We start from the raw sequence: 132,293 nt of genomic DNA, 5'->3' as shown, positions 1-132,293 counted from the left end.
ACAAATGAGGGTGTTAACCTGTTGTCACTGGTGGGGTTGAATAGAGGGTTTGGGTCCCTTATACCCAATGGGGTTGAAGCCAAATAGTCACCCTCAAGTATAAGTGGTACAAGTAATAGTATAGGGATTTAAGAAAGATTGTCGAACCCACAAGGATTGGATTCCTTTCACTAGCTAGGGTGTTAACCTAAGGAGAGCTAGAATATGCAAATGTACAATCACAAACCTAAATTCACAAGGAAATCTAGGCTTATGGTGAGTATGTGCATTGTGGTGATAGTGAAATTGTTTGTTGGATAGAGTGGTGAACCAAATTAAAATAAATGCTCAAATGTAAACTAAACTACTCTAAACTAAACTAGTAATATAATGGATGAAGTTAGGGGTTGGATTGTCTACCACTAACTTCCCTTGCAAGTATTGAAGTTCAAATACAAGTGATGCTATTCTAATTTCCCAATTACCCTCTTTGCATCCGGATAAGACTACAAAGGCTTAAACTCCTTTAATGTTATTAATTCCAACCGGATAAGTCTAGAATTAACTACCTAAGAACAATTCTTATTACCGGTTAAGTCTCAATTCATTGTTCCTAGATGCATAAAGCTTTTAGTTTAGATAATCGTGCAAACAAACCAATCCTAGATCTAGGTGATTTTAACTCACAACATTCATATGCACATAGAGGATGCTATCATGCTATCAATGCTCAAGGTTAACTACTCTCTAAACATTTTTTCATAAGATGACAAACACAACACATTCAAAGTTGTTAAGTTTGAATGAATGCATTCACTTCTTGAATTAGCATATGAAGATGAAAATCACAAATAACATCAAATGTAAATTAAAACACCAATTCATACAAGTTTGGCTAGGGCTTTCAACCCTAGCCCCAACAAAGTAACTACTCACTCATAGTCATACAAATTGGCATCAAATCTATAAAGTAAATCAAGGTAAATTAAAGAGTTAAGGGAAGAAAAAACTAGTTGAAGCTTGACAAATCAATGGGTAGCTTCTCCTTCATTTTTCTCCTTCAATGCTCCTTGAATCCTCCTTGATGGTGGAATGGATGGATGATGAACTTCTTGATGGTGATGATGAATGGAATGATGATGAAGATATGATGCTCCTTTGGCTAACTTTGAGTGGTAGTGGTGGTGATGGAGTTTATGGTGGTGGAAGTTGGTATTTGTGGTGGTGATGATGGAGGAGATTGGGTATTGTGGGTTTGGATTTTGGGAGGTGGATATGGAGGTTTTATGAAGGAGATGAAGAAATAAAGAAGATGTAATGGGGTGGAATGAGTGATGCCTTAAGAGTGTGTTGAAGGGATGCTTATATAGAGAAGAGAGAGAAGAGTAAAATGATGAATGGAAGCAAAAGAGAGCAGCTCAAACATTGTAAGAAACATAGAGGTGGAGTATGAGAGTGGTACATAGATCCTAAAAACAAGGGAAAAGAGTATGGAAGAGATTGAGTAAAAAGAGGGAAGTAATGATGAGTTATTAGAGTGTAGGGTAGAAGAGAAGAGCAGCTGCTCTCTTTATTGTGCATGGGAAACAAGAAAATGAAGGAGTGTTGGGGTGGTTTTATTGGGTCACCAAAGTCAAAGTGACAACCAAAGGAGAGAAGTTATCCAAAGAATAGTATGATGGACTAATCTTGCCATAATCTTGTAGGATTTTTCTAGGGCTCTCCTTGATAATTTCAGCATCATAGAGACATAGACCTTCCAAAAATGCACAAGAAATCCGTCCAAAGAAGGTTCTAGGCCAAACTGCCATGTTTTGACTTTGTTTTCTGCTTCTGAAGCTTCCTTCAATTGAATCTCCACCGATACTTCTGAATTGGTCTTCGACTTCTTCATACCAAATGTTCCTTGATAAGTGTAGATCATTCTGGTAAAATTTCAGAGCTTAGTTCACCGTGTTTTGGCCGGAAATTCTGCCGGAATCCGTATAGGTCCGGCTTTGCAGTTTTCGTCTTTTAATCAGAAACTTGGACGGATATTTTGAAGGTCTTACACTTCGAACTAGCTCTTTCACTCTTCAAAATGATCCTTAGGATGTCTAAAATTTATCTGGAAAGTTTCAACTCATTTGGAGTTCGTTTGATCAAGATGCCGCCCCTCCTTCCTTGTCTAGCTCGCTTTCTCTAAGCCGGAGTAAGAAAATGTGCTAAGGTTGACTTTTTAGTGCATTGCCATGTTTCTCCATCATTTCCTATCATGATAAGGAAAACAATATAAATATATATAAATAAACACAAAGGTTAAGTAAAAGTACAAGATTAGGGAAATAATGGAATTGGATTAGTCAACATTAAATTGGACTTTAGAACAAGTAATTTTCATGTTTTAGGGCACAAATATGTATATGAATTATGATCCAACAATGAGGGCTTGCCTCTTGTACCCGATAGGGTTGAGTAGAGGGTTTGGGCCCATTATACCCAATGAGATTGAATAAGGGCTTGAGCCTCTTGTACTCGATGGGGTAAATGAGGGTGTTAACCTCTTGTACCCAGTGGGGTTGAATAGAGGGTTTGGGTCCCTTATACCTAATGGGGTTGAATGAAGGCTTGAGCCTCTTGTACCCGATGGGATAAATGACTAAATGAGGGTATGAGCTTCCTGTACCCAATGACATAACACTTGGTGTGCATGCAAGCCACGTGGTTCGATGGTTACCGAGGTGGTAATAAATGCAGGTCTCTTCAGTTCTGACGATTGCGTGCATTGGTAGTGGAAGGGGTGTGTGGGACACGTGCCTCAATCTGATGGTTAGGGGGTTTCGATTTCGACGGTTGAGGTTGCTTTTTGCTTGAATTTAAGAGGGAAAATGGCTATTCCCCATCACTTTTCGCTGTTTCTTCTTCTTCAGAGCGTTTATGCAAATTTTCCTTCATTCTGTGGTCATCTATTTGTGGAGAGAGAGAGAGGAAGGATTGTCGGCATTTCGTTGCGCAAAGAAGTCGATCGCAAAGTCGTCGAGGGGAGAAAGGCGGTTTGCAGCCACAAAAAAAAAAGGTAGAGCACCGAAAACTCTTCTGTACCGTTTCACTTTCTGCGTTTTCTCGCTTCTCTCCCTTTGGCCGGGTTTATATTGTGTGTTTTTTTTTTTTTTTGTATAGATATGGGCTATGCTTTGCTCTAGTTTTGTGTTTACAATAGTGAATTTGTGATAGTAAGCAAAACTCGAATAAAGATGCAATCTTTGGCTTGAAATAGAAATCTGCAGATGGTGATTTGGGTTTTCTGGGTTTTTCTGGTGTTGTTTTGGGGTTTTTGGGTTTTCAAGTTGAAGTGGGGAGTGATCCACGCTTCAACGGAGCCCTTGATCCGTAAATCTAGGCTGACTCCTTTGTTTCTAATTTCAGATACCAGATTTCAAAGCTAGGGTATCCGTAAGCTTTAGGATGGAATCAGAAACAAGAGCTATTGGTGGGGGAGAGGGATCATCTTACCAAGCCTCCGAGAGGAAGCGGAGCTCGATATAGATCGCTATTTGGCAAACAGCGGTACCCGGAGAAGGTATAGGGCCGAGGAGACCGCGTCCTCCACAGGAGTGGTTTTAGAGAGTTTGGGAAGTGGAGAAGGAAGTGAGAGCGAGGATAATCCGGGGTCTGGGGATGTGACCGTTGCTATCCTCAAGGTGTGCCCAAACCTAGGTACATGCTGGCAGAGAGAAGCATGACGATGAAGGAGATCAACTCCCTTAGGCGGAGGTGTGGAGAATACCGTACCAGGTAGAGCTAAGGCCATTAGGTCCCGGTGAGTTGGCCTGCAATCCTCCGCCTGGGTGGATGGTGTTCCACGAAAATCAATTTCATTAAGGGCTGTCATTACCGTTGCCCAAACCTAGCTATCCAATTTCTTAATATGATATTAGATGCTCCATAACAATGTAACCCAAGACCCTTGACTTGTAGAATAGTTCACTACATGTCCATGATATCAATGCATTCGTACTTGGGACAAGCATTGTTAAAATTATAGCAACTATTAATTCTTTTGGCCTATCACAGTAGGTGGAGCTTTGGGACAATGCGTCGATACTCTTAAGAGTAAGGAATTCTTTTTCAGAGTCAAACAATCCTCATGGCACTATTTACTTTAGAGCAAGACATTAAGTATCCAGTCACTAGTACTTTTAGAACAAAATGTGGTACCTTTGGTAAGACACAGAAACTTTTGAAATACAACCTAATGGTACTTTTAGCTCCTAGCTAGTCACTTCATGCTTTGTAATAATGTTGCCAATGATCCTTGACCTATAGCTGATCGAACTAGCTAGTTCGCTACATGTCCATGATTACATTGGTACTGCTAGCTTTTGATTATGAAGAAATTCATAATTATTAGTACTTTGGAATAATATTCCATACAACAAAATTAAGGGACAAATCAAAACGTTTATAGCACTCCGAAATTAAATTAATTACTATTTATAGTGTATCCTACAGAATGAGCTAATACAATAGCCGTTACTCTCGCAATTTTAATACTTGAGAACATTGAACTTTAGTCTTAATCATTAGGAACCTTTTAACTATAAGGAGCATCGAGAGGTGTGAGCTATATATATGATCAATGTGTCAATATGCATGCTGTCAATTGCAATTTTTCTTCCGAACACCAGGAAGAAAGAAAATAAAAAGACGGAGCCAAAAGTAGGAGAAGAAAAGGAAGAAACAAACAAGAATGAAAACAGTGTTATGTACGTAGAAAGGGTGGACAGTTAGAATCTCCTGGTGAGAGATATTGTTGTGGAATCACTCTAATGTAATCTTCCCGCGTCCCATCTCTACGTACATCTCTTCTTTTTCAATGGAATATTGATTTCGCAATAATTTGCATGAATGTTTCATTATATGCCCACATATCACAGATCAATATCAAATCCAGAATATCTGAAAACTCTATACAAAAGACCAAGAGGGCCGGCTAGGGTAGTACTGGATCGATCATTTTTCTTGAAAAAAAGAGAGGATCCGTTGCCGGGGAAGGACCGGACTGGATTGGACGTGTTGGAAGGGATGGCAATGGCGTATGTATATGTATGATTGCCTGCTCATTGCTTTTTCAGACCAGGAATAATAATACTAATGCTAAGAAGTCGAACTACTGCTACTACAGCGGCAAGGTTTTTGGCCTAATGCTGCCAGCCACATTCCAAGTTTTAGGTTGATTTTAAAGGGTTGCCTTTGTTGTGTTGTTGAGGATCGAATGTTTGGTACAGCATTGTGCGTCTTTTTCCTATCAAATGCAGGTTATCGTTTCTGCATCAATATTTTTTAACCTAATGTGCATTGTTCGATCCATATATATCGATCAATCCATGTGATCTTGCACCTGCCCCAAGTAGTTCATTCCAGTTGCTTTAACATGACACTAATGGCTTAATGCGCTGCCCATGATCCACAATACATTTATGTACCCAACAAACACTAGGGATCACTCAACTATAGAATAAGTCTGTGTAAATTTGATCAAAATGGGAATTAAGTTGATCGACTTCAAATGAGCTCAAGCTAAACGAGATAGATAGTACTTAGATACTAGTCATACTACTAGTTAGGTTGGTTAATGGAGCATTAAGTTTTCACGTAGGCTTCCATGTCTACATAAGTACATATGCATGTCATTAATGAATACTCCTATCTGGATATTTTGTTTAGGGTTTCCGATTCGAATCCACCGAGGTGATTGATAGGATATTTTTTTGAATGGTTCATCCAATAATGCAAATTCGATCAATATATAGTATGTTTAGTTTAAGAAAACTAATATTTGTCGGCTAATCTGATGCAACTTTTTATATAATATAATGTAAGAATAAACTTGCATTAACATCGCATGAGTCGTTACATTTATTTACATAAAATAAAATTTAAAGATGCGAGAAAACAACAATGTCCAATCCGACAATGAACTTGTTTAGATAGATTTGAAATAAATGACAATAATTCGATCCAAATCCGATGCTTATCGGATATAGATTGATTAACTCAATTAATACGACTATACATCAATTTGGATATGAATTCAAGTCAATCCGGTTCAATTATGATTCGTTGACATGACTCCCTCTATGTATGGTGGTTCAAAGTTTGAATGAAAATGTGTCTTTCAATTTCCCAAACAGTGATTGTAAGCTTTTAGTCGGCTACCAATTTGAATCTAAAGAGTAAAGATCTATGTATGAAATAGTTTAACAAATCAAGTAAAACTGTTCATACGCAAAAGATGAATGAAAGTCTACTGCTGTGGGGGTAGATTAGGGCACATCCCATGTTACCCACAAAGAAAGATTTTTGCTTCAATTCAATTAAAACTACAGTACGCTTCCATAATATACACACAATACTCATATTTTATCTTAAATTATTTGATAGTTGTACAGTTGTACTATTTACAGTTAATCTCGTCGTTATATATATGAGAGAATATCATAAATGGTCACTCAAGTTTCATTTATTCGATATTTTGGTCACTCAGCTTTTAAATATATTATTTTGGTCACTCAACTTTAACTTAAGGAATGCTAGCTACCTTCCCCTTCTACCTTTCTTTTTCAACATTCCCCACTCAACAAATGACATGTGGATTCCACTACCACTTTAAACTCAATATTTATTACATTGAATAACTAATTCTATTTTTTCCATGTCTGCCCTTCTAATAAATGTCTCACATTTTTTTTCTTTCTATATTTTACTTTGACTTTGTAGGATATTTAAGTTATTTTGCATTTATTTTTTCTTAATTAATTTTGCATTTTTTAATTGTTATTTTGACAATCTGGGTTGTGGTTTTTTTCTTTCTGGGTTCATCTAGGTCAAACTTTTCTTCCCTTTCTCTCAAATCTTTCTTTATCTCTTTCTATTTCTCTAACATCCATTCTGAAATCCATTCCCATTTTTTAATCTTCGTTCAATCAAATCTTTTTTTTTTATCTCTTTCTTTTTCTCTAGCATCCACTCTGAAATCCATTCCTATTTTTTAATCTCCGTTCAATTTCATTTCTTTGGCGGGGGGAATGAAATTGAACAAAGATTTTAAAAATTGTTGTTGTTTTTTTAAAGAAATTGAGCTAACTGAACCCTTTCACCGGGCATACCATTACTCTTCCACCACTCATAGAAACCACAAATGGAAGAGCTTCTATTTATTCGGTTGAATTGTCGGCTGACCCATGTTTGTGTCCTAATGATTATGAAGTACTAGTACGATACAATAGTGAGTTTCTTTCTGTAACCAGTCTGACATATTTTAGATCAGGGGATGATACTTGGACTCAAATAGGTGATGAAAGTTTTGCCAGCAAAGTTAGATGGTGATTAAGAGTATTTGAAGTGATGTTTTACTGGATAATAATAATGCAAGCTAAAAAGAAAAAAACCACAACCCATACTGTCAAAATAACAATTAAAAAATGTAAAATTATTTAAGAAAAAAGAAATGCAAAATAAATTAAACATCCTACAAAGTCAAAGTAAAATATAGAAAAAAAAAATGTGAGACATTTATTAGAAGGGCAGACATAGAAAAAATAGAATTAGTTATTCAATGTAATAAATATTGAGTTTAAAGTGGTAGTGGAATCCACTTGTCATTCGTTGAGTGGGGAATGTTGAAAGGGAAAGGTAGAAGGGGAAGATAGCTAGCATTTCTCTCACTTTAATCACTTCTTTAATTTTTTTCATTAAAAAAAAATTATTTGTCATAATATTAATGATATTTTCGTCCAACCAATTGTGAAAAATTAAGAAATATGTATTAGAATGATTGGGAGAAGTGATCAAAGTGAGATAAAATGCCCCTTGGGTGATTGACAGTGTAATAGTTGAGTGACCAAAGTGATATATTTGAAACTTGAGTGACCAAAGTGTCGAATGAGTCATAGTTGAGTGACCATTTGTGGAATTCTCCCTATATACATTTTGCATAATGTTTTGTCTCTTTTTTGACGTGAGATTTTTATTTTTTAACATGTCTATCAATGTCTAACATTCTATAAGCAATTGATAATTGTAAATACGATCGATGGTCTAATTTTTAGTGCATATAGAGTTCCAAGATTCAAACTCGTCGAAATCGAACTATGTTACATGGTCAAATACACACACTTCTAACCCTAAGAGCAAATCCAACAGCTTCCTTATATTTTAATTTTTCTTTATTTTAGGGAAAAATGAGCCTCTTTTGCTCTAACAGATTCCCTATAACTATCCCTATTTTAGGGATAGTGAGGAAAGAGAAAACCAAATTCCCTATATTTACAGCAATCTCTAAAATTTTAAGAACAATTATGGAGATTTTAAAGATTGCTGTAAAATAGGAAATGTGTTAGAGTTAGAGAAAAAAAAAAGGCTAAACTTTGACTTTTGCTTCATTATAGTACATAAATTATAAGAAAGCTGTTGGAGTTGCCCTAAGAAAGAAAATCACACCTAACATAGATCATGGGAGATGGTCAATTAAGACCAATAGTCATCAACATATATAGAGATGTCAGAATAGCGACCAAAAATCTACGACGGCATTCAGCTTCATATCTATCTTTTCTCCTTTGAATGGTGTAAATTTTATGTCCGAAGAGGGTATACATGCTTTCACTGTGGGTGTAAATTAGGAAGTTAATGGTAAACCTTTAATATTAGCACATACAGTACTGGCTGTAAAAGAGGGTACATTTTGTTTTGGCAATATGTAGAAGAGAGTACATACTAGTTTTCACTGTCTTGGTTAATTTTCCAGAGGGGAGGGACCATAGTCACAGTACTGGAGTATTCACACAAGAGGGAGGGTCCTCAGTTTCAGAGTTGCAGGGAGGGCACTCGTCAGTATTTTTGACACAAGAAAACGAACAAGAACAGAAACTTATAATGAGACATGGGGCTGTAGAAAGAACCAGAGAGAAAGGAAAAAGGGAAAAGCTGATGATCGATAATGACGATATGGATCCGAAGGGGAATTCAGAAATCTGAAAAGGACTAATGTGGTCGCCACAGAGAGAGAGAGAGAGGCCTAGCTATAACTTGGCTCTGGTTCGAGCTGGGAATGTGAGGTCAGTGATGATGCGTCTCTCTTTCACGTGTTGAAGTTTGTGACTTTGTCAGTGTAGCTCTGAAACAATTCTGGATTCAACTCAGAAACTACGGAAGAGAGACAAAGAACGACGGCCTAAAAAGACGAACAACTTTTTACATGCATATGCAGATACCAAACCATGCATTAATATAAATATTAGTTACACTACTTGATTGACGATCTACTATTTGATTATTACAGCAACTGTGTAAACTTTTTTCAAACAAGTCAGCTTATAGGGCTACTTTTTGGTAGTAGAACGTGCTGGCCTTTTTGTTCATTACTGTCCTGCTTCTCTAGCTTAGCTGCCACATTCTTTTTTGGGGAGAAAGAGTGAGGAAACTTTGCTTAAAATAACAAGCGGTTTCTTTGGATCCTATTTCGTTTTAGTTTCTTGTTGAATGGAGAATGAAACATTTTCAAATAACCACTGCAACGTGAAAAAGAACGCTATATATTCGGCTATATATCAATATATGTACTCAATAATGTCACCTGGAATCCTTTGGGATGATAGGAAAAACTGAAATCCAATATTTGAAGCCCGAATCTAAGATATAAACACGATCAATGTGAATTGATAAAGCCGACTCCACTTGAACAATAATTATGGGTGAACTAAGGTGCCACGACCTAATTAAAAGAACTAGGCGGCCGACCACCGTGCACGGCTTGGGCATAAGAGGTGGAAAAATCTAATATTTTCACACAATCTCTCGTACTACAAATTAAAAAAGAGAAGACAATTCACACAACATAAGACATAAAATGGAAAACACAAAGACCACTAAATATGGTTTCAATTACGTAAAAATGGAGATTATTTGAGAATGAAGTTAAATCTCATTGAGTTTTTATTAATCAATAAACTATGCCTGCCATTACACTTCCACTTTTTTTCATACCCATTACAACGAGTATGATATATTACACAGTTTCATACTCCTAATTTATATTAGACAAATTAATTATTAGCCAGTGAGGGATGCATGGAAGAGTCAAACAAGGGGCACATTACTCTTCTGCTTGGTAGGTACAAAAGTAAATGTAAATAACTATGTAATAGATACTAATACAAATAAAATAAGATCAAGAGGAAAAAGTTGATGAGTGATAATGCAGTTGAAAGCAAAATGTCAAACACTAGCCTTCATCTTTTCAAAAATCTCTCAACTCTCTGTGCCCTTTCGACAGCTACTTCTCTCTTCCTGCTTCCAGTTGGGTCGGGTCACGAGGCCAAAGCTTAGCTAGCTCCCTCCCAATGCAGCTTTATAAATACTATATCATATATCTATATCTATATAGTTATTTACATTTACTCCTCTTCCATTCTAGCTTAGCCTTTCTATATTAATTTACTTCATCTTCATCACTGTGGAGCAGTTGAAGAATTAAAACTGGAAAATGTTAGTTTAACAATATCAACGTACGAGGGGCTATATTTTCTTTGCTGTTAACGATGCTTAAAAAATAATGCAACTTTTAGACTGGCTTAGGGTTTGGTTTCTCAATCTGGTCTCGGAATTTGCATGACATGTTTTGCTTGGTAATCTAATCCTGTAATTACTTAATTAGTTGATCTGATTAGCAACGATTCCCCATGTGATTAGTAAATATTGAGAAATGGAAAAGTGACTTTTGTGAGTCAAATACAAATCAAATGCACTGGAATTACGCGTCGTTTTCTTCCACCAAAAAGTAAACAAAAAAAAATTGATGCAAATTATGTACTGTGTTTGTGTTAAATATTAGTAACTTGTAGTCTAATTTAACTAGTTAAACAACAATATACAAACTAATAGAGCCAGAGAGTCGATATGGCGGAAGGAACAATACACGCATACAATTCATAGTATTATTGGCATGGATCAAACCATTAAGGGCTTGCGTTTTTGTGAACCTTTTAAAACCTTTTTTTGTCACAATGTGTTAGGTTTGGTGCCTATCCTTCTTTGGTGGAGATAGTTTGCATGGCATGAATGCATGATATTAATTGTTTGTGCATTCAAGGTGATAACTTATGCATGAAAAATTAATTGGTGCATGGCCAAGTGCATGCATTGGGTATAAATGCATGGTCAAGTTGATGCATTGAGAAGAAATGCATGGTTAAATTCATGTTTTGACATTTTTAGTCTTCCTAGGGAGTTATTGTGGGAGAAGGGTGGTTGATTCATGAAAGAGCATTGATGGAGTGAGTCTAGAGACTTCTATCGATGATATAAATAGATGTTGCTTGTGTGGAGGCAAGCAATGTGAGGTCAAGAGCAACTCTAAGGGTCTTCGTGTATAGAAGAAAAGTGAGTTGTGTTCAAGAGTGTGAATAGCTCTTGGGGTAGAGTGAGATAGGGTGTACAAGGGGTATCCATTTGGATACAAGGGCTTGGGTTGGGCATAAACTTGAGCGGTATAATCTTGTACTTATGTAATTTTCTCATTAGTGAAGGTGAAACTCTCCGAGGACGTAGGCAAGGATATTGGCCGAACCTCGTTAAATCTTGTTGTCTTCTTGGCCTTATTTCTTCTTTCCATCTCTACTAATAGTACTTGTGTGGCAGAGGATTAATTTCCTAAAACAATGAAAGTTTAGCAACATTCAAAGAACTAGGATGGTTATCTGGTTTGTCATGTATCGTGTCATCCTGAGGGGAGCTTTTCTTGTTTCTTATGTCGTTCTAAAGTAAAATCATGAATGTAAAAAAAAAGATTAGTAAGAAAAATGCATGCTGATCTTTATTTATGTTAAATACTGTTTACTCCCTATACTTATAGGGTTTCATCGTTTCAGTCCCTGACCTTTGAATTTCACCTAAAAAGTCCCTGAACTCCCAATTTCCTCCCAATTGGTCCTTGCCGTCGCATCCGTCAAAAACTCCGTTATCTTCCCCTAAAAAGTCTATTATACCCTCATTTACTTAAAAAATATATATATTTCTCTTCCTCTTTTTTTTTTTTTTTTTCTTTTTACCTCTTCTTCTTCCGGCTCTTTCGCCTCCTTCTGTTCATCTCCTCATCAAGATGGTTCCAATCCACATACCTTCAAGAGGTGAAATGAAAAAAAGAAATAAAACAGAGAAAACAAATTTTTTTTAAAAAAAAAAAGTAAGTGAAGGCATAATAGATATTTTCGGCAACTTTAACAGAAAAATTTGACGGCAGGGACCAATTGGGAGGAAATTGAGAGTTCATGGACTTTTTAGGTGAAATTCGAAGGTCAGAGACTGAAACGATGAAACCTTATAAGTATAGGGAGTAAACAATATTTAATCCTAACTATATATATAGAGTAAGTTAATGCATCGGTATATCGATTACATTACTTTGGTACTTGAAAATGTAAATTAAGTACTTCATATATGATGTATTTTTTACTTAAGAATCAATAATAGTCATACTACAGTACTTATCGTGACTAGCTTGTTTTGTAAAATTAGTTCTTTACACATGGGATCACTCGACTCAATCAAATCACATATCAATGAAGAACTATTTTTTCCATCCGAACCACTTTGAATGATCTGCATGGGATTGAGTATGTCTTTTTTATATTTATTTATTTATTTTCAGGCAAAAATATATGACAAAATATTCATGATGTACAACATTGTTATCTCTACTACTATAAAGGGAAGCCTAACTTTAGTGTCATAGGTTTCACCAAAATTTTGAAACACCTAAAATACCATATATTTAATAAATTATCATATAAGTATTTTATTTTTATTTTTAAAGGTTAAAAATATAAAACATATTTTTATTTTTAATTGTTAGATAAACATAAAATGAAAACAAACAAAATTAAATGAACAATCACAGTATCACACGATACTCTTTTCAATTATCCGTGTAAACACGCGGGTTAAGGGCTAGTATATATAAATTAATACACATTCTAGTTTTATTGAATAATATGGAAAGAAAACATGTTTACGACAATGAAAAGCTACAAGGAATATTCAGTTGTAAACATGTTAGTATAAATTTTATCGATGTCCTTGAGATTAACATAGATGGTAAATTAAGGAAAAAAATTCAAGTTAAGATTAAACTAGATTAAAAATTTGATTCCTTTTATATTTTACGAATATGGCAACCGGGTCAATAACACTAAATTTGGATTGTTGCTGTCTGTCAATATTGCTTTGTATTTTACTTCTTATTTTGTTTCAAAATCTGGAGTTTAAATTCAAAGAGCTGCACCCATATTAGTGTATTTGCAATTTTTAGTCCATTATTCACTTCACCCTTCTACTCCATCACATTTACCTATCAATCTGACAGGATAATCATTAATATGTTTTGATAGTAGTTGCACACTATCATAAGTACTTGTACCCAAAAATTGCAAAACCTATCTTTCATAGATCACAATAGTTGCCTGCGAATTCAATGCTCTCTATCAAACTAGCTAGAGGGAAAATAGAGACAATAGTCAAGCACGTTTTGTTTACGGCAGGTGATAGAATTTATTGAAACCATTAAAAACTCATCTAACCTATTAGCTTTAGCTAGGGCTAAGCTTTGTCCCCTCATTGTGCTTATAGCAACAACGATGGTAGCGGTATGTATTCTCGGGGACACTTTGCTTCGTAATGGTCGTTCCCAACTCTAAACCACAATGAAAACGTCAAGCACTTGACGACGCTCCTCGCTCCAAAACACCCCCATCACTCCAGATCTCTGCTCCTAATGTTTGCATCGCTTAGGTTTAAACCCATCTTCAAGATATCGAGCTAGAGAGAGCTCCAAGAAGCTTAAACTCTGTATATAACAGTGAAATCCATAACTATACCATCCACAAAAGGACGCTTAGCTAATCGCCACCATCCCCCACCACGAGCTTAAACCCTCTTCTCTCTCTCTCTCCCTTACCCTTTTCTTCTCGGTTATGTTAAAGCTGGGATGCATCCAAAAGGCATAGCTTCGGCGTAGTTATATTATAAAATTCAGATAGACAGAGAATAATAAAGGTGGAAAGAGGGATTCGATTAGATTACTACTTAGGACTTGGGAGCTCGTGTTGGGTTTGAGATTTGAGACTAGCCCTCTAAGGAATCCCAACGCCGCTGTCTCAATCTTTACACCGTTATCTGTTTGGGACATTGCTCCATTCCTTCTCTGCTTAAAGCCTCTTCTTCGTCCTCTTTGATTCTTCATCTATGAAGCATTACATCGAACACCTTACACGCACTTTCATCATCCCCCCAAGAACCAGAACCAGAACCAGAACACTTGATGGCTGCTTGTGCTTTGCTGGGTGACAATGGCGACCATGTCAGCGGCAATGGAAGCAATAACAACAACAGCAGTGCTAGCCACAGCCCGTTGAATTCCACCAGCCAAGGAAGCAGCGTAGTCGAGCAGCAGAACCCGGCTCGGTCGAAAATGGTGAGGAAGAGAATGGCTTCCGAGATTGAAGTGCAGCCCACCAACAACACCAACTCAATCAGAATTAGCAGCAGCAACAATAACGGTGATAATTATATGAGAGTTTCGCGTAATCGGAGCGTTATGCTAAATCCAAACCCGACCCATGACAAAGTGAATATGGTCTCCAACTACTCCACCACTATGCTCAATCTACCAGTACCATCATCTTCCAACAATTTGACCACGCTCATGACGTCAGGAGGTGGTGGGGTTTTATCAACTGCTTCCGCTTCTTCTTCCTCTCCAAGCTGGGGTCCTATAGATCCCTTGTCGCTCCATCACCCGATTCACCAGACACAGATCGCCGCAGCAACCACTCCTCCTCCCGCCGTCTGCGGCTTTTCGGGGCTCCCTCTCTTCCCACCGGAAAGAACTTCTCCTCCGAATCATACTAGCACCACGCTTTCTACCGTCATGGATCAAGACAGCCCCGCCACCGCCTGGATCGACGGCATCATAAAAGACCTCATCCACAGCTCCACCAACGTCTCCATTCCTCAGCTCATCCAGAACGTCAGAGAGATAATCTTCCCTTGCAATCCCAACCTCGCTTCGCTGCTCGAGTACCGCCTCCGCTCCATATCCGAGCCGCCCCCGCCTCCGATCCCTATCTTCAACAGAAGAAGAGAGCAAGGTCCCGGGCTGCAGCTGAATCTCGACTCTAACTCCTCCGGCATAAATGACGTCACTGCAGTTTTCCCTTCTTCAACTACCAGCGGTCACTCTGGTCATCACCATGTGATGAACCAGGAGTTGTTTTTGAACTGGGGAGACACCCTACCCCAACAACAACAGCAGCAGCAACAACCCAACCCTACATCTTCCCCTACTTGCAACGAAAGCAACATCCAGGTTCAACAACACCACATTTCCCAGGCGGTTCACCCACAACAACAGACACTAGATAAGCAGCAGCAGCAACAAAACACTCCATCCCCGGCCGCCGAGTCTACACAAACCACCACTGCACCACCACCATCTACAACAGCCCCAGCCACGCCGTCCCCGGCGGTACTAATGCGAGAGAAGAAAGAAGAGATGCGGCAGCAGAAGCGAGACGAAGAGGGACTGCACCTGCTCACCTTACTCCTCCATTGCGCCGAAGCTGTGTCCGCAGATAACTTTGAAGAAGCAACCAAAATGTTACTCGAGATTTCCGAGCTCTCAACCCCGTTCGGCACCTCCGCGCAGCGCGTGGCGGCCTACTTCTCCGAGGCCATGTCAGCGAGACTAGTCAGCTCCTGTCTCGGATTCTATGCCTCCCTCCCGGTCTCCTCCGCTCCCATCACCCACTCCCAGAAGCTCGTCTCCGCCTTCCAAGTCTTCAACGGAATCAGCCCGTTCGTGAAGTTCTCCCACTTCACGGCGAACCAAGCCATCCAGGAAGCATTCGAAAGAGAAGACCGGGTGCACATAGTAGATCTCGACATAATGCAAGGCCTACAATGGCCGGGGCTGTTTCACATTCTCGCCTCCCGGCCCGGTGGGCCGCCCTACGTCCGCCTCACCGGTCTTGGAACCTCCATGGAGGCTCTAGAAGCCACCGGAAAACGCTTAACCGACTTCGCCGACAAGCTAGGGCTTCCGTTCGAGTTCTTTCCGGTGGCGGAGAAGGTAGGCAGTTTGGACCCTGACCGGCTCAACATAAGCAAGAGAGAGGCCGTCGCCGTCCACTGGCTGCAGCATTCTCTTTACGACGTCACCGGCTCCGACGCCAACACGCTCTGGCTTTTGCAGAGGTAACGTCAATCTGACATTATATATATATATACATTGAAAAATCACATCAAAATTGGGTGGCGTTGCATTGCGCTTTTTGGTGTTTTTGATCGATGTTGCATGCTAAAGTTTCAAGCTTTAATTGGCTAGCGCTGACTAATTAATAAACAATTAGTTCATGGGTTAATGCTAGATTGGCCTCCATTGTTGTTAATGTAACTTTTGGTTTGTCTCATTTCCTTATAGTAAACCCGTCGCTGTATCTTTTTCCTTGCTGCGGCCTATAGAGCTGTAGCCAATCCCTTTTCTGTTTTACCCTGAGTTAAAAGTATAGCCAAATAGTAGGCTGTCAAATTGTATATAGTAGAAGAACTTTGTACATTATTGTGGGAGCTATTAGTTTCAGTGATTTGATATGATTGATTTGACTACAGATTGGCACCAAAAGTAGTGACGGTAGTGGAGCAGGACTTGAGTCACGCCGGTTCATTTCTAGGGAGGTTTGTGGAGGCCATACACTACTACTCGGCCTTGTTCGACTCTTTGGGTGCAAGCTACGGTGAAGAGAGCGAGGAGAGGCACGTCGTGGAGCAGCAGCTTTTGTCGAGGGAGATTCGGAATGTTCTAGCCGTGGGAGGCCCGTCGAGGAGTGGAGAAGTGAAGTTCCATAACTGGAGGGAGAAGTTCCAGCAGAGTGGGTTCAGGGGGATTTCTTTGGCGGGAAATGCAGCGACTCAGGCAACCTTGCTGCTTGGGATGTTCCCTTGTGATGGGTACACATTGGTGGAGGACAATGGGACTCTTAAGCTTGGTTGGAAGGACCTTTGTTTGCTGACTGCTTCGGCTTGGAGACCACCTTATCATGCTACTACCAACCCCAACCTTCACTACTGAGCTTCTGTTTGAATGTCTTATTTGTAATCCGTTGCCCGGTTTTAATTTTTGTTTAGTTGAAATCCATCTATTAGGAGGTTTTTGGAAGAAAATTCGGTTTCGGGTTTCATCTATGTGTGCTTGGCATTAAGATTAGTTAGGTGTTGAAATAAAGAGCTAAATAAAAGTATCTATACGTAAGTACCAGCAACACAGAGCCCTCTTTAATAAGCGGACCGGAGTAGGAGTCGGGACTCGAAAATGGGTAATCACTCACTTAAACCAGCATTATTAAGACGAAAAAGTCGGGTTCACAAAGGGATACCAAGGAGAGGTTGAAGGATTCCATGGCTGTCTTGATGGGATTGTAGAGTAGTTGTAACTAATATGAGTGAAAAAGAGAAAATTGACAATGCCCAATTTTGGCAAGGCAAATTGAATTGATTTGTTTCACAGAACTGATACAGTATATAAAGGAAAAAATAGGGATTTGAAATCACCTAAGATAAACAAAAGCTCAAAAATAAAATACAAGCCCAAAAGTCAAAAGGAAGAATGAATTCTCTGGAAGGCACAAGACTACTTGCTTTCTCAACCAACAGTCATTTTATATCACGAATGGTAATTGAATCACATTGGACAAACAAACAATGCACCCTTGCAGTGTGTACAGAATTATTTGCTGCACGGCTTTTCCACAAAGCAAAAATTTTCTTCATATAACTCCCTGGGACTTGGTTGTCCATCAAATCACCTTCCATCCCCAATCCGGTAACTCCAAGCTTAAGCTGCCATCTGGGAGCTCCATCCTTCTGCTCTTCCAGAAAGAAAAATAAATTTTTAAGGTCCTTTTATTTACCAAAAAATTACAACTATGTGTTTGTGAAACTCAGCGCGGCTATTGCTTCCACAGAATCAAATATGCTTTGGAAGCCTGATAAAAAAATTTCGGCACCCACGGAATAGATATCGACTGGTTAGTGCTTCTCAGTCCCCATGTTCTGGAGAATCTATAGCAGTAAACAAGGGCAATCAGCTCACTATGAATTCACATTGCAGTCAGTTAAGAACTGATCGTCTCGGTTCAGAAATTTCTTCCAGAAAACCTTATATTTTGGGATCCCTAAATCAAGCCAAGGTTTCATCTTTCCATTGTAGTGCAGCACCACAGCTTTTATTACTGCAGACATATCTATATTATAGTCATTACCCAGTCCGGAGAGAGCCCACACACCATCAAGAGGATAAATCAAGTCCTTGAAGGTTAGCAAGCTAGCATACAGTGCAGCAGCTTCATTTAGTTCCTTTTGCGTGCTCACCTGCCATTAAGATGCGCAAACAAATCAGAAATTTTGAATGGCTCACGAATAATAGGCTAGACAGAAGCGCACAGATAAAAGTGAAGAATGGGGTCAAGCATTCACAAGTTTCCCTTTTCAGTTTCTTTTCCTATGTTTTATATATGGTTCAATGCAAAGCATCATCAAAACCACAGGTAACTCAGAATAATTGCACTGATCATAGATATTAGGACAACTTGCAATGATACTCACCTCATTTACAAACCTTCGGTAAGTTTCAGTGAGATCAAGTTCTCTCCACTTAACCAGATCAATGACATTCAATCCAGACATCCAAGCACATGAGGTTTTATCAAAACTGTTCTCACCAACGTATCTCTTCATAAGATTACTCAACTTCACAGAGCACAACTGTACAGCAGCATTAACTTTTCCTTCCATGTTAAGGCTCCAAAGTGCAGACAAGTCCTGCTGTACAACAACATCTTCATCCAAAACCACAACTTTCTCCAAATTCGGGAATATCTCAGGAAGAAGATAGTGTGAATGAGAAAAAATAGATAAGTATTCCGTTCTAGCTTCGGCACCAATGCCAAAGGAAACACGGAACTCCACAGGCAACGACAGGTATAATTTGCGGCTGTCAAGCTCCTCCAGGTTTAACACCTGAACTATGGCTTCTTTATAAGTATTTCTAGAGAACCATAGTTTCATCGCAAAGTAATTCTGTTGATCCGTCAGCACATGAAAAACCAGTTTCCCACTTTCCTGAAACATTGCAAATTAGTTATTCAGTGTTTATCACCAGAAAGAAAGCAATTAGCAGTCAAATACATGTGGAAGAATGTCTGAAACATACTTTTGCATGCATTACAGTTGAGTTGATTACAACTGATAATGCAAGTACATTGGTGGAGAGTATGACATAGTGCTGCAATGCAGGATCATTGTATTTGCTCGCTAGAGACTCCTTATCATAAACGGGATTTCTGAAAAATTCCACAGTCAGTCTCATAGACAAGCAGTGGAGACTCTTTGGCATAGTCTGGACTGCAAGTTGGTAGAGGAAGACACTTTGTTTCATGTGGAAATTAGCTTCATCTGCAGTCATATCAAATATTTGTCTCAGCTTCTTATCAACATTATGACATTCCACAGGAAAGGTTTTGGCTTTAGCTATCACAGCATGCATCCTCTCAAGCTTCTTCCCAATCCTGATAAAACAATTGGAATTGTGCTTAGTTTGTTGGTAAGTCAGAGACATTGGCAATACCCAATATCAGAAGAAATTTATGAAAACCAGTATAGGGCCAGCTAAAAAAAAATTTGAAATATCAAACAGCCGTATGACTAGGCAACAACAAAAAATGAATTATGAAATGTTGTGCACTATCTTTACCAGATGGATAAAACATGCAAACTCTGACAGCGGATCTTAAAATATCGATTGTGACAGCCATAGATGTGTAATAGTAGGAATCATTACATGAATCTCATTGACAATGATCAGTGGGGAAATATGAAAATTTGCCATGACTTACTGTGATGGAAGATCAGCATCTGTAGTACTTTCACTAAGAACTTTCTCCAGCTCTTGAATGTTTTGTTTCATTTCACCAGAGAACTTGCGTTGAGATGGAAGTTTTGCAATGGTAGGAAAATATGCTCTTGCCACAAATAGTGAATCCTTTAATCTCTTCACCATAGAATCCTTCATTTCTTCTTTATGTTCTTGCCGCCAACGGCAGTAACTCCCAAATTTCAATTCACATGACTTTCCACTTTCATCAATACCACCTTTGGCATAATCAATCATTTCAACTTTTTCATCAACTTTAGAGTTCTGTAACAAAAAATTAAAATTAGTCAAAACAGTAGAGGACAACTATGCAATAACTAGAAATTGTTAGTGTGTGTGTGTGTAGAGAGAGAGAGAGAGAGAGAGAGAGAGAGAGACAGACAGAAATTGATTCATTTGTACATTTTTTAGAGAAGGGGATTGTGGAACGTCCTGAGGCGGGGCTGGAAACCCTGTAAGTATTAAAATAAAATATAAGTCAATATCTATCAAGTGACAATCAAAGAGACCACCGGACAATATTGAGCTATAAACAGACCTTTTCCTCCTTCATTGTTCTGCACGGTAACCTTTTTTTTGGTTTCATTTTCATCCTTGTGTGAGATATTCTTTAGTATTTCCTGATAAAAAGGAATAAAAGGAAGAGAAAACAATTAGGTCACATGACTTTAGATGCCTGCATCACATCAATTTAAATCACTGAGCTTGTATGTCAACAATAAATATTAAACTGGAAAAAAAAAATTAACTGAATGCCCATCATGCTGTAGAGAATAAATTTACGAAAATGCTCTTCAAACATTTTGAGGCACAACAGATACTGGAAATTAAAAAACAATTAGAAATTTGTTGCAGTCACCCTTAAATGCGAATAGATCAAAGTCAAGGAACTGATTCCCATATCAACACTTAACCCACACCACTGGCACCTCAGTATGTCGGTGCCCCCAAGATACAAATGCTTTAATATGGAAGCAACCATGGCAGAAGGGAAAGAGCAGTTAAACTTAAAAAAAAAATCAGAAATGGAGAAATTTAGGTTTGGAATCAAAGGGAGAATTCTTGAACTTGTGTGATAATATAAAAGATATAACAGTCACCACATAACTTTAGTTATTTTCTTTAAATACAGATTAAATGGCAACATTGAACTTATAGATGAATGCATTTCACACATCAAACCAATATGTAGAAAAGCAACAGAACCATTACATTTTCCTTAAAGTCATTATAGTAGATGTGTCAGAGAATTAGGTAGCTTTCATATTTTGTTTACACTATGTCCAATAACCCTTCACTGCTTTTCATTCAGCATAAAAATGACAGGAGCACAATCCATGCATCATCTTGAACTGAACCTTGACACTCAACCTCCACCATTTGTTAAGGGATGAGAGGTCACTAGACCCAGCAACCGTTGGTTGATTAATTATGTTAAAGGTAGCGAATACCTAGAAGTATAAAACACACAATAAAAACCTGCCAATTCTATAGGACCTGTTACCATGATGAATTAATAGCAACACACACAGATGTTTCAGAGCCTAGTTTGTATTATAGTTGTAATGTGACATGGTTTAGAACTTGAGGACTATCCTAACTCAAAGACCATGGTAGATGAGAAAGTCGAAGAATACCACAGGTGCAGGCGTACAGCCAAAAATAAACAATATGCATAAATGCCCTTCACTTATCCCGCCTTACTAATCTGAAGCGGATTAACAAATTCCTGGAAATAGTTTCTCGTGCACGAGGCCAACTTAAGAATATGCTACAGAAATTGAACACAAAAATCTGTCTACTTTTATCAATGAAAAGAAACACATATCAGTAAATGTTATCTAGAATCTACTCGATGACTCAACTACAAGCTTATTTCCCATAACTAGTCGAGCATTGTGATCATTAAACGTAATACTAACCAAATGCAAATAGCAGTACCACCAACAACTCGACGATAAAGGCAAACCTATGACCATAAGAGCAATACGAAACGAACCTGAAAAATTGGTGGTGCAAGCTGTTTCACAAGATTCTCTACACGCTTTACATGATCCTCCTGCAAGAAATCAAAGTATCTTTCATCTCCGACACAAAACAACAATCATACAAGCAATGTGTGTGTATCCCTAAGATAATTGAACGAAAAACAGACGGCTAGTATGATACCTCGGCTTGATTAGAATTGGTATTGATGATGATTGGTGTAGTATGCTGGAATCATAAAAACAAATAAAGATCAACACAAACAATGCGGGAATCAGAAATCAAATCTTAACCAAAACAAACCAGAAACTAAGTCCTTACCGTAGGCGAATTCGGCTGCTCCGAACCATATCCTGCACATTGCAAACACAAAAAGCAAAAGGTAACACAAATGAGAGAGAGAGAGAGAGAGATCCAGAACTAGAGTGACAAAATCGATTTCGAATCAGATCTGATACAAACAGAAGAAAACAGATCTAAGTGAGAGTGAACCGAGTAAGGTGCTTCACTCACCTTGAAAGCCATTGTGAATACCGAGAAGGAAGAGAAGAGGAACGAGCATAGAAAGCAGAACAAGGCCTAAGACTCCTACCACCAAACCTTTCCATCTCTTCTTTCCGGCGTACGCCATCTCTCTCTCTCGCTCTCTCTCTCGCCGCCGTCGCCTCCTAATCCGATATCATACCACCGTAAATTTCACCATCCACGGCGACGATTCCAACCGCAATTTCCGCTTCTCCTTCGTCTCTAGCTTCTTCTTCTTCTTCCGGTTCTCAAATGCGGCGAACCACTCTTGGCCGTGGAATCAAAAACCGACACGCCGTAAAAGGTGTGGTTCTTCTCCAGCATGTATCATTCAGATTCTTCCAGTATGATTATGCAGCTCTCTCTTTCTCCTTGTCTATGTGAGAGTCTGTGTCACTGCGATTCAAATCAGCCTGGGGTGTACGGCATTCCCTAAATCAGATTCTATAGAAAAAGGTTGGGGCAGAGCTTCACATACTCTTTTTATTCTTACCATCGCCTCTGGTTAAAGGTCAGTAATTATTGCCCCCCACCCCCTTTTTTTTTTTTTTAAATTATTTTTTTAAAGTTTTTGAGTCAGATCCACATCACATCTGGGAGGTTGTCAGTTTGTCACTAGTGACTTTTTTTTTTCCTTTTTAATTTATTTATTTTGTACCTTTTTTTTGTATATTTTTGGTGATACTTTTTCTATTTTAGGGTTCCTTCAGGATGCCCGCCAGAAATAAAATTCTGAATTTTTATTTTCATGGAACTCTTAAATGATAAACCAGTCTCTATCATTCTGTTATTGTCATAATAAATGAGATGGTCTTCTATCATTCTGTTATTTTCATAATAAATGAGATGGTAAATAGAGGGAAAAGCCATGAATATATTTTCGTTTTTGAGAAAGCAATGTCAAAATTTTATGAGAGAATTTTAGGTAGGGCAGACATGTCACATAACCAGTACGCCCAGCCAATCATAATCCATGCAGGGGGTAGTGAGGGATATTTTTGTGTATTTCATTTTAGTAAAATAGAGGTAGTTTCAGGATACAGTTAAGAGACAGAGAAATAGATTTGGCTGGACGTACCAGTCACGTGACACGTCTACCTTACATAAGAATTTCTCAAATTTAAATTCATGCAAAGCCGCATTGTAATGGTAATTCAATTTTTATTATTATGACAAAAATGAGTTATCATATACAAATGTCAGTGGTATGGAACATTGGAAATATGCATTCATATAATAATTAATCAGTAATGCATGTGAATTTAAGGACGAAGGATTGTCAGTTATCATTAAAATCAATTATAAATGTCCAGATTATAGGGTGAGTTTGAGACGCATTTAATAGCTCACAATTCCCCATAAGGGGAATGCTGCTCTTTTCTTTCTAATCCCATAAAAAGAATAAGAACACGAGTATGGTTAACGGCACTCGGCTTTTCTTCCTTGAGGGGCTAACGGTACTCAAAGTAGAAAGAAATGGAAAATCTGTTTCTGGAAAGTAATAAAGTGAAAAACTCATAGTAAAAATGTGATGCCATCTATCTTTCAGGTCTTACTAAAGCTTTTGAGGCACTCTCAAACATTGCAAAAGTAGTAGTATTACATATCTATTTGACAGTTCAAATGTAGAGGCTACATATATTCTTTTCCTATATATATGGATACAGAAAATATCAAAAAATACATGTATGGATACAGAAGGGACAATTAGAAAAGATGAAATTATGAGGAACTGTGCCGCACTGATTGCTATTTCGGTTCTACTTTCGCAGAAACTGTGTATCCGCCACTGTATTCAAAGGCGCTATTAGTGTCAGTCACATCCTTCTTTGGCAAACCGTCGTTGTATGGATGTTTAGGAGCACTTTTTGAAGAATTAAAGTCGGTGGCAGATGAAGAGGCTGATGTTGAGTTTGTATTCATCCCATCATTTTGTAGAATGGTTTCAACAGCCTTGACAAGATCACTCATTGTTGGACGATCTGCAGCTGATTCTTCAACGCATTGCATGGCCAACTCCAAGAACCTCGCAAACCCTATAAGAGGTCCTGAGTTTCTAATGTTTCGATCTATTAACTCCCTCAACCCATAGTACTCTTCATCATCCTTGTTCATTACCATGCGTACCTCACGGACAATGTATTTTCCCTTCTCAATCGGTTGCTTTGCAGTTATCAATTCAAGCATAACCACTCCGAAACTGTATACATCGCTCTTCTCAGTTAACTGTTGAGTCATGTAGTATTCAGGATCCAGATATCCCTGCAAACAAACCGCAGCTTGCAATAAGAACTCAGGCTCTGGCCTAGCTACTTGACGCTTATTGTAAATTTAGCAATTCGAATGAATATAATTGAGAAAGAAAAGAGGAGAAAAAGAAAAAAAAAATGTTTTGGAGTGAATTGGATAAAGCATATTACACTGAATACCATCTTTGTGTGAATGACATAGCTTCCTACTTGGTGTTTACCAGTCGTAATTGATATAACAAGAAATGCTACTGTAAAACCTACCAGTGTGCCTTTGACCTGAGTTGAAACATGCCCTTTTCCACTGTCAGAAACCAGCTTGGACAAGCCAAAATCTGCAACCTTTGCCGTTAAATGTTCATCCAATAGAATATTGGTGGTCTTAATATCTCTATGGATTATAGGAGGGTTTGCAAGCTCATGTAGGTATGCTAGTCCTCTTGCTGAGCCAAGAGTGATGCGGAGTCTTCTCTTCCAGTCGAGATGAATGCCAGATCTCCCTACAGCTCATATTTGCACAAAGTCCATCACTACATAATATAAAGGTATTTGTCTATTTTCTATAGTCTATACTATCACTAGGGAATCATGCTTTTATTGGCCTTGGTGGATGTACTACTTGTAAATATACATATGTATAAATTAGCTCATAAAGAAACACAGGTGAACTAGCTGGAAACTAAACAAAGTGATGATTGCATTCTGTCTTCCACTGTCAACAAGTTATCTCCAGGCATATATTAGAAACCTAGAACTGACCTGATAAGCTTTCCCTAAGTGTTCCATTAGGCATATATTCGTAAACCAGCATCTGTTCTCCTTGTTCAAAACAAAACCCGACAAGACCGACAAGATTTTTGTGATGAACTCGTGAGAGCAATTCAATTTCAGTCTTGAACTCAAGACCACCCTGCATTGATCCTTGCTGAGCTCTTTTGATTGCCACAACTAGTCCATCAGCAAACATGCCCCTGTAAACCTATAGATAACCAACCAAAAAGGAAAAAAAAAGGTAAGTCCTACATCAGCAACCTGAAGCAGAATTTTATAGATGTCAATAGAATATTTGAATATTTACCTTGCCGTAGCCGCCGGATCCTATCTCATTATTGTCAGAGAAATTATTGGTGCACTTCTTAAGCTCCTCATAAGAAAACCATCTTGCTCCCTTTAACTGTGGTGCACCCCCACTATCTTTTCCGCTGGGTGCCCAAGAAGCTGAAAGATACAGAAGCGTAATGATATCAGCCAACATATTACTAATATCTAATATTGTACATTTGAAACATACTGATGCCAGAATTTCAGTCCAGCCAATTATTATCAAGAACAATGACTGACCAAATGGTCTGCTTAATCCAATGGCTCTTTCTGCACGTCTCTTTTGCCGAATGGCATATATTCCGACTCCCACCAAGCCCAAAACCAGAAAGGTACAACCAATTGCTATCCCAATGACAACACCAGTGCTTACAGATTTCTTATGTGCGGCTGAAACAAGTTGGATTCTCTTAGTCAGTTCACTTAATCCTCTAATGACCCAAACATATATATGTAGTAAAAATATGATTCAAATTACCCCGGAAAGTATAAGGAGCTGGAATAAAAATATAGGGACCAAACTCATCGGGCGGCTTGTAAGTTTGATTGCTCAGATCAAAACCAATCCTCAGAATCTCTGACCGATTAAAATAGGTTCCCATAGATGGAAAGAGTGCCAACTGTATTTGAAGATAGTCATCAATGTTGAAGAAAGGGTTCTCAAGAGCAACTGAACCAGGATTGAGGCCAAGTTTCGACCACAGGCTCATTTCTAGGGAGTGAAACTTATTTGCATCTGATAAATCCCTGAAAGTGGGTGCTCTAAAGTACAGTGTTCCTTCAAACGGATATGCACACTGACAACTCTGAGGGCTGAGCTTCTGATCCTCCGGGCATTTAGCGTTTCCACAACTAACGGTAGTAGAATATACTGTAGTTTGCGGAATCTGACAATAAGAGAGACCAGTGGTTGTGTTGCACACAGGGTTCCCTACAAGTCTGCAATATGGAAAAGTGACAAATAAGAGGGATGGCCTGGTGAATATATTAATCATAGAAGAATCAGGATAACACCCATGAACTGACTTACATTAATGAATTTTTGTACTCATAACCTATAGTGACTTGGGAAATATCATTGTTCTGCAGATCAACAACATCTAATTGTGCACCGATGCTATCACCCAAGTTCAGTGTGTCGTTAAATGCATTATTTTTCAGTTTCCTGTAAAATAGAGAAACATGAGTGGACATTTTCCTAAAATGACACTAAAACTTCAGTAATATTTATTTATATATTGACTTACACTTGCTGTAGATCTTGTAGGCTGAAAAGCTTCTCTGGCACAGTACCTTGAAGTGGTCCATATTCTATAACCCTGGGTGCCATAAAATTAGAGAATTTCAACAAAATTTCTAATATCATTTTCAGACTTGCCTTCTATAAGAGTAGTTAAGAGACAGAGAGTTTTGTGCGACCCCCTATGGACTTACAGAGTGGTGAGTACGGGTAAAGCTGAGAACCAACTTGGTGCTTCTGATGGGTCAAATGAGTTGTTACTAAGGTCTCTGAAAAGTAAACCATTATGAGGTATCAGTACATCTTGTCAGAAAACTGAAACTAGAAATGACAGCTTTACACCATCTACTCACACATAATTGAGGGAGTTCATTCCAGTCAAGTCGGGCAGAGGGCCTGTCAAATTGTTAAGGGCCAAATTTCTGGAAGAGAATATAAAGTCATGTAAAAACGGATTAGTCATAATTAAAACTGTGGTAAGAGAACATCAGAGCATTACAAAATTTATACTTACAATTCATTGACATTTGTAAGGTTGTTAATACTTTTTGGGACTGGTCCCGTCAGAGCATTTCTATCAAGCCGACTGTTGCATATAAGAATTTTTAAGTCCAACAATTGTCATGAAGCAGATACTTATATATGGAAGAGAAATCAGGTGTTTTTACTCACAGAGCCTCAAGAGTCTGAACTTGTCCTATTGTTGATGGAATAGTCCCACTTAATTTGTTTCCATCAAACAACCTGCAATTGAAGAATGAAAGGCAATTAGATGAATAAAAATACCGAAGATACTATTGGATCATGGAATCAACTTACATGTGTATCAGGACCATCTCAATGCTGAATAGATGCAAATAGATGAATATACAGAACAGAAAATGATAGATTGGATCATGGAATCAACTTACACATGTATCAGGGCCATCTTAGCGCTGAATAGTGTGGCTGGAATTGAACCTGAAAGCTGGTTCTTGTTGAAATGGCTGCGTGTTCATAAATCAATTTAAAGTTTAAGCAATATGCTGTGGCATAATTCCAATTAAAATATACTAAATCACAATGGAGAAAGAGTAGGGAACAGGAAAGATACTCACAAATGTTTAGCTTTCACTAGTTGGTCCAAGCCTGGGGATGTCATGGATGAAACTGGGATAGGTCCAGTCAACTGATTTTCCGCAAGGTCCAGCCAGTAGAGTTGGGAGAGTTTACCCAAAGAAGCAGGTATTTTACCAGTCAAATTGTTTGTATTCAGAGCCCTGAGAAGCACCAAAGATTTTATTAAGTTGAGAAAAGGATACTCATTTTGGTTTATGTACTAACAGTATGATTATCATTCTAATTCTTACAAGAAGGTTAGCTCTCCAAGATTTCCCAATTCATCTGGAATATTGCCAGTGAATTTGCAGCCAGCTAGGATCCTAAAAGATAAAAAGAGTCATGTATACTTATTCGACAAAATTTGCATTGCATATTCAAATTCAAAGGTGGAAGACCAAATGAAAATTGCTTGCTTATGTGTTCTTACAGAATATTTAACTTTTGCAGCTGCCCTAATTGTGGAGAGAGAGGACCAGTAAGTCCAGGGTTGAATGAAAGGTCCCTGCATTGTTAACATGTTTCAGATTTCTATTAAAAAAGAAAAAATGATAAAGGATGCGATGCAAATCAAGATCTAGAAACATCAAGATTAACTGATATTGCAAAAGAAACATGTTTTGTGCATATGCTTGGATATTGATTGGGTTGCAGTGGTTCAATTCATTATGTGCTGGAAACATAATGCAGGTACTCTTTTGATACTCACAAGGATGTTAATTCAGTAAATGCCCCAATGTCGCCACTAAGATCCCCTACCAGGCCCATGCCTGATAATCTCCTGCACACAATAAAGGCAGAACAGGTGATAGTTACTAATTTGTTCAACAAAGTGACCATTGCATCAAAACATAAAGATAGAACAACACTCACATTGCAGTCACACTGGATCCCTGATTGCAGGTGATTCCTTCCCACCCACAGTAATCACTTGACCGGTCCCAGCTGGGTGGATAATTTCGCCACACGGCCTTTAACGATTGAAGCCCAGCAGCTGCTGAACACACGCTGATAAATCAATCGGCTAGTTTTAAAAAATAAAAGTATATGCACATGTCTAAGATCTTCATATTAAAATCAATGTTTTGCCAAAACTTTTAAGAACAATAAGCATTAGACGAGCTAATAACTAATTCAGAAGCAGAAACATGAAGATATGAACAACAAACAATATATGATAATCCAGTTTGCAAAAGTCAACGTTTAAAACAGAATCTCCCCTAGTTAGCAACATTACAAACTATACCAACCCCAAATTCCCACTAACATGAAAATATGCAGAACAAACAATGATAAACCAGACCATACCGTCATCGGAGAACACCACTTGAATCCCAGAGCACAAAGCCAGAAACAGCAGCAACCTCATGTTTGCCATGGTGATGGAGCAAGCAAAATCTAGTAAAGATGTAAACTTTAGGTATCTGGACGGCTGATCAGCTATCAAGAAGCCTCTGTCAAAACCCCATTTCTAGAAAACACCGAGATGTCAAAAGCACTCAACAAAATAAACGACTCAAGTCTTCCACTATACCAACCCCCATCAATGTGTACATTTGCAAGCCCCCACTAAATGACCAAACTTGCTTGTTTCTGAGAAAAGGAGGCCTCTTTGGTGAGTTGGGTTTTCAACCCTGTGTAAGAATATACCTGCAGGCACGCTGAGACAGAAAGATAGAAGCAAGAAAAAGCAAAAAGCTTTGGATTGGCCCTTTTGTGCTTCTTTTAAATGATTAATACTTGTCTTAGAAGCCAAACTTTTAAGCACTAACACCAACCGCAGTCATCATTATTCCCCCTCCCCAAACAACAAAGCGATGTTTTACCGGTTCCTCCGCCCGCCCGCGCAGCCCAAGAAGACAAAACAGAAACTCCAAACCTCTACAGCAACGACTCTCCAATATTCTCACTGCGGCCAAAACCCAAGCACTTGCTATGCGTCCCAATTAGCACGACCCATTAAACAAGTCCTTCTTATACAACTTGCACCATAAACAAAAGCCATTCAATGGTCACAGTTGGCTTTAGGTGGAGGAGGGTCCCCCATAAGATTGACATCAAATTCAAGCTTCTGGGTCTGGACCATTTCTCCCTCCCATGAATTGATGGACCTGGGGTTCTTCACTATTATTATTTTCGTGAGGAAGTGGATAATGACACAATCCAATGTCTCCGCTACTAAATGCAATGCCTCCCTCTAGAAGAGACTGAGAGGGCCTTTTCCTAAACGTAGTGTCCTTTTCCATCTTTTCTTACGACCCAAGCAAATGTTCACACATTAATCAATTTCCAAATAGGAAGAATCCTATTCAAAAATGTCTTCCAATTAAAAAAAAAAAAAAAAAATTAGGGTTCTAGGGGGAGAGACCAATTCTAAAAAAGTAAAAAAAACCGTGACTTTTTGTTTAAGAAAGTCAATAGTGCACGAGGTTGTCTAGGGTTGACTAGGCTCGACCGTGTCCTACAACTGCGTAGCTCACAAAAAGGAAAATGTCTTTCTTTTTTTTTTTGTTAACTTCCTGTGACAAGGGACCAACGTCCAATTAACAAACTAAATACAAAAATTAATCGGAAAATCATGGCCGGCCGGCCAGTTTAGTTCAAATGGTCCTCATTTCCGATGATGGGTGAGCAGTGGATTGTTATTTGGGGGAGGTAGACCCGTGCCCTATGACTTTTGAAGCTGCATGCAAACCACGTAAATGTTTCATAAAACTTGTTTTCTTATTTAATACCAAAAAACGTGGTGGCAAATTCGTTAGCTTAATTAATTTGTGCTCGATAATAATTTTCTTTTTGGTTGATATTGTACTGTCCTGTTCATTAAGCTTCAATCCACATGATTTGGTCACCCAAAAGGAAGAAAGAGTAAAGGAGCTAGAAAAGGATTGGAGAATGAAGGACCCAGAGTTCTAGTTTCTTTATCAAGTGGCTCGGCCTCAGACAGCAACTCCAATACCCTAAAATAACTGACTTCTTAACAAATACCAGATATGAGTGCGTGACTGTCTTCTAACTGATGTTGTACTAGACAAACAGTTGTTAAGACAACTATCTACTTCACATTTATGTCAGCAATCTCCTCTATCCCAAAGCCAATAGCTGTCACACCTGGATTAAGAGCAATCATTCACTGTCTTTAGCTAACAACAGTCTAGTTCATTTTCTCCTTAACATTTAGCGATCGAGAAGGCCAACATCTGAGGTTCCTTGGAAACAAGAGAAACCACATAACTTTCTGGGGGTATGTACCGCTCGGGTACTTATGCACCGCAGCATGCTGATTTACGATTACTAGCTATCCGAACTCCATGTTCCCATTTTTTAGGCTTTGTTACTGTTGGGGGAACAAAAGTAACCTTTAGACCCTCAAAAGGATGATAAGCAAGCTGCCTTAAGAGCTTTCGGGCTACGAAAGGTTTTCTGCTACTAGTCCATGCATACAATAGATATTTTAGAACAAGCTAGTAGCTTGGCTGGTTTTGATGTTTCAAAGTTAAGCACTGGACATGAGGTATTCATGCAACAACTTTGTCAAGGCAGAATGAACAAAATCAGTTCAGAAATTTAAAAAACAAATGGGAGATCAGGAGCTTAATTTCATCCATAAACTTTCATAGGTTTCCAGAATCTTTCTAAAATTTCATTCAAGTTAGATATATGAGACAAATTTTGAATCCATAGAATAGAAGGCTTTATTTGAAGAGAAAGAATTAAATAATTCCCCGTTTACAAGATTGGCTTATAATTTCAATGTAGTTCTCATGAGGAGGTTTAGAAAATCCTATAGAAGATGTTGCAGCACCCTCTTTATTCCAAATCTTGCACCTGCTCTCATTTTCATTTTTACTGACACCAAGTAGTGTTTGATAGACTACCGGAGCATATCGGGTTCCCTTTAAGTCTGCAATATGTAAAAGTGACAACAAAGAGTATTGATCAGGTGAAATATTTACAAAATGTCTCCAAGAAATTAAGGTCAAGGCCCGTGATGAACTGTCTTACATCAATGCATCTTTGTATTCTTCTCCTATAGTGAGCTGGGAAATCTGATTGTTCTGGAGATCCACAAGCTCCAGTTGTAGACTGATGCTATCGCCCATGTTTAATGTACCATTAAACGTATTGTATTTCAGTCTCCTGTCAGAGTTAGGAAAAGATGAATGAATGACCAATTTCCTAAAGCTAATATCAAAATTTGATGCATTGCTTCCTTGGAACTTACACTTGCTGTAATTCTGGAAGGCTGAAAAGCTTCTCTGGCACAGGCCCTTGAAGTGATCCAAATTCCATAACCCTGAGAAATTCAAATGAGTAAGTCCAAATTCCATAACTCTGGAAGGCATTGTCCTTCAAAAAATAAAAATAAAAAGATACAAAGGCATTGCCTACGAAGGACTTACAGAGTGGTGAGTGTGGGTAAGGTTGAGAACCAAAGTGGAGCTTCAGATGGGTCAAATGAGTTGTTACTAAGGTCTCTGAAAATTATATCAGTGAGATCTATCAGTAAAATGTTAGAACATGTTTGAGGAAAACTGAAACCGAAAATGACTGCTACATTGCATCTACTTACACATAATTGAGAGAATTCATTCCAGTCAAGTCAGGCAAGGGGCCTGCCAATTTGTTGTTGGCCAAATTTCTGAAAGAGAAAACAATATCTTATAATGTAAGATTATGATTCAAAAGAACAATGAGCATCCTTAAGAAGTCGATACTTACAGTTCATTGACATTTGTAAGGTTGTTAAGGTTTGAGGGGACACTTCCGGTCAGAGCATTTCTATCAAGCCGACTGTTAAAGACAAAAAAAGATAGTGAGTCCAGTAATTTGTCAAGAAACTGATAATAAAAAGGGAACAAGTTAAAATCAATGTGGAGTTTACTTACACCATCTCAAGAGTTTTAACAAGTCCTAATGTCATTGGAATACTCCCAGTAAAATTGTTTTCGTCAAGTAACCTAGAATAACAAGTATTAGATGATAAAAGCTACAGAACACATGACCTCAGTGATAATGTTAAGGGATCAGCTTACGCATGTATCAATATCATCTCGGAGCTGAAAAGCTCGAGTGGAATAGAACCTGAAAGCTGGTTCTTGTTCAAATGGCTGCATGTTCATAAAACCAAGTTAATGTTTATGCAAAGCAGTAGCAGATCGCAACTAAATCATTTTCATTTGTCATAAAGCTGTTCGGAAATGGAGAAGTACTAACAAATGTTTAGCGTTTAACAAGAGGTCTAAGCCTGGAGAAGTGGATGTCGAAATCGGTAGAGGTCCGCTCAATTGATTGTCTGCCACATCAAGCCAGTAGAGGTTGGAGAGCTTACCTAAAGAAGGAGGTATGCTACCAGTGAAGTAATTTGTATTCAGAGCCCTGATAGAGGAGAAGAACCAAAGGTTTACAACTTTACATAAAGTTGGGAAAAGAAACTCTCAGAATTGGTTTATGCATTAACAGTATGAGTAACATTCCAATTCTTACAAGAACGTTAGCTGTTCAAGATTTCCCAACTCATCTGGAATGTTGCCACTGAAGCTGCAGCCAGCTAGGATCCTAAAATAACACACGAGTCATGTATACTCTTTCAGCATTAAAAGATATATGTTGCACTGCATGTACAAAGTTCAAAAAGGCAGAAAATATGTATCAAAATGGCTTTAATTTGCCTACTTGTTCTTACAGGATATTTAACTTTGGGAGATCCCCTAACTGTGGAGGAAGAGGACCTTGGAGTCCAGGGTTGAATGACAGGTCCCTGCACAGTATTAAAGTCTCAGCTACAATAAATAAATCTCATGCAAGATCAAGTGATATCAAAATTCTTACATACTAATAAGTAATATTGTTCAACTGGCAAGCATAATGCTGGTAAAAATTGGACTACTATAATAGTACTCACAAGGAGTTTAGTTCAGTGAGTCCCTCAATGTAGCTACTGAGTTCCCCTATGAGGCCCATGGTTGATAATCCCCTGCACAAAAAAGCAGATCGAAGAGGAGCAATTCAAAAATGTGCTCAAGAAAGAAACATCGATTATAGTCCTTAAATACCAGAGTATATCAGTCATATCCAATTTGAAAGGTAGAACAGTTAATAGTACTGACAATGCAGTCACCCTTGCACCGCTGCAGCTGACTCCTTCCCATGGAAAACCACAGGGATCAGAAGAATTATCCCAGCTCGGTGGCGTGTTTTTCCAGGACACTTTCAAGGTATGGAGCACAGAAGCTGGATTGGCAGACATAAATCAACATCTTAATTTATGTGTAGGATGTTCATTTTACAATCAAAGTTCAGCTAAAGCTTCAATACTATTTTGAATTATACCAAGATTATTACATGGACAATATGAGAAAGGATGATTCACATGATATGGCAAGATCATTTCCTAGTTTAGACATATAACGTAGTCCAAAAGCACAAACTACGTACAAAACTCAAATTTCCCATTAATTAGGTGAAGAACATAGAATAAGCATTGACATGTGAAGACTTAAAGACTATACCATCATTGGGGTCCGTAAGCGAGGAGATCACATGAATGCCTGCAGAATATAGAGCAGAAAAGAGCAGCAACTTCATGGTTGCCATGGTATCTGATTCAAGTCAAAAGCACTCAGCAACTACAGCTAGCCCTTGACTTTTCTAGCTTGATAAGGAATTATTATTTCTGAACAAAGAATTGCAGATAGTCAATTTGATATTAACAAAGTAAACTGTGTAACTTTGAGGTTTCCATCGCCCGCCCGCCCGCACAACCCAAATGGCCAAGGAGATAATACAAAAGCATGTATTTTGAATATGTACAAGTAGAAACTACAAACAAAAGGTGGCAGCATCGTAACATTGAGTTTCACATAATTACTTTAGGGAGGGAAATCCAAAGTATAATTGTATACAAATTAATGAAACGAAAACTTGATCGAATTCTGAGAATACGAACTGTTCCTCTGTAGTGGCCTCCATCCTTGCTAATATGTCGTGCGTCTTTTGACCAAGACCAGGTTCATGGCATCGACAACGACTCGCTTCTGTTATATGGGCTGGCACTCTATAGTAGACGGATCTATGTGGTGGTGGGCTATATGGGCTCAAGCCTAGACAGCTTAAAACGACCAAGTATATGTATATCTATCTAATTTCAACCCATAGCCAAAGAAAGAAAAAAAAAGAATAGGGAGGTTAAAGTTGCGTTCTCCCCCACCCACAGCAGCTCACTTCTCTCCTCTGTGGTCGAGACGTCGAGTGCTTCACTGCTTCTCTCCTCTCTTCGCCTGAATCGCCTCCTCGCCTATTTTTCACTCAACGGAAATATCAGACCCTTCGCGGCTCCGCCTTTTCTTCTCCACGGCTCCACCTCTCCCTTCCATTGCCCGATCTAATGCCCAACAGCCCAAGGTTTCTCTCACTCGCAGCCAATTTCTTATCTTGTTCGATTTTCTTAATGTGGGTTCACTGGGTTGCTCCACTTTTTTATTAATCATTTGCATCTCTATGCTATCTCATTGCTTTAAGAACCAAATTTAACCTCAGACTCTCAGAGCCACTTATGTTTTGATTCTGGGTATATTCCATTTCACTTGCAGATTTGCAGAGATTCTTGGCTTCTTATAGACTGGAGTGGAGTGACCGAGTGATTTTCGGGGTTTCTGGAAGAGTTCTGGTCCTCCATGTAATTGTGAGTTGGGATTTTGAGTTTTGGGTATAAGTTGATGATTGGGATTGTTGGATTTGTTTAGGGGATATCGGTTTTGGGTTTGTTTCACTCGGCTTAGTCGGCTGTCTCTTTTAAATCTGTCTTGCTTGTGTATAGTGTTTGTGTAGATAATATGAGGCTGAATTGTCAGAGACTTAGAGGCCACGATAGAAAGAAGGGGAGCTATTTAATATTATGAGGCTAACTAATGCTCAACTCTTGAGTTTGATCCTTATCGCAGCGTTTCGGACTTAATTGACTGCTGTTGAGTGTTGATGCCCTTTCCATCTGGTTAGTGTTATCTTTAGCCTGTTTTATACACATAATTAGACATTAAAGTCTGCTGCAAGTTAGTAACTAATAGTAATGTATGATTAGTTGTAGTGAGTGAGTCTCGGAGGGTACGATTTAGTTAGTTTATTGTTGTTTTACAACAAATGTATGCTTGTAGTTTTTAATTTACGGAGTTTGGTTTTATGTCCCCTCCGTTGTATGTTTTGATTGAAAATAATAAAGGCGTGAGGATGAGCCTCCCACTGAGTTCCAAACCTAAAAAAAAAAAAAAAAATTAGTGTACTTCTAATTAGCCTAGACAACTCTCGGATCCTGGATCCGTCACTGAGTAGACCGTAGATAAACAAACGAGTTGAGGGGCCCCAAATCCCCGAGTAAAATTATCGGAGGCGATTTACTTGTAGACAAGTAAGAGTAGGAGAACCTATTTGGAGGGATACCCTATTTGGAGTTCGATAGAAAAAATGTTAAAAAAATTTATTCAAAGGGTACCTACCCTCTTTGGAGATCGATAAGGGTATCCATTTTGGAGATCGATCAAATATATGTTGCAAAAATTCAAAAGGATCTCCCCTTTCAGATTTCAGAGGCAGAACGTACAAATTAATACTACTCACAGTTCAGTCACCCTTGTATCGGCGCAGCCAATTCTTTCCCATGTCAAATCACATGGATCAGTCGAAAGACACCTTCAATATATGGAGCGCCGAAGCTTAATTGATTGACACACTTATATTTGTTTAAAAGATATTGATCTATAAGTGTGTCAATCAAGCTTCGGCACTCTGTATCTTGAAGGTGTCTTTTACTGATCCATGTGTAAATCCGAAGCTGAATTTCATTTGAACAAAATCAGTTCAGCAACTTTCATAGGTTTCCAGATTCTTTTTTAAAATCTCATTTGAAGTCAGATGAGACAAATTTTGAATCTGTAGGGCAGAAGGGTTTACTTCAATAGAAGGATTGAATATATAGCTCCACGTTTACAGTATTGACTTAGAGTTTCAATGAAGTTACACAGCACATGAGGAGGTTTGGAAAATCCTTTGGAAGATGTTGCAGATAAAGCCTCTTTATTTCAAATCCTGCACCTGCTCTCATTTTTCTTTTTACTGACACCAAGTAGTGTTTGATAGACTACCGGAGCATATCGGGTTCCCTTTAAGTCTGCAGTATGTAGAAGTGACAACAAAGAGTATTGGTCAGGCTAAAAAAAATACAATGTCATCAAGAGATAAAGGTTGAAGGGCCAAGAACTGTCTTACATTAATGCATCCTTGTATTCTTCTCCTATAGTGAGATGGGAAATCTGATTGTTCTGGAGATCCACAAGCTCCAGTTGTAGACTGATGTTATCACCCATGTTCAGTGTACCGTTAAATGTATTGTATTTCAGTTTCCTGTCAGAGTTAGGAAAAGATGAATGAATGGCCAGTTTCCTTGGTTAATATCAAAAATTGATGCATTGTTCAGTGTTCTTCCTTGTAACTTACACTTCCTGTAATTCTGGAAGGCTGAAAAGCTTCTCTGGCACAGGCCCTTGAAGTGATCCGAATTCCATAACCCTTTCAACAAAAAAATTTCAATTAGTTTTCCATAATTTTATTTATTCGTTTATAAGATACAAGGACAATGTCTCTGAAGGACTCACAGAGTGGTAAGTGTGGGTAAGGTTGAGAACCAAAGTGGAGCTACTGATGGGTCAAATGAGTTGTTACTAAGGTCTCTGATAATCAGTAGGATCTATCAGTACAATATTAGAATAAGTCTGAGGAAAAATGAGAATGGAAATGATACCTCCATGCCATCTACTTACACATAATTGAGGGAATTCATTCCAGTCAAGTCTGGCAAAAGGCCTGTCAAGTTGTTGTTGCCCAAATTCCTGGAACATAATACAAAATCTTGTACGATACGATTATGGTGAAAAGAACATTTAGAGCATCCTTATACGAAGTCAATACTTACAGTTCATTGACATTTGTAAGGTTGTTTAGGTTTGAGGGGACACTTCCGGTCAGAGTATTTCTATTAAGCCGGCTGTTAAAGACAAAAAAAAATTGAGTCCAATAATTTGTCAAGAACTGATATTAAAGGGGAACAAAATAAAATCAATGGTGGCCGGTTTTTACTTACACCATCTCAAAAGTCTGAACAAGTCCTAAAGTCATTGGAATAACCCCGGTAAGTTTATTTCCATCAAGGAACCTGTAGTTGAAGAGTAGCAATTAAGTAGTTAGATGAACTAACTACAGGACAGATCATCTCAGAGATAATGTTAACGGATCAACTTACAGATGAATCAGTCTCATGTCAGAACTGAAAAGCTCGGGTGGAATGGAACCTGAAAGCTGGTTGTTGCTCAAATGGCTGCATTTCATATAATCAAGTAAATGTTTATGCAAAATGCAGTGGCGGAATCTCATGTCTTCCATAAAGTTGGAAACTGAGAAGTACTCACAAGTGTTCAGCCTTTAACAAGAGGTCTAATCCTCCTGGAGAAGTAGAGGTTGAGATTGGGAGAGGTCCAGTCAGCTGATTGTCTGATAGATCAAGCAAGTAGAGGTTGGAGAGTTGACCCAAAGCAGAAGGTATTGTTCCAGATAAGTTATTTGAATTCAGAGCCCTGAGAAGAAGAACCAAAGGTTTGTTTAAAATTGGAAAAAGAAACACTTATAAATATTAATGATCATCATTAATCCAATTTTCTTACAAGAAGGTTAGCTGTTCAATATCTCCCAACTGATCTGGAATACTACCACTGAAGCTGCATCCAGCTAGGTTCCTAAAGTCAGACTAGTCATACATACTCATTCAACAATAAAAGCTGTATATTGCATTGGTTTGAAAGGGCTTGTTTATATAATCTTACAGGGTATTTAACTTCAGGAGAAATGATATTTGTAGAGAAATACGACCTGTGATACCAGGATTGAATGACACATCCCTGCACAATGTTAAAGTTTCAGCATAATGGTCTCAAGATTGAGTGATATTATCTATTAAAATGCCTACATACAATAACCTGTTACATATTGTTCATTTGTAAGCATAATGCTGGTAAAAAGGACTACTCTTATCATACTCACAAAGACGTTAGTTCATCGAGTTGCCCAATGTAGCCGGTGGAAAGTTCCCCTATGAGCCCCATGGCTGATAAACTCCTGCGCACAAAACCAGATAAGGAGCAATTAAGTAAAACATTTGCTTGAGAAACAAAGTGAACGATTAGTGCCTTCATTGACCAGGATCAATCATATCAAATTCCAAAGGTAGAACAGTAACTACTCACAATTCAGTCACCCTTGCACCAGTACAGTTGACTCCTTCCCATGGCACACCGCAGGGATCATCGGAGTGTTCCCAGCTAGATGGTGTGTTTTTCCATGAATCTCTCAAGATCATCATCACCGCAGCTAGATCAACACTTACAAATCATTATCTTTTAAGACATATATTTGTGCAAGATGCATGTTAATTTTACAATCAAAATTCTACCAACGCTGTATGATAAATTTGAATCATGCAGACTCATTGACATGATATGGAAAAATCGTTTCCTACTTTACATAACAATTCAAACTATACCTAAATTTCCCATTAATTAGGGGATGAATATATGAACAATAAGCATTGACATTTGTAAACTATACCGTCATTTTGGTCCGTAAGAGAGGAGATCACATGAATCCCTACAGAGTATAAAGCAAGAAAGAGCAGCAATCTCATAGTTGCCATGGTAGCAGATGATGCAAGTCAAAAGCACACAGCAGGTGCAGCCCTTGATTTTTAACGAGGATTTGACTAAATGCATCATGATGTACATTACTATATATCACAGGGCACTTATTAGTAAAGAACGATTATTTTCTGAACAAGGAATCCAGATTGTCAGTTTGATACGAACAAAGTAAACTGTGTAATTCTAAGGTTTCCATCGCCCCCCGCGCAATTAACTACAAACAACAGCTAGCTCTCACGAAACCTTGAGTTTGACATAATTACTTTAGGGAGGGCAATCCCAAGTAAACGTGTATAAGACCTACAAGACTTCCTCTTGCAAGACCGTGTTGGTTTGTGGACTAATATGAATTAGATCTATATAAGATTGACAAATATGAGAACGAGATTATTCACATAATATGTCAATATTATTTCATAATTTAAATATTTGACACATGCCTACAATGTAAATTTCCGACACAATTCATTAACACAACTTGAAATCTACATACTTGAACTTGAATTAGTATGAAGATGGGCCAATTCATTAACCCACAATATCTTAAATCAGTAGTCAAAAAGTATTTCCCAAACAAAAATTTTGTGAGAACGCTACTAAACCATTCTGTCGTTGCTCTCAGAAATTAAGGAAGCAGCAAAAAGCCAAAAACTCAAACACCATCGCGGTTTGGATCCAACTGATACAACAACAGTGAGAAGAGTAATCAACAATGGCCGCCAGATTGGTATCTCGCTCCTCTCTTCACAACCAATCCAATCCCTTCTCCCTTTTCTTCACCAAGCTTCACACCACCATAGCTCCAATCAACCACACCCACAAACTCATCTCTTTCTCTTCTTCTTCTTCTTCTTCTCCTTCATCCACAACAACCCATAACAGCAGGGCTCTTCTTCCTCCGCCATCATTCTCTTCTTTTCGCCTCTTCAGCTCCTCCGAACCCAACACCAAACGCTCCACCCTCGTCAATTTCTCCCTTCCCTCCGACGACGAAGACGACGACGCCGATCAGAAACCAAACGACAAGTCGTCGTCGTCGTCGTCCCTCCCTCCTCCCTACGACCCATTCAACAAGAAGCCGGCGATCGAAGACCCAAAAGACTTGCAGGAAGTGTTCCACAAGATGCGAACAGATGGGCTCCAAAACAATGCAGTCAAGATGTTCGACGCTTTGTCCAAGGACGGCCTCACCCACGAGGCCTTGGAGCTCTTCGCGCAGATCAAAGACAAGGGCCACATGCCCGACGTGGTGGCCCACACCGCCGTCATCGAGGCCTACGCCGCCGCCGCAAAGCCCAAGGACGCTCTCAAGGTGTACATGCGGATGTTGGCGTGTGGGGTTGCACCAAATGCCTACACTTATAGCGTGCTCATCAAGGCACTCGCTTCCGACGCCAGTTTCGTTGGGGATGCGAAGAAGTATCTGATGGAGATGATGGGGAAGGGAATGCGGCCCAATGCCGGGACGTACGTGGCGGTGTTTGAGGCGTTTGCGGCCGAGGAGAGGGTGGAGGAGGGGAGGGAGTTGCTGGAGGAGATGAAAGGGAAGGGGTTCGTGGCGGATGAGAAGGCGGTGAGGGAGGTGGTCAAGGGTAGAAGAGGAGCTGTGGTTAGAAGTGTCATCAACCTTCTCTTTGGAAAGTAGATTGATTGCTCGTTTCGTTGTGTTTGCTGAAAGTTCGTACGTAATGGAAATGCGTTTGAGGACGTACATAATAATTATTCGAGTTGGAAATTTAATTGCTATGAACTTGTTCACTAACTAGAGTAGACCGAAATTATGAACAAAGTACTGTTTGTCCCCAGAAATGATCGAATTCGTTCCGCTGTGATCATTAAAATCTGACATTCTTCGTTTGTTTGAACAAGTGAATGGTCGAGTGCCAAGATAGACTTATTTTCAAATTGAGTTTCACCTAATATTCTAATATTTGTCTGCAGTACTTACAAACTACTACTGCTTCAAGGTAACAGTTCATCGGCGTCTCCATTTTGGCCAGCTCTGTTCTTTAATTTCTCTGAGTTTGTTTGCTTCTGTCGATGCTTTTTCTTTCTGCCCAGTTTACTGTTGTCTTTTTCCCTCTCTTTGGTTTCCTTGTCTTCCGTCTCGTTGGAGTGACTTTGGTAATCTTTGCTTGTTGGGCCTTGTCTCTTGCTTGGGCGCTTGGCCTTCTGATTGTATCTTGTAGCATTGGGCTTGTGTAATGAAGTTTCATTTGACCAAAAAAAAAAAAAAAACACAACAAATGTAAGGTAATGAGGAAATTCAAATTTCATTCAAGTTTCACTTCACATCAAAGACAATGAGTCAATGAGTCAATGACGTTTAAAAAAAGAAGACAATGATGTCTTCTTTTTATTTTTATTATTTTTTATTTTTATAACTTCTTCGTTTTCACAAGATTACACAAGTTTTTTTTCTCTCTTGTGAGGAAACCAGTCAAACCACAGCTTGTAGAACTAGATCACAGTCTTGTACATCAGTTGTTTTTTCTACTGGCTAACAAAGAGAAAAGTAAAACAACACACATTACAGGACAATGATTCGATTTGATGCCATCTCTTTCATAAAGACAATGATGTCCTTAATATTCGTCTATTTAACATTTGCAAGATACTTCAACCGTTGAATATCTTTCTCATGTTTAGTAAATCTTCTATTTGTTCACTGTAGAAATAAAAGAAGTTGACGGTATGTTGTTCTGAAAAATGGATTAATTCTAACTTCTAAGTGAGGGTTGACATAAATGATAAGACACTTATTTGAATGAAACCCTCAATCAAGTTCGAGCTCCAACATTCATAAATCTCGCATTGGTAGGTTGCTGATACATGAGATGTGATGTTAGTGAAAGTGTCAGCTTTCACAAAGTCTGGCTTATTACAAGGCTCGACTACGGGCTTTTAAGGTGGAAGATCTTGGACCGACAGGGTCTGAGTACTGCTCTAACGTGGTAATCGACGCTGGACCTAGATGTTAGTTGAGTTATTGCGGGTTATAGTTGGTTAATAATGTTTCTGAGTTGGTGAGATGCTTCGCTCTAGTCCAAATACCCTCATCCAAAAAAAAAAAAAGGATTAATTGGTTATTTTCTGGGTTAAATTTGAATTTAAATTAAGTTCTAGTGTGAAGATCATGCTAGAACTCAATTAATTAAGATTCATATACCACCAACAATAATTTTCTTTAGCTAATGAGTTCATCAATTGCCCCGGGTGGACTCAATTGAGAAGTATAGGTTTTCTTTCATTATCACACATCGACCGACAACCCCCCGTTTTGTGACACTTGACTGATTTCAAACGATCATCGTTGTTGACGTGAGTAGTGCTGGAGGCCAACAATGGCGGGCGACAAAAGGGTGGTGGACTGGAGGCCAACAATGGCGGCCGACAACGGTGGTGGACAAGTTGGTAGCTGGCCAAACAAGTTAGGGGCTAATCCACTATTAGGAATATTTTTTAGTAATATGACTTGATGTATCTTATGTATATATACCCCATTCTTGAAGACAAATAAACATCAGAACATTCATCTTTCTCATTCTTTCTGACTTGGTATCAAAGCAGAGATCCAATTTGGACTCTGTATGTTCAGGCAGTTCTGGCTGTATTTGTTTCTAATACAGATCGAGTTCTCTTTTAGTTCTTTTGGTTCTTCATCTGTTCCTCTGTTCTTTTGGCCGATTAATCTTTGTGCTTTTTTGTTCAATTAATCGGTTTCAGAGCGACCTCATCTTTGACCTCAGTACCTCAGCTTTTCTGCACTTCACACGTCCTTCTGTGCCCTTTGAAGCCTTTCACTCTTTGAATATTCTTTCAGCTTTTTCTCTGCCCTCCACCACCTCATTTAATTATTAGAGAGAAACAGAAGCATTTATTACACCCATTCAGCTATTTTACTACTCTTGCTAGGCCTGGGCTCGGTGCGGTTCGGGCCGGTTTGGGCCTGAAACCACACTCGAACCGGATAATGCGGTAGAGCCAAATTCCAAACCGCAACCGAGATTTCATTGTTAATACCGGATTTCCGGTTTCACCGTTTTTCCGGTGCGGGCCGGTGCGGTTTCGGTCCAAACCGCAAGGGAAAAATCATGCATTCTAAAATGAGTAAAATCAATAAAATGGGAGTAGATAACCTGCAGACTTGAAAAAGAAGGGAAAAACACAACTAAACAATTTGTTAAACATTCAAACATTACGCAAACCATTCAAATCAACCAAATGCAGAAATTAAAATGGGGGTTCAGTAGCTTGTTAAAGTTAAACAATAAACATTACACTTGATAAAACCGTTCGAATGAACCAAATGCAGAAAAGAAAATAGCAGTCCCACACTTCAACAGTTCAACTAACTCCAAATTAACCACATCCAAAATAAAGAAACAAACAAGCAAATGCCAAACTCATCCATCTTCAATCTTCCGCCAAGCAAATGCTGGTCTGCTCACTGCCTCACTCTACTTCATTCCTCAGAGTCACTAACAACACTGGACCCTCCATCTATCAATCAAAGTCCCAATAAGTGCAAAAAAGAACAAGAAACAAAAAAAGCAATTAAGCCAGGTCATTAAGTCAAAACAGAAAACTAATATGAGCAGACAAAAACAGAAATCTGGAAAACAGAAAATGAAACAAGTTCAAAACCCTTACCAATTTCCAACTTCTCCAACTCCTCATACAGCTGCAACTCATCTTTGGTTGGTTCCTTATATGCATCAAATCCCGCTCCCCTTAGCCAATCACTCAAGCAAACCAATCCCTCAACCATCCTAGGGGTTAGGGATGCTCGGAAAGGGTCCACCACCCTCTTTCCAAGACTGAATGCAGATTCGGACGCCACAGTTGAGGCAGGTACAGCAAACACGTCTTTGGCGATTTGGGACAGAATGGGGTATCTTGGAGCATTCTCCTTCCACCAAGCCAAAATTTCAAATTTGGCGTTCGAAGGGTCTTCTGAAGCTTCCAATAGGTACTTGTCCAGCTCATTCTTGATCACCACCACATCTTTCTCCTGCCGCAAAAGCTTGAACTGATGCAGGTTTGCTGCATGACTATCTTCATCAACTCGCTGATCCGTAGACTCGATCCTAGGCATTGTCACACTCCTAGAAGCTGCTGCTGCAGCAGGATCTTCGTCTGCAACTCAAATAAAAATAGAAACTAGTGAAAAACGAAAACAAACAGATTATGCGAAAATCAAAAAACGATTAAAAATGATTACCTGCATAAAAATCAAACAGGGAGCTCAAAGTTTTCTTCACTTCATCGATCATCACTTGCACGCCTCCTTCTCCAAGGTCGGCTTGCAGCTTTGGGAAGAAGAATTCAAGGTACAAAAGCTTGTACCTTGGATCTAAAACGATTGCGATAAGCAGAATTTGGTTCAAATCTTCAAGCTGCAGCCAATATTTATCAAACTTCTTTTTCATCGAGGTGCCAATGCTAACAAGAAGAGGATCATCACTAGACATGCACTTATCAAGCTCACCAACAATTGTGCACATCCAAAGTAGAGGCTCATTAGCAGTCACATGCTTAGTGGCACTAAACTTCAAGGTTGCTTCATAAAAAATCTTGAGAAATTTGACGAGTCTTGCTGCCTTTTCCCAATCTGCAGTTCTAGGAGGCCCATGTCTCTTGCTTCCACCCACTCTCTCTTGGAAGTAATTCTCAAATTGAGGATCTTCATCCTCAAGCCTCAAAAAAGCCTTCTTGTACTTGCATGCAAGATCCAACATAAAGTATGTTGAATTCCATCGTGTGCAAACATCTAAAGGGACAATTCCTCCCTTGTGCTCAATCTTTTCTTGAGCTGCACACTTCCTAAACTTTTCTAGTCTTGCTGGACTCGATCTAATGTACTTAACAGAATTCCTAATGCCATCAATGGAGGAGTCAAGCTCATCCATTCCATCCCTCACAATGAGGTTTAGAATGTGGCAGCAGCATCTCAAATGCAAAAAACTGCCTCCCAACACCAACTTATTCCAGTTTCCTATCTTCTCTTTCATGTAGTCTAAAGCCACCTGATTTGGACTTGCATTATCGACAACGATTGTGAAAACCTTATCAACCCCCCACTTAATCAAACAAGATTCAACCAGCTTGCCTATTGTTTTACCCTTGTGATTTGGAATCACACAAAAGTTTAAAATCCTTTTGTGCAGCTTCCAACTAGCATCTACGAAATGAGCAGTCAACACCATGTAATTAATGTTTTGGATACTTGTCCAAGTATCCGTTGTGAGTGAAACCCTTTGTTGATTAACAGATAACCACCCCCTAATCCTCTCCCTCTCAGCCTCATAAAGCTTCCAAATATCTCTAGCTATTGTTCTCCTCGAAGGTGACTTAAATAAAGGCTGAGTCACCTTCATGAACTCCTTAAACCCTTCATTCTCAACAAAAGAAAATGGCAGTTCATCACGAACCACCATTTTCGCACAAGCTAGCCTAGAAGTGGTCTTATCATAAGCAACAGCAATTAATTTACCTCCACTCTCAGCAGAATCGAAAGTCAGGAACTTCTGCTTCTTATTCGGGGCATAAATCGGGGACTTCCTGCACTGGAACATCACGTGTGCCCTCATTGCTGATGTGCCATTGCTTCTGGAGCAGCTTGCATATGTTTGGGGGCAGTACTTGCACCTTGAACGCGCTGGCTTCATGTAACTCCCATCCGGATTCTTCATCTTCTCGAAATGTTCCCACACAATTGAGGAGTTCCTCCTTTTGCTTGTTCCATCTTCATCTTCAGGAAGTGGTGGAAGTGGTGGAGCAGGACTCTGAACAACTGCAGCTGTAGGACTTGGTGTGGGGGTCGTCCCGATGCTAGAATCTGCTGTTGCAGTTGGGGTAGAGGTCGGAGTAGAAAATATGCCTTCCATAATCTGCAAAATTGCAAATACCCAATTACAATTTCAGTATTTCACAACCAGAACACACATCAAAGATCAAACTACTAGATCAAACTGCAAATACAGTGAAAGTCTGAAAGATAAACTAAACAATGTTTAAACCCTGAGATCAGTTAGATCTATTCCATCATCAAAACTCTGATAAACTAAGATTCTAAACATCAAACATCAAAGATCATTCCCATCTCACACCAATTTCAAAATTTGGACACCCATCAAACGATAATCTAAGATTCTAAATGATTTGAACACCCATCAAAGAATGAACAGAGATACAAAAAGAATGAACACCCATCATCTTGATTTAAACTGGACAAAAAAGAAAAAGAAGATAGAACAGAGATATGGAACTAATCGTACCGGCGATGAGAGTCGGGCCGACCGGCCGACAACAGAAGAAGAGAGAGGTGAGAGACAACGGTGGCCGACGGTGAGAGTCGTTATGCGGTGAGGATGAGAGATCGGAGAGAGTTGGGGTCTAAGACTGAGACACTGAGTCACTGAGAGTGAGAGAGAGTCAGAGAGATGTGCGTGAGAGAGAAATGTGAAATGAGATTTCGAGTTATGCGGCCCTCGAGCATTAGGTTAGGTTTTTGACTTTTTCTCCAATCAGACCTCGAGGAATAATATAAAAAATAAATTATATATAAATATAAATATATAATCGGTTCGGGCGGTTTTATCCGGGCGGTTCGTGGACCGTAACCGAACCCGCACCGGACTTAATCGGATCGGGCCGGTGTGAAAGCAAAACGACGCCGTTTTACCATCGGTGCGGTTTCCGACCCGTTTGATTCGGTTCGGGTCGGGCGGTAACCGAATTCTCCTACAATTATGCCCACTCCTAACTCTTGCCGTATCCCTCCATTTTGAAACCACCACCGCCCTCATTTTTAAGTAATCCTTTGACCCATTCAATCAAAGGCTTCCCAAGCTGCACGCCTATCCCACATTCCCACATTTGCTTTCCCATATTTCATTAATCCCTCCACATTTAATTAATCCCTTCCCTTCTTTCTTTTTTTTTTTTTTTAAAAAAAAAAAAAAAAAAAAAAAAATCCCTTGCTTATTTTTGTACTTGTGCCTTGTTTGAGCGGGTTGTTGAAAAAGCAAGAATATGGTGGATTTAACCATCGGCGACTCTCCGGTTATAGGAGCTACATCTGTGGCTCGTGAAGTTGTGATTGTTCAAAATGTAACAGATAACTCAAGTTTTGGTGTCAAACTTGATGGCAGCAATTATCAGTTATGGCAAAGGCTTATGAAGATCCATATTCAAGGGATCGGAAAGTGGAGTTATGTTACCGGAAGCGCTGAAAGACCTACTACCGGAACAAAAGCAGATGAATGGGACACGGCAAATACTAACGTGATGGGAATTCTTCTCAAAGCTATGACTCTGGAGGTAATGCAATTATTTGCTAATTTTGATTCTCCTAAGGCAATTTGGGATTCTGTTGCTGCTACCTATTATGATGGAAGTGACTTTGCTCGTGTTCATGAATTAAATGTCAAAGCTTTCAAAATAACTCAGAGTGGATTGCCAGTTGCAACATTTTATGCAAATTTAAAGACAATCTGGCAGGAGCTTGATCAGAGAAATCCTAATCCCATGACTTGTGAATCAGACATCACTTCCTACAGGACTGAACAAGATAAGATGCGTGTTCATGTCTTTCTTGCTGGTCTAGATCCTCACTTTGAAGGAGCAAAAAATGAGTTATTGCGTCTTGCAACTCCACCAACATTGGAGCAAGCCTTTGCCTATATCAGAAGAGATGAAGCCAACAAAGCTGCTGCAAAGGGTCTTCATACTGAAATTTCTGGTTTAGCAATCACGGCTAGATCACCTCAACCTTTGTCTTTGTCTCCTCAGTACGTGAACTCATCTCCTGTTTCATATCCAAATCACTATCAACCTCGGAATCAGGAATACCAGCAGAATAAGAATTATAACAGAGGATTGGCTCCAGTCAATGACCAGATGACTTGCAACTATTGCAAGGAAGTTGGTCATTTCAAGAATCAATGTCCTAAGCTACGCAGGTTTAATTCCAAAAATTCTGGTTGGAAAGGAGGGAGTAATACTGGATGGAGTAAGGGTCAGAGAGGCAAAGCAGCAATTCAACTGGTGCCCGAATCTGATTTCTATGGTGTTGCAGGACAAGATCCTTCTAAGGGTAATGATTCTTTAACTATGAAAACTCGAGGTAAAATTGGTATTGCTTTACATGTTTCTGACTTTACTGGTAGTGATACGTGGATAATTGATTCTGGTGCGTCTGACCATATGACCTATGACAAATCTTTCTTTGTGTCTATGTCAACCCCTTCTATATCTCATGTCTCTAATGCAAATGGTGCGTCTTTTCCGGTCTTAGGTATTGGGTCTATTCAGGTTACACCATCCATTATTTTACGTAATGTCCTTTATGTGCCCTCATTGTCAAAATTAGATGCTAGAGCCCTTAAGTGTGTATTTGTTGGGTACGGCTCTCATCAGAAAGGTTACAAATGTTATCATCCTCAATCTCAGAAGTTTTATGTAACCATGGATGTTACCTTCAGTGAAGATGCTTGTTATTTTTTGCCTCCTGTGACTCCTCAACAGGGGGAGAAGTCTTATTATTATTATGAAGATTTGTTCAACGGGCAAGACGAGAGGTTGGCATCTGAGTTAAGATTGGAGTATCTAGGCACGGAGCTGAAAAAGGAGGATAGAAACTCTACCAACCTATCATCTGAGTTAGAAACAGAAAACAGAGGTTCGGCTAGAGAAGAAGACCTTATTTCCGATGAGGCTCGGCAGTCTTCTGATGATGTTTTAAACAATTCTTCCGTCTCTCCCCCTCCTTCAGTGGTCTCACCTGCTCAATTATCACCCGAGGTATGTCTTGATCCTTCCTTGTCTAATAGTCCTTCTGTGTCAAGTAGTGCTCCCACCAAAACCTTGCCATGTCGTTCAACCCGTGGTCATCCTCCTAAACACTATGAACCTACTCTAAGTGCTAAGGCTAAATACCCGGTTGCTAATTATGTGTCGACCCATAGGTTATCTAAACCATATGCAGCCTTTGTGAATCAATTATCTTCCGTGTCTCTTCCTAGTAAAGTGCAGGATGCCATGAAGGATAAGAAGTGGATGAAAGCAATGACAGTCGAGATGGATGCTCTTGAGAAGAATTGTACGTGGGAATTAGTATCATTACCACCCGGGAAGAAGACAGTTGGTTGTCGGTGGGTGTATACCGTGAAACACAATTCAGATGGATCGGTGGACAGGTACAAGGCAAGACTAATGGCTAAAGGCTATACTCAGAAGTATGGAGTGGATTATGATGAGACATTTGCACCAGTGGCGAAAATTAACACAATTCGGGTACTTCTTTCGTTAGCTGTTAATCTTGATTGGCCTTTGCGACAATTTGATGTTAAGAATGCATTCTTACATGGTGATCTGCATGAAGAGGTCTATATGGATTTGCCTCCTGGATATGGTACTTCTACTGGAGAGCAGGTGGTGTGCAAATTGAAGAAGTCGCTTTATGGCTTGAAACAGTCTCCCAGAGCTTGGTTTGGCCGGTTCACCAAGTTCATGAAGAAAATTGGGTACCGACAGAGCAATTCAGATCATACCTTGTTTCTTAAACATCGGTGTGGTAAAGTGACTGCCTTGATTATTTATGTTGATGACATGGTTGTGACAGGTGATGACATTGAGGAAATTCAAAGGTTACAAGGTCAGTTGTCCTCTGAATTTGAGATGAAAGATTTGGGTAATTTGAAATATTTCTTGGGAATTGAAGTTGCTCGTGGCAAGGATTGTATTGTGTTGAGTCAGAGAAAGTATGTCCTAGACTTGCTGGCAGAAACAGGCATGCTTGATTGTAAACCGGTTGCTACTCCTATCAAGCAGAACCATCGGTTAGCAGAGCATTTAGATCAAGTACCTACAAATAAAGGGAGATACCAGAGGTTAGTTGGACGATTGATTTATTTATCCCACACTAGACCAGATTTAGCTTATGCAGTTAGTGTGGTGAGTCAATTTATGCATAATCCCAGTAAAGTCCATATGGATGCTGTATTTCGTATCTTGCAGTATTTAAAACATGCTCCAGGGAAGGGATTAATTTTTTCAAAATACAACCACTTGGATGTTTCCGGATACACAGATGCAGACTGGGCAGGTAGTATTACAGATCGCAGGTCTACTTCGGGCTACTTCACATTTGTGGGTGGTAACTTGGTTACTTGGAAGAGCAAGAAACAAAAAGTAGTGGCTCGCTCCAGTGCTGAAGCAGAGTATAGAGGAATGGCCCGAGGACTTTGTGAGATGTTGTGGTTGAGACATTTATTGAATGATTTGGGGTTCAAACAGAAAAAGGCTATGCCGCTTTATTGTGATAACAAAGCTGCCATTGAAATTGCTCACAATCCTGTTCAGCACGATCGCACGAAACATGTGGAGGTAGATCGACACTTCATTAAAGAGAAGCTAGATGGACAGATCATTTTGTTTCCCTTCGTTCCTACTGAAGAACAGTTGGCAGATATTCTTACAAAGGCTCTGTCGACTAAAGTTTTTTATGACTCACTTGACAAGTTGGGCATCCGTGATCTGTATGCACCAACTTGAAGGGGAGTGTTGACGTGAGTAGTGCTGGAGGCCAACAATGGCGGGCGACAAAAGGGTGGTGGACTGGAGGCCAACAATGGCGGCCGACAACGATGGTGGACAAGTTGGTAGCTGGCCAAACAAGTTAGGGGCTAATCCACTATTAGGAATATTTTTTAGTAATATGACTTGATGTATCTTATGTATATATACCCCATTCTTGAAGACAAATAAACATCAGAACATTCATCTTTCTCATTCTTTCTGACTATCGTGGCATGTTAACTAATGGCAGTATACTCATTGTACGTGCTCTGGCCTACAACCATCATAAAAATCTAATTATAATCTAGAAGAAATATTGTTTTTATGAAAATTCTGTGCGATAGTAAGACAATCTTTTGAGATACGCACACACTAACAAGTCAAACTATTCAAATTTTAGTACATGATATTTTCTTAAGTCTCTGCTATTAGACATCCGGTTTACAAGCTTTCTAGAGTTGGAGTAATCTTTATGAATTGTTCTAAGATGTTTCTAGTTGTTATTTGTACCACAATGGCGTGCTGACAAATTAGACTAGATGAATAATGTTTCCTTAGAATAGCGAGTTTGTTCTTGCTCGTCTTAGGCTTGCTTTCCGGCGAGCGTCTCTTAGACTTTAATGAGTTTAACATTGGCTTAGATAGGTTTTATCCGATTTACCGGATTCTTATGTAAGTGCATGTTAGACTCTGACTTGTTTTCATGGCTTTGATATCTAATAACATCAAATCCTATTAAAAAAAAAAATGTTTCTTACTATTCGTTCAGTGGTTTTAAACGAACAAAACTAGAAAATATACAGAAAATTGAAAGGAAGAGAACATATCTCACAAAAGGAATGGTAGTGCTCGGACCCTTGACTGAACCAGATCAAAACTGTCGGCATTACTTGATCGGGACACCTCGGTTCGCTGGTCGGTGTATTGATGCCGAAATGTGCAGCTTTAGTTGCGACCTCTGTGTAATGAAGGTATCTCCGATGTATCTTCGGTAAATGGATCAATTATATCGAAAAGATGATACGTGTAAAGCTGCAATCATAGCTTTCCATATGAAATGACAACACTGTTCAACTTTCTAGTATGGCTAAGCTATCTTTCACAAATATGGCAACTTGCGCCATCTATCTCCACTGTAACAAGCTACCATTACTTTTGTCCACTGCCTCCTCTGACTAAACTTAACTCTTTCTCCTTTTTCTTCAATAAGAATCCGATTCTGCTTCTCCATCTTCCTCACTTTAGCAAACCAACTCAAAGTCATTAGAAGTGTTGCAAACTTGCAACCCTTTAACCCAACAACAACAACACCATGATGAAATTCAAGGTTGACTTCACGGGAGCCGGCAGCTCAGGCGGAAAAGACGACGACAAGCCTATACTGACCTTGGGCACGGCCAAGCTCAAAGTCGACGAGGAAAACAAAACAGCCACCTTCATAGTCGACCAGTCCAAGCTCCCTGCTCGTCCCTACAGCTCCGAGCCCGAACCGATCACCGTGGGCCCGGAAGACCCTACGGACTTGCGACAAGTCTTCCAGAAGGTGGAGACCACCGAAGGCATCATCAACAATGTGGTCAAGATGTTCGACGCTCTACTCACAAAAGGCCACGAGCGCGAGGCTGCGGAGATGCATGCTCAGATCGACCAGGGTCTCATGCCGGAGGTGGTGACCTACACAGGCGTCATGGAGGAGTACGCCGGCGCCGGCAAGACAGTGGATGTTCTCAAGGTGTACCAGCGCATGTTGGACTACGGGATCAACCCTAACAGCTATACTTACAGGGTTCTCATCAAGGCGCTGGCGGAAGATCCGGACTCGAAGTTTCTCGGAGATGCGAAGAAGTACCTGATGGAAATGATGGACGTGTGTTTGCGGCCCGATGCGGTTGCGTACACGGCTGTGTTTAAGGCGTTTGCTCGGCGGGAGAAGGCGGCGGAGGGGAGGAGGTTTTTGGAGGAGATGAAGGGGAAGGGGTTTGTGGCGGACGAGAAGGAAGTGAGGGAGGTTCTCAAGGGCAGAAGAGGACGTTTGGCTAAGAAAGTCATCAATCTTCTATTTGGCAAGTAGATTAGTTGGTGATGATGGTCATTAGTTAAGAACTACTATGGTTTGAAGCTTTGATTAGTGTTAAGAACTACTACGGTTGAATAGCTTGAATCTCCGATTAGTGTTGAGAACTGATGTTTGATTAGTATGCTATTATTAATTTACTGACTTATGTTTGATTAGTGTTAAGAAACTACTTGTAAATGTAATGGAATTGCAATCTGATGTGTGGGAACTGGGAAGAGTACAATCGTACAAAACTTGGGATAATTCTTTGGTTCAAAAATGCTCGTTCACAGAATCACTGGCCCTCTTTTGCCAGCCTTAAAACTTAAAAAAATATTCCAGTAAAAAAAAAAGAAGTTAATTCGAAAATTATTTGACCGTCCAATCACTCCAATAGTCCAAATGTATCAAATAAATATAGGATATTGATATTTCTTGTCAATCACAAAAAGGAGTAAAAAAGTAGTAGGTTTCACCCAAGAATTTTCCAAAGAGTAAAAGGCCTTTTAAATAAAGAAAGGGGGCTCAACTCGGCATTTTTTTGTGACACTTTTGTAAAGTTTATATTTGTCTCCCCGTTTGATAAGGAAAGCTTGTGTTTCCTAGTCCTATAAGTTATAGGTTCAATAATCCTATATATATAAGCACTAGTAATAGACAATATACATCAATTTCCAATTATCTATAACTTGGTGATTGTCTAGAATCGTAGCTTGACATCAATATAAAGCCATACATGTCGACCAGCCAACCCAATATGGTTAAGGTAAGGGGGGTTTTGCAGGAGATCAAGAAAGCTATGGGGATTGATCAGGGTGACGAGAAGGCTCTTAGAGGAAGCAGGAAAAGACCTCCGGTGGTTAGAAGAATTTACAAGATTCTCGTTGGCAAGAAGCTTGATTAACTGATTGCTGTACTATGTTCGAGTATATATATATTGCTATGTCTATCAAGTTCTCTTGCTATATTGTTATATCAATTGGGTACTGTTATTTTCAAATTCATTGTCTAGACCTGAACAAAACCTGTAGTAGAACCAGTGCTGAAGCTCTCAGTTTCTAACAATGGTTTAAAGACTATCTTCTATGTCAAGGCATGAGATCGAATAACATCCGCACACCTTACTAATATGCCATTTGAATGCAAAGCAGCTCCAATTAATATGCCCACACACATCGCAAGCACTTGTTAACATACACTCATCACCCATGTATTAGAAATTCTCAGGTCTCAAACCAGATTAATTGGTTCTCAAGGATACATGCTTACATCTAATTCATTCTTGAGAAAGAGCCAACTACAATCAACTCCACAGCAGATTGCTCTGTTCCTAAAACATCAGTCCTACAAACTATAGAAATAAGTACTCATGTAGATGTTAATTCATTTTCTTCGCTGGTCTTCTTGAAGTTCATTCATTAGCAGATGTACCAGACTTGTATGCCACCTCCTGCTTTGCAATCATCTTCCCAACACAACTTCTTTTCCCTGCACTTATTGTACATTAGTGATTAGACTAGTAGATAGGTAGAACAGAAAGCATTGTGCATTTGCAAAATAAAGAGATGTTGGTACAAACTGTACGTATTTGGAGATGAAGTATATACTGAACCTTGAATAATACTGATCACATGAATTCATGAAGATATATACATAAAAAGGTTATTCACTAGTCATTGAAAACCCAACAGCAAGCATGCACACTTATCAGATCTTACTGGCTGTTAGTTTTAGTAATGATTGAACTGTGAGCACAGAGCACTTTGTGAAAATAAGTAAAAATTTGAAGCCTCAATCACTTGAAATAAAATGTAAAAGCAGGTTAAAGGGTAGGCAAGTAGTGTAACAAAAGAAAAAAGGGTAGGCAAATAGAAAAGTAAAACACCGAACCTCTTCACCAATAATGAATGAAGTTCAGTATCTAAAATCTACGAATCACAGCGAGAGGTGGTGAACATGCTTATCTAGCTAGGTATATAATTTAACATATTGCTACCACAACTTATCCTATTTTGCTAATAAATGGAGCTCTTCTTGCTTAACAGTGGGAATATTAGGCCAAAAGGGTAACTAAATTAAACCTAAATTGGTCTCCACACAAGTCACTAATGACATCAAATTTAAACAATGCAACTAGCACAAAGAGAAAGAACAAATCAATGAAAACTAAAGTTAGGGAGACCAATTTAGGTTTTAGTCTATAGGCCAAAAGGGTAAAGACTAGAACCTGGAATAATGGCTGCAAGTCCCAAAAACAGAATGATTGATATATACTGTCACGGCAGTAGCTATCACAGCGCTGAGCCCTCCTGTTCCTCCAGAACCAGTACATGATTTGATGCAGTTATCAGATTCAGCTCCACTCCCAGCACAAGCATCACATGCCTCAACATTAGATTTAGATTCTGCTCCACTTCCACCACAAGTTTCAAATGCCTCAGCAAACGAAACTTTAATTACAATGGGTTCTTTAAACCTGCAACATGGAAGTTAGAAGATTGACCAAGTCATTTGAAGGTTATGGTAATAGCATACTCTTGCAAAGATGCAAAAGTATATTGAATTCCATTTTTTTCACACGAAGGAGGAATGGGGAAAACACCTCAAATGTTGAGGCAAAAAAGGGAATGTTTTGACAGGAATATAACCAATTAACGTGAACTGCACAGCTAAACACTTACCGAATTTCATATATCTGGCTTCCAGTGGACTTGACATTGACGTTAATGCCTCCCGATTCACCCGTTCCATAGAACTGAAAAGTGACCTAAGTTGATCATTCATCAGAACGCAGTTAAATGATTAGTTCCTTCACTAGAAAAACAAAAGAACGACTGTGTATGAATGTTTGTGCATATGTCTATATTGTCTACAAGACCACAAAGAGTTGGTCATGATCTTACCCCGGTTGAACCTGTCGTCCAAGAACCATAATCTCCCTGTAAGCCTGCATCACCAGAGTGATCATATGCAGTTCTTTTCTCATCATCTGATAGGACCTACACAACTTCTTCATTACCACATGAACGGAAAAGGAAAGCGTTGATGCATCATGCAATACATTCACTAATTTTACAACTGCTGAATCTATCCAACATCAAACAATACATCACCAATGGACAGGAAATCATGAAACTAACACAATAACTAAATAATAGTTGGTCAGAGGTATTGTATTTGGCAAATACAGAAATGAAAAATAACACCATACTTTTAAGGAAAGGTGAAAGAAGCAAATAAGTAGAACTTACCTCATATGCACCAGTAATCTCTTTGAACTTCTCCTCAGCTCCAGAGTCCTTGTTCAAATCAGGATGATACTGTTCCGACAATTAAAATGTATTCACATAAAAGTTACCCTCCTTTCAGAAACAACAAAAAGATCAAAGCTTTTTGATTTCAAATGAAAAAAGATCTAATCTTTGTGCTAAACAAAGCTTTCAGATATGTTAAGAGCAGCTCACATTTTCATTCAACTGATAAATTTACCAAAAGGGGAAAGCTAACCTGTAGAGCGAGCTTTCGATAAGATGTCTTTATCTCCTTCAAGGTGGCATTTCTGTGGAGGTTGAGGGTCTTATAGTAATCAGTTCCGGCGGCCCTGATGACCAAACGTGGAGGTTTTGTACGGGTGAAATGAGCGAAATTGGGTTTCAAAGTTGGGTCTTTTCCGGAGCTGAGAATGGAGTTGGGGAATCGGGGGAGCTTGGAGGTGAAGTGGGTTTGGATTATGGCCATGCTTGATTCTTGGAGAGTTGGAGTGGTATGGAAAGTGGAGAAAGATGACAGCAAACTTGGAGGGGGTGAGAAAGTGAGAGATTTTGGGTTTTGCAGAGGTTTTAGGTTGGGGGCACTCCCATGTTTCTCTTTTATTTATTTAAATGATGATTATAGTATATGGGTTACTTCCTTGGCACTGAAAAATTCGAATCGATAAAAATAATTAAAATCGAATTAAATTGATGATGTTTGTGGTGCGGTTTTTAAGAAAATAGAACGAACGGAAATAAATTAGAGGATTGACGTCTGAGGTATAAAAAATTATAAGACTAGCCATCTACATACCCCATGCTCATAGCTCGATATGGTAATAACCTGATAAAAGCTAAAAAACAGACTAAAAGAATATAGACGCATTAGACTCAACATCTGAATATGTTGAATTTTAAGAAGACGATTTGACTAAAAGGCTGCAAGAACATTCAGTAATGGTTGTCAAGTTCAAAAATTTTAATTATGGGAATGTTTTTTTACCGCTGAAAACAGTGGTCAACAATAGTTATCAAATTGAAAAAAAAATTAAATTAGGAAATGTTCTTTGTCGAAAAGTTCGTCAACAATGGTTGTCAAATTTAAAAAATTGAATCAGTGAATGGCCTTTGGTGAATGCTATAAAATTTGTAAAATATCATTGTAGAATTGGTATAAGATTGAAATTGTTATTGAGTGATAATTTTGACGGTCCACTTTGTATAATATTTGATCACTTACACTCTGTTCTCAAAATAAAATGCAAAATGGAGTGTCAAAATCACTCTCTTAATTCAATTCATAAATTACCACACTCTTTTGGCCTTTATCATCTTCACACTAGTCCTTTTTATTTATTTATTTCTTTTAGCTTTGTTTTGTCAACTAAACTAATTGGCGATTTGGGAATTTCCAAAGATGGAAAATTCTAGTTAATGGAACACACCTAACAACAGGTAAAATGGCTAATTAGCCAAAAGAAAACCAAGATAATAAATAAAGAGACAGAATTAATAGAAGTTTCTCGAAGGGCTAAAGGGTTTAAGGCAGCGCCTTTCCATATATATTGTATTGCCTCCTTCAGTCCTTCATATCAACTAGTCTTCTTCCTTACTCCTCCCCACTCCAACACCAGAGGTAAAGGTCAGTTCTTTCCATGAAGAATTGATTGTAATGATGTATTAACATATCTAACTTCAATATATGCACCCTCATCTTCACTATTTCTGAGTCATTTTCTAGGGTTTATGTTGAGTATGAATCTGTAACCCAGAACTTGTTTTACACTAGATTTTTTGTTGTGAGAAAGATGAAGAAAGTGTTTGTTTATACTATTCTTTTGTCTTGGTTGGTTCAATTTTTTATTTTTCAGATTCTTGAAAGAGTAGTACTTGTTAATTTCCAATTTATGTTTTTCTAGACTGAAAAGTTAGCAATGGCAAGCACTAATTAAACCAAAACCAAATTAACAGCCCCCAATTTGAAGAAATGTTGGAGCTTTAATTTGACCCATTTCTATTTCTAGGGTATTGTTTGGCTTGAGTCTGTAGTTTACAACTTGATTTACACTTAAACTAATTTGTTGTGACAAAGCTGAAGAAAGTGTCTATATTTTCCTTTTCTCTTGGTTTGCTTCAATTTTTGATTTTTCAGATTCTTCAATGACTGGTACTTAAATCCTGTTTATGTTCTGTAGACTGAAAATTAACAATGGCAAGCTCAAGGTCAAGGTCCAAAACGAAAACGAAAACGAAAACCCAAACCCAGACTACGATTAAGGTTAACAGCCCCCACATTGATAACATTGTGTTTGACAGTAGCAGCCTTCCTTCACCTCTTTGGGAAGACGGCTACAGGCCAGGCATCGTGGCTGGCCCAGGGGACCCGGAGGACTTGCCTGAAGTTTTCGACAAGGTGATGAACAGCCCTGAAGGCTTTATGAAGAATTTTGTGAAGATGTTTGATAACCTGTTAACAGACGGCTACAAGGACTTGGCTATGGAGATTGGGAATAGTCTTACGGAAGAGGGTGTTATACCCCAGATTATGGTCTTGACAGGGATTATTGATGAGTATGCTGAGGCTGGCAAGACCATGGAGGCTCTTTATGTGTACAGGATGATTTGGGAACATTGTGCCCTCAATGCTTACACTTACAGTGTTATCATCAAAGCACTAGCTGCGGATCCGGAGCCCAATTTTCTTGGGGTCGCCAAGGAATGTGTGATGGAGATGATGGGGAAGGGAATGCAGCCCAATGCCAAGACTTACACGGCCGTGCTTGAGGCGTATGCAGGGCATGAGAAGATGGAGGAGGGCAAGATGTTTCTGCAGGAGATGAAAGCGAATGGGTTTGTGGCGGACAGGAAGGCAATGAGGGCTATGAGAAATGTTCTCAAGAGTAAACGATCTCTGGTCAAAACCATCATTGAGATTCTGTTTGGTAAGTACAGTGTACACTCAGCATTATGTACTAATTAATTCCCGTTGCTCTGTTTTGTAATCAAATGGATATGCATGTTTCTGATGTGGAAGCTTTTATCTTGTGTGGGTTTGAATTAGGATTGCTAGTTAAACTAGTTCACAAAACCATATATGTACGTGATGTCCTAGTTTTGGTGCCACTGTGGGTATAAATTAGGAATTCTAGTTGAAATGTTAAACTATTGAATGAGTTGGTAAATGCATCTGATACCTAGGTGCTAATGGGTTGGGTGGGAAATTGCATGTAGATTGCTCTTGCTATATCTATGTTTAATACTTTGATGAGTTCTTGAAATGACATGGACATGTTAGTCATCTCCTCCTAGCTTATGTGTGGTGTGGAATTGAATTAGAATTGCTGTTCTTTACTAACTTTGACAAGTTGTTGGCTGTAGATAACTCGGAAGACTATTCAGGTGACTCAGAAGATGATGATGATGCTATAAAGAAATCCAACAAAATGATGGAATATTTTAACTTCCCTCCTAATGGCTATGCTGGCAACAAACACGTCGTTGAGGACGACCCAGAAAACCCCAAAGATTTGGAACAAGTCTTCGACATAATGTGCAAGACAGAACCCCTCATCCACACTTTCACCAGGATGGTGAACATGCTAAAAAAAGATGGATTTCTGTCCCAAGCCCAGGAGATAAGGGCTGAGTTAGACTTGGGAGGAAATATACCTGAAGTCGTGACACACACCGGCGTCATTGAGATCTATGCCAAGAGTGATCAAGCCAAGGAGGCTCACAAGGTTTTCCTGCGCATGTTATCCCTCGGAGTTGCTCCAAATGCATACACTTATAGTGTTATCATTAAGGCACTTGCTAAAGACTCTAACTTCCTTGAAGATGCTAAGAAGTACTTGCGGGAAATGATGGATAAGGGAATGCAGCCCAATGCCAGGACATACACCCCTGTGTTCAAGGCCTTTGCCCGGCTGGAGGAGGATAATGTGAAGAAAGGGAAGGACTTTCTGATGGAGATGAAAGCTAAGGGATTCAGGGTTAAAAAGAAGGCTGTGATGGAGGTTCTCAAGGGAAGAAAAGGACCTGTGGTTGAAACCGTTATCAGTATTCTCTTCGGCAAGTAGATCACCATTCTGTTGTCTTAACTTCTCTGTTGTGATTTTGTGGGTATGAATTAGGATACCATGGAATGAATTTGGGAATGTTTCTGATCATGTCATAGGACATTTGTTATATGGAACAATATCTGATTTCCTAGCTGCTAATTTTTGTGTTGTGTGGGCAAGTAGATTGCTCATTCCTTTTGTGTTGATAATTGACTTGTCCTGAAGTTCAGAACTGTTCAGAACTTGAAATGGAAATGTGTCTCATGTCCTAGCTTTTGTGTTGTGTGGTGTTCATATTTCTATTCACAGTTTTTGACCTGTTTGAATCTTTGGAGAGAAGTTACAGAGCTTGTGATGAGATTTAAAATCCCTTTGCTAAAGAGTTCATAAAACGCCTTTATTTTCCACAAGTTGGCTATCTGTAGATATATATTTGAACCAGTGCAATATTTCCGGCTGTTCTGTATTTCAGTTTCCTAACATTTTACTGGACTTGATGCATTCATCAGGCTTCTCCTCATAGCTGTAATTGAAAATTTTGTACTTAGAAGGCTGAAGTATTTCCAGATTCAATAGCAGTGTATTTCAACAAGTGAAGTAAAAGTTTGAGTTCCCTATCCTTAGACTCTTTAGTAGATAGAGGTATTTTTGCTTAATTTTGTAAGTGTGGATGTTGAGAACCAAATTGGAGCTTCTGATTGGATAACTGATTGGTTAAGGTCTTTTTAGAATTATAGGGATTCATCAGTCCAATTAACAAGAAAAACTTTCAGAAAAATTGAAGTTTTGAGCTATGATTTCAACCTCCATACCATCTAGTCATGTATATATATGTTACAACCAGTCATTCGTGAGTCGAACTTACAACCTCCCACTTACGAAGAGGAGACTATGCCACTAGACCAAATGATACTGGGCATCGAAGCTCTACTGTATGTTCTACAAAATGTGTGTTTCCAACCGCGGTAAGGAAACAAAGTAGCACCGGCCAATGTGTTGCAAAATTTTCTCTAGTGAGCATTCATTTCCTCTTGTATTAAATTAGTGCCTGGAATTAATGGCTAATGGAATCAATTGACCACTCAAACGTTCATAACCTTTGACTAAAAAAAAAAAAAAAAAACGTAAACAAGGAATTAGACGATATTGTTGAAGGATATTCACACTTAGTGTGCCTAGTCAAACTAGGATAAGTTCTATAGTTGTAATAGGAGAAGTTTCCTACTCCAAGTTAGAATAGGAATCCTTGTACTCTTAGATTATGCTCTTTGTAATCCCTATATATAGGGCTCCTATTCTCTATAATGAAATACACTTCTCTCATCAATCTCTCTCAATACCAATATACTTAAACACGTTATCAGCACGAGCCCTAACCTTGAGATCAAAAATCCAAAACCAGAAAATTCTTCAACATCACCTTTTCACCGTTGCACCTAGCCCGTGCTAGACTAGCCGCTGCTGCCCACCTGCGCGCCCCTGCGCTGCACGCTGCCCCTGCAGCCCTTACACACCCGTGTGCCGCCTACTGCCCCTGCAGCATCGCCGCACCCCTGCTGCCCCTGCAGCACAACAGGACGCTCGTTCCTGTGCAGATCAGTCTTCTTGAAAGCCCCGAAAAGTCTTGATAGGGACCTCAGATCAAAATGCTTCCTTCATAAAAGTTGTTCGTCTCTGTCTCTTCTATCTTACCTCCAAATTTCAGCCTTATCGGAGTTGTTTTGAGACTTGTAGACCAATCGAAGTGAAAGATGTTCATAGGCAGCTGCTGCCACCTTCAAGCATCACTGCAGCAGCTCCTAGCCCACGCTAACCTCATCTGTGTGCCTGCCCCTGCAGCGCCTACGCGCCCCTGCGCACGCATCTGTCGGCCAGCTTCTCGGCTTACCTCGGCCAGACCTTTATCGGTCACACAGCAGGGATTGAAAAATTGTTTGCAATCCCCGAACCAGGATCGATAGCACGCCTACAATCCTACACGCCTGCATCAACACGCGCGTGTATTGAGAATTTCAAATTATGAAATTCATGAGTAAGTTTTCACTAGTAAGTTGTTCCCATTTTTGAAATTTAAATTTATTTTTATTTTTCCGGGGACTTACAAAATCATTTCTTCTACATCCCACCTTTCTGTAACGTGGGTTCGATTTGCTAAAAGCGGAATCGTGGGGATTCACGCTACATACGAACTAAGAGTGTTCGTAATCTTCGGACTAAGAGCGTCCGTGAGCATCGATTTTTACGAACTAAGAGCGTTCGTAGGCTACGGACTAAGAGCGTTCGTAAGCATAAAAATCTGACCATATAAGCGTCATTGGTTTCAATCCATATCCAAAAATTTGGAAACTATCAACAAAGACAGTGGTTATTACTCTTTCTCACTAGGCGTACTCAAGAGTAATTGTGATGTCTAGGAAAGGTTTGAACTGAGAGAACGGTCTTAAAAGTGAGCAACGCTCCACCAAAATCTCGCCTTACCTTACCTGGTCACAACCAAATTGGAATTACCAAACGGATTGAGTAATTACTACTTGTCTAAAGCTTGATTATCATTTTTGGATTAAATTTAGAAACTTTGACGTAATCATTGGCTTTCATTAAAATAAAGTATCGTTTTTGATTCGAACTTTATTCATTCAAGTATGTTTCCCGGAGAGCTAGAATGCCTCGTGGATAGTGCTACTACGCACACCATACTTCGAAATAGGCAGTTATTTCTTGAGATGACGCCTACTCGATCTTCAGTGACTACGATGGCAGGGTCATCTAAATTGATTCATGGTCAAGGACCAGCTCAATTCTTGTTGCCACATGGCACAATCATTAATGTCACTGAAGCTCTCTATGCTCCTAGGGCAGGAAGAACCCTATTGAGCTTCAAAGATATAAGAGCCAATAGTTTTCATGCGGAAACGCATTGTGAGAATGGACAAGAGTTCCTTTGCATCACCTCTAATGACTACGGACATAAACGAGTCTTAGAGAAACTTATGTGTCGCTCGAGTGGGTTGTATGCAACCACTATTCGAGTCATTGAATCCAACCATGTCATGAGAGATGATTTATGGGATTCCGACACATATAGGCTTTGGCACGACCGTTTGGGACACCCAGGTCGTGACATGATGATCCGTATATTAAAGACTTCACACGGACATCCCTTTTTCAGAACGAAAAGAAGTAAAACTCGGTTTTTGGACACCGAAGGAACCCCTGCGCCTCACGACGCCGTTCACCCCCAAATCCGGCCATCCTTGGCCGGCGCCGCCTTCCCCCTGCGGCCTCAGGGTGGCATTGACGCCACCAAGGCTCCTTTGTCTCCAACTTTTACTTCTAAAGTCACTTGTGATTTTGTGGCTCAACCAAAATCCTCATTGGTTGCTTCTAAAGCCTATCATTCGTTCTGCAAAGCCTGCTCTTTAGCAAAGTTAGGATCGAGACCATCCTATGCAAAGGACACCAAAGAAAATATATCATTCTTGCACAGAATCCAAGGTGATATTTGTGGACCTATTCAACCATCATGCGGACCATTTCGATATTTTATGGTATTGGTTGATGCATCGACACGCTGGTCACATGTCATGCTATTGTCCACAAGGAACGCTGCATTTGCTAAACTCCTAGCACAAATAATTAAGTTAAGGGCTCACCACCCTGATCATCCTATTAAGTCTATAAGATTAGACAATGCTGGAGAGTTTACATCAAAGACTTTTGATGATTATTGCATGTCCATTGGGATTGATGTTGAACATCCTGTTCCTCATGTTCACACCCAAAATGGTCTCGCAAAAGCCGCCATTAAACGACTACAAATGGTCGCTAGGGCATTGGTAATGCGCACCAATCTCCCTATTTCTGCTTGGGGCTATGCAATATTGCATGCAACTGTGCTTATTCGTCTGAGGCCCACTGCCACTCAACCCTTCTCTGCGTCCCAGATGGTTACTGGGTATGAGCCTGATGTCTCACACTTACGCATATTTGGGTGTACAGCTTATGTGCCTATTGCGCCTCCACAGCGCACCAAAATGGGTCCTCAACGACGATTAGGCATTTATGTTGGATATGATTCTCCAACGATTATCCGCTACATAGAACCCTTGACAGGCGATCTCTTTACCGCTAGATTTGCGGATTATCACTTCGATGAGACGGTCTTCCCGTCGTTAGGGGGAGATAAGAACATCAATGTTCAACAGGAACGACAGGAATTGTCGTGGTCTGTCCCCACTCTGTCTCATCTTGATCCCCGAACCGCACAGTCCGAAATTGAAGTGCGGAGAATTCTCGATCTTCAGAACGTAGCAGAATCGATGCCTGATGCGTTTTCTGATATCGCTAAAGTGACGAGATCACACATACCTGCTGCAAACGTGTCTGCAAGGATTGAAGTCCCTAAAAGTAGAGGACATGACGCCAACTCAAGAATGCATGAGCATGGCGCCAACGTCCCATCTCTCAATGATGGTGACGTTATGGCTAGGCCCACGGCTCCTGCCAGGAGGCGCGGGAGGCCCATAGGTTCGATGGATTCTCGCCCAAGAAAGAAAGCGAGTTTGGCACAAAATAATTCATTAATCATCGATGTGAATAATCCATCTCATGAGAATATTCCGGATTATGGTTATGTCCAAGAGACATCATTGGGGGACGCTCCAATGTCAGAACCAACTCCAGAGAATAGAGAGATCTCCATAAATTACACTAGTATACATGAGATGATGGATAGAAATTCTATGGCGATTGATGATGCATTTGCATATCATATTGCAAAAGGAATTATAGAATATGATGATATCGAACCTCGCTCTGTTGAAGAATGTCAACGAAGAGCAGATTGGCCTAAATGGAAAGATGCGATCCAGGTTGAATTGGATTCACTAACAAAGAGATAGGTATTTGGGCCTGTAACGCAGACACCCCCAAGTGTAAAGCCTGTTGGCCATAAATGGGTCTTTGTTAGAAAGCGTAATGAGAAAAATGAGGTGGTAAGATATAAAGCCCGCCTTGTGGCGCAAGGTTTCTCACAACGCCCTGGAATCGACTACGAGGAGACATATTCTCCCGTAATGGACGTTATAACGTTCCGCTACCTTGTCAGTTTGGTAGTTTCCGAAAAACTTGACATGCAGCTTATGGATGTGGTTACAGCATATCTCTATGGGGATCTAGATTCAGAGATATATATGAAGGTTCCAGATGGACGTCAATTACCCAAATCAAGTGGCTCTAAACCACGAAGCGCGTTTTCAATAAGATTAAAACGCTCACTATATGGATTAAAACAATCCGGACGGATGTGGTATAACCGTCTAAGTGACTACTTGATTGGGAAGGGATATATTAACAATGAAATATGCCCATGCGTGTTCATTAAAAGAACAAGTTCCGGATTTGCAATCGTGGCAGTTTATGTCGATGACATGAACCTAATTGGAACTCTAGATGAGTTGAAGAAAACTGCTAAATACTTGAAATCCGAATTTGAGATGAAAGATCTTGGGAAAACACGGTTTTGTCTCGGTTTAGAACTCGAGCACCGTAGTGATGGGATTTTGATCCATCAGTCTGCATATACTCAGAAGGTCCTAAGGCGCTTTAATGAAGATAAAGCGAAGCCTGCGAGTACTCCCATGATCGGCCGTAGTCTTGAGCCCGGAAAAGATCCGTTTCGTCCAAGGGATGAGGACGAAGAACCATTAGAGGCCGAAGTGCCCTATTTGAGTGCAATAGGCGCATTATTGTACTTAGCTCAATGCACAAGACCGGATATCTCATTCGCAGTGAACTTGTTAGCTCGACATAGCTCTGCGCCAACACGCCGCCATTGGATTGGTGTAAAGACCATCTTTCGATACCTAAGAGGTACGATTGATATGGGCCTATTCTATCCCTACAGAGAGAAAAGGAATGACGGAAAGTTGGGATCGTACCCCAAAAGGAAAAACGCCCCCGTCCATGGAATGGCCGCCGGTCATGTTGCCGCCGCCAGCGCCACCGCCGCTCATGGTGGCCGGCGTCCTCCTATCTCTCTCCATCAAAACGACAATGATGTCCTGATGGGTTTTGTCACGCCCCGAATTTTGAATAATCAATTCAAATCCGAAACATGAATAATAACAAATTACAACTAACATCCTGAATTTTTTTCTCACAAACAACCACACTTCACAACTCTCAAATTTACAATAACCCAAATCCTCAAGTTATTTATTACAGCACACTCCCACCAAATCAAATTGTAATGCTCAAATGAGCTTAACTCGCCTCACTATTACAATTGCTGTAAAACTATAACCATTGCTCTAACCGCACGATCACCGTCCTGGTTCTCCTGTCCTGTAGGATTACCCGCTACACAATTTGAATAGTGTACCGGGAGTTGCAACAACACAAAACCCGGTAAGCTTTTTACAGCCAGTATGAGTAAACAAGAAAGAACTGTTGATTTATTAAATTACAATTCAAGTAAAATTCAACAGTATTACGTCTGCAAAGAGACATCAAACCACTCATGGAAAACCACAAGGAATACATTTTCACAATCCTCAAATCACAATACACCACACTGGTCCTGCAAACACCCAACCCACATAACACCACTCTGGTCCATCCCAATAACACGTTAGAGCTCTAACTGCCTCGTTACCTCTGACACCTTGGCCTAGGGTCAAGCAACGGCAAAAATACTTCGGTTAACACTATAACCGTCGCGCTTTGGACATCCCCATCCTCAGCACCATATACTTCGGTTAATAATAAACCGTCGCACTTTGGACATCCCCGTCCTCGGTACACAACTTCAGTTAATAATAAACCGTCGCACTTTGGACATCCCCGTCCTCAGTACACAACTTCGGTTAATAATAAACCGTCGCACTTTGGACATCCCCGTCCTCAGTACACAAACACTCCGGTTATCCATAACCGTCAAACTTCGGACACCTCGTCCTCAGAATCCTACATTCTCCAACTCTATACATACCCCAATGTAAATCATGAATATTAACAAGAACTCATCAATCATGATCATCACATATAAATATGATAAGTCAAATTTCAAACCATAATAAATAAATCATCACAATTCCACACTCTTCAATGTCACACCATTCCACATATAATCACGTAAATATATATATATATACGTAATCACCCACTCAGGAATGACCACTAATACCAACTATAGTTCACACAAGAAAATCATGAAATTCATTTTGTATAATTAAATCATTTTACTTACCTATGGACCGTAGTTGATCAAGTCCATATGATTTAAAACAAATATTTATTCCATAAATATTTTCACACAATTACTACAGAAAATAAAGTAATTAAAGGTACTCGGTTCGTAATATGAACCACGTGAGGTTTACTCACCTCTAAATTCCCGCTGCGTCTTCTTAACAGCTCAAAACAACGATCCGAAATCGTTCACCAATCAATCCATCAACCACCTAGTCAAACACGATCTTAACTTAGCAATCATTCATAAACCACACATATACAGAAATCCAACGGTCGGATCGAAATTATATGATGATCCAACGGTCGGATCCTCACGGATCGCCCTTAGGATCATCCTCCAATATTATCACGAAGATCCAACGGTCAGATCTTCTCGAATCATCCTTACAAACATCTCCACAAAATTATATGAAAATCTGACGGTCGGATTCTCACGAATCGCCTTCCGAATCACCATTTCTCAATTATACGAAGATCCAACGGTCGGATCTTCGCCCATGACCACACAAAGCCACTGGGACAGTCATAAGATCATCATAACAAAACTACAAGTCCATCTGACGGTCCTAACTTCACATATTACGAATCAAACGATCGAAATCGATCGAAACGTAAAAATTCATAACTTAATCATATGATATCCAAAAATTGCGTATAATATATCAAAATGATCGTATTGAAATATAGAATCTGAAAATGTACAGAAACCATATTTTTGATCCCCGGAGGTGGCCGGAAAGGGCCGCCGGAGTTAGTGGCAGAGCCGCCGCCGACCACTACCAATGGTGTCGGGGCCGGGCTGCTCTTCTTCCTCTCATCATGCTTAACAACTTTCATAACTAGCACGAAGTCTGAAAATGACCGGAAGGGGTCGAAAATTACCTTGAACAGTATGAAGGTGGCCGGAATTTTCCAGAAACCGGCGAGAAACTGCAGAAAACGGCGAGCTCCAATTCGACGTAAAAACGTCAATTTAAGGCTTCGATTCCTTCTGAAGAGTTGTTAAGAAACTCAAGAAGAACTCACTGGTTCAAGAATCACAGAAAAATATGGTCTGTAGCTCGAGATATACCGATCGAAAGCTTCGGTGGTCGGAAAAATTCCAGAATTTTGCAGAATCCGGCAAGGCTTGATTTCGACGTCAAAACTTCAATTTCAGGCTTCGATTCCTTCTAGAGAGTTGTTAAGAAACTCAAGACGGACTCATTGGTTCAAGAATCACAGAAAAATAGGGTCTGTAGCTCGAGATATATTGATCGAAAGCTTCGGTGGTCGGAAAAATTCCAGAATCCGGCAGGTGCTCCGATCCACGTAAAAACTTCCACAAATCGCTTCGATTCCTTCTGGAGATTTGTTCAGAAACTCAAGGTGAGTTTACCAGTTCAAGAATCACTCGAAACGAAGCTCCACAGCTTGAGATATCTGGATCGAAAGTTTCGTTCGATCTAGCTCGGGTTTGACTTCAGCAGCTGCTACGAGCCGCGCCGCCGTGCAAGGGTGCTTCTGGGAGTTTCAGAAGGTTGAGACGAACCTGAGGATGGAGTTTGGCAAGGATTGGTGGCTTGTAGCTCGAGTTATCAAGCTCGGGACCAAATCGGGTTAAACCGGCCTCGTGCTCCACCTCCGTGTACGGCTCACGAGACGGCCAAAAGATACCACCGGCAGCTGCGCAAGGAAGAGGTGAAGGCGTAGGACGTGGTCCGGTGTCATTTGGTGGTCTGTGGTGCTAGAGAGAGATTGGAGAAACCGTGCTCTGTTTGTTGCTGGGTTCGGCCGACAGAGAGAGTGAGAGTGTGAGTGAGAGAGAGGGAGAGTGTGAGTGTCGGTCGATCACAATCAACTCAATCAGTAACCCTACTAATTAAGCATAATCATTAAAGGTAAAGCATCAAAATCATGAAAGTAAAAGCAATGTTGTTTTGCTTTGATTAAAAGAAATGGGTTATTACAGGTTTTGCTGATGCAGGGTACCTCTCTGACCCTCACAAAGGTCGCTCCCAAACAGGTTATGTCTTTACCATGGGAAGCACTGCGATATCTTGGAGGTCTACTGTAATACCCCGAAAAATCCAAATTAAATTCTGTGGATTTTTAGAAATGATTTCACGATAGTGGGAGCGAGTATGAGGCTCGGAGGAATTGTGGAATTAGTTCGAACGATTAATTTTCGAAAAACGAACGTTATTTAGGGGGTCTCAAAAAGTGACTTTTTATACATTGGGAATTTGGGAAAACTTCCTTCATGAAAGTTGTAGAGGACATTAAACCGAGTGCGTGCATATGTGGTACGTAAAAATCGGAGTTCGTATGCGAAAGTTATAAGCGAAATATGAAAGTTACTGTTTTTGGTAGATTGGTATAAATTTGAAATGTTACTGTAGCCAGGTAACTTTTCTTTCTTTTCTCTCTCCTTCCCCCGTGCTCTCTCAGTTTCTCTCTTCTGCAACTCTCTCTTTCTCTCTTCTGCAACCTCCTCTTTCACCCCCTCTAGACCACCAAATGGCGAGCTGCGAGCATCGATAGACTCGTCTCTTCCTCCTTATCACGCATGTGGGAGTTGTTTACGACGATTTGGCCGAAAATGTGGAGATCGAAGCCAACATTTTTACTGTAGCAAATTAGTCAACGCCGATTTCCGGCCACCTCCAGTCATAAACCCAGGTCCATTAGAAGCGCCTTAAGCCGCTCTTCATGCTCGCCAAGTCTCATAACCCAGATCGAAGCATGGAGGAAGAAAGCATAATTGGAAAATTTCACTGTACATCGGAGTGCTTAATTGTTCGGCTACTTCAAGGTATTTTCTGACTTTGTCACAGTTGAGAAAGTGATTGGAAATGTTGAGATGATGCTGTGGATGAAATTTGGTGGCCAGAGGAGGTGTTGGCCGCCACATGAACAGTGTTTGTCGCATGAATAGTGCGGTGTATGAGCAGTGATTATATTATGTTTTTTTTTAGCTAGTTAAATCCTATAATTTTTGTAGAGGTTGAATATGTCAATTTAGTTGGAATTGGAGAAGTTTTCAATTGATTATGAATTTCTGGGAATTAGGGTTTCGATTATCGATTTACGAGAATCCGACCGTCGGATATCTCTTGGTTCTGACTTGGAACCTTTAAGATAACGAATTGGTATTAGATGTAAGATTTGGGTGGAATTTGAGAAGTAATGGAGATAGGGATTTTCGGGTTTCGTTTAGGTTCGTATTTATTTTATCGGATTGCCGTTTACGGAAATATAATTGTGTACAGGGCAATGTTGCGAGCTACGGCTAGATGAAGGAACTCGTTTTCGTGGTCGCCAACCAGTATTATTTATATTTGGCTTTTAGAAGACGCAGCGGGAATTAGAGGTGAGTAAACCTCACGTGGTTCATATTACGAACCGAATAAATTTAATTACCTTATTTTGTCGTAATTGCGTGAAAATATTTATGGAATAAATATTTGTTTTAAAATCATATAGACTTGATCAACTACGGTCCATGGGTAAGTAAAATGATTTTTACTATACAAATGAATTTCTCGGTTTTATTGCATGTGAACTATAGTTGGTAATAGTGATTATCCCTGAGCGGATAATTACGTATATATATATTTACGTGATTATATGGGAATGATGTGACATTGAAGAGTGTGGAATTGGGATGATTAAATTATTATGAATTGACATGTGACTTACCATATTTATATGTGATGAACATGATTGATGAGTTCTTGTTAATATTCATGATTTACATTGGAGGATGTATAGAGTTAGAGAATGTAGGGTTCTGAGGATGAGGTGTCCGAAGTTCGACGGTTAAGGATAACCGGAGTGTTTGTGTGCTGAGGACGGGGATGTCCAAGGTGCGACGGTTTATTATTAACCGAAGTTGTGTGCTGAGGACGGGGATGTCCAAAGCGCGACGGTTTATTATTAACCGAAGTATGTCGCATTACTTGCACCTAGGCCAAGGTGACTGGTAGCGATGTGGTTAGAGCTCTAACGTGTTATTGGGATGGACCAGAGTGGTGTTATGTGGGTTGGGTGTTTGCAGGACCAGTGTGGTGTATTGTGATTTGAGGATTGTGAAAATGTATTCCTTGTGGTTTTCCATGAGTGGTTTGATGTCTCTTTGCAGACGTAATACTGTTGAATTTTACTTGAATTGTAATTTAATAAATCAACAGTTCTTTCTTGTTTACTCATACGAGCTTTGCAAAAAGCTTACCGGGTTTTGTGTTGTTGCAATTCCCGGTACACTATTCAAACGGTGTAGCGGGTAATCCTACAGGACAGGAGAATCAAGAAGGTGATCGAGCTGTGTAGAGTAGCTGCTTGTGATACTCTGATTTTATGTTGTGAGGTTCGTTATGCTCGTTTAGAGTTTTACAATTTTACTTTGGAAGAGGGAATTGTAATAATTAACTCGAAGTTTACCGATTTGGAAATTTTGTGTAAGTGGTGGAGTTGTTTCTGAGAAAAGAATTCAGAACGTTTATTTGTTTAAGTTGTTTAATTCATGTTTCGGATTTTGAATGTGTTATTCAAAATTTGGGGCGTGACATCTACAAAACAGACCCTTGTTGCTACTTCCTCAAATCATGCAGAGATTATTGCTCTACATGAAGCTGTACGTGAATGTGTATGGCTAAGGTCTGTAATTCGACACATTCAAGGAAGTTGTGGTTTGAAATCTACCACGGATGAACCTACATGCATTTGAGGATAATGCAGCTTGTATTGAACAAATGAAGTTAGGTTTCATCAAAGGCGACAACACCAAGCATATATCGCCTAAGTTCTTTTATAATCAGCAACAACAATCACTTCTAAAGATTGAAGTAAACCAAATCCGATCAGAGGATAATATAGCGGACTTATTCACTAAGTCGTTACCTAAATCCACCTTCGAGAAACATGTGAAGAGTATCGGATTAAGAAGGTTATCCGAACTCCCATGATTGTAGTAATCAGGGGGAGATATCGACATCAGGGGGAGTTACTCAGTCTCGAAGGATCAAGGACGTGTTGCACTCTTTTCCCCTCCTCGAGTTCATTTTTATCCCACAGGATTTTTTCACTCGAGCAAGGTTTTTAACGAGGCAACGGATGAAGCGTCCCCACCAAGTTTGAGCGGCACAAGGGGGAGTGTTGAAGGATATTCACACTTAGTGTGCCTAGTCAAACTAGGATAAGTTCTATAGTTGTAATAGGAGAAGTTTCCTACTCCAAGTTAGAATAGGAATCCTTGTACTCTTAGATTATGCTTTTTGTAATCCCTATATATAGGGCTCCTATTTTCTATAATGAAATACACTTCTCTCATCAATCTCTCTCAATACCAATATACTTAAACAGATATTAATTTTTCGGAAAAAGAAGATGATGTAGGGAGTAAGTCTAACCCTCAATCTCAAAAGAAAAGAATTTGTCACACTCTGGCAACCCGCCGCATGTCCCACTATTTTAAACGTTCATAACCTTTCTTAAGGCATCCACTTACGGAATGTGGAGGTTGGAGGTAATTAATTGCAAATTAAGATTCTTACTCCTACACTAAAGATTTGTCAGCAAGTCAATTTGAATCAAAAGATGACAAGATTGAAGAGGCAAGAGTGATGGGTTGGCCATCACTGAACAGGCCACTAGGCCAAGCTTTCTTTCACAAAAATGGCAACCTGCTTCATGGTCCCTTTGCTGTAAGCCTGAAACACTGCAACGCCTGGAGCTTTTTAACCTTTGCTGTAAGCCTAGTAATAACTCGCAGTAACCAAGACTTATCTAGGCAGGTCGGTAAGCGGTGACAAGTAACTAGGGTTTCAGATTGAGGCTCCCCAGAAATTTCCAAATTTTATAACAGCCAAAAGTCCAAAATCTCGATCTGCTCTCAGAAGCTACTAGGACACGTTTCGGATTGTGATAGGTCCAGAACCCTAGTTCCAATTATATAAATGTCGGAAATGGTAAAAGCAGATGCACCCAAAACCCTCTCTCTCTCTCTCTCTCTCTCTCCGGCAGCCATGGACGACGAGAAATCAACCGTTGATCTATTCGATGTTATGGTCAGCGTAGGCTTCACACTCTGCCTCTGCCATATCAGATCCCTCGCCTCCGGTCTCCCTCGCCGTCGGATTGTGGACTTCTCGCTCGTCTGCGCCTTCGCCACCTTTGCCTTCGCGTCTTTCATGACGGTGTCGCATCTCAACCTCCGTGTGCGTCTGGTCGCTGCTGCGGTGACTGTTATGGTCTTCCGGGTCTTTAAGCTTGGGGGACTCCCATAAGAAGCTTAGGGTTTCTGGACCCAGTTGGATTAACTTAGTTAAATGAGAGAGCTTTTGGCTAATTGAGGTGGTTTAATTATAGCTAAGTGGTGTTAATCTGCTGATGTCTCTGTAATGGATCTAGATTAGCTAGCTGTTGTAATGTGGCTTAAGTAATCACTGTATAATAAATTTCCAGTCTGTTTGATGGGTATTTACGTATGTGTATTTTAAATTAATTAGCAAGTTTCCCGTGCTTAATTAGTTGGCCATCACATCTTGATTGATTGACTGATATGAACAGTTGATTAGTGATTAATCGATTCATATGAACAGTTGATATGATTAATAGATTAATTACTCAAAATCTCTCAAATTGATCTTGATTAATTGATTTTGAGAGGTTTTTTGACCCCTCAAGTAATAATTAAAAGCCAACTCTTTTGGTCAAAAATTTGACTGGGTCTAGTAATGTTGCTATACGAACACCCTGGTCAGGATGCTCAACAAGCCAAAAAGATTAGGGCCGAGCTGATCGATAGAATTGGCTACTCATGTCCAAAGACCAAAGTAGCCAGAGAATCCGGCGTCATTGAGATATAGTACTCCATGCCAGGAATGGCTCTGAGTATGATCGAGTGGCGCGGTCGCAGAAAACCTTTGATTTTGTTAGTACCTCCAGAAACACCGAAGACACTTCTTTCCCCTGTTTACACTGTACGGGTTGTCTTGTTTTTGTTGACTAACCTCCTTCCCTTGCATTCAACCTTACTAAGAAAATAGTAATCTTGGGTCCCACTGGGCGTGCCAAAAGATGTTGCCTCTAAAAATCACCTCGGCTAGAAAGCCGAGAGATCAAGGAACAAATGTCCTTCTTGGTGAGTAGATTGCGGGGCGTGCCAGCACACGGCCAGAAGGCCAAGTGTGCAATTGTAGTTGTTGTAGATGTAGTTCTGACTTATCAAGCAATTGTTGGCCGAGGAAGGAACTGATTCTCGGCCGATAGTTCGCTGCCTTTGGATCAAGGACTTGATGGCTGAAGGTCGGGTGAATTGGGTGTGGTTGTGAGAGTGTGAGTGAATATGAATTGTCTGGTCACAGGGCTTAAGTCAATTGGATCCAAATAATAACAAGTAACTGTAAAGGTGAACTCGTAACGGATGAAATCTTCAAGATTGATAGCTACTATGCGACTACGAACAGTAAATAACATGATCAAACAAATAAAGCATAAAGACAATAAGGAGTAAATAAAAGATAATAACAACGAAACTGAAATATGGAATGGCTGAAAATTATTAACTATTGTTTGAAAGAAAACAAAGAGAACAATTCAAAATCGATACTAGGCTACAAGGAAATTAAAGCAATTGAAATTGTAACTAGCAGAGCAAATAAACTAGGGAAACAGACGGAACTTCTACCTAAGCAAAAGGTAACACGAAAATAAGAAAAGCTTGATGGCTTGAGTTTCTGGAGTTGTGTGTGTATTGTCTTCTGTCGATGCTTCTATTTATATTGGCTACTTTGTGACTTGAATTGACCTCTTGGCTCTTTGAAGTTGAGTGAAATTCGGCTTCCTCTTGGCTCAGTGTCTCTATCTTGATTTGGCTCCAATACTTATCGTCGGCTGACTTGACGTTGGATTTCATCTTGATCGGCTTTGACGGTTGTCACCAATGGCTATGATTAATCTTGAAGTAGGATACCTTGGATTGGACTCTCCTTATCGGCTAACAAACTTCAAATTGACTGAAACACTAACTTGATCAACTTTCTTCCGTATCACTTATCGGCCTCGATCTGTCAATCGGGTGCTATCTTTCCAAGTTGTTGAGTCCAAGTTGGAAACTGACTTAAGTGATTTGAGCAATTGGCCGATGGGCTTTTAGATAATAAATCTCTTTTTCGAATTGATGACTATGGGCCGGCCGATAACTAAAAGCCTAGCTTTGTCTGACTCGTCTTGGACCAAACGAAGTGTCCAATTATTCATCGGCCAACATTTCTGGCTATCGGCCCCCACTTACTTGTTGAGCGGCTCATTGTAATTAGAAGTCATTCAATAACTATACACATTAGCTACGTCGGAGTGGACATGCAAATGTGGGTACAAACAGATTTACGGATAGTTTTTACATTGTTGAATGATTTTGTTATAACATTTGCTTTATTATATCGATTTTTTTTTAATTCATTAATGAATTACACAACGTCTCGATCGAATTTTTGCACTAGACCTCTGAATTTTTAAAACCACCCTACTCCACGAGGCAGGCCGACAAAACCGAAGAGGCCTCCAAGGTGTTCCTTCAGGCCAATTAATCACTCCAAATGGTGTTCTATGGCTTTCCCGGCTGTGGGAGAAAAAGTTGAAGGGGGCAAGGGGTTTCCAAAGCAAATGAAAGCCAAATGGATTTGTAGCGATAACAAGAAAGCGGTGAGGGACGTTCTCAATTGTAAATAAGCATCATTTGTGAAAATGATCATCACTATTTTCTTTGGCAAGTAGATACATTGACCGATCCAATTAGATTATTAACTTTTTGTTGTGCAAAAATGAGCCTAATGCATGTCTCTGATTAAAGAAATAATAACTTCAATAATCTCAACTTGATAAACATAAAATCAATTGACAATACACGTTTTGTTCCTTCAAAGACACATCTAATCAAATTAGAACAATAATAGACGTTTTCAATTGAGTAAGTTTCTAGTCATCAGTGCTGTTCAGCTGGTCAGTCAGAGGTAGGGGCCTAGTAGGTCCAGTGTCCCACTTAATTTTTGTGAAAAAAAATAATAATATATATATAGTATATTAATATTATATTACAATATGATTTTGTTATATATTTTTAAATTAATTTTTAACTTTGGCTAACGATGATGGACTCACGTGCTCTTTTTTTGGTTCTTTTTTGTGAGATAATTTGAGATGTGTTTGGTGCTCCCAGCCTCCCCAACCTTGATAATTAATCATTGTAAATATTATTTAACATTTACATAATATTTTTTTTCTAATTTTTTTTTAACATTAATAATAGAATCGGTTATAGTTAATGATTCCTATTTCCATATTACTTACAGATTTTCAAGTCTAATACAGATACGATTTAAAAAAATATTTTATTATATCAATAACATGTGTGTGTGTGTGTATCGTCAAGTAATGATTCTCAGTATTTTCTGCTATGAACGAGTTTTCACTCGTTTACATAGTCGAATGGGTGACAAGTTTATGAAGGATTGCTATTTCATATATTGAGGAAGAAAGTTTTATTAGTATAAATGATGAGACTATTATGCAACGATTTCAAAATATGAAATCTGGTCGAGCATAATCGCCATTGTAATTGATAGAAATTACATTTAAAAAATTTGTAATAAACTTAAATTCCTGGCTCCGCCACCGGTTGCTGACAAAAAATTTATGCTCAATAACCCTTAGATTTATAACTAAAGGTGGAAAACAAAACACCTCTCTCTGCCATTAAATTTACATCCAATGATGGTTGAGCATTATTTTCTTAGACAATAACTGACCAGTCATAACGTATGATACGTCAAAGTAACCGCTCAATTAATACTTAACAAATCTATGTATATAATGAGTTTTCTAGACGCTTTGTCATTTTATCGATAGTCCAAAAACTGAAATTTAACGGAACCAGACTTTCTTTTTTAGTAACAGTGTTTTTTATTTAATTAATAGATTTTTTTGGAAGGAAAAAATGACCAAATGGTGAAGGCCTTTCCTCAAATTGAATTTTGCCTCCTCGAGTCCTTGATAGCAAATAAGAAAATCAACAGTGTTGAGTCTTCTTCTTCCTGCTCATCCCTGCTTCTACACCGGAGGCGGAGGTAAAGGTTAGTTCCTCCCTTCGATGAAGCATTGTAACAAGTCTTCACTTTTCAATTTGCACCATTCCTTACTGTTTTGATAAAAAAAAATGCCTTATTTTGTTAGAGAAATCTGCGAGCTTTACTAATTTCTAGAATTTGTTTGCTTTTACTCTGCTTCTCTCTTGGTTTGCTTCAATTTTCGTTTTTTCAGATTGTTCATTTCCAATGGCAAACATAAGGACACCCATTAATGTCTTTTGGGTTTTGCTTTGGGTTGACATGAGCTTTGTTAATATATGAACAATGGCAAATACAATCTCTTGGTTGCTTTATTTTTTTTCCTATTTTACGTTTGCTAGATGATTTTTTCTTTGATACAATGGTGAAATTTAACAATGGCAAGCATAAGCAAACATGGGTATTGTTTAATTTGCTAAAGTTTGTCTTTTTGGGTTTTTACTTGACAGAATCATATACTCTTGACACAAACTGGAAATCAACAATGGCAAGCACAAGCTCCAAACCCAAAATCAAGACTAGGATCAAGATTAACAGACCCCTTTATATCAACTTACTGTTTGACAAGGAAAAACTTCCTTCATCTCTTTGGGGAGGCGGGCCCACCATAGTCCCTGGACCAGGAGGACCGGAGGACTTGCCGGAAGTTTTCAACAAGGTGATGAACACCACCGAAGGATTCATGAAGAGTTTTGTCAGGATGCATGGTAATCTGTTAAAAGACGGCTATGAGGACTTGGCTCATGAGATTGAAACTCAGTTAACGGAAAACGACATTGTTCCCATGATTATTGTGGTCACCGGCATCATTGAGGCGTACGCGGATGCTGGCAAGACCATGGAAGCTCTGGTGTTGTACCTGATTCTTTTGGTCTCTAATTGTGTCCCCAACCCTTACACATATAGTGTTCTCATCAAGGCACTGGCTGCAGACCCGGACCCCAAATTTCTTGAGGTTGCAAAGGAGTGCAAACTGGAGATGATGGAAAAGGGATGGCAGCCCAATGCCGAGACCTACACTGCCGTGTTTAAGGCATTTGCTTTGCAGGAGAAGGTCGAAGAGGGTAAGGAGTTTCGGGAGGAAATGGAAGCTAAGGGCTTCGTGGCAGACAAGATGGCTGTGATTGATGCTCTCAAGGAGACTACAGGACCGGTGGTTAAAAGCATTCACAACATTCTCTTTGGTAAGTAGGTCTCTTGCTCATGATTCAATTGTAATCGATATTTGTTTTGTCTTTGAACTTGTAATCAACTGGAAATAGCTGGCTTTTGTGTTGTTCTGTGAGAATGAATTGTGATTACTAATTAAATAGTGGACTAAATTGGTAAATATTCTGATGCATGTCCTAGCTGATCTTATTATGTGCTTGCAAATACAGCGCTGATTCATGTTGCTCTATCTAGATGTTTAGTTAGTATCAGAAGTTAAAACCTTAAAATGATATGGAAGAGATGGTTTTTATGTTGTAGCTTTTGTGTTGTTGCATTGTGTGAGTGTAATTTAGCTTTTGTGCTGGTGATTTGGATTGGTAAATGTATTTGACGCTCTAGCAACCTTTCTGTTTATGTGTAATCCCTTTTCCTCTTATAATGTTTTGTAATAACCTAGTTATTTTAATCAAAGTAATTTGGTGACAAACACCTTTGATTAAAGGTATGGTATTCCGTGATTTAAGCATTAGTGGATCAATCAAGACCGGTGCTTTATTTGCTTACGTGTTTATGCATAATTGAAAATCATTCAACAAAGGAAGCAGAAGAAATCTCACTCTCTCTCTCTCTCACGGCCGAACCCAGCAAAAACAGAGCAGGGATTCTTCGATCTCTCTCTCCCTCCTCAGGCCACCTCAAGACGTCGGACCACCTCCATACCTTCACCTTGATCTTGCGCAGCTGCCAGTAGCAGCCTCGTACCGTAAGACGGCCAGCAGCGGCGGCGGAGGAGTCGGTTTCTGTTTGAGCTCGTTTTGGTTCAATCTCAATATCTTGAGCTACAGGCTACCATTTCTCTTGATTCTTGTCTCATTGGATTCACCTCAACCTTCTGTTCAAAACCCAAGAAGGACCGGACTTGAGTTGACCGGTTTCACGTTCGTCGGAGCTCGACCGGTTTTCGATCGAAAACCAAAACCTTTCGATCGTGATATCTCGAGCTGTAGTGCATCGTTTTGATTGATTCTTGAACCAGTGAGTTCGCCTTGAGTTTCTTAACAACTCTCTAGAAGGGATCGAAGCCTGAAATTGAAGTTTTGACGTCGAAATCAAGCCTTGCCGGATTCTGCAAATTTCGCCGGATTCTGGAAATTTTCCGGCCACCTCGACTGTTTTAGGTAATTTCAACCACTTCCGGTCATTTTCAGCTTACATGATAGTTATGAAAGTTGTTAATCATGATGAGAGGAAGAGGAGTAGCCCGGCCCCGACACCATTGGCGGTGGTCGGCGGCGGTTCTGCCACTAACTCCGGCGTCCCTTTCCGGCCACATCCGGGGGTCAAAAATATAGTTTCTGTGCATTTTTAGATTCTATATTTCAATACGATCATTTCGATATATTATACGCAATTTTTGGATATCGTATGATTAAGTTATGAATTTTACGATTTCGATCGATTTCAATCGTTCGATTTGTGATCTGTGGAGATCGTACCGTCCGATGGACTTGTAGTTTTGATATGATGATCGTATGACTGTCCCAATGACTTTGTGTGGTCATGGGCGAAGATCCGACCGTTGGATCTTCGTATATTTGTAAAAAGATGATTCGGAAAGCGATTCGTGAGAATCCGACCGTCAGATTTTCGTATAATTTTGTGGAGATGTTTGTAAGGACGATTCAGGAAGATCCGACCGTTGGATCTTCGTGATAATTTTGGAGGATGATCTTGAGGGCGATCCGTGAGGATCTGACCGTTGGATCATCATTTAATTTCGATCCGACCGTTGGATTGTCGTTTGAATATGTTTTTGAGTTATTGGCTAAGTTAAGGTCATGTGTGATTAGGTGATTGACGGTCTCCCTTGGGTGAGCGATTTCGGTGTGTATTGTGTTGAATTGAAGACGCAACGGGAATATCGAGGTGAGTAAATCGCACATGGTTCATTCACGAACCGAAATTCGGTGATTTTATTTAATTGAGAAATTGTGGAAATTGTTTTATGAAAATAAATATTTGTTTTAAATTATATGGACTTGATCGACTACGGTCCATAGGTAAGTAAAATATATTTAAACTATAAAAATGAATTTCTAGATTTTATTGCATGTGAACTATAGTTGGTATTAGTGGTTACTCTTGTGTGGGTGACTACGTATATATATATTTACGTGGAATATATATTGGATGGTGTGATTTACTGAGTTATATTTTGAGCATTACCCTTTGGAATATGTGATTTATCTTAGATGTTGTGTTGTCTATGATAATGGGTAATTGAGTAAAGTGCGATAGTTGAGTCGTTGAGATGAATTAAATGAGGAGTCGAGTGAATTGAGAAAAGCAGTCATTCGTAAGGTGAACCTTGGCCCAGGTGACACTTTACGATACAGTTAGAGCTCTAGTCTGTCTGCCATCATACTGAATGGGGTGATTAATATATTTAATCATAAGCCTGTAAGTATGATATACGTACTGAATGGGGTGATTAATATATTTAATCATAAGCCTGTAAGTATGATATACGTACTGAATGGGGTGATTAATATATTTAATCATAAGCCTGTAAGTATGATATACTGAATGGGGTGATTAATATAATTAATCATAAGCCTGTAAGTATAATATACTGCATGGGATGATTTATATAAATAAATCATAAGCCTGTGAGTATATATTGAGTAAACAGTTGTTTGTTTTTGCGTAGTCATGTTGAGACGTGAGTATAATATACGGTATGTGATGATTAATATATTTAATCATAAGCCTGTAAGTATGATATACTGAATGAGGTGATTAATATAATTAATCATAAGCCTGTAAGTATAATATACTGCATGGGATGATTTATATAAATAAATCATAAGCCTGTGAGTATATATTGAGTAAACAGTTGTTTGTTTTTGCGTAGTTATGTTGAGACGTGAGTATAATATACGGTATGGGATGATTAATATATTTAATCATAAGCCTGTGAGTATATATTGAGTAAACAGTTGTTTGTTTTTGAGTAGTCATGATGAGACGTGTGTTGATTGATGCTTGAAGTGACGTTGTGCACTTCAATTATTATGCTAAGAGATACTGAAATTGAATTGTTACTTTAAAATCGTGCAATTCCTTGTTTACTCATACGAGCTTTGCAAAAAGCTTACCGGGTTTGTGTTGTTGCAATCCCGGTACACTATTCAAATTGTGTAGCGGGTAATCCTACAGGTCAGGAGAATCAGGATGGTGATCGTGCGGGTTAGAGAATTTGTTTTAGTTTTACAGCAATTGTAATTGTGAGGTGAGTTATGCTCATTTGAGCCTTACAATATAATTTGGTGAGAGTGTGCTGTAATAAACAAATTTGAGATTTGGTTTATGTAATATCGAGCGATGTGAGGTGTGGTTGTTTTGAGAAAAAAATTCAGGTTGTATTTATGTGAGTTGTATTAATTCATGTTTCGGATTTGAATTTGTTATTCAAAATTCGGGGCGTGACATGTTTGATTCACAATAAGGTTTAAAAGCTGAAACAAAGTGGAAATGTTTTTGATGCTCTCCTAGCTTCTGGTGTTGTGTGGAGATAAAATAGGATTTACTTTTATTTACCTTGACCAGTTGATTCAGGTCTGAACCCAAGACGAAGTTTAACACCAAGGTTATCTCTCTCTCTCTCTCTCTCTCTCTCTTAATCAGATGACTCAGAGTACTCCGACTCAGATGACGATGATGATATAAAGAAATTCTACAAACTGATTGACTTGCAGAAGCTTTCTCCTTATAGTTTTGTAACTCCTCTCCTCAAGATTCCTGATATTGAAAATGACCCAGAGAACCCCAAAGATTTTCAACAAGTCTTCAATAAGATGCACACCGCGGAAGGTTTTTTCAAAACTGTGGTAAGGATGTTCAAAATGCTAGAACGTGAAGGCTTCCTATCTCAGGCTCAAGAGATCAGGGCCAAGATATATTCTTTTTGTGAATCTAATGATATGCCGAAGTCGTGATTCACACCGGCATGATGGAGATCTACTCCAAGGCTGACAGGTCCAAGGAGGCTCTCAGGGTGTTCCAGAGGATGATATCCCTTGGTGTTGCTCCCAACGCATACACCTATAGTGTTCTCATCAAGGCACTCACTAAAGACCCCAACTTCCTTGATGATGCCAAGCAGTATGTGCTGGAAATGATGGGGAATGGAATGCAACCCACTGCCAAGACCTACACCACTTTGTTTTATGCTTTTGCCCAGCTGGGGAAGGATAAGTTGAAGGAGGTTAAGGAGTTTGTGAAGCAGATGAAAGCCAGGGGTTTTGTAGCTAACAAGAAAGCTGTGAAGGAAGTTCTGAAGGGTAAAAAAGCACCTATTGCTAGAATGGTCATCAACATTCTCTTTGCTGAGTAGATATATCGATCAATCCACTTGCTCCATTCAGATTAGTGTCAAAACTTAGAAACCTGGAATCCAATTATAATGTCTCATGTCTCAAGTCCTAACTACTGGGTGAGCAGGTATATATATATGAACTAGCTAGGATTGCTACTACATTAGATAAGCTATTAAGTGACTTGGAAGTTGTTTCTGATCTCATAGCTTTTGTGTTGTGTGGAATCGTGTGTAATGTCCTTGCTGCTCAGCATGTAGATTGCCGATTCCTCTTCCGTGTGTTTTCATTAGTGTTAAAACTTGAATGCCCTCTTCTCTATTAGTTACTAAATATGACCCGGTTTAGTCTTTTGACATAATGATTTGCTCATTTACAATGTTGAATTAGAATTAGAATGAAGAAGTTACACGTACAGCTTGTGTGGTTTTCTGTCAAGGATGGCAATTCAGTTTCCTAATTTTACTGGGCATTCCTCACTTTTGCTTATAACTTACTATTATTCTACAGTAGAAGTCACAATTGCATACATATTTTGCTGTCATTGTTGATGCCGAAAAGTTTCTCAAGCATGCACAGGCCTTCGAAGTGATCCAAACTAAGACTCAATAGCTAGCTTCAGCCTCCCTGCCATCTTCAGGCACACAATTGAGGGAATTCATGGCAGAGGATTAAAAATTAAGCAAAGCAGGAGTAACCATCCACAGAATTAATGGAAAAAGAACTTGAATTGTATGACAAAGTCTTAGACGTACATAATTTTACCCATGATTAGTCCAATTAAAATGGATATTTGACCAAGCTCTTACAATTGGCGCAAGCTCTTACCCATGATTAGTCCTATAGCTGATTTCTGTTTGGTATGGGAGGTTTTGGTTGTTCCCCCTCCCTTTGTATTTGTTCTTTCTTCTTCAATAAATTTTCAAAGGTTAAGGTGGCTCCTTGCCTCTCTTAACCTTTGACTTCAACTAAAAAAAAAAATAAATAAAAAAAGTTAAGAATCAAGTTAGAAATAGATCAAGTTAAAAAATGGCACATGCAAAGTCCATTTATCCTCCAATGTAATAATAATAATAATAAAAAAAATAGCTCTTTATATTTAATTTGTTACCATTTAAAAAAACGAACTAGACTAGATATACATTGTCGATGAAGGTCAAATATATATTCATAAAAGATATATATACACACACACACATAGATATTTTTACTTTTTTTTTTTGCAAGTTTCCATTTTCGAGTCACAGATTTTTAACTTGAAATAGGGAAAATACTCCTAAACACCAACTCTATAAATACCTGGCTAAATAACCGAGAAAGCAGAAGTTTCTGGAAAGACTAAAAGGGTTTTAGGCAACTCCTTCCCTCAGTTTCAATTCCATTCACCTCTGAAGAAAAAGAAGAAGAAGAAGAAGACGCTTCTTCTTCCTCGCTCCTCCTTCATTTGCTACTCGAGGTAATCTGTTCCTTCTATTAAGCGCTATAGCAGCATAGCTTAATTTGCGCGCCATAGCTTTTCAATATGTTTTAGTGCCTCAAATTTTGAAGAAATATATGAGCAATTTTGACTGCAGGTTTCGTTTTCTAGGGTTTTGCCGTTTAGGTTCTTCATCAATCTGTGATTAGGACTTGTATTTTCATACCTGGTTTTGTTGTGAGAGCTAGTGTTCGCTAATTAATTAGGCTCAATTTCATGTTCTGTTGCTTGCTTCAATTCTTGGTTTTTCAGATTTCGAGTTTGATCGGCTGTAGATTTCATTTTCTAGGGTTTAGGTTCGTCAAGAATCTGTGATTAGGAGTTGTTTCAGACTTGGTTCTGTTGTGAGAGAGAGATGAAGCTAATTAATTAGGCTAAATTCCTGTTCAGATTTTCTGTTCTGTTGATTAATTGCTTCAATTCTTGTTTTTCTCAGAAATTGATTAACAATGGCGAGCAAAAGCTCCAAATCCAACACCAAGATTAGCACGATCAAGATTAACAGCCCCCACTGTAGCGATATAGTCTTTGATACCCCCATTCCTTCATGTCCTTGGAAAGGCCACCGGTTCACCATTGGCCTTGGACCAGGAGACCCCGAGGACTTGCCGGAAGTTTTCGACAAGGTTAGGAACACCAGTGAAGGCTTTTTCAAGAGTTTTGTCAAGATGTTTGACAATTTGGGTACAGACGGCTACAGGGACTTGGCTATGGAGATTGGGGATCTATACGCTGACCATGGTGTTTTACTCCCGGTTGTGACCATGACCGGCATCATTGATGAGTATGCCGAAGCCGGCAAGACTGCTGAGGCTCTCTATGTGTACCGGATAATGTTGGATTCTGAAGATTGTGCCCCCAATGCTTACACTTATAGTGTGATCATCAGGGCTCTGGCCAAAGACCCCAACCCCAATTTTCATGGTGTTGCTAAGGAGTTTGTGATGGAGATGATGGGGAAGGGATGGCAGCCGAATGCCAGCACATACACCGCTGTGTTTGAGGCGTTTGCAGGTCAGGAGAAGATGGAGGAGGCCAAGCAGTTTCTTGAGGAGATGAAAACTAGTGGGTTTGTGGCTGACAAGAAAGCAATGATGGCTTTCAGAAAGGTTCTTAAGGTTAAAGGGCCTGTTGTCAAAAGCATTTTCGATATTCTATTTGGTGAGGAGATTCAACATTATAACTATGTTCCTTTGTTATGTTGAAAACATGAAATCCTATGGATATGTTTATGATGTCCAAGCTTTTCTTTTGTGGGTTTGAATTAGGATTGATGGTTAAACTAGTAGTGAATCCGTAGATATATCTGTTGTCCTAGCTTTTGTGTTGCCGTGTGTATGAATTGAGATTTAAACTGTCAACAATTGAATGAATTGATAAATACATCTGATCCCTAGCTGCTTTTGTGTTGTATGGGAAATTCCATGTTGATTGCTTATTCCTTTTTCTTTATCTAGGTTTGATGAGTGATGAGTGTTAGAGGTACTTGAAAGGTACTTGAAATGGCATGTAAATGGTTCTGTTATCCTTCTAGCTTCTGTGTCATGTGGATTTGAATTAGGATTGCTATTTTCTAATAACTTTGATCACTTCTTTGATGTTTCTTACTCTTATTCAGATAACTTTGATGACTATTCAGACGAGTCAGACGATGATGATGATGTTGTAAAGAAGTGCACCAAAGACATTGACTGGTCGAAGTACCCCCCCTGAGAGCTATGTTCCTTTCAGCAAGAAACAAATCATCAAGGACGACCCAGAAAACCCAAAAGATTTGGAGCAAATGTTCGACACAATGCGCAGGACTGGAGCCCTTGTCAGCACTGTGACCAGGATGCTCAACATGCTACAAAATGATGGATTCTTGTCCCAAGTCGAGGAGATCAGGACTGCGTTAGAAGTGGATCATAATGTGCCTGAAGTCGTGACTCATACTGGTGTCATCGAGATCTATGGCAGGCATGATGAGGCCAAGCATGCTCTCAAGGTGTTTTTGCGCATGTTATCCCTTGGAGTTTGCCCAAACGCATACACTTACAGTGTTTTGATTAAGGCACTCGCTAAAGACTCCCACTTTCTTGGTGACGCCAAGAATTACTTACTGGAAATGATGGATAAGGGAATGCAGCCCAATGCCAGGACATACACCCCAGTGTTCAAGGCCTTTGCCCGGCTAGAGGAGGATAATATGAAGAAGGGGAAGGAGTTTCTTATGGAGATGGAAGCTATGGGGTTTAAGGCAAACAAGAAGGCTGTGATGGAGGTTCTCAAGGACAGAAAAGGGCCTGTTATTAAAACAGTCATCAAAATTCTCTTTGGCAAGTAGATTTATTGCTCATCCCATTGCTCTTTCTAGACTAGCATTAACAGTTGAAAATCTGAAATCAAATGGTATTCCCTCTGCCCGTTGATGTCCTAAGTTCTATGCTGTGCTGTTGTAGGTAAGAATTACGATTGCTATTTGTTAGATATACTGTCACAGGTGAACTAGGATATAGTACCTGATGTCCTAGCTGCTTTTGTATTGTGTGGGCAACTAGATTGCTCATTCAGCCATTTCTTTTGTGCCGATAATTGACTTAGGCTTATGTTCAGAACTTGAAATGCAATCGATATGTTTCTGATGCCTAGTTTCTCTTTTGTGTGGCTTTGCTATTTCTGTTTACAATTGTTGGTCCAGTTCATCTTTGTAGATAAAGAGTTGAATGGTATTCCATTTTTAATATCGACTTAGCATCTAAATGAAGAAGCTACAAAGCTTATGAGGGGTTATAAAAGCCCTGTGGCTTTGGAAGAGGCTTTGTTTTGGCCATTATGTTTTTTAACTAGTTGAACCAGTGCACAAGTTTCCTAACACTAGTGAAACTTGATGCATTCTTTAGTTTTTTATTTGTAAGTTACATTTACTGGCTGAAGAACAGCTCTGGCACAGGCCCTTGAAGTCAACCAAATTTTATTTCAAACAAATGTTTCACATTTCCTATCCTTGGGCATTTTTTGTTTAATTATCCTTGGGCAGTACTGCTGAGAAGTAAGTGGAGCTTCTGATGGGACAAATTAACTCTTTAGCTCTCTGGAAGCAGAAATCATTATGATTTATCGGTACAACATAACAGATTTTCTGGAAAATTGAAGTTGTGAGTTGTGAGTAATAGCTTCAACCTCCATATCCCATCTCCTCATTACATAATTGAAGGGAAATCTTTCATTCTCATGTACTTGTTGTGAGCCAATATATGAAGGGGATACAAAATCATATAAAGGATGATTAAGCAGGATCGATAAGTTGTAGTAAAATAACATCTGCTTAATCAGAGCATCAATCATCTGATTTAGCAGGATCAATACCCCTCCATCTGTTTGAACATTCCTATGATATTCTTGCTGAGGTATTGCACAACTCTTCGAAGCGGTATTTCATAACATTGGCTTGATATTCTTACAATTTACCAACTGTAATGGCAGAAACAGAGGATTTTCCTTGAACAGAAATTTAGGTGCATTTAACTCGTGAATGTGGAGGGAAGCTCCAACTCAAACCTCAAAGTCTCTCAATCCTATACCATTGATTTCTAGACACGTGTATGGTAGGAGATTAAGGTGCACCATATCTAACATGCACACGAACCCTGCATTTACAGTTTTCTCTGTGCTACTGTGCAAGCGTGAGAGGACAAGACCCATCGATTGCTGCATATATAGGACATGGGGACTTGATTTGGTTCTTGTAGACTAGGCCAGAAACTAGGCAGAGATTTCTTGTACAAACAAGGCAACCTTACCTCCTCCCCCATGCTTAATCTGTTGCAGGCCTTCAACTTTTTTTTTAACTTTTGCGTGAATCACCGAATCAGTGAAACACTACTTTACTAGCTCAGACTGAAATGTTGCACTTTCTTGTTTTTTTTTTTTGATAATGTCTGCACTTTCATTTCTTGTTCTTTCAAGAATATTACTTTTGTGCAATTAAGAAATACACTTTTGGAGTTTTGGAGGTTTCTTTCAAGAATATTATTTTTGGAGGATTTTGAAAGGAAAAAAAAAAAATTGTTGCTATGTTATAATTCCCATTAGTATTGTAGGAAAATTTTTAAAAATTGTAACAAAAAAAAAAAATTAAAAAATTGGGCGGGTAACCGCCTTAATGGCACCCGCTTAAATTTGGGCGGGAATCCTATCCCGCCATATAACCCATTTTAAAAAATGCAAAATCCCAAAATTACAATTATACCCCAAATTTGATTTAAATTTTCATATTGTACTATAAATACCAGAAGAGACTCGAGAGAGAGAGGTTTTAGCTTTAGGCAGCGGTTTCCCAAAAATTCTATTGCCTCCTCCAGTCCTTCACTCCTTCACTATCCACAAGAAAACAGTCCCATCTTCTTTCTCTGTAGTCTGTACCAGGTAACCCTTAATTCCTTCACATCAAATTTCACTGTGTGCTTTATCTTTCTAGGGTTATGTTCCTCTCCAATCTTTAGTCTCACACTTTGTTTTGTTGCTGAGAAATTTGGGTAAAATGTTCCTCTTATCTTGATTGCTTCAATTTTCGTGTATGGTTTCTATAGGGATTACTACAATGACAAGAAAAACCTCTAAATCCAAGAGCAAGACTAAGGCGAAGGCTAACACTTCCGAGGAAATAGAGACTTTATTAGAGATTGACAATGTCTACGACCCGGTTCCTCCTCCTTACCAACAGGGCCCCGAGCCCATTGTGGTCTGCCCAAATGACCCCAAGGACTTGGCAGAAGTCTACGAGAAGGTGAACTTCTATGCCGCCGGCGTTATCTTGAGTGTTGTGAAGATGGTTGAGGGTCTGTCGATGGATGGCTACAACCTTGAGGCTGCGGAGATTGGGGCTGAGGTCATGGACAAGGGTAACATGCCTGGGGTGGTGGTCTTCACCGGCATCATTGAGGAGTATGCGAAAATGGGCAGGACCTTGGATGCTCTCAAGGCATACAAGAGGATGTTGGCCTCTAAGGTCACACCCAATTCTTACACTTACAGTATTCTAATTGAGACTCTGGCCGGAGACGCTGATCCGAAGTTCCTTGTTGTTGCTAAGAAGTACATGCTGGAGATGATGGGGATGGGAATGAAGCCCAATGCATTGACTTATACTGCGGTGTTTAAGGGGTTTGCGCAGCGGGGGAAGACAGAGGAGGCGAAGCAGTTCCTGGAGGACATGAAAGCCAAGGGGTTTGAGCCGGACGAGAAGGCTGTAAGGGAGGTTCTTATGGGAAGAAGGGGACCTATGGTTAGAAGCCTCTTCAACATCCTCTTTGGCAAGTAATGCTTATTAATCTTGCTTTATGTTAGGTAACTAGAGCAGTGTTGGAAGTTAAAAGACTGAAATCAAATGGAATGCTTTTGGTGTCCTAGGTTCTGTGTTTTGTGGGTGTGAGAAGTGTCATCTAGATTCTCTTAGGGAATTAGATTGCTCATTCCATTACCCATGTTATAGATTAGAGTTAGAAGTTAAACTTTTGGAATCAAACGGAAAGGTTTGTCCTGAGTAGCTTTTGTACGTTTACTAGCTCTGTGATTGACTACTGTTTAGGACATTGAAATGTAATTGAAGACTACGATATCCTAGCTTCTTTTGTGATTTGTGAAATATGAATTAAGACAGTTAGTGTAAAAAAATACTGAAATAGAAATGCAATGGATGTTTACGATGTAAATTGAAATATAGAATAAGGATTGCCATTATCTACCAACCTCAGAGAGGAGTTTCATATTGACTTGAAAAAGTTACAGAGCTCATGAGGAGGTCCCCTCCTGACTATGGAAGAGGTTACCGTAGCCTCTACATTTCATCAAGTTCTGCAGTGCTGCACCTGAGTGCTAATGTGCTATCGTCCACAACTTAGATAGGCGCGACGCGTGCTGATCTGCGTGGCTTTGAATCATAAACGCAACAAGCCCAAATAGCGAAGAAGAGGAAAGAAGAAGTAACAAAGCATTCAAAGATATATATCATTCCGTACTTAACAACACACTTTCCTGACTGACTCGTCAATTTGCCGGTCCGATTATTCCAGGGAAACCTGAAATCGACCTCGTCACAGGAGACGACCAGCCAAACACGTCCCGGAGGCATTAGTCCAGACATAAACCACACCTGAGAGCTGAGTTCGACTCCGAAACTCACCACTTCACGAGAGGAGATTTCCTTTACCACTTTGCGGCCAAGCCATTCCTTCCACACACTCAATTTCAACTCCACACGAGTCTGGTTACTTTTGTTCAAAACAAAGGAAGGACGCGGCGTTTCCACGAGCGTGAAAAGGAAGTAAGAACCGAACGCGTAGCGGACATCGGCCTGGACGCGTTTGTAATAGAATTTGAAGTTGTGGTTGGGGTTGGTGGCGAGGAGAGTGATATCCCACTGGGCGGTTAACTTAGAGCCTTCTGTATTGAGCTGAACAGTGGCCGATTCGACCTTGAACTTGGGGGTTTTGGGTTGCATGACTAGCAAATACACCAACCAAACGATGTAGCATATGAGCAAGAGTTTGCGGAAGACGGAGGTGCGCGGCCTAGTGATGTGGTTGTTGTTGTCTGGAATTGGGCCGTCTACCTCCAGTGGTGGTGGGGCGGCTTCGAGTTGACCTGGGTGAGCCACATAGCCAGGCACCATCTTAATTGTCTTGGGTAGTAGTAGCCAATTTTTAGCAAGTTAAGGTCTAAGATCATCGAAATTCATGTGACAGTAGAATATTAGAACGTAAATACTGGAACTTTGAGCACAAATATCATTAAAACTCATGTGATAGAAGCAGACTCGAACACAAATACTGAAAACTTCCAGCAAGATAAGATTAAAGATCATCGAAACTCATGTAATAGTAGCACATTCGAACACAAATAGTGAAACTTGAGCACAGGAAAGCCAGATGCATGGTATCAAAGAAAAGAGATGACCTTGTGCACAGTAGGAGTTCGAGGAAATGCCCTCTTCACCAATCTTAGTTGGAACCGAGCAACTTTGGTATCAATCGACAGCAAATCAAAACCCTAGGACTGTGGCGTCAAGAATAGCCATGACAGATGAACGAGAGCGGAAACGACTCAAGCGAGCATCACCAGAATTATCGATTAGAGTTTGAAAGCTAAGCTACCTCAAGTAGGCATCACAAACCGAAACAGAAAATGACAGCAGGCGGTCTTCACATTCTTCATTTAAAAAAATAAATTCTTCATTTTAATACCCGTTTAAAATGTACTTTTATTTAATTTTAACTCGAACTAATAAATACTAGCTTCCTATAATAGTGCCTTATCCATTTTTAGGCTGGTTTAAGTTCAGAACCCCAAATTGAATTCATAACTAGTTCAATATAGAGATAAACTCGCTATATGTATTAGTATATTGAGAAATTATTAGGTGATCCCAATTAATACCCGCGCGACATGTGTACAACTGCTAAATTGATAGGATTCCCAATTATGTTTAACGGCTCTGTTTCGTCTTGGACGTATTACTCATAGTCTCATACTGAAAATTGTGATCAATGATTGCTCTATGAACCACCCTCGACTTTAGAGATCCCTCTTGAAATTTTTTTTCAAACATAAAAGTTCAGTATCTTTCCACGAATTAGTGAATTTAGGCAGGATCATTTTTTACACATGTAATACCCCAAAAAAATCTAAATTATTTTTCCGAGGACATTTTAGAAATGATTTCGTGGTCATGGGAGAAAGTATGAAGCTTGGAGGAGTGGTGAAATTGGTTCGAACAATTTTTATTCGAAAACTGAACGTTTTAGGGGAGGTCAAAGGAGTTGACTTTTTATACGTTCATAATTGGGGAAAACTTCCTTCATGAAAGTTGTAGAGCTCGTCGATACGATCTCGTGCATATGTGGTATGCAAAAATCAGAGTTCGTATGAATTAGTTATGATTTTTTTGAAAAAGTTTCCAGTTTAGTATAAAGCTGCCATTTTTGGAAATTACCAAAAATAATTTCAGTTCCATTTCTGGAAACCGAACTCTCTCTCTCTTGCGCGCGTCCGAGCCCAGAAAAAACAGAGCAAAGCTCTCCGGCCGAGTTCTCCCTCCTCCGGCCACCAATCGACACCAGACCACCTCCCTTGCCTTCGCCTCGACGCCGCCTACCTGCTAGACGTGATCACTTCCACCGGAACGGCCTCAAATCCGGCAGTCGGAGCCGCAAACTTTGAAACAAAAATCGGTCAACGCCGGTTTTCTCCTCGCTCCGGCCACCAAAACTCACGATCCTTAGCTCCCTGAACTCGCCTCAACCTTCTGATCATCATTCTAGAAGGATCGCACCTGGAGTGATCGGATTCACGTTCGTCGGAGCTCGCCGGATTCTGGAAATTTTCCACCACCACCGAAGCTTTTGATAGGTATATCTCGAGTTGTAGTGCATCGTTTTGAGTGATTCTTGAACTGGTAAACTCACCTTGAGTTTCTTAACAACTCTCTAGAAGGAATCGAAGCCTGAAATTGAAGTTTTGACGTCGAAATCAAGTCTTGCCGGATTCTGCAAAATTCTGGAATTTTTCCGACCACCGAAGCTTTCGATCGGTATATCTCGAGCTACAGACCATATTTTTCTGTGATTCTTGAACCAGTGAGTTCTTCTTGAGTTTCTTAACAACTCTTCAGAAGGAATCAAAGCCTTAAATTGACGTTTTTACGTCGAATTGGAGCTCGCCGTTTTCTGCAGTTTCTCGCCGGTTTCTGGAAAATTCCGGCCACCTTCATACTGTTCAAGGTAATTTTCGACCCCTTCCGGTCATTTTCAGACTTCGTGCTAGTTATGAAAGTTGTCAAGCATGATGAGAGGAAGAAGAGCAGCCCGGCCCCGACACCATTGGTGGTGGTCGGCGGCGGCTCTGCCACTAACTCCGGCGGCCCTTTCCGGCCACCTCCGGGGATCAAAAATATGGTTTCTGTACATTTTCAGATTCTATATTTCAATACGATCATTTCGATATATTATACGCAATTTTTGGATATCGTATGATTAAGTTATGAATTTTTAAGTTTAGATCGATTTCGATCGTTAGATTTGTGATCTGTGAAGTTAGTACCGTCAGATGGACTTGTAGTTTTGATATGATGATCTTATGACAGTCCCAGTGGCTTTGTGTAGTCATGGGCGAAGATCCGACCGTTGGATCTTCGTATAAATGCAAAACAGTGATTAGGAAGGCGATCCGTGAGGATCCGACCGTTGGATCATCATTTAATTTCAATCCGACCGTTGAATTGTCGTTTGATTATGTTTTTGAGTTATTTGCTAAGTTAAGGTCATGTTTGATTAGGTGATCGACGGTTTGATTTGGCGGACGATTCGTGAAATTGTATTTTGAGCTGTTAAGAAGACGCAGCGGGAATTTAGAGGTGAGTAAACCTCACGTGGTTCATATTACGAACCGAATAAATTTAATTACCTTATTTTGTCGTAATTGCGTGAAAATATTTATGGAATAAATATTTGTTTTAAAATCATATGGACTTGATCAACTACGGTCCATGGGTAAGTAAAATGATTTTTACTATACAAATGAATTTCTCGGTTTTATTGCATGTGAACTATAGTTGGTATTAGTGATTATCCCTGAGCGGATAATTACGTATATATATATTTACGTGATTATATATGAATGGTGTGACATTGAAGAGTGTGGAATTGGGATGATTAAATTTTTATGAATTGACATGTGACTTACCATATTTATATGTGATGAACATGATTGATGAGTTCTTGTTAATATTCATGATTTACATTGGAGGATGTATAGAGTTAGAGAATGTAGGGTTCTGAGGATGAGGTGTCCGAAGTTCGACGGTTAAGGATAACCGGAGTGTTTGTGTGCTGAGGACGGGGATGTCCAAGGTGCGACGGTTTATTATTAACCGAAGTTGTGTGCTGAGGACGGGGATGTCCAAAGCGCGACGGTTTATTATTAACCGAAGTATATGGTGCTGAGGACGGGGATGTCCAAAGCGCGACGGTTATAGTGTTAACCGAAGTATTTTTGCCGTTGCTTGACCCTAGGCCAAGGTGTCAGAGGTAACGAGGCAGTTAGAGCTCTAACGTGTTATGGGATGGGACCAAAGTGGTGATAGTGTTGTGTGATAGGACCAAAGTGGTGATATTGAATTGGTTGACGTTTGCGTCGTGGATGTTGAGATTGTTGGTTGTGTTGTTGAGTTATAAGAATTGTAATTTAAAATCAACAGTTCTTTCTTGTTTACTCATACTGGCTGTAAAAAGCTTACCGGGTTTTGTGTTGTTGCAACTCCCGGTACACTATTCAAATTGTGTAGCGGGTAATCCTACAGGTCAGGAGAACCAGGACGGTGATCGGGCTGCTTAGAGTAGTGTTATGTGAATTACAGCATTATATTGTGAGGTTTGTTATGCTCATTTAGAGCTTTACGATTTTACTTTGTAAGAGTGAATTGTAATAATTAACTCGAGGTTTTCGAGTTTTGTGTTGAGTGGCGAGTGGTGTGTTTGTTTCTGAAAAAAAAAAATTCAGAACGTTATTTGTATTAATTGTTTATTCATGTTTCGGATTTGAATTTATTATTCAAAATTCGGGGCGTGACAGTTTGGTATCAGAGCGTAAGGTACATATTTGGTGATAATCAGTACCTCCCGAGTGATGGCCCGTCTGCAGCGGATCCCCATCATATACTCTTCGGTACTGGTATAATCATTGGGTATGTCTTAGTATGGGGTCTAGACAACGTGTAAGTCCGTAGGACGGTAGAGTTGTCTACTAAGTTCGTATTAGAATAAGTTTAGTTTCCGCGAGTTGTGATCTTCGAGGAATAGGAACCTCTGGATTTAACTCTGATGAGTCGGTGAGGTAGAGGTCGAGTCTGATGTAGGGACATGATCTTTCTATGGAGACAGTTGAGGATGAGGTGGAGGCATTAGAGGTTGAGTTGCCTAGTCTACCTGTAGTTGATGTGATGGATGTTATTCTTGGGTTGAAATGGTGAAAGAGATTGAGACCCTAGGAATAGTTGAAAAGAGAATTGATCTCACCAACTCAAGATGATAGGAGTGTGAGAGATTATGAGACAGAATTCTCAAGACTATATTGGTGTACGAGTGTAGTGATGTAATTTGGGAGATACTTATGTTACCTTTAATAAGGGTAGTATGTTAAGTGATCATGGCATAGGTTGACTTTGTAAGTGAAGTGGTGGAGTTTGTGTAGCTTCTTTGAGTTATAACCTTTGAGGAATGGGAACCTTTGGATTAAACTCTGGTGGAGTTATTGAGGATGGTTTCCACGAAAAACAGTATCCTTATGTGCATTGTAGTCGTTGGTTGTTGGGGTCATGGTGTTTGACCAATGCTTGTATCTAAAGTCGTTACGAGTATTTGACTAGTAGTTGTGATACTTTCCATTAGTTGGATATGCAGATGTTTTGAGTTGAAGAATACTTAGCAGTTATTGGTTGCTTAGTGATGGAATTGTGTTATAATGGAGCATTCATTCATGCTCAGTTGTTTGGTGTTTAGGATAGCTACTATATATTAGCTAAATGTCGGGGTGTGGTTTGAGGTCTGCGGATGGTATTGGAAATTATTGTGGAGTGCTGCTTCACTGACTATTGTTGAGTAGTAATGCATAATTCGTTGTTACTATGATGGATTTTGTGTATGGTTGACTTATGGAAAGATTGATATGACCTCGTGATAGGATTGACTGTGAAGAGACATTGTGTTGATGTATGAGCTTAGGTAATAACGTTGTTTTCAACTCTAGGAGTGCTAGGGTTGTATAACTAATTTATGAGGCCAGATACTGTTGTGAGGACAGATTATGGATTATGACGTGGTTAGTGTGAAGTGCTATAATCACAGAATTTTGACCACTAGATGTTGACTTACCATCAAATGAGCAGTGAGGTGATTCGTGGGTGAGATACTGAGTGTTGTACCAGTATCGATTAGTGGATGCTAAGATGGTACATATTGCTTGTTGAAGCAATTGATAGATGGAATGATCGAGATTTTTTTTAGAGTTGTAAGTGTAACTCTAAAGATGTGGGTTTTTCCTAACTAACTCAGGAAGTGTTTAGCTTTATTAATCCCTAATTCTAGCGACGAAATTATTGTGTTTGGTTTGACTCAGAGGATACTAGCTTGACCTCTGTGTGACTTAATTGATTGCTAGGTTTTGAGTGATTGTTTTTATTGCATCATTATGAAAGATGTGTGCAGCAGAGTTCTCGATGGTTTTGAAAAGAGTATTGAGTGACCAAGGTTCGATCCTTGGTGTTGTTGTTGGTTAAACAAAAAGAAAAGAAAACATGCACACAATCTTATTGATTTTATATTACAAAAAGGGAAACGAGGACTATTCTATACTAAGCCTAGTCAGCAGCTCCGGATGGGTTGAGGCTGAGCTCAAGAGAAACGTTTGAGCCACTGTGGTAACCGCCTGAGCCACCAGAATAGTAACCAAATGCGCTACCTTCCTCGGAAGTAGTCTTCAGGTTACCAAAGACGTCCTCGCCGTGCACGGGGAACAGAGGAAGAGTTTGAACCTCCTGGTGATCTCCTCCTCGTTGTTGTAGGGATGTTTGTCCTCCTGTTGTGCCAAAAGAGTTGTACTGGTATTAGTGTTGAAGTGTGAGGAAGATTATGAAACAAAATTTAAATCAAGAAATCCTTCATTACCAGTAGAATAGGTGGAACCAAAGTTGAGATCAATGGATCTACCATCATCAGTAGAACTAGTGGATCCAAAATTGATGTCGATGGATCCACCAGCTGGCCCAAAATTGATGTCGATGGATCCACCAGCACCAGTAGAACCAGTGGACCCAAAATTGAGATCGATGGATCCACCAGTACCAAGAGAACTAGTTCCCATGGGCACTGGAGCAGCCTGATTACACCTATTCATCTGCTTCTCTCGAGCCCTGACGTTCTGGAACCAAAAGTAAATGTTCTTACCCTCAACATGTCCATACTGGTTCAGCTGGAGGCAGATCTCGTGAATGTGCTCTGTAGATGGGCACTTAAATCCCTTGACGTAGTAAAGATCCTTGAGGATTCTTATTTGTTCTGGAGTAGGAATCCATCTGGTACGGCTTCGCTAGAAATCCATGTTGGCACTACTTCCAGCTGCTTGGGTGTTTCCTCCCTCCTCTGTTGGTTGCTGTTGTTGTGGTTCCATTTGTTGCGGGGTTTGGAGCTCCATTAGTTGCAGAGTTCGTGGCTCTTGGGTCATGAGGTGAGAGGATGTGAATATCGAGGAATACATGGTTTAGTGTTTGAGGGAGATTTTGTTAGAAGGATTGGAGTTGTTGAACTGGTGATTGGAGATCTGAGATTCTCAGAGGAAAGATGAAATCGAATCTTCAAATGGGAGAGAAGATCAGAAGAGAAGGATTGAAATTGATGAAGAAAGGATTTGAGTTTCGAGAGGAAGACTGCAGAGTTTGAGAGAGAATGGCTGGGGAAAATTTCTTTTCTTTGGTGTGAACAGTTTTTCTCCAGGATGCACCTATTTATAGAACGAGGTGAGCAGATCTCCACCGTTGGATGGACGATCTCTGAGATTCAATCTACGCGTTGGATTAAAGTCATCCGAAAACCCGGAAAAGTTGTTGGCGCGTGGAGAGCGTGTAAGGGGACAGGCCGAACCTCGAGACGCTGTGGCAGACAGCTTTAGCCGAAAGTGATTTGCTTTCCGTAAATCACGGAAGAGACGTGTCGTGGCACGTGGAGTGTACCGACAGTTTGTTGTTATTCTATCGCTTATGATAGAATAAATAAAAGAAGTTGCATGGATAGTAACGAGAGCAGCTGGTGCTCTAGTGGTTGAAGAGCAAGGCTCTTGTACAAGAGGTCAGAGGTTCGAACCTTGCCTCTCGTTTATTTTTATTATGTTCGCTTATGACATAATAAGTATAACATTTGTACACATTATATTAAGCACAGCTTGTGCTCCAGTGGTTGGGGGAAAAAGGTTTCGTGCGGCAGGTTGAGGTTTCGAACCTTGCCTTCCCTGTTATTTTATTTATGTCGCTTATGACATAATAAATATAACACGTGAGCATATATTAATGAAGGCAGCTCTTGCTTCAGTGGTTGGGAGCAAAACCTTCGTGTTCGAGGTCGGGAGTTCGAACCTTACCTCTTACAAATATTTTTGGATCTCGTATATGCTTGATATACGGACGTATATACGGTATGTACGGTATACATACATATATATGGTCTGTACGGTATGCATACGTATATACAGTTATACGATATGCATACGTATATACGGTCTGTACGGTATGCATACATATATACGGTATACCTACGGTATGTACAATTTCATACCGTAGCCGAGCTGGAAGTCGGTGGGCCGATTGGTAGGCCCAAATGTTAAGCCCAATTGTTCGGCCCGAATGGTAGGCCCAAATGTTAAACCCAAATTGGTTCGGGCCGGTTCGAAATGTGAATGGTTCGGTTTCTTCAGCCCAATTGGCCAGCCCTAATGCTTAGCCCAAGGATTGAGCAAGCCCAAGTCATCATCACTGGGTGACATGTTTTATTGGCGTGCTTTTGAGAATGATTTGTTTTGAGTGATGCATCTCTATTGTTGTGTAGAATAGTGCATGCTTAAGTTTTACTATAGAGATTTACCGTGATGCTAATGGAGTAGCGAAACGCTTTGTGGGAGTCTTTACTGTGCTTGTATGCCAGTACAGGGTGATGATCTATGTGAGGATCTATGAGATAATCTCTGTGAAGATCTAAGTGATGATCCACGTGATGATTTTGTGTAATTGATGTGGAGTGATGTTGAGCAGTTGTTTTGTGAATTTACATCGTGACGAAAGCATTTAGTGGCCATAGGAATGTATTTTTATACAAAGGGCTGTGGCTTTGTAGATTACTACAACTTTGGGAATGATGGAGATTCGATGGTTAGGTCAACCTTAATCAAGAGGAATTGACTTACGCTTAAATTTCGGGACGAAATTTCTTTAAGGAGGGTGGATTGTAATACCCCGAAAAAATCTAAATTATTTTTCCGAGGACATTTTAGAAATGATTTCGTGGTCATGGGAGAAAGTATGAAGCTTGGAGGAGTGGTGAAATTGGTTCGAACAATTTTTATTCGAAAACTGAACGTTTTAGGGGAGGTCAAAGGAGTTGACTTTTTATACGTTCATAATTGGGGAAAACTTCCTTCATGAAAGTTGTAGAGCTCGTCGATACGATCTCGTGCATATGTGGTATGCAAAAATCAGAGTTCGTATGAATTAGTTATGATTTTTTTGAAAAAGTTTCCAGTTTAGTATAAAGCTGCCATTTTTGGAAATTACCAAAAATAATTTCAGTTCCATTTCTGGAAACCGAACTCTCTCTCTCTTGCGCGCGTCCGAGCCCAGAAAAAACAGAGCAAAGCTCTCCGGCCGAGTTCTCCCTCCTCCGGCCACCAATCGACACCAGACCACCTCCCTTGCCTTCGCCTCGACGCCGCCTACCTGCTAGACGTGATCACTTCCACCGGAACGGCCTCAAATCCGGCAGTCGGAGCCGCAAACTTTGAAACAAAAATCGGTCAACGCCGGTTTTCTCCTCGCTCCGGCCACCAAAACTCACGATCCTTAGCTCCCTGAACTCGCCTCAACCTTCTGATCATCATTCTAGAAGGATCGCACCTGGAGTGATCGGATTCACGTTCGTCGGAGCTCGCCGGATTCTGGAAATTTTCCACCACCACCGAAGCTTTTGATAGGTATATCTCGAGTTGTAGTGCATCGTTTTGAGTGATTCTTGAACTGGTAAACTCACCTTGAGTTTCTTAACAACTCTCTAGAAGGAATCGAAGCCTGAAATTGAAGTTTTGACGTCGAAATCAAGCCTTGCCGGATTCTGCAAAATTCTGGAATTTTTCCGACCACCGAAGCTTTCGATCGGTATATCTCGAGCTACAGACCATATTTTTCTGTGATTCTTGAACCAGTGAGTTCTTCTTGAGTTTCTTAACAACTCTTCAGAAGGAATCGAAGCCTTAAATTGACGTTTTTACGTCGAATTGGAGCTCGCCGTTTTCTGCAGTTTCTCGCCGGTTTCTGGAAAATTCCGGCCACCTTCATACTGTTCAAGGTAATTTTCGACCCCTTCCGGTCATTTTCAGACTTCGTGCTAGTTATGAAAGTTGTCAAGCATGATGAGAGGAAGAAGAGCAGCCCGGCCCCGACACCATTGGTGGTGGTCGGCGGCGGCTCTGCCACTAACTCCGGCGGCCCTTTCCGGCCACCTCCGGGGATCAAAAATATGGTTTCTGTACATTTTCAGATTCTATATTTCAATACGATCATTTCGATATATTATACGCAATTTTTGGATATCGTATGATTAAGTTATGAATTTTTAAGTTTAGATCGATTTCGATCGTTAGATTTGTGATCTGTGAAGTTAGTACCGTCAGATGGACTTGTAGTTTTGATATGATGATCTTATGACAGTCCCAGTGGCTTTGTGTAGTCATGGGCGAAGATCCGACCGTTGGATCTTCGTATAAATGCAAAACAGTGATTAGGAAGGCGATCCGTGAGGATCCGACCGTTGGATCATCATTTAATTTCAATCCGACCGTTGAATTGTCGTTTGATTATGTTTTTGAGTTATTTGCTAAGTTAAGGTCATGTTTGATTAGGTGATCGACGGTTTGATTTGGCGGACGATTCGTGAAATTGTATTTTGAGCTGTTAAGAAGACGCAGCGGGAATTTAGAGGTGAGTAAACCTCACGTGGTTCATATTACGAACCGAATAAATTTAATTACCTTATTTTGTCGTAATTGCGTGAAAATATTTATGGAATAAATATTTGTTTTAAAATCATATGGACTTGATCAACTACGGTCCATGGGTAAGTAAAATGATTTTTACTATACAAATGAATTTCTCGGTTTTATTGCATGTGAACTATAGTTGGTATTAGTGATTATCCCTGAGCGGATAATTACGTATATATATATTTACGTGATTATATATGAATGGTGTGACATTGAAGAGTGTGGAATTGGGATGATTAAATTTTTATGAATTGACATGTGACTTACCATATTTATATGTGATGAACATGATTGATGAGTTCTTGTTAATATTCATGATTTACATTGGAGGATGTATAGAGTTAGAGAATGTAGGGTTCTGAGGATGAGGTGTCCGAAGTTCGACGGTTAAGGATAACCGGAGTGTTTGTGTGCTGAGGACGGGGATGTCCAAGGTGCGACGGTTTATTATTAACCGAAGTTGTGTGCTGAGGACGGGGATGTCCAAAGCGCGACGGTTTATTATTAACCGAAGTATATGGTGCTGAGGACGGGGATGTCCAAAGCGCGACGGTTATAGTGTTAACCGAAGTATTTTTGCCGTTGCTTGACCCTAGGCCAAGGTGTCAGAGGTAACGAGGCAGTTAGAGCTCTAACGTGTTATGGGATGGGACCAAAGTGGTGATAGTGTTGTGTGATAGGACCAAAGTGGTGATATTGAATTGGTTGACGTTTGCGTCGTGGATGTTGAGATTGTTGGTTGTGTTGTTGAGTTATAAGAATTGTAATTTAAAATCAACAGTTCTTTCTTGTTTACTCATACTGGCTGTAAAAAGCTTACCGGGTTTTGTGTTGTTGCAACTCCCGGTACACTATTCAAATTGTGTAGCGGGTAATCCTACAGGTCAGGAGAACCAGGACGGTGATCGGGCTGCTTAGAGTAGTGTTATGTGAATTACAGCATTATATTGTGAGGTTTGTTATGCTCATTTAGAGCTTTACGATTTTACTTTGTAAGAGTGAATTGTAATAATTAACTCGAGGTTTTCGAGTTTTGTGTTGAGTGGCGAGTGGTGTGTTTGTTTCTGAAAAAAAAAAATTCAGAACGTTATTTGTATTAATTGTTTATTCATGTTTCGGATTTGAATTTATTATTCAAAATTCGGGGCGTGACAGTTTGGTATCAGAGCGTAAGGTACATATTTGGTGATAATCAGTACCTCCCGAGTGATGGCCCGTCTGCAGCGGATCCCCATCATATACTCTTCGGTACTGGTATAATCATTGGGTATGTCTTAGTATGGGGTCTAGACAACGTGTAAGTCCGTAGGACGGTAGAGTTGTCTACTAAGTTCGTATTAGAATAAGTTTAGTTTCCGCGAGTTGTGATCTTCGAGGAATAGGAACCTCTGGATTTAACTCTGATGAGTCGGTGAGGTAGAGGTCGAGTCTGATGTAGGGACATGATCTTTCTATGGAGACAGTTGAGGATGAGGTGGAGGCATTAGAGGTTGAGTTGCCTAGTCTACCTGTAGTTGATGTGATGGATGTTATTCTTGGGTTGAAATGGTGAAAGAGATTGAGACCCTAGGAATAGTTGAAAAGAGAATTGATCTCACCAACTCAAGATGATAGGAGTGTGAGAGATTATGAGACAGAATTCTCAAGACTATATTGGTGTACGAGTGTAGTGATGTAATTTGGGAGATACTTATGTTACCTTTAATAAGGGTAGTATGTTAAGTGATCATGGCATAGGTTGACTTTGTAAGTGAAGTGGTGGAGTTTGTGTAGCTTCTTTGAGTTATAACCTTTGAGGAATGGGAACCTTTGGATTAAACTCTGGTGGAGTTATTGAGGATGGTTTCCACGAAAAACAGTATCCTTATGTGCATTGTAGTCGTTGGTTGTTGGGGTCATGGTGTTTGACCAATGCTTGTATCTAAAGTCGTTACGAGTATTTGACTAGTAGTTGTGATACTTTCCATTAGTTGGATATGCAGATGTTTTGAGTTGAAGAATACTTAGCAGTTATTGGTTGCTTAGTGATGGAATTGTGTTATAATGGAGCATTCATTCATGCTCAGTTGTTTGGTGTTTAGGATAGCTACTATATATTAGCTAAATGTCGGGGTGTGGTTTGAGGTCTGCGGATGGTATTGGAAATTATTGTGGAGTGCTGCTTCACTGACTATTGTTGAGTAGTAATGCATAATTCGTTGTTACTATGATGGATTTTGTGTATGGTTGACTTATGGAAAGATTGATATGACCTCGTGATAGGATTGACTGTGAAGAGACATTGTGTTGATGTATGAGCTTAGGTAATAACGTTGTTTTCAACTCTAGGAGTGCTAGGGTTGTATAACTAATTTATGAGGCCAGATACTGTTGTGAGGACAGATTATGGATTATGACGTGGTTAGTGTGAAGTGCTATAATCACAGAATTTTGACCACTAGATGTTGACTTACCATCAAATGAGCAGTGAGGTGATTCGTGGGTGAGATACTGAGTGTTGTACCAGTATCGATTAGTGGATGCTAAGATGGTACATATTGCTTGTTGAAGCAATTGATAGATGGAATGATCGAGATTTTTTTTAGAGTTGTAAGTGTAACTCTAAAGATGTGGGTTTTTCCTAACTAACTCAGGAAGTGTTTAGCTTTATTAATCCCTAATTCTAGCGACGAAATTATTGTGTTTGGTTTGACTCAGAGGATACTAGCTTGACCTCTGTGTGACTTAATTGATTGCTAGGTTTTGAGTGATTGTTTTTATTGCATCATTATGAAAGATGTGTGCAGCAGAGTTCTCGATGGTTTTGAAAAGAGTATTGAGTGACCAAGGTTCGATCCTTGGTGTTGTTGTTGGTTAAACAAAAAGAAAAGAAAACATGCACACAATCTTATTGATTTTATATTACAAAAAGGGAAACGAGGACTATTCTATACTAAGCCTAGTCAGCAGCTCCGGATGGGTTGAGGCTGAGCTCAAGAGAAACGTTTGAGCCACTGTGGTAACCGCCTGAGCCACCAGAATAGTAACCAAATGCGCTACCTTCCTCGGAAGTAGTCTTCAGGTTACCAAAGACGTCCTCGCCGTGCACGGGGAACAGAGGAAGAGTTTGAACCTCCTGGTGATCTCCTCCTCGTTGTTGTAGGGATGTTTGTCCTCCTGTTGTGCCAAAAGAGTTGTACTGGTATTAGTGTTGAAGTGTGAGGAAGATTATGAAACAAAATTTAAATCAAGAAATCCTTCATTACCAGTAGAATAGGTGGAACCAAAGTTGAGATCAATGGATCTACCATCATCAGTAGAACTAGTGGATCCAAAATTGATGTCGATGGATCCACCAGCTGGCCCAAAATTGATGTCGATGGATCCACCAGCACCAGTAGAACCAGTGGACCCAAAATTGAGATCGATGGATCCACCAGTACCAAGAGAACTAGTTCCCATGGGCACTGGAGCAGCCTGATTACACCTATTCATCTGCTTCTCTCGAGCCCTGACGTTCTGGAACCAAAAGTAAATGTTCTTACCCTCAACATGTCCATACTGGTTCAGCTGGAGGCAGATCTCGTGAATGTGCTCTGTAGATGGGCACTTAAATCCCTTGACGTAGTAAAGATCCTTGAGGATTCTTATTTGTTCTGGAGTAGGAATCCATCTGGTACGGCTTCGCCAGAAATCCATGTTGGCACTACTTCCAGCTGCTTGGGTGTTTCCTCCCTCCTCTGTTGGTTGCTGTTGTTGTGGTTCCATTTGTTGCGGGGTTTGGAGCTCCATTAGTTGCAGAGTTCGTGGCTCTTGGGTCATGAGGTGAGAGGATGTGAATATCGAGGAATACATGGTTTAGTGTTTGAGGGAGATTTTGTTAGAAGGATTGGAGTTGTTGAACTGGTGATTGGAGATCTGAGATTCTCAGAGGAAAGATGAAATCGAATCTTCAAATGGGAGAGAAGATCAGAAGAGAAGGATTGAAATTGATGAAGAAAGGATTTGAGTTTCGAGAGGAAGACTGCAGAGTTTGAGAGAGAATGGCTGGGGAAAATTTCTTTTCTTTGGTGTGAACAGTTTTTCTCCAGGATGCACCTATTTATAGAACGAGGTGAGCAGATCTCCACCGTTGGATGGACGATCTCTGAGATTCAATCTACGCGTTGGATTAAAGTCATCCGAAAACCCGGAAAAGTTGTTGGCGCGTGGAGAGCGTGTAAGGGGACAGGCCGAACCTCGAGACGCTGTGGCAGACAGCTTTAGCCGAAAGTGATTTGCTTTCCGTAAATCACGGAAGAGACGTGTCGTGGCACGTGGAGTGTACCGACAGTTTGTTGTTATTCTATCGCTTATGATAGAATAAATAAAAGAAGTTGCATGGATAGTAACGAGAGCAGCTGGTGCTCTAGTGGTTGAAGAGCAAGGCTCTTGTACAAGAGGTCAGAGGTTCGAACCTTGCCTCTCGTTTATTTTTATTATGTTCGCTTATGACATAATAAGTATAACATTTGTACACATTATATTAAGCACAGCTTGTGCTCCAGTGGTTGGGGGAAAAAGGTTTCGTGCGGCAGGTTGAGGTTTCGAACCTTGCCTTCCCTGTTATTTTATTTATGTCGCTTATGACATAATAAATATAACACGTGAGCATATATTAATGAAGGCAGCTCTTGCTTCAGTGGTTGGGAGCAAAACCTTCGTGTTCGAGGTCGGGAGTTCGAACCTTACCTCTTACAAATATTTTTGGATCTCGTATATGCTTGATATACGGACGTATATACGGTATGTACGGTATACATACATATATATGGTCTGTACGGTATGCATACGTATATACAGTTATACGATATGCATACGTATATACGGTCTGTACGGTATGCATACATATATACGGTATACCTACGGTATGTACAATTTCATACCGTAGCCGAGCTGGAAGTCGGTGGGCCGATTGGTAGGCCCAAATGTTAAGCCCAATTGTTCGGCCCGAATGGTAGGCCCAAATGTTAAACCCAAATTGGTTCGGGCCGGTTCGAAATGTGAATGGTTCGGTTTCTTCAGCCCAATTGGCCAGCCCTAATGCTTAGCCCAAGGATTGAGCAAGCCCAAGTCATCATCACTGGGTGACATGTTTTATTGGCGTGCTTTTGAGAATGATTTGTTTTGAGTGATGCATCTCTATTGTTGTGTAGAATAGTGCATGCTTAAGTTTTACTATAGAGATTTACCGTGATGCTAATGGAGTAGCGAAACGCTTTGTGGGAGTCTTTACTGTGCTTGTATGCCAGTACAGGGTGATGATCTATGTGAGGATCTATGAGATAATCTCTGTGAAGATCTAAGTGATGATCCACGTGATGATTTTGTGTAATTGATGTGGAGTGATGTTGAGCAGTTGTTTTGTGAATTTACATCGTGACGAAAGCATTTAGTGGCCATAGGAATGTATTTTTATACAAAGGGCTGTGGCTTTGTAGATTACTACAACTTTGGGAATGATGGAGATTCGATGGTTAGGTCAACCTTAATCAAGAGGAATTGACTTACGCTTAAATTTCGGGACGAAATTTCTTTAAGGAGGGTGGATTGTAATACCCCGAAAAAATCTAAATTATTTTTCCGAGGACATTTTAGAAATGATTTCGTGGTCATGGGAGAAAGTATGAAGCTTGGAGGAGTGGTGAAATTGGTTCGAACAATTTTTATTCGAAAACTGAACGTTTTAGGGGAGGTCAAAGGAGTTGACTTTTTATACGTTCATAATTGGGGAAAACTTCCTTCATGAAAGTTGTAGAGCTCGTCGATACGATCTCGTGCATATGTGGTATGCAAAAATCAGAGTTCGTATGAATTAGTTATGATTTTTTTGAAAAAGTTTCCAGTTTAGTATAAAGCTGCCATTTTTGGAAATTACCAAAAATAATTTCAGTTCCATTTCTGGAAACCGAACTCTCTCTCTCTTGCGCGCGTCCGAGCCCAGAAAAAACAGAGCAAAGCTCTCCGGCCGAGTTCTCCCTCCTCCGGCCACCAATCGACACCAGACCACCTCCCTTGCCTTCGCCTCGACGCCGCCTACCTGCTAGACGTGATCACTTCCACCGGAACGGCCTCAAATCCGGCAGTCGGAGCCGCAAACTTTGAAACAAAAATCGGTCAACGCCGGTTTTCTCCTCGCTCCGGCCACCAAAACTCACGATCCTTAGCTCCCTGAACTCGCCTCAACCTTCTGATCATCATTCTAGAAGGATCGCACCTGGAGTGATCGGATTCACGTTCGTCGGAGCTCGCCGGATTCTGGAAATTTTCCACCACCACCGAAGCTTTTGATAGGTATATCTCGAGTTGTAGTGCATCGTTTTGAGTGATTCTTGAACTGGTAAACTCACCTTGAGTTTCTTAACAACTCTCTAGAAGGAATCGAAGCCTGAAATTGAAGTTTTGACGTCGAAATCAAGCCTTGCCGGATTCTGCAAAATTCTGGAATTTTTCCGACCACCGAAGCTTTCGATCGGTATATCTCGAGCTACAGACCATATTTTTCTGTGATTCTTGAACCAGTGAGTTCTTCTTGAGTTTCTTAACAACTCTTCAGAAGGAATCGAAGCCTTAAATTGACGTTTTTACGTCGAATTGGAGCTCGCCGTTTTCTGCAGTTTCTCGCCGGTTTCTGGAAAATTCCGGCCACCTTCATACTGTTCAAGGTAATTTTCGACCCCTTCCGGTCATTTTCAGACTTCGTGCTAGTTATGAAAGTTGTCAAGCATGATGAGAGGAAGAAGAGCAGCCCGGCCCCGACACCATTGGTGGTGGTCGGCGGCGGCTCTGCCACTAACTCCGGCGGCCCTTTCCGGCCACCTCCGGGGATCAAAAATATGGTTTCTGTACATTTTCAGATTCTATATTTCAATACGATCATTTCGATATATTATACGCAATTTTTGGATATCGTATGATTAAGTTATGAATTTTTAAGTTTAGATCGATTTCGATCGTTAGATTTGTGATCTGTGAAGTTAGTACCGTCAGATGGACTTGTAGTTTTGATATGATGATCTTATGACAGTCCCAGTGGCTTTGTGTAGTCATGGGCGAAGATCCGACCGTTGGATCTTCGTATAAATGCAAAACAGTGATTAGGAAGGCGATCCGTGAGGATCCGACCGTTGGATCATCATTTAATTTCAATCCGACCGTTGAATTGTCGTTTGATTATGTTTTTGAGTTATTTGCTAAGTTAAGGTCATGTTTGATTAGGTGATCGACGGTTTGATTTGGCGGACGATTCGTGAAATTGTATTTTGAGCTGTTAAGAAGACGCAGCGGGAATTTAGAGGTGAGTAAACCTCACGTGGTTCATATTACGAACCGAATAAATTTAATTACCTTATTTTGTCGTAATTGCGTGAAAATATTTATGGAATAAATATTTGTTTTAAAATCATATGGACTTGATCAACTACGGTCCATGGGTAAGTAAAATGATTTTTACTATACAAATGAATTTTTCGGTTTTATTGCATGTGAACTATAGTTGGTATTAGTGATTATCCCTGAGCGGATAATTACGTATATATATATTTACGTGATTATATATGAATGGTGTGACATTGAAGAGTGTGGAATTGGGATGATTAAATTTTTATGAATTGACATGTGACTTACCATATTTATATGTGATGAACATGATTGATGAGTTCTTGTTAATATTCATGATTTACATTGGAGGATGTATAGAGTTAGAGAATGTAGGGTTCTGAGGATGAGGTGTCCGAAGTTCGACGGTTAAGGATAACCGGAGTGTTTGTGTGCTGAGGACGGGGATGTCCAAGGTGCGACGGTTTATTATTAACCGAAGTTGTGTGCTGAGGACGGGGATGTCCAAAGCGCGACGGTTTATTATTAACCGAAGTATATGGTGCTGAGGACGGGGATGTCCAAAGCGCGACGGTTATAGTGTTAACCGAAGTATTTTTGCCGTTGCTTGACCCTAGGCCAAGGTGTCAGAGGTAACGAGGCAGTTAGAGCTCTAACGTGTTATGGGATGGGACCAAAGTGGTGATAGTGTTGTGTGATAGGACCAAAGTGGTGATATTGAATTGGTTGACGTTTGCGTCGTGGATGTTGAGATTGTTGGTTGTGTTGTTGAGTTATAAGAATTGTAATTTAAAATCAACAGTTCTTTCTTGTTTACTCATACTGGCTGTAAAAAGCTTACCGGGTTTTGTGTTGTTGCAACTCCCGGTACACTATTCAAATTGTGTAGCGGGTAATCCTACAGGTCAGGAGAACCAGGACGGTGATCGGGCTGCTTAGAGTAGTGTTATGTGAATTACAGCATTATATTGTGAGGTTTGTTATGCTCATTTAGAGCTTTACGATTTTACTTTGTAAGAGTGAATTGTAATAATTAACTCGAGGTTTTCGAGTTTTGTGTTGAGTGGCGAGTGGTGTGTTTGTTTCTGAAAAAAAAAATTCAGAACGTTATTTGTATTAATTGTTTATTCATGTTTCGGATTTGAATTTATTATTCAAAATTCGGGGCGTGATAACACAATAACAAATGTACAGACTAAAAAAGAGTAGGCATGGGAATTTTACATAATAACAAAGTTCAGTCTCTCTCTCTCTCTCTCTCCCCCCCCCCCCCCTTCTTCTCTGACTAACCCTGCTTCCCTCCCTCTCTCAACCTCGATCTTAATCCTTCTTCTTTGATCAAACCCTGCTCCCCTCTCAATCCTTCTTCTCCCTTGGTCGATATCAAACACCAACAACTCGGCAAGTTGGGTCTCTGCTGTGGTGTGGGATTTGGCAACAGCCTGCTCGACGGTACGATTCCAAACTTATTTTCGCTATATGATCTTTAATTGATTCGCTAAGCAGTAAGCAGTTAGTCTATTGCAAGAGGAAGAAGGAATCATTTGTCTGGGCCTGCCTTTTGGGCCTCAATATTAGGTTGAAAATAAGTAAACCGGGCCCAACTTGAAATCGCACCGCACCGAAAAACAGTGCAATCGAATTAAGCAGTCTAGTCCATTTGAAATGCGGCTGCGGTTTGAAATATGGCTCAACCTAAAGAAGTAGATTAGTTCTACTTTGGGCCTAAATCTGCACTGCACTGCACCGTGCCTAGGCCTAATATACTACGAGTCAATCTTCATAAATTTCATCATAAATCTAAAATACAAATAAAAATTTGGGCTATAAAAAAGATGATGAGTCATTTGTCTTGCTTGATTAGTAGTTAGTACTCAAACATGGGTTAGTTCATAGATCTTTGGGTTTCAGTTACCAATTCAAGGAAGCAACTACAGAGATCATAATCCGGTCAACTTGAAGAGTCTAAGTTGTTCTTCTTCTCTCATTCACTGGTACCCACCCCCCGAAAGAAGTAGATTAATTAGTTCTAGTTTGGGCCTAAATCTGCACTGCACCGCACCGTGCCTAAGCCTAATATACTACGAGTCAATCTTTATAAATTTCATCATAAATCTAAAATACAAATAAAAATTTGGGCTATAAAAAAGATGATGAGTCATTTGTCTGCCAAAAAGAAAAAAAATCCCCACCCCCTGGAGCATTTCTCTAAACTGAACTTTGATGGTTCCGTCATCAACAAGAATAAAGCTGTTGCTGGCTTCGTTATTAGAGGCTCAAATGGTGCCCCTATTGTGAATTGGCCACTCCAACGTTACTGTTGCGAAATGCAGTGCTGTTAATTAAGGATGGTTTGATCCAAGCTTTGGAAAAGTGGTTGTTCTTGTTGAGCGAAATTCTAAACTCATCATTAATTCCAACAACAAGAAGTGTGATCCCCGTGGTGTATTAGAGCCTTGATCAGACACATCCAAGCTATTGCTCATAATTTTGAGAGTATTTCTTTCAAGCATATTTTCCGTGAAACAAACTTTGTGGCCGACACAATTACCTCTCTTGGCCATGCAAATCAAGCTCCCGGAATTTGAAGGAATAGTCTTCCTCTCTCTGCAATTTCTACCTTGAATCTAGATCAGTATAGTAGTGGTGTTGTTGGGGTTAGTTGTTTTGTTTCATTTTCTTTTCAAAAACATAATAATAATAATAAATAAATAAAACAATGTGCTTATGATGTAAACAAAACCCGTTGTTACCACAAACTTTCAATAATATGGCCGTGATCTGTCATTACGTGCAACTATCTCCATTTTAGAAATAAATAAAAAAATAAATAAAAAAAGAAGAAATCTCTTAACACATGCTACATAAAAGGTAGGTTTTCTACATATGTATCGTTCAAAACAATGATTTTTAACAGCTGTAGCAAGTAAACAAACAGTCCAGAAATTAATATGAAGAAATAGGTATGCCTAAATACTTTGTGGCAGTATTATTGATACTTCTGAGAGGCGTTCTTTCACATCCCTCCTCACTATGGTAGAGGCTACAGTAGCCTCTTCATTTCAAGTTCTGCAGTGCTGCATCTGTTGCTATATATGATCACTGCTAATCTGCTATCGTCCACAACTTAGCTAGGTGCAATGCGTGCTGATGTGTTGCGTGGCTTTGAATCACAAACGCAAATGCACCAAATGCAGGCCCAAATAGCTAAGACGATGAAAGAACTAATAACCAAGCATTCCAAGATATAAGTTTTATAGTACTCAACAACGCACTTCCCTGAGTACTGACTCGTTAAGGTGACGGTGCCATTATTCGGGACCTTACAGGTGACCATCAGCTCAGCATGTTCCGGAGGCAGTAGTTTAGACATAAACCACACCGAAGAGATGAATCTGACTGCGGATAGCCCTACTTCATGAGAGGAGATTTCCTCTACCACTTCGTAGCTAAGCTGTTCCTTCCACACACTGAATTTGAACTCCACACGAGTCTGGTTCCTCTTATTCGAAACAAAGGAAGGCCATGGCGTTTTTACGAGCGTGTAAAGGAGGTCACCGGTCTGGTAGAGGATCCCGGCCTGGATGTGTTTGTAGTAGATTTTGAAGTTGTGGTTGGGGTTGGTGGCAAGGAGTGTGATATCCCACCGGGCGGTTAACTGAGAGCCTTCTGGATTGAGCTGAACGGTGCCAGATTCGACCTTGAACTTGGGGGTTTTTGGTTGCATGACTAGAAAACGCACCGACCAAACGATGTAGCATAGGAGCAAGAGTTTCCGGAAGACGGAGGTGCACAGCTTAGTGATGTGTTTGTTGTTGTTGCCTGGAATTGGGCCGTCTACCTCCAGTGGTGGTGGGGCGGCTTCGAGTTGACCTGGGTGAGCCACATAGCCAGGCTCCATCTTAATTGTCTTGGGTAGTAGTAGCCACTGAGGAAGAACAACATAACCAGTAACATAAGTCAATATTACGATAGTAGCAGACTTGAACGCAAATATTGAAATTTTTTAGCAAGGTCTACATCATCGAAACTCATGTGATAGTAGCATATTAGAACGCAAATACTGAGACTTTGAGCACGAATATCGTTAGAACTCATGTGATAGAAGCAGAATCGAACACAAATACTGAAACTTCTAGCAAGATAAGGTCAAAGATCATCGGAACTCATGTAATAGTAGCGGATTCGAACACAAATAGTGAAACTTAAGCACAGGAAAGCCATATGGCATTAAAGAAAAGAGATGACCTTTTGCACATGCAGTTGGAGTTCGAGGAAATGCCCTCTTCACCAATTAATCTTAGTTGGAACTGAGCAACTTTGGTATCAATCTACAGCAAATCAAAACCCTAGGACTGTGGCGTCAAGAATAGCCATGACAGATATGAACGAGAGCGGAAACGACTCAAGCGAGCATCACCAGAATTATCGATTAGAGTTTGAAAGCTAAGCTACCTCAAGTAGGCATAACAAACCGAAACAGAAAATGACAGCTGGCAGTCTTCACATTCTTCATTTTAAACAAATAATTTCTTCATTTTAATACCCGTTTAAAATGTACTTTTGCTTAATTTTAAATCGAACCGATAAATACTAGCTTCCAAAAATTTATATTTTCTTTTTATATGCCTTATCCATTTTTAAGGTTTAAGTTCAAACCCAAATTGTAATTCATAACTAGTTCAATATAGAGGTAAACTCGATATATGTATTAGTGTATTAGTTTGGCTTGATTTCGAACTAGTCTATCTTTTTATTAAAATAGTCTACTTTTGTACAAAGTTAGTCTACTTGATAAACCGATATATTAATATACATTTTTAGACATATTCCTATTAAACTTCAAATTCATAACTTCAAAGCAAACCAAAAGAGCAAACATTCCCTCTGTGTCGGTGTTGGTAAACCTGGGCTTGGGATTGACACTCATCATTGCTAACTGTTCGACCAATGTTGTAAATTGTTTATATCCAATATTTTGCATATCAGTCTATCATATTTTGTATATCGGTCCATCACATCTTGATAGTTGAATGAAAGGAAAAGAAGAAGAAGATCAAGATAATAATTATACGAATGAGATTATCTTGAGCAGTTGAAATCGGATGCTAGATAAGAAGAAGACACCGTGGAAAAGAATGTTTGGTTTTATTAATATCCTCATTAAGGTCAAGATAACAAGGAAATTAAGGTCAAGAAACTTCTTTTGATAATTAAAACTCAAATGTCAAAAGTCAAAACTACTACTACTCAGAAAACGAAAATACCAAAATTAAAAGCCAATGTTAGAGAATTCCTAGAATCCACCCATAATTATCAAAGCAAACAAACCAAGCGTCAGTTTTCCTTTTTTGGACTTCTTCGGCCGCTGCACAACTGGTGGGTTTCCGTAACCCGCGGCGGGGTAAGCGGCGTAAGCCATGACGGGCTCGGGTTTTGGCTCGGGCTCAACCCAGTATTTCTCGCCCAACTTGTACCTGAAGCTGACGCTCCCTTTGGATCTGCCCTTGCGCGTCACAAGCTGGTAGCTCACGTCCGTGCCGGAATACTGAAGCAACTCCTTTGCCGGAATAACGACTTTTCCGATCTTGGTGTCGCGGAGGGTGCGGTCGGAGACGAGCTGAATCTCGACTTTGAGGTGGTCCTGGTTGAGAGCGGCGTCGTCGAGCGTGAACTTGAGGGAGTGGTTCCACTTGGGATTGGTGCCACCTCCCTTGTGGACGGGGGTCTTGAGCTTCTGCTTCTTGGCGCCGCCGGTGATCGAAACGACGGCGTAGACGTTCATCTTGGAGAAGAGGTTGACGTACTTGATGTCATGGGCGGAGACCAGCGTTAGCTCCAAAGGCGTGCGATACATTGATGAAGATTGAATACTCGATCAAAATGTCGACTTTGATGAGAGGATTTTGGGCTGAGAAGAATCCGAGAAGTGTTTATACGGAGAGAAAGATATGGAGCGGATTAGGGTTTGTATATTGTGCTGTGAAGTGAGGAACAAACCGAGTGGAATATTCCTAATTCTCTACTACGTTGTATGATGCGCGTGAAAAATAATCAAATAGACTTCATATACAAATGGGTCGGAGTTGGATATAAAATCCTAATAGAGTAAAGATGATTATTGATTAAGCATCTATATTACAACCTGTTAGGGAGCTTCACAGTTTTGAGGACGTTTAATTTACAGTGTTAAACAGCGACATTTGAGGACGTTTACAGTCTCAGTGTAATTGGGTGTGAATGTGTGATATAACCACTTTTTTTTTTTTTTTGATCGGGTTAGTTGTTAGTAACTCACACACCCATGCAGTGGTATCCCAGCGCCAGGACACCTGCACCGACATTGCGGCGAAAGCCTGGCAAAGCCAGACTAATCCACTGCACCGCAGACGCACGAACCCAAAGGGTTCCTCAAATCTGCTGGCCACGGGATGGAGCTGGGATTCGAATGCTAGACCTGGGGGTTCCAGACTAGGCCATTCGACCAACACGTACACCACACCACGTGGTTTGTGATATAACCACTTACAAATTATATCTTTATTAGTCACTTTTCTAATGTATGATTTTAAGTTCGGATCCAAATTGGAATTCATAACTAGTTCAATATAGAAGTAAACTCATTTTATGTATTTGATTTCAAATTAGTTTACTTCTGTATCGAACTAGTATATTTGATGAATCAGTATATTAATATACTGTTCAACTTTTCTATAATTATTTCTATTAAATTTCAAATCCTTAAGCTTAACGCAATTGCATACTCCAACTTCAGAAAATACATATTACTTGTAGCAGAAGTTAGATAATCATCTTATGATTGCCTTCGGAGAAATGTGTTACTCAAGTTAACTACCCTTAATTTATGAATAAGGTGATTTTTGGTGAGATTTCTGGCGGCTCTTCACAAAAGCTACTCTCAAAAATATCAAAAACTACTCTCAAATTTCTATATGAATACCTTAGATTACAATTGATCATTCTGCGCAAAATTAGTACACAGATGTTCCTAATTAAGGTAAGATATCGATCAGGAAATCAAGGACATGCATTTACTCCTTTAATCAAAAGTGTTTTGAGAGGCCACGTACTTTTAATTTCCAATATTTTCTATTACATCATGCACTAGGGTACTATTCTTGCATGAAAACTCAATTGATAACTCCAAACGTACATTACGTGAAACCCTTGAAAACCAACATTTTCCAACTTACATAGTACAAACTAGTCCATGAGCACCCGTACACGCATGTCATTGATTTCCTTGTTATCTCTTGATCACCATAATTAGGAGATAAACAAAACTAAACATTCTTTTCTACGGTGCCTTCTTCCTATCAAGCATCAAATTAACGACTTCTCAAGATAACAACACATTAATTCTCATCCATAAATCAATAATTCAATATCTTAGAGTTTTTGCTTCATTCAACGGTAAAGATGTGATGGACCGATATGCAAATTAAATATTGGATATAGACAGTAATAAAATATGACGGGTTCAAATAAAAGCGAAATAATATGAAAAATCGAAATCAACTATAAGAGAACAATTCCAAAAAGCCAAGCTAGGTTGGTCCATTAGCAAATTGCTAAAGACAAGTTTTTTTCTTTGAACATTTTTGCTTGAAGACAACTATAACCATGCATGATAGTTTTAGGCTTCCATTTACAGTTATAAACGCTGAACTACTAGTACCCAATTTAAAACGAAAATAACAAATTTAAAACCGAAGTTTTTTAGAGAGTTTCTAGAAATCAAACACATCGCTCGACGCTCGGCTCATCATTACCCTCATTAGAAACCATCACTCCGATCGCCAAACCACTCAACAGTAGTCCACCCAACAAACCAAGCACCACGTCACCTCCTCCTCCAACGGGCTTCTGTGGCTGCTGCACAACAGGCTCGGGCTCAACCCAGTATTTCTCGCCCAACTCGGACCTGAAAATGACGCTGCCTTTGGATCTTCCTTTGCGAGTCACAAGCTGGTAGCTCACGCCGTCGCCCGAATCCTGAAGCAGCTCCTTTGCCGGAATAATAATTTTTCCGATCTTGGTGTTGCGGAGGATGCGGTTGGAGACGAGCTTGATCTCGACTTTGAGGCGGTCCTGATTGAGAGCGTCGTCGTCGAGCGTAAACTTGAGGGAGTGGTTCCACTTGGGGCTGGTGCGGCCGCCCTTATGGACGGGGGTCTTGAGCTTCTGCTTCTTGGCGCCGCCGGTGATCTAGACAACGGCGTAGACGTCCATCGTGGAGAAGAGGTTGACGTCCTTGTCTCCTTGATGTCATGGGCGGAGACCAGCGTTAGTTCCAAAGGCGTGCAATACATTGACGAAGATTGGATACTCGATCTAAATATCGAATTTGATGAGAAGTTTTTGGGCTGAGAGAGAATCAGGGAAGTGTTTATATGGAGAGGAAGATATGGACGGGATTAGGATTTATTTATGTTGCCCTTAAGAAGTGAAGTATGAGTCTGTAATACCCCGAAAAATCCAAATTAAATTCCGTGGATTTTTAGAAATGATTTCAAGATAGTGGGAGCGAGTACGAGGCTCGGAGAAGTTGTGGAATTAGTTCGAACGATTAATTTTTGAAAACTAACGTTATTTAGGGGGTTTCAAAAAGTGACTTTTTATACATTGGGAAATTGGGAAAACTTCCTTCATGAAAGTTGTAGAGCGCGTCGATACGAGTTCATGGACATATGGAACGCAATATTCGGAGTTTGTATGAATAAGTTACGAATATTTGAAAATTGGGATTTTCTATAAATATGAGAAAAAAATCCGAATATTGCAAATGAGGACAGAATTTCTGGAACTCCAGAAATTTCTCCCCATTTCTCTCCCGAGCCCAGCCGCGACCCCCTCCCTTCGTCACCTTCGTTCTTCCTCATCCGGCCACCGATTGATGTGAAACAAAGTGGGGTTTTCTGGTCTCGACCCCCTTTACGAGTTTGTAGAAGAAATAGAAGTGATATACGAGCTGTATGAGGCTCTACAAGGTCGAGAAGAGAGCCTCGTCGGAGACGAAATCGCTCTTCCCCACTTTTTCTGGGCTCTACTTTGTCTGGCCATATCTTCCTCTACAGGCCTCCGATCGACCTGATTCCAAAAGCAATTTTTCTCACCGTGAAGTTTTCTACAACTTTCCAGAAGACATCGACTTGATAACCATCGTGGTGGCCGCTAGAAGACCGAGAAGCCGCACAGCCCGAGCTGGAAATCGTCTTCCTTCGCCACCTTGGTTCTCCCAGCTCCGGCCACTATAGCTCGAGTTCTTTGAGGGCTTTTCTAGCCCAGAGGAAGTAGAAGCTATCCCCAAGAAGGCTTGCAGCGATTTGATCCGTGGTGATCGAATTTTGGAGTTTTGAAACTAGGGTTCATCGGATCCGTCGACTTCCAAGGTAAAATTCAATCTTTTGGCTTATAATCTGACTTTGTCGTAGTTATGAAAAGTGAAATTGGAGTTGAGATGAAGGACTTTCATGTTGTGAGTTTTATCAAATTTTGACTTTAGATGGGCGGCGGCGCCGCCACTGTGATGGTGGTTTCCGGCGACCTCCGGCCACTCCAAGGGCAGCTTCTGTCCATTTTTGTGTTCTACGTGTCGATACGTTCGTGTGCATATATAATTCATAATTTTTAGAGATCGTATGATTAAGTTATGAATTTTTAAGTTTCGATCGATTTCGATCGTTAGATTTGTGATCTGTGAAGTTAGGACCGTCAGATGGACTTGTAGTTTTGATATGATGATCTTATGACTGTCCCAATGGCTTTGTTGGGTATCAAGCTCGTTGTACGGAAGGATATCAAGAATCATGGAATTCCAACGAGTCAATCGATCATGAGCCTGAGCTTGTATTAATTATTAAACAACTTTACAACACGCCTTGGTCATCGTATTGGTAGATTAACAGTCACTTTTCCCTCAAGAACCAAACTTTCGTGGTCGTCAGAAGCTGTGTGTAGCTCCGATACCATGAAAGAATTGGGAAGTCGTGATATTCTCATTCATATGATAATGTATATATAATTACATTTGTGATTATCAAGTACAAAGGTCAAGCTTATCTAAACTACTTTGGAATTATCTGTACAACATATCTTAGGCTTAGTTTGGGATTGCTGTGCTGTGAGGGGAAGTACTTCCGAACTTGCTGTGAGAGGAAACACTTCCGAACTTGCTGTGAGAGGAAGCAGCTGAGGTGTTTGGTAAACTGTTTTTAAAAGTGCTGTGAGAACGAAAAGCAATTTCTAGGTGTTTGGTAAGTTACAAGACAAAAGTGCTTTGGCTGAGTATAATTACCAAAATGGTCATACATGCTAAGATATGTTACTAAAATACATAATTTTATTTTTTTGATTATTTAACCATACCAATTAAAAAAATTTCTCATGTATTATTCTTGTACCCTTGCTTGGATCAAATAAAAGATTTACTTTAAACTCTTCAATATGCATATTATGTTTTACTATTACACAAAAATAAGTCTAGAATATTTGAATTAATTTCCCGACCATAGTTCAACGGGAACCATTACACAAAATATATTAAAGTCACTTGAAATTTGCAACTAAATGCTAAGTAGATGCATTCATTACACTTTGTGCAATTGCATTTCTTAACACCTCCATTTCTTGTCTTCCCGGACCATCTCCATCATGTTCATTATCCTCCATTTCTTCACTAGTCTCTTCACTTGAGTAATTTCCACTTTCATCAAAATCAATATCTCGTTGAACATATCAAGTTCTTTGGGTAGCTTTTTGGTACAATTGATTTAGATTTTAGATAGAAAACTCATGTGGTTTATCCAATGTATTTCTGATGCACTCCATTATCTTGGATTCCAAGTCTTCCCAAAAGGTTTCTTCAGCACTATATAGGTCGAATTTGCAGCACCTGAGGAAGCCACATGTTTTTTTCTTATAAGATACTTATATATAAGGTGCAATTAAATTTTAGCAAGCTATCATACACAGTGATCATTCATATGTGCAAATTTCTCAATATTACTAAATCCACTAATTATACAAACAGTTAGCTCACCTCTCTCTCTTCTTGGAGCTAAAATCAACTTCAAGTTTGGCATAAACTTTATTTGACAATTTGGTGGCTTGATCATTGTTTGGATGTGCCTTGGATACAAAAACAATAAACCATTCCCGTTCATCATTTTGGACAATTAGTTTTAGCCGTGGTTTGAGAATGGTCTTGAACTCATCAAGATCCTACAAAATTAAAAAAGAAACAAAAGTTATTGAACTAGTAGACTAGCAACAACACATTTAAACAGAAAAAACGGAGACAATTTCCAGCCACAAATGAAATACAAGTATATCAGATCTACAGGAGATAATAGCCATAAAACAGAGCATTAGTTCTAGCTCAAGCTGACTGCAGTACATTTTGAGCAAAAATACTCAGTTAAATAGATATAACAGAGATCAATTGTTTCTCATATGCACTAACTAGCAAATTCAAACATGGGACAAGTCCTTTTCCATCTGGTCCAGATAGGAACATGAACATCATCCAATCACACACAGATAATACGCACACAAGGCAATTCCTTAGCTTCAAGGACATAAGATTAGCAAGGACATAAGATTAGCACAAACACACTTAGCTATTCGTTTCTGTTAGTTGAATTCAACACCACACTAACAGCACGGCTACATTATTAGCAGCTATTTGTTTCATGCATATGTAACATTACAAGCATTGTTGACAATGTATGACCAGAAATAACTTGATCTAGCTTGTCACTAAACAAAGAACGATCACCGCATTTGTTCTTCAGCTAAATTAAGCATCACATGCATGATAGTACACTCTAAACATTTTTATATGTTCCGAAACTCCAAGCACAAAAATTGTGCATACTTGCAGTAGAACTACCAATTCTTTTCGAAATACAATAAAGCAAACTTTAATCATGCTCAGAGAATCTGCAGTTTTGCTTCTACAATCAAATTGCCCGAAATGAGGGCTCATAATTACTCAAATCTCAATTTCGAACCTAAAAGTGAGAGAGGTTACTAACAATCACGAAGATCAGAAGCTCCATGGTTCGCGAAAATTCAAATGAAGCTCAAATAGGAATATGAAATGGTGAGATTTACCAGCAATATCGAGATGATCGAGTGAATTCTTGATGGTCTGGAATTGAGCGAGATAGTTGGCCATGTTGGAGCTCGATCTATACCAACAACCATGTGCAAATTTTCATGATCACCATACAGAGAATGAGATGGAGATCTATATCTATGTATGTATTAGGGTTTAGAGAGAGAAGAGAGAGCTTGAGTGTGAGAGTGGTTGGTTGCTCTCACTCTGCTTACGCGATCCAGTAATGTATTGTCAAGCTCAGATACCTTACTCCTTTTTGTGCAGTTATGGAGGAATAAGAGAAATTGGGTTCCGTTTGATTCTATCTGCAGAGAAGAAGCATGACCCAGAAGACTCAAAGTCTGCGCAGAGGATGGAGGCGAGGCCGGCGAAAATCCACGAATTGAAAGAAGAGGAAGGAGGAGATGTGGAAATTATCAGACGGCAAAGAGAGATGTCTGCCTTGCGATGGAGAAAAGATAGGTTTTACCGGGTTCGATGTAATTTTCAGAAAAGGAGGAGGACAGAATTGGCAGTTAGAATGATTTCATTAAACTGTTTACTGTTGGAGCTCCGTGTTTTCCCAAAGCAATTCTTAAAAGCTACAAATTGTGGCTTCCCAATTTTGGCTTTACAGAGAAGCCATTTCAACCAAAAGCAGCTTTCAAAGATTTTACCAAACACCATGCTCTTGGCCCAAAAGCAGAAGCAGCCCCAAAAGCACCCTGGGAAGCAATGCCAAACTAAGCCTTAGATAAACATCGATCACGTGGGAACTAACTCTTAGCTAGAGGTTCTCCCTTAATACAACTCTAGTATCAGGTTCATTAATTAATCCGTCCAATATCCACAACTAGCAAGATTTTATATTCTTCCGTCATCATCGGTACATTTTTGAAACCAAAGAGACTAAAAGGCTGAAGTAAAGGGCAAAAAGACAAAAGGATTCCAAAGCTGTGACTATGGAAATGAATCATTTTCCTTTCCATTCGGAAAGTGGTTCCTGAGGGGGGAGGGGAGGAACCAATTTCCTCCTCTTTTTCCTTTCCTTTGGGAACCAGTTTCCCTTCCTTGGCTGTCCCAAACACAGGAAATGAAACACTTTCCTTTCCCAATACCCAGATTCTGGGAAACAAACACAGCCACTAAAGCGAAACCATTTGCCCGTCTACACGAATGTGGTCCTTGTTATACCCTTAAATTGATCAGTCTGCAGCACGGGACATTTGATCCTAGAGGCGGCGAGTTTGAGTGGGTTCACAAGCCTGAGATGGATACTAGCAGAAGGAGGTTTTTTCTGTGAGTAGCTTTGGAATATTACTCAAGCGCCCTCTTCTTCTGGTGGAATGGAAGTGTTAAGGGTGAAGGAGTTGCTACACCCTGCATGAAGTAAATCGGCCCAGGGCATTTTTTATTTATGTTAAGACCCACTTTGTGCTGTTGGATGACAACGATTTTGATAGCTTGTGTATTGAATACTAGAAAAGACCAGTTACTCTTGGAATAATCTTCGTATGATTATAGTTCATTGTTTATGAAAAAAAAAAAAAATATATATATATATATATATATATATATATATATATATATATATATATATACACGCACACACAACTGGAGTTGGGTATAAATTCCTAATAGAGTAAAGATATTTAGAGAGCTTCACAGTTTTAAGGAGGTTTACAGTAATATTTTTATGAGAGGTTTCGGTGCTTATTCTCATCTCCTTTTTAACCCCTTCAATAAATAACCTCGTTCTTACGAGGCTTGATAAAAAGAAAAAAAAAATTGGCTCATTAACTTTTTGTAATTTTTAGTATTTGATATGGAGTTTTGCACATTGAGTTTGTAATAATTTTGCACACTTTGTAGCCAAGGAAACTTTGGTTTTGCCTTGTGTTGCTCATTGGTGAAATTTAGAGCATCCATAGCTAACCCCCTTCCTAGTCCAAGATTGTTTGTAATTAATCAGGTGTGGTACTCTCAGTGGTGTTCATGTGGTTAGCGACATGAAAATTATGTTCAATTACTATTGGATGTAAATCTAACGGCGGAAAACAAAACAGTTCAATTTAAATATTATTTTCACAATTGGAGTTGCATCCAAGGGTGATTGAGTACAATTTTCTTGGTCAGTTACTCATCAGATGAACATTATTTGTGGTACTTTTTCCTTTCAATGTGTTGTGGCAAAATTTTAACAAGAGAAGCCCAAAAGGATTTTTGTCCAAAAAAAATAAACAATAATAAACTCGAAATTTAATTTGCTACTTGGGGTTTCAATGTCCTTTTATTTTTGAGTATCGAGAATAAATCCATCATCCAGGTTATGTACCCTCAAGCAATTCTTGAAGTTGATTACATCACAGAGAAAATAAGGTAAACCTCAATCACACAAATTGGCCCATGAACTACTCATGTTAATCAAAGCTAGCAAAGTCAATCAGGATTTTAGGAAATTAGTAGTGCTTTTGCTAAAAATGAATGAATTTGTATATATGGAATTTTTTTTCCTAAAAGAATATTCCTTTGCGTAAAAAACTGGAAAAGTGGAAATGATTTTTCTCAATAGTTTAGTGACGGTGACTTCGCCTTAACACACCTTTTGAGTGAATTTGTCCCAAGTACTAATAGCAAATCCAGTCACCTAAGAAATGATTAGCCAACTTTTCAAAAAAACAAGAAATGATTAGACAAAACAGAGCTCCTAAATTAATGAAAACTCTGACAGAAGTTTCTGGAAGTACAAAAGAGTTTTATTAGTTTAAGGCCAAAGCTTTCCCTCAAATTCTATTGCATTTGGGTGCTCCTCTCTCTTCTTCCTCAGCTGGTCTTCGCTGCTTCTACACGAGAGGTAAACATTTGCTCCTTCTATCAAGTATTAAGCGTTTTATGAATTATGAACAGATCTTATTTCAATCTGTGACTTACCTGGTTAGTTTCCCTATTTGTTTATGTAATTATTTCCTAAGTTGCTTGGAGAAATGTGGGGTTTGAGTTATTAGTTTCTTTTTCTGTAAGGATTTGTAACCAAGAACTCATCTTTCGGTTTTTTTTTTTTTTTATGAAGACCCATCTATCATTTACTAAATTACCAAGAGAAATGTGGGAGTTTGACTGATTAGTTTTCTTTTTAGGGTTTAGGTTCAGCATGAATCTTTAGTTAAGAACTTGTTTCCAAACTTGGTTGTGTTGCTGAGAAATTAAACTGGGGAAAGTGTTGCTTATGCTTTCCTTTTCTCTTGGTTGCTTCAATTTGTTCCTTTCTTTTTCTGTTTTGCTAAAGTTTTCCTATTTGGGTTGAAATTGAACAGAGTATTTGTTTGCAATTAACAATGGCAAGCACTTCATCCAACACCCTTGAGGTCAATGTTAGCAGCATCAACTTTAAGACCTTAGTGATTGACAATGGTAGCGAACCGATCCCTCAATATCCTTTCAATGTTTTCTGTCCCAAGTCCCTCATGTTTGTGCTCCCTGAAGATCCCAAGGACTTGCTAGAAGTCTTGATGAAGGTCAATTCAACCCAAGGCATGTTTACGAGTCTCATCAAAATGTATGATGCTTTGTTAACCGATGGCCTCAAGCATCAGACCAGGGAGATTGATGCTCAAATCGACAAAGATGTGGTGTCTGAGGTGGTTGTCTACACAGGCATCATTGAGGAGTATGCAGACGCCGGTAAGACCAAGGAGGCGCTGACGGTGTTCAAGCGCATGTTACTCTTTGATGTCACCCCCAATGCTTACACTTACAGTGTGCTCATTAAGGCACTTGCTTCAGATCCAGACCCCAGTTCTGTCGGGCTTGCCAAGGATTTCGTGCTGGAAATGATGCACAAGGGAATGCAGCCCAATGCCAGGACATACACTGCCGTGTTTGAGGCATTTGCTGGGCATGAGAAGATGGAGCAGGCCAATGCCAGGACATACAGCCGTGTTTGAGGCATTTGCTGGGCATGAGAAGATGGAGCAGGCCAAGCAGTTTCTGGATGAGATAAAAGCTAATGGCTTTGTGGCTGACAGGAAGGCAATGAAGGCTATGAGACATGTTCTAAAGGGCAGTATAGGCCATGTGGTTAGAACCATAGCCGACATTCTCTTTGGTAGGTGTAATGAACATTGCTCATTCCGTTTGCTCTGTTATGTATGATTAGTATGACAAGGTACAAACTTGAAATTACATTGACATGTTAGGGTATCCTAGCTGACTAGCATTACTAGTTGAAATTGGTAAATGTATGGCGTGTCCTAGCCTTTTGTGCTCTGTGAGTATGAATTGCGGTTGCTAGTTTAAGTGCTAAACTATTGAAATGCATCTAATCTCATACATAGCTGCTTTTGTGTTGTGTGGGCAAATGCAAGTAGATTGTGCATTCCATCTACGTTTGATTACGGTTAGGTGAAATTGAAAAGTTTAGATACATGGAAAAGGTTTCTGCTTTCCTCCAAGCTTGTGTTATGTGGATATGAATGAAGATTGCTTTTATTTACTACCTTTGACCTATTATGTGTGTCTCCTTTTCTTATGCAGATGATCCAGAAGACTATTCAGACTACTCAGATGATGATGATGATGTTATAAAGAAGATTAGCAAAGAGATGGACTGGTCGAGGTTCCCTCCTGATAGCTATTTATCTTTCTGCAAGAAACAAATCATTGAGAATGACCCAGAAAACCCCAAAGATTTGGAAGATGTCTTTGACACAATGCGCAAGGCGGACCCTGTCACCTTCACTATGGCCAGAATGATCAACATGCTGAGGAAAGACCGATTTATGTCCCAGGCCGAAGAGATATTTGTCAAGATGGACTTGGATCGCATTATACCTGAAGTTGTGACACACACTGGTGTCATTGAGATCTATGCCAAGGCATACGAGGCCAAGGAGGCTCTCAAGGTGTTTGTGCGCATGTTATCCCTTGGTGTCACCCCCAATGCATACACTTACAGTGTTCTCATTAAGGGACTCGCTAAAGATCCCAACTTTCTTGGTGATGCCAAGAAGTACACTCTGGAAATGATGGATAAGGGAATGCAGCCCAATGCCAGGACCTACATCGCTGTGTTTAAGGCCTTTGCCAGGCTAAAGGATTTCAATGTGGAGAAGGGCAAGGAGTTTCTGAAGGAGATGAAAGCGAAGGGGTTTGTTCCTAAAAAGAAGGCTGTGATGGAGGTTTTGAAGGGAAAAAAAAGGACATGTGGTTAAAACGGTAATCAACATTCTCTTTGGCAAGTAGATCTATTGCCCAATATTGGATTAGTGCTAACAGTTAAAAGCCCGAATTCTGAAATCAAATTGTAATGTTTATGTTTCTGATGTCCTAACTTCTGTTGTGTGGGAATGAATTAGGATTGTGATCATGTTAGATACACTATCAACTGGATTAGGAAATGTTTGTGATCGATGAAACTTTTGTTGTTCTGTGGATATGTATCTCATGTCCTAGCTGCTTTTATCTCATTCCTTTTGTGTTGATCAGTGTTTAAGTTTAGAATTTGAAATGAAATGTTATTTCTGTTGCTATTGTGTTGCTTCTAGTGTGTGAATTTCAATTAGTATTGCTACTTCTATGTATTATCTTTCACTAGTTTCAATTTCTTGAGAGAATGATTTGAATGATTCCCCATTTTGCATTATTGACTCAAGAATTCTAATGGTTAAGTTACAGAGGTCATGAGGACATTTAGAAGCCCCATCTCTATAAAGGGGGTTACAAAATCTCTCTTTGGGGGCCATTAGCTATTTGAACCAGTGCATAAGCTCTGGTTGTTCTGCAGCTCTGGTTGTGAAGAGATTTTTGAATGATCAGTTTTCTAAATTTACTGTAAAAACCGTATTGCATTCTTTAGCTCCTTATAACTTACACATGCTGTGATTGACTGAAAATTTTCTTAAACAGACCCTTGAAGTGATTCAGTGTCATAATAGTAGAGAGCAAATTTCATAGAAACATTTCATAGTTTCCTGTTGTCAGACTCAGCATAGAGTTTTTTTTACCATGTTGAAAGCACTAACCACCATTCAATATAGCCTTGGTCTTTGGTTAACCTTTGATCTTACAGTTGTCGTTGCATCCAACACCGATTTGGTGCTGTTTTAGTTAGTAGCTCTTTACTTGTTTTTGATTTCCGCTCACATGTACATGTCCATAAGCTAGGACTGCGACTTAGAGAAGCTAGCAGAGTAGAGATTTCACGACTTTTTCGATAGGGGCTAGGGTAACCTAGGCCCCCTAGGCCGGCCGTGCTTACCCCAATTAAGTTTCCATGCTTAGATGTGCTTATATAGTTCCTTTCTTTCTGTCTGTTTGGTTGATAGTTTTCCTTGTGCCAATTGATTAGAATTGATCCGACCATTAGTGCGAAAGTCTGATCTGATCATTAATACTTCCCATATTTGAGATGATTCGTACACTTGCAAGTTTATTATTCAACTCGAGCCTCAAATATTAAGACGAAGAACTTGCTAGCAAATTGGTGAAGCGCAGTCGTCGTATTACGTACACAATAGATGAATCTTTAGACTGAAAGATGCAGCATCAGATCGAAGTGATGAACTTGAATTGATCAGATACCCGGCTTAGAATCTCAGCAACAAGAGGAACCTAGCACCCTAGCGGTGATACCATGATAGAAAACCAGAGGCATCAAAGATGATTATTGAAAAAGAAATTAACAAAATGATGAATCTTCAATGAAATCTCACTAAAAAATGACTCTAGTATCACTCTAATATCAGATTGTCAATCATAATGTGTCTCAGTTCACTTATATCTATATTAAAGTGACAAGTAATGCTATGGTTAGGTGTTTTATGCTAACTGTACGTGTGGACAACTGATCACTTATATCATACCCATATATTCCAACAAAGAAACATGCCACTAGCAAATCTTGCGGAGGCTGGGGAGTTGTAATCATTCATCTAGCTGTTGATTTATTTTTCACTCCGGCTTCTATCTTGCTTTTGTTTAGTTTAACATCGACTGTACATATATAAATCTCGTGTTCTTTCCTTTTACTTGTTTCCACAATGGAAATGTCGCTGCCAGAGTAAATAAGAAAGCAAGAAGCAGATGAGGTAATGATGAAGAAGAACACAATAACAGAAAATGGTCTTTTCCTTAAAAAAAAAAAAAACAGAAAATGGTCTTTTGCGTTGAGTGAACTATTGCTGGATTATTGAGCTACATTAAGCTGACACGTCTAGCATTGCACTAAAAATTCCATCATCCACAAACGATACTAGTGTCCTTATGGCATGGAAGTAACTGAAACATACGATTTGCGTAATAAATAAATTACAAAAGCCAATTATGTCGTAATCAAATTTCATATGGGAAGATATCATGATACACATAACCCGTCACTGTCCTGTACGTCGTATCCTCGTGATCAAGCTCAGACAATATTGATGGCAACCTGCTGATGACCCCAGATGAATCAAGCACCGGCAGTTGATCAAGTGACACGAGATCATCAAATATTGATGATTGGTTGGTGGCTATTTGATTAGAGTTGATCATCTCCTCTCTGGTTGATATGTTGGATGAGAAAAAAGGGTCTTCTTGTTGGTTTGCGAGGCTGTAGTTTGTGTTGCCAAATGTAATAGTAAACTTTGAATTACAGTCTTCTGTAGGACTAGGGGTACTACTTAGACCATCCTGCAGGAGGAGCTCAGGAGCTTTGAGGAAGTGATAAGTGCATGTGTGATTTCCAAAATATGCAGTCCGAAACAGAGAGGGATAATCTTCAACTTTCTGCACCTGCTTGGTTGCTCTGCAGCCTTGGTCGTACTTATGGCTGCACCTAAAGTAGTTCCTTCATATATAAGACACAGAATAAGAAACTGATAAGTGGGTAGCAGAATTTTTGTGCATGCTATCCCTAATTACGTACGTACCTTGGGTGGGTGGCATTGAGGATCTGTTTCTGTCCATTCTTTCTCCATGCATGACCATCGTTAACCAAATCTGGAGTGTTTCCGGTCCATGAATATGGAGTCTTTCTGCAAGTAATTTACAGTAAGTTGCAAATGATAATCAGACATTACTATCTACTGAGCTAGCTAGAAAGTAAGTGGATCTCTTTTGTATTATCGATGTTATACTGGACTCGGTAGTATTTAAACTTGAAAAACATCAAATAGCTAGGTTTCTGGACTCGAGAAAGAATACATTTGAAATAGATTACATGCATGAGTAATTGTTGATTACCTTCTCTTATAACAACCTCTACGGTCCTTGGACGTTTCGGTACTCATAATAGCCCTATGTCGTCCCTCCTGTGCATTCCAAGACGATGAATTCACAATAGTAGGCGCAGCAAAAGTAGTGTTGGCTCGAATAATATGAGGAACTAGCTCCCCCTGATGATTCCCTTTTAAGATTGAAAGGCTATTCGAATTCGTAAAAGAGCTCGAGATCTTCGTACCAAGAGCTTGGGCCACCACCCATCGACCATGATCACCATGATCATCAAGAAACTCGCGAAGTTGATTCGCAAATTCCTCCTCTCGAACCAGCTCTTCTTCCATCGCCCTTTGCCGATTCTCCGAAGAGAAAACACTTTCAGGCCAAGGACACTCCATTCAAAAATGAACTGTAATTTCTGCTCTGTGTGTACATATATAGTGTTATACTGTTATTCCTTCTATATATAGATGATGTCACAGATGATCTCATCCTTTCACTGAAAGAGATATATGATCGCGTCATCTTCATGATGTAACACACATAGGTCATCACCACATGTCGTTTGTGCGCACGAGTCTTCGCTCCCCTGTTTCCTGTACCCACAATATTTTATTTTCTTCCAAAGCTGGAGAATTTTTGAGCGCGGGAAGCTCCCTGGAAGCTCGGAAATCAAGCCTCCCAGTTTAGACTAACAATAAATATTATCTCATCGCTATTCGATAAACCAAATTGTTGTTGAATACTTGGCTTCTTCTATGGTTCATCATCCCTGATATTTGTTGTAGTTTCTTCTCTGACAATTCAAACGACCAAAGCCGCAGACGTACGTAGTTCCTTTTATACTTTAAAACGAATACGATTTGAGAAGTTGGGGGCAATTGATCGAGAATGAAACATTTCTGTCGTTTCTTTTACTTCAGATTCTGAAAGGCAAAAAATTCAAATTGGGTCCCGAGATTATGGAGAATATATAGTAGCTACTATAGAGTAAATATTATTGTATACAGCAAACCAGATAAGTACGGACCAATTCTACGTAAAGTTGTTGAAACATCGTTTTCATTTTCAACTCGGTGGCGGGATGTTCTTCATTATCGGCTTGACCATGTAGTGATCGATATCAGATATACCTCAATAATTGCTATAGTTTCTCGAATGTTTATATACTGACTGCAGGTACGATCGAGGTTTGGCTAGCTAAATCAATTATTTGGACTAAACTTGTGATTGAATGAGTGTTATCATAATATTTCCTTAATTTCAACCATTCATAACGACAATGTTATTTTATACTAATTATTTTTAGAGTTATTATCACAAATAATACCTGAACTTATCATCTATCTTATCGATAATACCTGAACTTCAAATTTGATCACAATCAATACCTCAACTTTTCAATTTCATTTCGAATGGTACATATCACTAACTTCTGTTAATGTTCCATTAAAAACTGACATGTGCCAAACATGTGACTTATTTTTCAAGGATAAATTTGTAAAATTACCTTTTTTTTTTTTTTTCTGGTAATATCACTTATTTTCACTTATACTGTGGCTATAAAAAATGAGACTATCAAAAAGAAAAACTTCAACTTCAATTAAAAATATGAATGACTGGAAAAAAAAAAAGAATTACGAAAGTTTTGATAAGTTTTTGGTTTTAAATGTTTTATAGTTTGTCCAAAAAAAAAAATTTAAGTTTTATTTGAAATGTTTTATCTGTATGTATAAAACAAATTAGTTTTTGTTGAGATCTTGTTTTTAAATTTTATTTTCATAAAAGGGTAGAGATACATTATAATTTCTATTTTTAATTGAACTTCTATTTTTATTAACATATTAATTGATCAAATATCTAGTAAAAAAATTTATTTAAATGGGTATTTTCGTGAAACTACTCTTGAATGTCAGTTTTTAACAGAACATATATTAACGAAAGTTAGTGATAGGTACCATTTGAAATGAAATAGAAAAGTTCAGGTACTAGTTGTGATCAAATTTGAAGTTCAAGTATCATCGATAAGATAGAGGATAAGTTCATATACCATTTGTGATAATAACCTTATTTTTAATATGAAACCGTCATCAAGAGTTAAATACTTAATTTATCCGTCATTCAATTCATTTTTAGGGAAAAATTCAAGAAGAGGAACTGAAAATAGGCCCACTACGAATTTCTATACATAAATTAAACTTTAGTACATTAAATTACAACTCCGTTGTGCAATGTAAACCCCGTCGTGCTCCTCGAATAATTGAAGTTAATTGACATCCTCATCCTTATGGGTATATTAAGGTGAACACTGATGGGGCATGGAAAACTAGCTCGGATAAAGCTAGCTATGGCGCGGTGTTTCGGGATTATAGGGGCAAGGTTCTAGGTGCTTTTTGTTCTAACTTGGACATTGCAAGTTCTGTTGCCACTGAAGTTATAGTTGTTATCCAAGCTATTGAATTAGCTTGGATAAGGGAGTGGAAGCATATTTGGTTGGAAGTGGATTCAGAGTTAGTTCTTAACTTCCTTCGC

General features: G+C 39.6%; 17 protein-coding genes, 5 long non-coding RNA genes and 1 pseudogene across 23 annotated transcripts; 14 read left to right on the top strand and 9 right to left on the bottom strand.

Moving 5' to 3' along the window:
- The first annotated feature begins 13,638 nt into the window (after nucleotides 1–13,638).
- LOC133722630 (protein SCARECROW) lies at nucleotides 13,639–17,252 on the top strand. The gene is made up of 2 exons (XM_062149503.1): nucleotides 13,639–16,269; nucleotides 16,684–17,252. The coding sequence occupies exons 1-2, from the start codon at nucleotides 14,336–14,338 to the stop codon at nucleotides 17,141–17,143; spliced, it is 2,394 nt and encodes a 797-aa protein (XP_062005487.1). The 5' UTR covers nucleotides 13,639–14,335; the 3' UTR covers nucleotides 17,144–17,252.
- Nucleotides 17,253–17,514: 262 nt separating this feature from the next.
- Nucleotides 17,515–23,005, bottom strand: LOC133721135 (probable galacturonosyltransferase 7). Its single transcript, XM_062147671.1, has 10 exons — nucleotides 22,502–23,005; nucleotides 22,310–22,341; nucleotides 22,172–22,216; nucleotides 22,002–22,061; nucleotides 20,541–20,622; nucleotides 20,405–20,454; nucleotides 19,965–20,266; nucleotides 19,283–19,637; nucleotides 18,676–19,191; nucleotides 17,515–18,441 (listed from the first exon to the last, which is right to left on the bottom strand). Exons 1-10 carry the CDS (start codon nucleotides 22,617–22,619, stop codon nucleotides 18,163–18,165), a joined length of 1,839 nt encoding a protein of 612 aa, XP_062003655.1. The 5' UTR covers nucleotides 22,620–23,005; the 3' UTR covers nucleotides 17,515–18,162.
- A 1,026-nt stretch (nucleotides 23,006–24,031) lies between these two features.
- Nucleotides 24,032–30,157, bottom strand: LOC133723879 (leucine-rich repeat receptor protein kinase HPCA1). Its single transcript, XM_062150748.1, has 19 exons — nucleotides 29,510–30,157; nucleotides 29,075–29,198; nucleotides 28,911–28,982; nucleotides 28,632–28,706; nucleotides 28,453–28,524; nucleotides 28,201–28,362; nucleotides 28,015–28,089; nucleotides 27,776–27,847; nucleotides 27,618–27,689; nucleotides 27,457–27,525; nucleotides 27,298–27,372; nucleotides 27,111–27,182; nucleotides 26,894–27,028; nucleotides 26,342–26,802; nucleotides 26,104–26,253; nucleotides 25,841–25,980; nucleotides 25,522–25,741; nucleotides 25,027–25,262; nucleotides 24,032–24,775 (listed from the first exon to the last, which is right to left on the bottom strand). The coding sequence occupies exons 1-19, from the start codon at nucleotides 29,577–29,579 to the stop codon at nucleotides 24,263–24,265; spliced, it is 2,865 nt and encodes a 954-aa protein (XP_062006732.1). The 5' UTR covers nucleotides 29,580–30,157; the 3' UTR covers nucleotides 24,032–24,262.
- A 1,630-nt stretch (nucleotides 30,158–31,787) lies between these two features.
- On the bottom strand, nucleotides 31,788–34,948 carry LOC133723881 (leucine-rich repeat receptor protein kinase HPCA1-like). Its single transcript, XM_062150751.1, has 14 exons — nucleotides 34,714–34,948; nucleotides 34,312–34,435; nucleotides 34,107–34,178; nucleotides 33,888–33,962; nucleotides 33,689–33,760; nucleotides 33,419–33,580; nucleotides 33,238–33,312; nucleotides 33,091–33,162; nucleotides 32,924–32,995; nucleotides 32,775–32,843; nucleotides 32,605–32,679; nucleotides 32,427–32,498; nucleotides 32,207–32,341; nucleotides 31,788–32,105 (listed from the first exon to the last, which is right to left on the bottom strand). The coding sequence occupies exons 1-14, from the start codon at nucleotides 34,796–34,798 to the stop codon at nucleotides 32,048–32,050; spliced, it is 1,218 nt and encodes a 405-aa protein (XP_062006735.1). The 5' UTR covers nucleotides 34,799–34,948; the 3' UTR covers nucleotides 31,788–32,047.
- Nucleotides 34,949–37,018: 2,070 nt separating this feature from the next.
- On the bottom strand, nucleotides 37,019–40,078 carry LOC133723880 (leucine-rich repeat receptor protein kinase HPCA1-like). 2 transcript variants are annotated; one of them, XM_062150750.1, is made up of 14 exons: nucleotides 39,851–40,078; nucleotides 39,490–39,613; nucleotides 39,287–39,361; nucleotides 39,070–39,144; nucleotides 38,911–38,964; nucleotides 38,659–38,823; nucleotides 38,493–38,567; nucleotides 38,334–38,405; nucleotides 38,166–38,237; nucleotides 38,014–38,082; nucleotides 37,849–37,923; nucleotides 37,691–37,762; nucleotides 37,463–37,597; nucleotides 37,019–37,364 (listed from the first exon to the last, which is right to left on the bottom strand). In XM_062150750.1, the coding sequence occupies exons 1-14, from the start codon at nucleotides 39,933–39,935 to the stop codon at nucleotides 37,307–37,309; spliced, it is 1,206 nt and encodes a 401-aa protein (XP_062006734.1). In that variant the 5' UTR covers nucleotides 39,936–40,078; the 3' UTR covers nucleotides 37,019–37,306. The 2 variants fall into 2 exon arrangements, with proteins under 2 accessions (XP_062006734.1, XP_062006733.1); XM_062150749.1 differs by having other exon boundaries at nucleotides 37,020–37,364; nucleotides 38,911–38,982; nucleotides 39,851–40,075.
- Nucleotides 40,079–40,483: 405 nt separating this feature from the next.
- LOC133721806 (pentatricopeptide repeat-containing protein At4g38150-like) lies at nucleotides 40,484–41,844 on the top strand. The gene has a single exon (XM_062148534.1). The coding sequence runs from the start codon at nucleotides 40,652–40,654 to the stop codon at nucleotides 41,582–41,584; it is 933 nt and encodes a 310-aa protein (XP_062004518.1). The 5' UTR covers nucleotides 40,484–40,651; the 3' UTR covers nucleotides 41,585–41,844.
- Nucleotides 41,845–52,834: 10,990 nt separating this feature from the next.
- On the top strand, nucleotides 52,835–53,593 carry LOC133722738 (pentatricopeptide repeat-containing protein At4g38150-like). The gene has a single exon (XM_062149610.1). The coding sequence runs from the start codon at nucleotides 52,835–52,837 to the stop codon at nucleotides 53,591–53,593; it is 759 nt and encodes a 252-aa protein (XP_062005594.1).
- A 1,153-nt stretch (nucleotides 53,594–54,746) lies between these two features.
- On the bottom strand, nucleotides 54,747–57,422 carry LOC133720020 (chaperone protein dnaJ A6, chloroplastic-like). Its single transcript, XM_062146221.1, has 6 exons — nucleotides 57,086–57,422; nucleotides 56,830–56,898; nucleotides 56,482–56,577; nucleotides 56,260–56,345; nucleotides 55,806–56,054; nucleotides 54,747–55,066 (listed from the first exon to the last, which is right to left on the bottom strand). The coding sequence occupies exons 1-6, from the start codon at nucleotides 57,314–57,316 to the stop codon at nucleotides 54,997–54,999; spliced, it is 801 nt and encodes a 266-aa protein (XP_062002205.1). The 5' UTR covers nucleotides 57,317–57,422; the 3' UTR covers nucleotides 54,747–54,996.
- A 1,616-nt stretch (nucleotides 57,423–59,038) lies between these two features.
- On the top strand, nucleotides 59,039–61,064 carry LOC133722737 (pentatricopeptide repeat-containing protein At5g02860-like). Its single transcript, XM_062149609.1, has 2 exons — nucleotides 59,039–59,771; nucleotides 60,208–61,064. The coding sequence occupies exons 1-2, from the start codon at nucleotides 59,039–59,041 to the stop codon at nucleotides 60,906–60,908; spliced, it is 1,434 nt and encodes a 477-aa protein (XP_062005593.1). The 3' UTR covers nucleotides 60,909–61,064.
- A 5,915-nt stretch (nucleotides 61,065–66,979) lies between these two features.
- LOC133723669 (uncharacterized) lies at nucleotides 66,980–70,072 on the bottom strand. Its single transcript, XR_009853188.1, has 3 exons — nucleotides 69,027–70,072; nucleotides 68,277–68,353; nucleotides 66,980–67,250 (listed from the first exon to the last, which is right to left on the bottom strand). It is a non-coding gene; the product is annotated as an uncharacterized LOC133723669 (long non-coding RNA).
- Nucleotides 70,073–70,411: 339 nt separating this feature from the next.
- On the top strand, nucleotides 70,412–72,594 carry LOC133723796 (uncharacterized). The gene is made up of 3 exons (XR_009853275.1): nucleotides 70,412–70,938; nucleotides 71,396–71,496; nucleotides 72,406–72,594. It is a non-coding gene; the product is annotated as an uncharacterized LOC133723796 (long non-coding RNA).
- Nucleotides 72,595–78,708: 6,114 nt separating this feature from the next.
- Nucleotides 78,709–83,929, top strand: LOC133719853 (uncharacterized). The gene is made up of 2 exons (XM_062146040.1): nucleotides 78,709–79,434; nucleotides 83,090–83,929. Exons 1-2 carry the CDS (start codon nucleotides 78,735–78,737, stop codon nucleotides 83,398–83,400), a joined length of 1,011 nt encoding a protein of 336 aa, XP_062002024.1. The 5' UTR covers nucleotides 78,709–78,734; the 3' UTR covers nucleotides 83,401–83,929.
- Nucleotides 83,415–83,798, top strand: LOC133722736 (pentatricopeptide repeat-containing protein At4g38150-like). Its single transcript, XM_062149608.1, has one exon. It carries the CDS (start codon nucleotides 83,415–83,417, stop codon nucleotides 83,796–83,798), a length of 384 nt encoding a protein of 127 aa, XP_062005592.1.
- A 1,181-nt stretch (nucleotides 83,930–85,110) lies between the features above and the next one.
- On the top strand, nucleotides 85,111–87,877 carry LOC133723566 (pentatricopeptide repeat-containing protein At5g02860-like). The gene is made up of 3 exons (XM_062150424.1): nucleotides 85,111–85,234; nucleotides 85,692–86,416; nucleotides 86,874–87,877. Exons 2-3 carry the CDS (start codon nucleotides 85,705–85,707, stop codon nucleotides 86,966–86,968), a joined length of 807 nt encoding a protein of 268 aa, XP_062006408.1. The 5' UTR covers nucleotides 85,111–85,234; nucleotides 85,692–85,704; the 3' UTR covers nucleotides 86,969–87,877.
- On the top strand, nucleotides 87,051–87,581 carry LOC133722735 (pentatricopeptide repeat-containing protein At4g38150-like). The gene has a single exon (XM_062149607.1). The coding sequence runs from the start codon at nucleotides 87,051–87,053 to the stop codon at nucleotides 87,579–87,581; it is 531 nt and encodes a 176-aa protein (XP_062005591.1).
- A 1,683-nt stretch (nucleotides 87,878–89,560) lies between the features above and the next one.
- Nucleotides 89,561–90,821, top strand: LOC133719923 (pentatricopeptide repeat-containing protein At4g38150-like). The gene is made up of 2 exons (XM_062146117.1): nucleotides 89,561–89,662; nucleotides 89,827–90,821. Exon 2 carries the CDS (start codon nucleotides 89,838–89,840, stop codon nucleotides 90,555–90,557), a length of 720 nt encoding a protein of 239 aa, XP_062002101.1. The 5' UTR covers nucleotides 89,561–89,662; nucleotides 89,827–89,837; the 3' UTR covers nucleotides 90,558–90,821.
- A 2,121-nt stretch (nucleotides 90,822–92,942) lies between these two features.
- On the top strand, nucleotides 92,943–95,750 carry LOC133722552 (uncharacterized). Its single transcript, XR_009852817.1, has 4 exons — nucleotides 92,943–93,643; nucleotides 93,725–94,014; nucleotides 94,568–94,646; nucleotides 95,577–95,750. It is a non-coding gene; the product is annotated as an uncharacterized LOC133722552 (long non-coding RNA).
- A 4,561-nt stretch (nucleotides 95,751–100,311) lies between these two features.
- Nucleotides 100,312–103,127, top strand: LOC133722233 (uncharacterized). The gene is made up of 4 exons (XR_009852569.1): nucleotides 100,312–101,020; nucleotides 101,102–101,391; nucleotides 101,945–102,023; nucleotides 102,954–103,127. It is a non-coding gene; the product is annotated as an uncharacterized LOC133722233 (long non-coding RNA).
- A 4,561-nt stretch (nucleotides 103,128–107,688) lies between these two features.
- LOC133722327 (uncharacterized) lies at nucleotides 107,689–110,504 on the top strand. The gene is made up of 4 exons (XR_009852627.1): nucleotides 107,689–108,397; nucleotides 108,479–108,768; nucleotides 109,322–109,400; nucleotides 110,331–110,504. It is a non-coding gene; the product is annotated as an uncharacterized LOC133722327 (long non-coding RNA).
- A 4,233-nt stretch (nucleotides 110,505–114,737) lies between these two features.
- On the bottom strand, nucleotides 114,738–117,845 carry LOC133722734 (uncharacterized; annotated as a pseudogene).
- Nucleotides 117,846–120,044: 2,199 nt separating this feature from the next.
- LOC133721852 (trafficking protein particle complex II-specific subunit 130 homolog) lies at nucleotides 120,045–122,038 on the bottom strand. The gene is made up of 3 exons (XM_062148593.1): nucleotides 121,580–122,038; nucleotides 120,504–120,685; nucleotides 120,045–120,356 (listed from the first exon to the last, which is right to left on the bottom strand). Exons 1-3 carry the CDS (start codon nucleotides 121,670–121,672, stop codon nucleotides 120,242–120,244), a joined length of 390 nt encoding a protein of 129 aa, XP_062004577.1. The 5' UTR covers nucleotides 121,673–122,038; the 3' UTR covers nucleotides 120,045–120,241.
- A 2,289-nt stretch (nucleotides 122,039–124,327) lies between these two features.
- Nucleotides 124,328–127,045, top strand: LOC133722580 (pentatricopeptide repeat-containing protein At4g38150-like). The gene is made up of 3 exons (XM_062149458.1): nucleotides 124,328–124,419; nucleotides 124,880–125,670; nucleotides 126,099–127,045. The coding sequence occupies exons 2-3, from the start codon at nucleotides 125,421–125,423 to the stop codon at nucleotides 126,773–126,775; spliced, it is 927 nt and encodes a 308-aa protein (XP_062005442.1). The 5' UTR covers nucleotides 124,328–124,419; nucleotides 124,880–125,420; the 3' UTR covers nucleotides 126,776–127,045.
- A 1,693-nt stretch (nucleotides 127,046–128,738) lies between these two features.
- Nucleotides 128,739–130,146, bottom strand: LOC133721816 (WRKY DNA-binding transcription factor 70-like). Its single transcript, XM_062148548.1, has 3 exons — nucleotides 129,786–130,146; nucleotides 129,473–129,577; nucleotides 128,739–129,390 (listed from the first exon to the last, which is right to left on the bottom strand). The coding sequence occupies exons 1-3, from the start codon at nucleotides 130,103–130,105 to the stop codon at nucleotides 128,895–128,897; spliced, it is 921 nt and encodes a 306-aa protein (XP_062004532.1). The 5' UTR covers nucleotides 130,106–130,146; the 3' UTR covers nucleotides 128,739–128,894.
- Between the last annotated feature and the right edge of the window lie 2,147 nt (nucleotides 130,147–132,293).

This window comes from Rosa rugosa, chromosome 7 (assembly GCF_958449725.1).
Source record: "Rosa rugosa chromosome 7, drRosRugo1.1, whole genome shotgun sequence".
In the NCBI taxonomy this organism is placed as follows: Eukaryota; Viridiplantae; Streptophyta; class Magnoliopsida; order Rosales; family Rosaceae; genus Rosa; species Rosa rugosa.
This window is presented reverse-complemented; position numbering and strand designations above follow the sequence as displayed.

What these genes read in the sequence shown, in the direction of transcription:
- LOC133722630 (XM_062149503.1), top strand. Translation starts at nt 14,336, where the DNA reads ATGGCTGCTTGTGCTTTGCTGGGTGACAATGGCGACCATGTCAGCGGC. An exon ending in ACGCTCTGGCTTTTGCAGAG is followed by an intron (nt 16,270 to 16,683) that starts GTAACGTCAATC and finishes ATTTGACTACAG; the next exon opens with ATTGGCACCAAAAGTAGTGA.
- LOC133721135 (XM_062147671.1), bottom strand. Translation starts at nt 22,619, where the DNA reads ATGGCGTACGCCGGAAAGAAGAGATGGAAAGGTTTGGTGGTAGGAGTC. An exon ending in TATTCACAATGGCTTTCAAG is followed by an intron (nt 22,342 to 22,501) that starts GTGAGTGAAGCA and finishes TGCAATGTGCAG; the next exon opens with GATATGGTTCGGAGCAGCCG. An exon ending in TTGCACCACCAATTTTTCAG is followed by an intron (nt 20,623 to 22,001) that starts GTTCGTTTCGTA and finishes CCTTTTTATCAG; the next exon opens with GAAATACTAAAGAATATCTC.
- LOC133723879 (XM_062150748.1), bottom strand. Translation starts at nt 29,579, where the DNA reads ATGGCAAACATGAGGTTGCTGCTGTTTCTGGCTTTGTGCTCTGGGATT. An exon ending in GGATCCAGTGTGACTGCAAT is followed by an intron (nt 28,983 to 29,074) that starts GTGAGTGTTGTT and finishes TATTGTGTGCAG; the next exon opens with GAGATTATCAGGCATGGGCC. An exon ending in CTGCAAAAGTTAAATATTCT is followed by an intron (nt 28,525 to 28,631) that starts GTAAGAACACAT and finishes TTTATCTTTTAG; the next exon opens with GATCCTAGCTGGCTGCAAAT.
- LOC133723881 (XM_062150751.1), bottom strand. Translation starts at nt 34,798, where the DNA reads ATGGCAACCATGAAGTTGCTGCTCTTTTCTGCTCTATATTCTGCAGGC. An exon ending in GAGATGATATTGATACATGC is followed by an intron (nt 33,163 to 33,237) that starts GTAAGCTGATCC and finishes TTGTTATTCTAG; the next exon opens with GTTACTTGACGAAAACAATT. An exon ending in GAATACAAAGATGCATTGAT is followed by an intron (nt 32,106 to 32,206) that starts GTAAGACAGTTC and finishes TACATATTGCAG; the next exon opens with ACTTAAAGGGAACCCGATAT.
- LOC133723880 (XM_062150749.1), bottom strand. Translation starts at nt 39,935, where the DNA reads ATGGCAACTATGAGATTGCTGCTCTTTCTTGCTTTATACTCTGTAGGG. An exon ending in GACATGAGACTGATTCATCT is followed by an intron (nt 38,406 to 38,492) that starts GTAAGTTGATCC and finishes CTTCAACTACAG; the next exon opens with GTTCCTTGATGGAAATAAAC. An exon ending in TTACCCACACTTACCACTCT is followed by an intron (nt 37,763 to 37,848) that starts GTGAGTCCTTCA and finishes TTTTGTTGAAAG; the next exon opens with GGTTATGGAATTCGGATCAC.
- LOC133721806 (XM_062148534.1), top strand. Translation starts at nt 40,652, where the DNA reads ATGGCCGCCAGATTGGTATCTCGCTCCTCTCTTCACAACCAATCCAAT.
- LOC133722738 (XM_062149610.1), top strand. Translation starts at nt 52,835, where the DNA reads ATGATGAAATTCAAGGTTGACTTCACGGGAGCCGGCAGCTCAGGCGGA.
- LOC133720020 (XM_062146221.1), bottom strand. Translation starts at nt 57,316, where the DNA reads ATGGCCATAATCCAAACCCACTTCACCTCCAAGCTCCCCCGATTCCCC. An exon ending in AGATTACTGGTGCATATGAG is followed by an intron (nt 56,578 to 56,829) that starts GTAAGTTCTACT and finishes GAAGTTGTGTAG; the next exon opens with GTCCTATCAGATGATGAGAA. An exon ending in GGACGACAGGTTCAACCGGG is followed by an intron (nt 56,346 to 56,481) that starts GTAAGATCATGA and finishes TGATCAACTTAG; the next exon opens with GTCACTTTTCAGTTCTATGG.
- LOC133722737 (XM_062149609.1), top strand. Translation starts at nt 59,039, where the DNA reads ATGGCAAGCTCAAGGTCAAGGTCCAAAACGAAAACGAAAACGAAAACC. An exon ending in CATCATTGAGATTCTGTTTG is followed by an intron (nt 59,772 to 60,207) that starts GTAAGTACAGTG and finishes TGTTGGCTGTAG; the next exon opens with ATAACTCGGAAGACTATTCA.
- LOC133719853 (XM_062146040.1), top strand. Translation starts at nt 78,735, where the DNA reads ATGGCAAGCACAAGCTCCAAACCCAAAATCAAGACTAGGATCAAGATT. An exon ending in CATTCACAACATTCTCTTTG is followed by an intron (nt 79,435 to 83,089) that starts GTAAGTAGGTCT and finishes TCTCTTAATCAG; the next exon opens with ATGACTCAGAGTACTCCGAC.
- LOC133722736 (XM_062149608.1), top strand. Translation starts at nt 83,415, where the DNA reads ATGGAGATCTACTCCAAGGCTGACAGGTCCAAGGAGGCTCTCAGGGTG.
- LOC133723566 (XM_062150424.1), top strand. Translation starts at nt 85,705, where the DNA reads ATGGCGAGCAAAAGCTCCAAATCCAACACCAAGATTAGCACGATCAAG. An exon ending in CATTTTCGATATTCTATTTG is followed by an intron (nt 86,417 to 86,873) that starts GTGAGGAGATTC and finishes ACTCTTATTCAG; the next exon opens with ATAACTTTGATGACTATTCA.
- LOC133722735 (XM_062149607.1), top strand. Translation starts at nt 87,051, where the DNA reads ATGCGCAGGACTGGAGCCCTTGTCAGCACTGTGACCAGGATGCTCAAC.
- LOC133719923 (XM_062146117.1), top strand. Translation starts at nt 89,838, where the DNA reads ATGACAAGAAAAACCTCTAAATCCAAGAGCAAGACTAAGGCGAAGGCT.
- LOC133721852 (XM_062148593.1), bottom strand. Translation starts at nt 121,672, where the DNA reads ATGGTTGTTGGTATAGATCGAGCTCCAACATGGCCAACTATCTCGCTC. An exon ending in CGATCATCTCGATATTGCTG is followed by an intron (nt 120,686 to 121,579) that starts GTAAATCTCACC and finishes TTAATTTTGTAG; the next exon opens with GATCTTGATGAGTTCAAGAC. An exon ending in AGCTCCAAGAAGAGAGAGAG is followed by an intron (nt 120,357 to 120,503) that starts GTGAGCTAACTG and finishes TGGCTTCCTCAG; the next exon opens with GTGCTGCAAATTCGACCTAT.
- LOC133722580 (XM_062149458.1), top strand. Translation starts at nt 125,421, where the DNA reads ATGCCAGGACATACACTGCCGTGTTTGAGGCATTTGCTGGGCATGAGA. An exon ending in CATAGCCGACATTCTCTTTG is followed by an intron (nt 125,671 to 126,098) that starts GTAGGTGTAATG and finishes TTTCTTATGCAG; the next exon opens with ATGATCCAGAAGACTATTCA.
- LOC133721816 (XM_062148548.1), bottom strand. Translation starts at nt 130,105, where the DNA reads ATGGAAGAAGAGCTGGTTCGAGAGGAGGAATTTGCGAATCAACTTCGC. An exon ending in AGAGGTTGTTATAAGAGAAG is followed by an intron (nt 129,578 to 129,785) that starts GTAATCAACAAT and finishes AATTACTTGCAG; the next exon opens with AAAGACTCCATATTCATGGA. An exon ending in CTCAATGCCACCCACCCAAG is followed by an intron (nt 129,391 to 129,472) that starts GTACGTACGTAA and finishes TTATATATGAAG; the next exon opens with GAACTACTTTAGGTGCAGCC.